Genomic DNA, 144,179 nt, shown 5'->3' on the forward strand with positions numbered 1-144,179 from the left:
AGCTCACTAGAGGGGGGTCCTAGAGGGGGTCCTCGTGGCCCCCTTCTTAAAATCAGTAAAGCCCCGTGGAGGTGGTGGTTCCTGGGGCTTACAAGTGGGAAAACAGAGGGCAGAAAAACAAGTAGGAAAGCCAAAACAGATGGCAGAAAAACAAGCAGAAAAGGCAAAACAGAAGGTAGAAAAACGAGCAGGAAAGGCAAAACAGAGCAGAAGAGGGCCGAACAGAGGGGAAAAAACATGCAGGAAAGGCAAATTAAAAGGCAAAAAAACAAGTGGGAAAGGCATGGCTGAAGAGGGTAAACAGGGAGTACTCAAACACTCCCACACCCACTCACAGACCCACTCAGATACTCATGTACCCACTCACAGACCCAATGAGACACTCCTACTCCCACTCACAAACCCAACCCATCAGAGACTTTTGCACCCACTCAAAGACACTCTTAGACACACACACACACTCAGACTCATGCACCCACTCACAGATCCAATCAGAGACTCATACACTCACTCACAGACCCAATAACAAGCTCATGCACTCACTCACATAATCACTTGGAAACCTATGCAGCCATACACAGACCCCTTAGACACTCCTGCATCCACTTGCCGAACCATTTAGACATTCATGCACCCAGTCACAGACCAACTCAGAGACTCATGCACACACTCACTCACTCATTGAGACACTCATGCACTCGCTCACACACTCACTCTCAAATGTTACAGGTTAACGTTAAGAAATAACAATTAAAAAAGTAGAAATTCACTTTTAAAAAACAAAGGTTATGGGATGTTATAGTGACATTTGAGATGTCATGAGTGATGACACTGACCATGTCATGATTGATGTAACATGTGAGGTCATAATCAGTGCATTGCAAGGGCGCAAGTTATAGTCAGCCCAGCTAACTATAGGTGCTGAATTTCTATGGTTTTGTACGAGTGAAATCTGAGCCAAACTGTTAGACCTGGCATTTCTTGGCATGATTACCCCTGAATTTTTGCCTCTACCTTCTCTATTTTTGATGCTGTAATGGATTGCGTTTTACTGGCTTAGATGCTGTGGGCACTTTGCCACTGCTGATCAGTGTCAAAGAGCAAGTGCTCCCTGTATAAAGTGTTATGGTAATTGGTTGTCCATAATTGGTATGTTTGCCTTACTAGTAACGTCCCTAGTAAAGTGCACTATGTGTGACAGGATTGGTAATGCAAATGCTACTCGTCGGCCTACAGCACTAATTGTGCCACACACACTAGTAGTCCTAAAGAGAGAGCGTAGGCCTGCCACTGCAGTGCCTGCACCCAGTTTGCTAACTGTCATGTTGTTCTGAAAAATGCACCCACTTGCTAGGCCTTACCCTTCCCTTTCCGTGCACATCAGACACCCCTAAGGTAGGTCCAAGATACACCCCTGGGCAGGGTGCAGTGAAAGGTAGGACATGTACTGAGGTGTATACCATGTCCTAGCAGTGAAATATTCTCCACTTAGTTTTTCACTGTTGCAAGGCCATCTTGCCCATAGTACAGAATGGGGAAGGCTGGATAATATTTTTCCAGCCTATCTTTCCATAGTTTTAAGATGGAGAGGTGAAGGTTAATGTGCCTGAACTCACAATTTAATAACACATCTTTTTGTGAAGGTGGTTTTTGCATTGTGTGTTTAGAAACCGTGCTTTTAGAAGTGGCTGGTTTCTTTGTTCTAACAATTCTGTGTATCTCTCTCTGGCTGTGTATTGACTTTCTGGATTTGAATGTGATAGGGTCTGAGAAATGTCTTGACCCAGGGGAGGAGTAGGAGACAGCAACAGGTTGACCTGCATCCCGAGTGTAGGGGGGAGGAGTAGCTCCTGGAGGTGAAGAGGCCTAGGCTGCTGCCATAAAAGAATGGCTCCACCTTCTGCTGAGTGATTGAGGAACCAGACCCCACTAATCAAAGGAAGTAGGTGTCACTGGCAGGGAGACACCCAGAACTGGTTTGGACACGGGTCAGAGTCCCCTCAACACAATTATTTCAAAGACATTTAGGGGTATAAATATGAGAGCTGAAACCCCTGAACATTGGACTGATCAAGACTGAAAAGGATTAAAACTACTTCGTGGTCAAGAGGGACCTCTGCCAAGGAAGACCAACTGAAGAGACTGAAGAGAAGGACTGAACCTTGCTGTGTGTTTTGTGGCTGGCCTGCAGTTTTCTGATTTAACTAAGGAGAGGCTAAGGGACTTTGCTGTGTGCTGTGTCCCCTTGCTTGAAAGGACTTTGCTGTGTGCTGAAGTGACTTGTCCACAAGGGCCCAAGGAGAGCTGTCTCCCTGTTGTGGAAATTCAGGAACATCAAAGTTTCCAAGTGTGTCTCAGCGGCGCTGTGTGCGTGTACTTTTTGCAGCCTGTAACCGTCGTAAGCATTGCCCCGGGGCTGTGTGGCCCGAAATCCAACCAATTGGCCTGGTATTATTCCTGCATTACGAACTGCCTTATTATGTGCATTGAGGACTGAATTATTCTTGCATTACGAACTGCCTGATTACATGCATTGAGTATTGCATTATTCTTGCATCACAAACTACCTGATTACATGCATTGAGGATTGAGAAGGAGGGAGACAGAGGGTGTGAAGGAGGTAGACAGAGGGTGTGAAGGACGGAGACAGAGGGAGAGGGAGGGTGACAGAGGGAGGGAGGAAGACGGGGAGGGAGGGAGACAGGGAGCGAGGGAGACAGGAAGGGAGGGAGACAGGGAGAGGGAGGGAGACAGACGGAGGGAGGGAGACAGGGAGGGAGGTATGGAGGGAGGGAGACAGGGAGGGAGACAGGGAGACAGGGAGAGAGGGATACAGGGAGGGAGGGAGACAGGGAGGTAGGTATGGAGGGAGATGGGGAGGGAGGGAGACGGGGAGGGAAGGAGACGGGGAGGGAGGGAGACGGGGAGGGAGGGAGACAGGTAGGGAGGGAGACAGGGAGGGAGGGAGACGGGGAGCGGGGGAGCGAGGGAGACAGGGAGGGAGGGAGACAGGGAGGGAGACGGGGAGGGAGGGAGACAGAGAGGGAGGGAGACGGGGAGGGAGGGAGACAGGGAGGGAGGGAGACAGAGAGAGGGAGGGAGACAGAGAGAGGGAGGGAGACAGAGAGGGAGGGAGACAGGGAGGGAGGGATACGGGGTGGGAGGGAGACGGGGAGGGAGGGAGGGAGGGAGACAGGGAGGGAGGTATGGAGGGAAGGAGACAGAGAGAGGGAGGGAGACAGAGAGAGGGAGGGAGACAGAGAGGGAGGGAGACAGGGAGGGAGGGATACGGGGTGGGAGGGAGACGGGGAGGGAGGGAGGGAGGGAGACAGGGAGGGAGGTATGGAGGGAGGGAGACGGGAAGGGAGGGAGACGGGGAGGGAGGGAGATGGGGAGGGCGGGAGACAGGGAGAGGGAGGGAGACAGAGGGAGGGAGGGAGACAGGGAGGGAGGGAGACATGGAGGGAGGGAGACAGGTAGAGGGAGGGAGACAGAGAGAGGGAGGGAGACAGAGAGGGAGGGAGACAGGGAGGGAGGGATACGGGGTGGGAGGGAGACGGGGAGGGAGGGAGGGAGGGAGACAGGGAGGGAAGTATGGAGGGAGGGAGACGGGAAGGGAGGGAGACGGGGAGGGAGGGAGACGGGGAGGGCGGGAGACAGGGAGAGGGAGGGAGACAGAGGGAGGGAGGGAGCCAGGGAGGGAGGGAGACAGGGAGGGAGGGAGACAGGGAGAGGGAGGGAGACAGAGGGAGGGAGGGAGACAGGGAGGGAGGTATGGAGGGAGGGAGACGGGGAGGGAGGGAGATGGGGAGGGAGGGAGACAGGGAGAGAGGGATACAGGGAGGGAGGGAGACAGGGAGGGAGGTATGGAGGGAGGGAGATGGGGAAGGAGGGAGACAGGGAGGGAAGGAGACGGGGAGGGAGGGAGACGGGGAGGGAGGGAGACAGGGAGGGAGGGAGACGGGGAGGGGGGAGACAGGGAGGGAGGGAGGGAGACAGGGAGGGAGGGAGGGAGACAGGGAGACAGGGAGACAGGGAGGGAGTGAGGGAGGGAGGGAGACAGGGAGGGAGACGGGGAGGGAGGGAGATGGAGAGGGAGGGAGACGGGGAGGGAGGGAGACAGGGAGGGAGGGAGACAGAGGGAGGGAGGGAGACAGAGAGATAGAGGGAGACAGAGTGAGGGAGACAGAGGGAGAGAGGGAGACAGGGAGAGAGGGAGACAGGGAGGGAGGGAGACAGAGAGGGAGGTATGGAGGGAGGGAGACGGGAGGGAGGGAGACTGGGAGGGAGGGAGACGGGGAGGGAGGGAGACAGGGAGGGAGGGAGACAGAGAGGGAGGGAGACAGAGAGAGGGAGGGAGACAGAGAGAGGGAGGAAGACAGAGAGGGAGGGAGACAGAGAGAGGGAGGGAGACAGAGAGAGGGAGGGAGAGGGAGGGAAAGAGAGAGGGAGGGAGACAGAGAGGGAGGGAGACAGAGGAAGGGAGACAGAGAGAGGGAGACAGAGACATAGAGAGAGAGAGGGAGGGAGGCAGGGAGGAAGGGAGACAGGGAGGGAGACAGGGAGGGAGGCAGGGAGGGAGACAGGGAGGGAGGGAGACAGTGAGGGAGGGAGGGCAGAAGGGAGAGAGAGGGAGGGAGGGAGACAGAGAGAGGGAGGGAGACAGAGAGAGGGAGGGAGACATAGAGGGAGGGAGACATAGAGGGAGGGAGACAGAGAGGGAGGGAGACAGGGAGGGAGATAGAAAGGGAGATATGGGTGGAGGGAGTCAGGGAGAGAGACAGAGGGGGAAGGAGGGATACAAAGAGGGAAGGAGGGAGACAGAGATGGAAGGAGACATAGAGGGAGGGAGACAGAGGGAGGGAGACAGAGAGGGAGGGAGACAGAGAGGGAGGGAGACAGAGAGGGAGGGAGACAGGGATGGAGGGAGACAGGGAGGGAGGGAGAGGGAGACAGGGAGGGAGGGAGACAGGGAGGGAGACAGGGAGGGAGGGAGATGAGAGGGAGGGAGACAGAGAGGGAGGGCAACAGGGAGGGAGGGAGACAGGGAGCGAGGGAGGGAGGGAGAGAGGGAGGGAGACAGAGGGGGGGAGGGATGGAGATGGAGAGAGGGAGAGAACGTGGGAGGCAGGGAGACGGAGAGAGGGAGGGAGACGGAGAGAGGGAGAGGGAGGGAGGGAGGGAAACAGAGTGAGGGAGTGAGACAGAGAGTAAGGGAGGGAGGGTGACAGAGAGGGAGGGAGGGAGACAGATAGAGAGAGGGAGGAAGGGAGAAAGAGAGAGGGAGCGAGACAGAGGGAGGGAGACAGAGAGAGGGAGGGAGACAGAGGGAGGGAGATAGAGAGAGGGAGAGAGGGGGGAGAGAGAGAAAGATAAGGAGTGAGGGAGAGAGAGAGATATGTGTGTATGCTGGATCTGGTGGGTCAGTGGACGAAGACGTCTGCTGCAGGGGCCTGTGTTCAACCTCATGGTCACAGGTTTTGTTTTGGTCTAGCCCCGCCCCCTCTCTCACTGACCCCGCCCGCACCGGTGTGGCCCTCGGCCACAAACCACACTGTAAATTTGGCCCCTGAGAGAAAGTTTGTGAGTACCCATGCTCTATACTGTACTGTACTCTGTACCTTCCTGAGCATGAGCTGCATGGTCATTGGCTGTCAACTGTCTGTCAAAACTCCAAACCAGGAAGTGTTGGCAGCCATCTTGTGCCTTGGTAGATCTGAGGCACAAGAAAGCAGTGAAACAAATGTGCAAAACTCGCAAAGGGCTAGAAACACCCTGACCCCCTAGGCCTGCTCAGGGGGTTCCACAAGGACCCCCAAAAATTATTTTATAATTAGCCCCCGAGGGGACCAAATCCCGGGGGCATAATAAAAAAAAGTGTGGGGGGGCCCAATCCCCCCACACTGCCCCGGGAACCGCCAAGGTGCATGCAATTATATTAGCGGGGGCACACGCCCCCCCGCAGCCCCGGGGACAACCACCCCCGGGGCTTGTGTATGTATGATCCCTGGGGGCCACCACTCCAGGGCTTCATTAGGATGTATGCGGGGGGCTCACGGCCCCCCCCAGGCCTGAGGACCGCCACCCCCCCGGGTCTTTGTTTTTTTAAATAAAAAAACAAAAACCTGTGTGGGGGGCTCAAGCCCCCCCACATGCCCCGTGGACTGCCACCTCCCCGGGGCTCTAATATTTAAAATAGGGGGGTCCATGAGGGAACCCCAAGCCCCGGGGACCACCACCCCTGGGGCTTTACAATTGATGGGAGGGGGGCTGAGTGTCCCCCCTCCTGGTGCCCTCGATGGTGCTGGGGACCGCCACCCCCCAGGGTCAGCTCTTGCAGTGTCCTGGGGTGCCTACCCCCGGGACACTGCTGTTTGCTATGGTAGCAAACTGCTTTGATTTTTGAAAGAGAGAGCAGGAAATCTGCTCTCTCTTTAAAAAATTCAAAGCGTATTGCTTTTCTGCATGGGGAGCAGCATGTTAGCTGCTCCCAAGCAGAAAAGCAATGCCGGCTCCCAAAGGACGCTGGGAGCCGTCTGGGGCCCTGGGGGCTTTGGTGCTCCCCCCTTGGTCCCCAACATTATATTTCAGCCCCGGGAGATGGGGTCCCCGGGGATTATAAAAAATTAGTAACACCGGCTATTTGTTTTTTACAATAGATTTACCGTGCGTGCACAATGCACGTATGGACGATGTACAGTGCAAAGTCTGTAAGTCGTCCAGTAAGCGTATCTAAGCAAGAAAAATAAAAATATTTTTAGACATTTATGTAGTGTATGTTTTTACATGTTGGGTGGCTCTAATAAGAGCCCTTGTGTTTATTGGGAGTTTTCAGTACCTAGAAGTAAGTACCGATGCAGAGTCTAAAGTTCAAGAGGATGACTCTGTTCCCCTCATCTGTAAAATGTACACCATCTCTCCTAGAGATGCCATCCATATTGAAGCGCAGATTGTTATGGTAAATGGACCCCAATCTATAGTCTCGGAGAAACGCAGAAACAGACTTATTCACATGTTTCCTAGCTTTGTCAATCTGTGGACAAAATTGATTGGACCAATTCCATATTTGTCTTTGACATATATTAGAGTACACAAAGGAAGTTTGGGGGAAAAGTGACAACAGTTTTGCAAAGGTGTCCTTCATAAACAATTCCAGATCTCCCCCAGTCAAAGTGCCTAGGTCATTGGCACCACAGTGCTCAATTATGAGGTCAGGGTGTTGGAGATGCATAAAGGATTTCACTAATGACATCAATTGGTGCCACTTTAACCCTCTCTGTCCAATCCATTTAATGTCTACATTTGGTAAACCTAGGTCTTTGTGAATTCCTTTGAGTTCTGCGAACCTTTCACTCCAAAAAATATATCTGTGTCCCACAATCCACACTCTAAGCATCTTGAAGAGAGGTCTTTATGCACTCAGATGGTTTCTGTAAATGAAAGGGCAGTTTGAAGATTTTTTTTCTAAAATGGTGGATAAGTGGACTGTTGAAAAAAGCAAAGAAGTGATTGGTTGTTTGAAAACTTTTTAGATAGAAAACTAGGGTGCAATTTTCTGTTTTTTAAAAGCTTTTTATTTATTGGTTAAGAAAAAGTGATAGAAAAGAACATTACTTAAGATAAGCTGGTATATTGACAAGTCAAGCACACTTGCTGTTTTGATTTGCAATAATGTATGATGAACTTTTCACCTGTGTTGTCAGTTAGGTGTTCCCTGAAGTTTTTCTATGGTAACTGGCAGAATGTGGAATGGGGGAAGTGTTGAAAGTTTTGTCAGGTGGAAAGGGTTCAAAAGTTCAAGTAATAGAAAAGTGTGTTTCATATTGATTTAATGTGGGAATAAATGTGATTTGGTATTTATTTGTATATGTGTGTAGATTGAGTGTGTAGATTGACAGGAATTGTTTGCTGTTTGCTTTAGGACTTCCTGACCCCCTAGGGTTGCTTAGGGGGTTTTACAATGATGCCCAATGTCAAAATCTTTTTTTTTCTTGCTTAGGTACATTTACGGGACGACTTACTGACTTTGCACGTACATCGTACGTACGTGCATGGTTTCGCGCACGGTAAATCTACCGTAAAAAAAACATTGCCTCTATTACTCATTTTTTATAATCCCCGGGGACCCCATCTCCGGGGCTTTAACTGTATGTTTGTGGAGGTGGGGCTTATGGCCCCTCCGCAGCGCTGAGGACCGCCACCCCCGGCGCTTTTAATTTTTTTTTTTTAAACATGTGTGGGGGGGCTGAAGCCCTCCACAAGCCCCGGGGCTTTACAACTGCTGGGAAGGGGGCCGCGCGGCTCCCCTCCTGGAGCACTCGATGGCCCTGAGGACCGCCACCCCACAGGGCCGGCTCCTGCAGTGTCCCGGTGTGCCTACCCCCGGGACACTGCTGTTTGCTATGGTAGGGCGGGAGCCTCATGGCTCCCGCCCTGCCATAGCTAACTGCTTTGATTTTTGAAAGAGAGAGCAGGAATCCTGCTCTCTCTTTCAAAAATCAAAGCGTATTGCTTTTCAGCATGGGGAGCAGCATGTTAGCTGCTCCCCAAGCAGAAAAGCAATGCCGGCTCCCGAAGGAAGCGGGGAGCCGGATGGGACTGTGGGAGCTTTGGGCTCCCCCCATGGTCCCGAACGTTATATTTCAGCCCAGGGGGATGGGGTCCCTGGGGATTATAATAAATTAGTTATACTGGCTATGTTTTTTTACGATAGATTTAGCGTGCGCGTACCATGCACGTACGGACGACGTACGGTACAAAGTCTGTAAGTCGTCCAGTAAGCGTACCTAAGCAACAAAAAAATCAATAAAAAATATATTTTACAGATATCTATCAAGTTTATGTGTTTATGTGTTGGTTGCTTCTAATGAAACCTTTTCTCTTTATTGGTGCTTATAAGTAAGTACTTATGCATAGTCTAAAGTTATTGAGGAGCAGTGTTTTATAGAGTGCTGAACTTTTGACCTCTGTTGACAGTTGACTTTTGCATGATTTGTTGGGGGTAGGGTAGAAAGTTATATCAGTTGGAAAGGTTTGAAATGTTGAACCAATAGAAATGTGTGTTTGGTTTTGAATTATTGTGTGAAGGAAATTGATTTGTTATTAATGTGTATATATGTGTAAATTGAGGGGGAAAATGTGCTATTTCTGGGTTCTGCTGCAAGCACTGCAGCAGAGAGATTCTGTGTAAGACTATCTGCTGTGTGAGTGGCATTCTTTTTTACTTACCAATCAGTTTGAAAGGTGAGTTGATAACTTGTAAGGGACTTTATGAGGTGTATTACATTTTTAATAAGAGTAATGTGTTTATCCTTGTAAAGTTGTAGAATCATATTCTGAGTTTGTCTGCATTTGGATAACTGTTGTGATAAAATCATTTGATAAGTTAATGTGTTTAGTTAGTCACCTTTGTGCAATAAAGTGCAGTACTAAAAAATATAGAATGTGTGCAGTCACTTTTTTAGTTGTAGAGTAGTTAATAGTGTTGCTTGTTTAGAATTAGCCTTGTGTTCTAAATCTACAATTTTGTAGTCAGTATACATAGTCTGCTGCATTCACTGTTGGACAGATTTACAAGCCCCTTGGGCATCTTTCTTGTTCTATTATGTCTCATTTTTGGATGTAGTGTTGGCAAAAAATAATGCAGCAAATTGGAAATGTATTTGCATACTCCCCCTTCTTTTTATGCTCCCTCCTCTTACCTCTTAATCCTCCCTCTCTCATCATACCTCCCTCTTAGCAATTCCCCAGTCAGTATACATAGACTGTTGTATACACTCTTGGGCAGATTTACAAGCCCCTTGGGCCTTTTTCTTGTTCTATTGTGTCTCATTTTTGGATGTAATGTTGGCAAAAAATAATGGAGCAAATAGGAAATGTATTTGCAAAATGAGTCAGGGTTGTCCACTGAAATGTAGTAGGTATATACATAGAATGTGTTCAGTCACTTAAACGTTTAGTGTAGTAAATGTGTTTTGGTAAAACGTATGGTTTTAAATGTTTTGTCTAGAATCACACTGAGCGTCTGTGCACATTAAGGAATTATACTTGCTGCTTTTTATATAATCTCCCCTGTCTCTCCTCACAGTCTAACTCTCTCTGCTTATGCTGTCCCCTCTCTTCTGATATTTCCCATCTTTCCTTATTCTCACTTGCCTTTCCTCATAGAGCTGCTTGTTCTCATAGTCCCTACTGTCCTCTTAGTCCCCCTCTGTCCTCATTGTCTCCTCTGTCTCCTAATACTCCTCCTTCTTTTTATACTCCCTCCTCTGTGCTCCTAATCCTCCCTCTCTCATCATACCTCTATCTTAACAATTCCCCAGTCAGTATACATAGACTTCTGCATACACTCTTGGGCAGATTTACAAGCCTCTTGGGCGTCTTTATTGTTCTATTGTTTCTCATTTTTGGATGTAATGTTGGCAAAAAATAATGCAGCAAATTGGGAATGTATTTGCAAAATGAGTCAGGGTTGTCCACTGAAATCTAGTAGTTATATACATGGAATGTGTTCAGTCACTTAAAATGTTTTTGTCTAGAATCACGCTGAGCGTCTGTGTACATTAAGGAATTAAACTTGTCCCTTTTTCCATAATCTCCCCTATCTCTCCTCAGAGTCTTCCTCTCTCTGCATATACTGTCCCCTCTCTTCTTTCTTGTTCTGTTGTGTCTCACTTTTGGATGTAATGTTGGCAAAAAATAATGCAGCAACTTGGAAATGCATTTGCAAAATGAGTCAGGGTTGTCCACTGAAATGTAGTAGTTATATACATGGAATGTGTTCTGTCACTTGAACGTTTTAGTGTAGTAAATGTGTTTTGGTAAAATGTATAGTTTTAAATGTTTTGTCTAGAATCACACTGAGCGTCTCAGTACATTAAGGAATTATACTTGCCCCTTTTTCCATAATCTCCCCTTTCTCTCCTCACAGTCTACCTCTCTCTGCTTGTACTGTCCCCTCTCTTCTGACATTTCCCCTATGTCCTTATTCTCACTTGTCTTTCCCTATTGTGCTGCTTGTTGTCATAGTCCCTCCTGTCCACTTAGTCCCCCTCTGTCCTCTTTGTCTCCTCTGTCTCATCATACTCCCCCTTCTTTTTATACTCCCTCCTCTGTCCTCTTAATCCTCCCTCTCTCATCATACTTCCCTCCTAACAATTCCCCAGTCAGTATACATAGACTGCTGCATAAACTCTTGGGCAGATTTACAAGCCCCTTGGGCCTCTTTCTTGTTCTATTGTTTCTCATTCTTGGATGTAATGTTGGCAAAAAATATTGCAGCAAATTGGGAATGTATTTGCAAAATGAGTCAGGGTTGTCCCCTGAAATCTAGTAGTTATATACATGGAATGTGTTCAGTCACTTAAACATTTTTTGTCTAGAATCACACTGAGCGTCTGTGTACATTAAGGAATTAAACTTGTCCCTTTTTCCATAATCTCCCCTGTCTCTCCTCAGAGTCTACCTCTCTCTGCATATTCTGTCCCTTCTCTTCTTTCTTGTTCTGTTGTGTCTCAATTTTGGATGTAATGTTGGCAAAAAATAATGCAGCAACTTGGAAATGTATTTGCAAAATGAGTCAGGGTTGTCCACTGAAATGTAGTAGTTATATACATGGAATGTGTTCAGTCACTTAAACGTTTTAGTGTAGTAAATGTGTTTTGGTCAAATGTATGGTTTTAAATCTTTTGTCTAGAATGACACTGAGCATCTGTGTACATTAAGGAATTATACTTGCCCCTTTTTCCATAATCTCCCGTCTCTCCTCACAGTATACCTCTCTCTGCTTATACTGTCCCCTCTCTTCTGACATTTCCCCTATGTCCTTATTCTCACTTGTCTTTCCCTATAGTACTGCTTGTTGTCATAGTCCCTTCTGTCCACTTAGTCTCCTTCTGTCCTCATATTCGCCTCTGTCTCTTCATACTTCCCTTCTTTTTATACTCCCTCCTCTGACCTCTTAATCCTCCCTCTCTCATCATACCTCCCTCTAAACAATTCCCCTGTCAGTATACATAGACTCCTACATACACTCTTGGGCAGCTTTACAAGCCCCTTGGGCCTCTTTCTTGTTCTATTGTTTCTCATTTTTGGATGTAATGTTGGCAAAAAATAATGCAGCAAATTGGGAATGTATTTTAAAAAATGAGTCAGGGTTGGCCACTGAAATCTAGTAGTTATATACATGGAATGTGTTCAGTCACTTAAACATTTTTTGTCTAGAATCACACTGAGAGTCTGTGTATATTAGGGAATTAAACTTGCCCCTTTTTCCATAATCTCCCCTGTCTCTCCTCAGAGTCTACCTCTCTCTGCATATACTGTCCCCTCTCTTCTGATATTTCCCCTCTTTCCTTATTCTCACTTGTCTTTCCCTATAGTGCTGCTTGTTGTCAAAGTCCCTCCTGTCCACTTAGTCTCCTTCTGTCCTCATATTCGCCTCTGTCTCTTCATACTCCCCCTTCATTTTGTACTCCCTCCTCTGTCCTCCTAATCCTCCCTCTCTCATCATACCTCTCTCTTAACAATTCCCCAGTCAGTATACATAGACTTCTGCATACACTCTTGAGCAGATTTTCAAGTCCCTTGGGCCTCTTTCTTGTTCTATTGTGTCTCATTTTTGGATGTAATGTTGGCAAAAAATAATGCAGCAAATTGGGAATGTATTTGCAAAATGAGTCAGGGTTGTCCACTGAAATCTAGTAGTTATATACATGGAATGTGTTCAGTCACTTAAATTTTTTTTCTCTAGAATCACGCTGACCGTCTGTGTACATTAAGGAATTAAACTTGTCCCTTTTTCCATAATCTCCCCTGTCTCTCCTCAGAGTCTTCCTCTCTCTGCATATACTGTCCCCTCTCTTCTTTCTTGTTCTGTTGTGTCTCACTTTTGGATGTAATGTTGGCAAAAAATAATGCAGCAACTTGGAAATGTATTTGCAAAATGAGTCAGGGTTGTCCACTGAAATGTAGTAGTTATATACATGGAATGTGTTCTGTCACTTAAACGTTTTAGTGTAGTAAATGTGTTTTGGTAAAATGTATAGTTTAAATGTTTTGTCTAGAATCACACCGAGCGTCTCAGTACATTAAGGAATTATACTTTCCCCTTTTTCCATAATCTCCCCTTTCTCTCCTCACAGTCTACCTCTCTCTGCTTATACTGTCCCCTCTCTTCTGACATTTCCCCATGTCCTAATTCTCACTTGTCTTTCCCTATTGTGCTGCTTGTTGTCATAGTCCCTCCTGTCCACTTAGTCCCCCTCTGTCCTCTTTGTCTCCTCTATCTCATCATACTCCCCCTTCTTTTTATACTCCCTCCTCTGTCCTCTTAATCCTCCCTCTCTCATCATACTTCCCTCCTAACAATTCCCCAGTCAGTATACATAGACTTCTGCATACACTCTTGAGCAGATTTTCAAGTCCCTTGGGCCTCTTTCTTGTTCTATTGTGTCTCATTTTTGGATGTAATGTTGGCAAAAAATAATGCAGCAAATTGGGAATGTATTTGCAAAATGAGTCAGGGTTGTCCCCTGAAATCTAGTAGTTATATACATGGAATGTGTTCAGTCACTTAAATTTTTTTTGTCTAGAATCACGCTGAGCGTCTGTGTACATTAAGGAATTAAACTTGTCCCTTTTTCCATAATCTCCCCTGTCTCTCCTCAGAGTCTTCCTCTCTCTGCATATACTGTCCCCTCTCTTCTTTCTTGTTCTGTTGTGTCTCACTTTTGGATGTAATGTTGGCAAAAAATAATGCAGCAACTTGGAAATGTATTTGCAAAATGAGTCAGGGTTGTCCACTGAAATGTAGTAGTTATATACATGGAATGTGTTCTGTCACTTAAACGTTTTAGTGTAGTAAATGTGTTTTGGTAAAATGTATAGTTTTAAATGTTTTGTCTAGAATCACACTGAGCGTCTCAGTACATTAAGGAATTATACTTGCCCCTTTTTCCATAATCTCCCCTTTCTCTCCTCACAGTCTACCTCTCTCTGCTTATACTGTCCCCTCTCTTCTGACATTTCCCCATGTCCTTATTCTCACTTGTCTTTCCCTATTGTGCTGCTTGTTGTCATAGTCCCTCCTGTCCACTTAGTCCCCCTCTGTCCTCTTTGTCTCCTCTGTCTCATCATACTCCCCCTTCCTTTTATACTCCCTCCTCTGTCCTCTTAATCCTCCCTCTCTCATCATACTTCCTTCCTAACAATTCCCCAGTCAGTATACATAGACTGCTGCATAAACTCTTGGGCAGATTTACAAGCCCCTTGGGCCTCTTTCTTGTTCTATTGTTTCTCATTTTTGGATGTAATGTTGGCAAAAAAGAAATGCAGCAAATTGGGAATGTATTTGCAAAATGAGTCAGGGTTGTCCACTGAAATCTAGTAGTTATATACATGGAATGTGTTCAGTCACTTAAACATCTTTTGTCTAGAATCACACTGAGCGTCTGTGTACATTAAGGAATTAAACTTGTCCCTTTTTCCATAATCTCCCCTGTCTCTCCTCAGAGTCTACCTCTCTCTGCATATTCTGTCCCTTCTCTTCTTTCTTGTTCTGTTGTGTCTCACTTTTGGATGTAATGTTGGAAAAAAATATTGCAGCAACTTGTTAATGTATTTGCAAAATGAGTCAGGGCTGTCCACTGAAATGTAGTAGTTATATACATGGAATGTGTTCAGTCACTTAAACGTTTTAGTGTAGTAAATGTGTTTTGGTAAAATGTATGGTTTTAAATCTTTTGTCTAGAATGACACTGAGCATCTGTGTACATTAAGGAATTATACTTGCCCCTTTTTCCATAATCTCCCGTCTCTCCTCACAGTATACCTCTCTCTGCTTATACTGTCCCCTCTCTTCTGACATTTCCCCTATGTCCTTATTCTCACTTGTCTTTCCCTATAGTACTGCTTGTTGTCATAGTCCCTTCTGTCCACTTAGTCTCCTTCTGTCCTCATATTCGCCTCTGTCTCTTCATACTCCCCCTTCTTTTTATACTCCCTCCTCTGACCTCTTAATCCTCCCTCTCTCATCATACCTCCCTCTAAACAATTCCCCTGTCAGTATACATAGACTCCTACATACACTCTTGGGCAGCTTTACAAGCCCCTTGGGCCTCTTTCTTGTTCTATTGTTTCTCATTTTTGGATGTAATGTTGGCAAAAAATAATGCAGCAAATTGGGAATGTATTTTAAAAAATGAGTCAGGGTTGTCCACTGAAATCTAGTAGTTATATACATGGAATGTGTTCAGTCACTTAAACATTTTTTGTCTAGAATCACACTGAGAGTCTGTGTACATTAGGGAATTAAACTTGCCCCTTTTTCCATAATCTCCCCTGTCTCTCCTCAGAGTCTACCTCTCTCTGCATATACTGTCCCCTCTCTTCTGATATTTCCCCTCGTTCCTTATTCTCACTTGTCTTTCCCTATAGTGCTGCTTGTTGTCATAGTCCCTCCTGTCCTCTTAGTCTCCTTCTGTCCTCATATTCGCCTCTGTCTCTTCATACTCCCCCTTCTTTTTGTACTCCCTCCTCTGTCCTCCTAATCCTCCCTCTCTCATCATACCTCTCTCTTAACAATTCCCCAGTCAGTATACATAGACTTCTGCATACACTCTTGAGCAGATTTTCAAGTCCCTTGGGCCTCTTTCTTGTTCTATTGTGTCTCATTTTTGGATGTAATGTTGGCAAAAAATAATGCAGCAAATTGGGAATGTATTTGCAAAATGAGTCAGGGTTGTCCACTGAAATCTAGTAGTTATATACATGGAATGTGTTCAGTCACTTAATTTTTTTTGTCTAGAATCACGCTGAGCGTCTGTGTACATTAAGGAATTAAACTTGTCCCTTTTTCCATAATCTCCCCTGTCTCTCCTCAGAGTCTTCCTCTCTCTGCATATACTGTCCCCTCTCTTCTTTCTTGTTCTGTTGTGTCTCACTTTTGGATGTAATGTTGGCAAAAAATAATGCAGCAACTTGTTAATGTATTTGCAAAATGAGTCAGGGCTGTCCACTGAAATGTAGTAGTTATATACATGGAATATGTTCAGTCACTTAAACGTTTTAGTGTAGTAAATGTGTTTTGGTAAAATGTATGGTTTTAAATCTTTTGTCTAGAATGACACTGAGCATCTGTGTACATTAAGGAATTATACTTACCCCTTTTTCCATAATCTCCCCTGTCTCTCCTCACAGTATACCTCTCTCTGCTTATACTGTCCCCTCTCTTCTGACATTTCCCCTATGTCCTTATTCTCACTTGTCTTTCCCTATAGTGCTGCTTGTTGTCATAGTCCCTTCTGTCCACTTAGTCTCCTTCTGTCCTCATATTCGCCTCTGTCTCTTCATACTCCCCCTTCTTTTTATACTCCCTCCTCTGACCTCTTAATCCTCCCTCTCTCATCATACCTCCCTCTAAACAATTCCCCTGTCAGTATACATAGACTCTTACATACACTCTTGGGCAGCTTTACAAGCCCCTTGGGCCTCTTTCTTGTTCTATTGTTTCTCATTTTTGGATGTAATGTTGGCAAAAAATAATGCAGCAAATTGGGAATGTATTTACAAAATGAGTCAGGGTTGTCCACTGAAATCTAGTAGTTATATACATGGAATGTGTTCAGTCACTTAAACATTTTTTGTCTAGAATCACACTGAGAGTCTGTGTACATTAAGGAATTAAACTTGCCCCTTTTTCCATAATCTCACCTGTCTCTCCTCAGAGTCTACCTCTCTCTGCATATACTGTCCCCTCTCTTCTGATATTTCCCCTCTTTCCTTATTCTCACTTGTCTTTCCCTATAGTGCTGCTTGTTGTCATAGTCCCTCCTGTCCACTTAGTCTCCTTCTGTCCTCATATTCGCCTCTGTCTCTTCATACTCCCCCTTCTTTTTGTACTCCCTCCTCTGTCCTCCTAATCCTCCCTCTCTCATCATACCTCTCTCTTAACAATTCCCCAGTCAGTATACATAGACTTCTGCATACACTCTTGAGCAGATTTTCAAGTCCCTTGGGCCTCTTTCTTGTTCTATTGTGTCTCATTTTTGGATGTAATGTTGGCAAAAAATAATGCAGCAAATTGGGAATGTATTTGCAAAATGAGTCAGGGTTGTCCACTGAAATCTAGTAGTTATATACATGGAATGTGTTCAGTCACTTAATTTTTTTTGTCTAGAATCACGCTGAGCGTCTGTGTACATTAAGGAATTAAACTTGTCCCTTTTTCCATAATCTCCCCTGTCTCTCCTCAGAGTCTTCCTCTCTCTACATATACTGTCCCCTCTCTTCTTTCTTGTTCTGTTGTGTCTCACTTTTGGATGTAATGTTGGCAAAAAATAATGCAGCAACTTGTTAATGTATTTGCAAAATGAGTCAGGGCTGTCCACTGAAATGTAGTAGTTATATACATGGAATGTGTTCAGTCACTTAAACGTTTTAGTGTAGTAAATGTGTTTTGGTAAAATGTATGGTTTTAAATCTTTTGTCTAGAATGACACTGAGCATCTGTGTACATTAAGGAATTATACTTGCCCCTTTTTCCATAATCTCCCCTGTCTCTCCTCACAGTATACCTCTCTCTGCTTATACTGTCCCCTCTCTTCTGACATTTCCCCTCTGTCCTTATTCTCACTTGTCTTTCCCTATAGTGCTGCTTGTTGTCATAGTCCCTTCTGTCCACTTAGTCTCCTTCTGTCCTCATATTCGCCTCTGTCTCTTCATACTCTCCCTTCTTTTTATACTCCCTCCTCTGACCTCTTAATCCTCCCTCTCTCATCATACCTCCCTCTAAACAATTCCCCTGTCAGTATACATAGACTCCTACATACACTCTTGGGCAGCTTTACAAGCCCCTTGGGCCTCTTTCTTGTTCTATTGTTTCTCATTTTTGGATGTAATGTTGGCAAAAAATAATGCAGCAAATTGGGAATGTATTTACAAAATGAGTCAGGGTTGTCCACTGAAAACTAGTAGTTATATACATGGAATGTGTTCAGTCACTTAAACATTTTTTGTCTAGAATCACACTGAGAGTCTGTGTACATTAAGGAATTAAACTTGCCCCTTTTTCCATAATCTCACCTGTCTCTCCTCAGAGTCTACCTCTCTCTGCATATACTGTCCCCTCTCTTCTGATATTTCCCCTCTTTCCTTATTCTCACTTGTCTTTCCCTATAGTGCTGCTTGTTGTCATAGTCCCTCCTGTCCACTTAGTCTCCTTCTGTCCTCATATTCGCCTCTGTCTCTTTATACTCCCCCTTCTTTTTGTACTCCCTCCTCTGTCCTCTTAATCCTCCCTCTCTCATCATACCTCTCTCTTAACAATTCCCCAGTCAATATACATAGACTTCTGCATACACTCTTGAGCAGATTTACAAGCTCCTTGGGCCTCTTTCTTGTTCTATTGTGTCTTATTTTTGGATGTAATGTTGGCAAAAAATGATGCAGCAAATTGGAAATGTATTTGTAAAATGAGTCAGGGTTGTCCACTGAAATGTAGTAGTTATATACATGGAATATGTTCAGTCACTTAAACGTTTTAGTGTAGTAAATGTGTTTTGGTAAAATGTATGGTTTTACATTTTTTGTCTAGAATGACACTGAGCATCTGTGTACATTAAGGAATTATACTTGCCCCTTTTTCCATAATCTCCCCTGTCTCTCCTCACAGTCTACCTCTCTCTGCTTATACTGTCCGCTCTCTTCTGATATTTCCACTCTTTCCTTATTCTCACTTGTCTTTCCTCATAGTGCTGCTTTTTCTCATAGTCCCTCCTGTCCTCTTAGTCTCCCTCTGTCCTCATTGTCTCCTCTGTCTCTTAATACCCCCCTTCTTTTTATAAACCCTCCTCTGACCTCTTAATCCTCCCTCTCTCATCATACTTCCCTCCTAACAATTCCCCAGTCAGTATACATAGACTGCTCCATAAACTCTTGGGCAGATTTACAAGCCCCTGGGCCTCTTTATTGTTCTATTGTTGGATGTAATGTTGGCAAAAAATAATGCAGCAAATTGGGAATGTATTTGCAAAATGAGTCAGGGTTGTCCACTGAAATCTAGTAGTTATATACATGGAATGTGTTCAGTCACTTAAATTTTTTTTGTCTAGAATCACGCTGAGCGTCTGTGTACATTAAGGAATTAAACTTGCCCCTTTTTCCATAATCTCCCCTTTCTCTCCTCACAGTCTACCTCTCTCTGCTTGTACTGTCCCCTCTCTTCTGACATTTCCCCTATGTCCTTATTCTCACTTGTCTTTCCCTATTGTGCTGCTTGTTGTCATAGTCCCTCCTGTCCACTTAGTCCCCCTCTGTCCTCTTTGTCTCCTCTGTCTCATCATACTCCCCCTTCTTTTTATACTCCCTCCTCTGTCCTCTTAATCCTCCCTCTCTCATCATACTTCCCTCCTAACAATTCCCCAGTCAGTATACATAGACTGCTGCATAAACTCTTGGGCAGATTTACAAGCCCCTTGGGCCTCTTTCTTGTTCTATTGTTTCTCATTCTTGGATGTAATGTTGGCAAAAAATAATGCAGCAAATTGGGAATGTATTTGCAAAATGAGTCAGGGTTGTCCCCTGAAATCTAGTAGTTATATACATGGAGTGTGTTCAGTCACTTAACCATTTTTTGTCTAGAATCACACTGAGCGTCTGTGTACATTAAGGAATTAAACTTGTCCCTTTTTCCATAATCTCCCCTGTCTCTCCTCAGAGTCTACCTCTCTCTGCATATTCTGTCCCTTCTCTTCTTTCTTGTTCTGTTGTGTCTCACTTTTGGATGTAATGTTGGCAAAAAATAATGCAGCAACTTTTTAATGTATTTGCAAAATGAGTCAGGGTTGTCCACTGAAATGTAGTAGTTATATACATGGAATGTGTTCAGTCACTTAAACGTTTTAGTGTAGTAAATGTGTTTTGGTAAAATGTATGGTTTTAAATCTTTTGTCTAGAATGACACTGAGCATCTGTGTACATTAAGGAATTATACTTGCCCCTTTTTCCATAATCTCCCCTGTCTCTCCTCACAGTATACCTCTCTCTGCTTATACTGTCCCCTCTCTTCTGACATTTCCCCTATGTCCTTATTCTCACCTGTCTTTCCCTATAGTACTGCTTGTTGTCATAGTCCCTTCTGTCCACTTAGTCTCCTTCTGTCCTCATATTCGCCTCTGTCTCTTCATACTCCCCCTTCTTTTTATACTCCCTCCTCTGACCTCTTAATCCTCCCTCTCTCATCATACCTCCCTCTAAACAATTCCCCTGTCAGTATACATAGACTCCAACATACACTCTTGGGCTGCTTTACAAGCCCCTTATGCCTCTTTCTTGTTCTATTGTTTCTCATTTTTGGATGTAATGTTGGCAAAAAATAATGCAGCAAATTGGGAATGTATTTTAAAAAATGAGTCAGGGTTGTCCACTGAAATCTAGTAGTTATATACATGGAATGTGTTCAGTCACTTAAACATTTTTTGTCTAGAATCACACTGAGAGTCTGTGTACATTAGGGAATTAAACTTGCCCCTTTTTCCATAATCTCCCCGGTCTCTCCTCAGAGTCTACCTCTCTCTGCATATACTGTCCCCTCTCTTCTGACATTTCCCCTCTTTCCTTATTCTCACTTGTCTTTCCCTATAGTGCTGCTTGTTGTCATAGTCCCTCCTGTCCTCTTAGTCTCCTTCTGTCCTCATATTCGCCTCTGTCTCTTCATACTCCCCCTTCTTTTTGTACTCCCTCCTCTGTCCTCCTAATCCTCCCTCTCTCATCATACCTCTCTCTTAACAATTCCCCAGTCAGTATACATAGACTTCTGCATACACTCTTGAGCAGATTTTCAAGTCCCTTGGGCCTCTTTCTTGTTCTATTGTGTCTCATTTTTGGATGTAATGTTGGCAAAAAATAATGCAGCAAATTGGGAATGTATTTGCAAAATGAGTCAGGGTTGTCCACTGAAATCTAGTAGTTATATACATGGAATGTGTTCAGTCACTTAATTTTTTTTGTCTAGAATCACGCTGAGCGTCTGTGTACATTAAGGAATTAAACTTGTCCCTTTTTTCATAATCTCCCCTGTCTCTCCTCAGAGTCTTCCTCTCTCTACATATACTGTCCCCTCTCTTCTTTCTTGTTCTGTTGTGTCTCACTTTTGGATGTAATGTTGGCAAAAAATAATGCAGCAACTTGTTAATGTATTTGCAAAATGAGTCAGGGCTGTCCACTGAAATGTAGTAGTTATATACATGGAATGTGTTCAGTCACTTAAACGTTTTAGTGTAGTAAATGTGTTTTGGTAAAATGTATGGTTTTAAATATTTTGTCTAGAATGACACTGAGCATCTGTGTACATTAAGGAATTATACTTGCCCCTTTTTCCATAATCTCCCCTGTCTCTCCTCACAGTATACCTCTCTCTGCTTATACTGTCCCCTCTCTTCTGACATTTCCCCTATGTCCTTATTCTCACCTGTCTTTCCCTATAGTACTGCTTGTTGTCATAGTCCCTTCTGTCCACTTAGTCTCCTTCTGTCCTCATATTCGCCTCTGTCTCTTCATACTCCCCCTTCTTTTTATACTCCCTCCTCTGACCTCTTAATCCTCCCTCTCTCATCATACCTCCCTCTAAACAATTCCCCTGTCAGTATACATAGACTCTTACATACACTCTTGGGCAGCTTTACAAGCCCCTTGGGCCTCTTTCTTGTTCTATTGTTTCTCATTTTTGGATGTAATGTTGGCAAAAAATAATGCAGCAAATTGGGAATGTATTTACAAAATGAGTCAGGGTTGTCCACTGAAATCTAGTAGTTATATACATGGAATGTGTTCAGTCACTTAAACATTTTTTGTCTAGAATCACACTGAGAGTCTGTGTACATTAAGGAATTAAACTTGCCCCTTTTTCCATAATCTCACCTGTCTCTCCTCAGAGTCTACCTCTCTCTGCATATACTGTCCCCTCTCTTCTGATATTTCCCCTCTTTCCTTATTCTCACTTGTCTTTCCCTATAGTGCTGCTTGTTGTCATAGTCCCTCCTGTCCACTTAGTCTCCTTCTGTCCTCATATTCGCCTCTGTCTCTTCATACTCCCCCTTCTTTTTGTACTCCCTCCTCTGTCCTCCTAATCCTCCCTCTCTCATCATACCTCTCTCTTAACAATTCCCCAGTCAGTATACATAGACTTCTGCATACACTCTTGAGCAGATTTTCAAGTCCCTTGGGCCTCTTTCTTGTTCTATTGTGTCTCATTTTTGGATGTAATGTTGGCAAAAAATAATGCAGCAAATTGGGAATGTATTTGCAAAATGAGTCAGGGTTGTCCACTGAAATCTAGTAGTTATATACATGGAATGTGTTCAGTCACTTAATTTTTTTGTCTAGAATAACGCTGAGCGTCTGTGTACATTAAGGAATTAAACTTGTCCCTTTTTCCATAATCTCCCCTGTCTCTCCTCAGAGTCTTCCTCTCTCTGCATATACTGTCCCCTCTCTTCTTTCTTGTTCTGTTGTGTCTCACTTTTGGATGTAATGTTGGCAAAAAATAATGCAGCAACTTGTTAATGTATTTGCAAAATGAGTCAGGGCTGTCCACTGAAATGTAGTAGTTATATACATGGAATGTGTTCAGTCACTTAAACGTTTTAGTGTAGTAAATGTGTTTTGGTAAAATGTATGGTTTTAAATCTTTTGTCTAGAATGACACTGAGCATCTGTGTACATTAAGGAATTATACTTGCCCCTTTTTCCATAATCTCCCCTGTCTCTCCTCACAGTATACCTCTCTCTGCTTATACTGTCCCCTCTCTTCTGACATTTCCCCTATGTCCTTATTCTCACTTGTCTTTCCCTATAGTGCTGCTTGTTGTCATAGTCCCTTCTGTCCACTTAGTCTCCTTCTGTCCTCATATTCGCCTCTGTCTCTTCATACTCTCCCTTCTTTTTATACTCCCTCCTCTGACCTCTTAATCCTCCCTCTCTCATCATACCTCCCTCTAAACAATTCCCCTGTCAGTATACATAGACTCCTACATACACTCTTGGGCAGCTTTACAAGCCCCTTGGGCCTCTTTCTTGTTCTATTGTTTCTCATTTTTGGATGTAATGTTGGCAAAAAATAATGCAGCAAATTGGGAATGTATTTACAAAATGAGTCAGGGTTGTCCACTGAAATCTAGTAGTTATATACATGGAATGTGTTCAGTCACTTAAACATTTTTTGTCTAGAATCACACTGAGAGTCTGTGTACATTAAGGAATTAAACTTGCCCCTTTTTCCATAATCTCACCTGTCTCTCCTCAGAGTCTACCTCTCTCTGCATATACTGTCCCCTCTCTTCTGATATTTCCCCTCTTTCCTTATTCTCACTTGTCTTTCCCTATAGTGCTGCTTGTTGTCATAGTCCCTCCTGTCCACTTAGTCTCCTTCTGTCCTCATATTCGCCTCTGTCTCTTTATACTCCCCCTTCTTTTTGTACTCCCTCCTCTGTCCTCTTAATCCTCCCTCTCTCATCATACCTCTCTCTTAACAATTCCCCAGTCAATATACATAGACTTCTGCATACACTCTTGAGCAGATTTACAAGCTCCTTGGGCCTCTTTCTTGTTCTATTGTGTCTTATTTTTGGATGTAATGTTGGCAAAAAATTATGCAGCAAATTGGAAATGTATTTGTAAAATGAGTCAGGGTTGTCCACTGAAATGTAGTAGTTATATACATGGAATATGTTCAGTCACTTAAACGTTTTAGTGTAGTAAATGTGTTTTGGTAAAATGTATGGTTTTACATTTTTTGTCTAGAATGACACTGAGCATCTGTGTACATTAAGGAATTATACTTGCCCCTTTTTCCATAATCTCCCCTGTCTCTCCTCACAGTCTACCTCTCTCTGCTTATACTGTCCGCTCTCTTCTGATATTTCCACTCTTTCCTTATTCTCACTTGTCTTTCCTCATAGTGCTGCTTTTTCTCATAGTCCCTCCTGTCCTCTTAGTCTCCCTCTGTCCTCATTGTCTCCTCTGTCTCTTAATACCCCCCTTCTTTTTATAAACCCTCCTCTGACCTCTTAATCCTCCCTCTCTCATCATACTTCCCTCCTAACAATTCCCCAGTCAGTATACATAGACTGCTCCATAAACTCTTGGGCAGATTTACAAGCCTCTTGGGCCTCTTTATTGTTCTATTGTTGGATGTAATGTTGGCAAAAAATAATGCAGCAAATTGGGAATGTATTTGCAAAATGAGTCAGGGTTGTCCACTGAAATCTAGTAGTTATATACATGGAATGTGTTCAGTCACTTAAATTTTTTTTGTCTAGAATCACGCTGAGCGTCTGTGTACATTAAGGAATTAAACTTGCCCCTTTTTCCATAATCTCCCCTTTCTCTCCTCACAGTCTACCTCTCTCTGCTTGTACTGTCCCCTCTCTTCTGACATTTCCCCTATGTCCTTATTCTCACTTGTCTTTCCCTATTGTGCTGCTTGTTGTCATAGTCCCTCCTGTCCACTTAGTCCCCCTCTGTCCTCTTTGTCTCCTCTGTCTCATCATACTCCCCCTTCTTTTTATACTCCCTCCTCTGTCCTCTTAATCCTCCCTCTCTCATCATACTTCCCTCCTAACAATTCCCCAGTCAGTATACATAGACTGCTGCATAAACTCTTGGGCAGATTTACAAGCCCCTTGGGCCTCTTTCTTGTTCTATTGTTTCTCATTCTTGGATGTAATGTTGGCAAAAAATAATGCAGCAAATTGGGAATGTATTTGCAAAATGAGTCAGGGTTGTCCCCTGAAATCTAGTAGTTATATACATGGAATGTGTTCAGTCACTTAACCATTTTTTGTCTAGAATCACACTGAGCGTCTGTGTACATTAAGGAATTAAACTTGTCCCTTTTTCCATAATCTCCCCTGTCTCTCCTCAGAGTCTACCTCTCTCTGCATATTCTGTCCCTTCTCTTCTTTCTTGTTCTGTTGTGTCTCACTTTTGGATGTAATGTTGGCAAAAAATAATGCAGCAACTTTTTAATGTATTTGCAAAATGAGTCAGGGTTGTCCACTGAAATGTAGTAGTTATATACATGGAATGTGTTCAGTCACTTAAACGTTTTAGTGTAGTAAATGTGTTTTGGTAAAATGTATGGTTTTAAATCTTTTGTCTAGAATGACACTGAGCATCTGTGTACATTAAGGAATTATACTTGCCCCTTTTTCCATAATCTCCCCTGTCTCTCCTCACAGTATACCTCTCTCTGCTTATACTGTCCCCTCTCTTCTGACATTTCCCCTATGTCCTTATTCTCACCTGTCTTTCCCTATAGTACTGCTTGTTGTCATAGTCCCTTCTGTCCACTTAGTCTCCTTCTGTCCTCATATTCGCCTCTGTCTCTTCATACTCCCCCTTCTTTTTATACTCCCTCCTCTGACCTCTTAATCCTCCCTCTCTCATCATACCTCCCTCTAAACAATTCCCCTGTCAGTATACATAGACTCCAACATACACTCTTGGGCTGCTTTACAAGCCCCTTATGCCTCTTTCTTGTTCTATTGTTTCTAATTTTTGGATGTAATGTTGGCAAAAAATAATGCAGCAAATTGGGAATGTATTTTAAAAAATGAGTCAGGGTTGTCCACTGAAATCTAGTAGTTATATACATGGAATGTGTTCAGTCACTTAAACATTTTTTGTCTAGAATCACACTGAGAGTCTGTGTACATTAGGGAATTAAACTTGCCCCTTTTTCCATAATCTCCCCTGTCTCTCCTCAGAGTCTACCTCTCTCTGCATATACTGTCCCCTCTCTTCTGACATTTCCCCTCTTTCCTTATTCTCACTTGTCTTTCTCTATAGTGCTGCTTGTTGTCATAGTCCCTCCTGTCCACTTAGTCTCCTTCTGTCCTCATATTCGCCTCTGTCTCTTCATACTCCCCCTTCTTTTTGTACTCCCTCCTCTGTCCTCCTAATCCTCCCTCTCTCATCATACCTCTCTCTTAACAATTCCCCAGTCAGTATACATAGACTTCTGCATACACTCTTGAGCAGATTTTCAAGTCCCTTGGGCCTCTTTCTTGTTCTATTGTGTCTCATTTTTGGATGTAATGTTGGCAAAAAATAATGCAGCAAATTGGGAATGTATTTGCAAAATGAGTCAGGGTTGTCCACTGAAATCTAGTAGTTATATACATGGAATGTGTTCAGTCACTTAACCATTTTTTGTCTAGAATCACGCTGAGCGTCTGTGTACATTAAGGAATTAAACTTGTCCCTTTTTCCATAATCTCCCCTGTCTCTCCTCAGAGTCTTCCTCTCTCTGCATATACTGTCCCCTCTCTTCTTTCTTGTTCTGTTGTGTCTCACTTTGGATGTAATGTTGGCAAAAAATAATGCAGCAACTTGGAAATGTATTTGCAAAATGAGTCAGGGTTGTCCACTGAAATGTAGTAGTTATATACATGGAATGTGTTCTGTCACTTAAACGTTTTAGTGTAGTAAATGTGTTTTGGTAAAATGTATAGTTTTAAATGTTTTGTCTAGAATCACACTGAGCGTCTCAGTACATTAACGAATTATACTTGCCCCTTTTTCCATAATCTCCCCTTTCTCTCCTCACAGTCTACCTCTCTCTGCTTATACTGTCCCCTCTCTTCTGACATTTCCCCATGTCCTTATTCTCACTTGTCTTTCCCTATTGTGCTGCTTGTTGTCATAGTCCCTCCTGTCCACTTAGTCCCCCTCTGTCCTCTTTGTCTCCTCTGTCTCATCATACTCCCCCTTCCTTTTATACTCCCTCCTCTGTCCTCTTAATCCTCCCTCTCTCATCATACTTCCTTCCTAACAATTCCCCAGTCAGTATACATAGACTGCTGCATAAACTCTTGGGCAGATTTACAAGCCCCTTGGGCCTCTTTCTTGTTCTATTGTTTCTCATTTTTGGATATAATGTTGGCAAAAGATAATGCAGCAAATTGGGAATGTATTTGCAAAATGAGTCAGGGTTGTCCACTGAAATCTAGTAGTTATATACATGGAATGTGTTCAGTCACTTAAACATCTTTTGTCTAGAATCACACTGAGCGTCTGTGTACATTAAGGAATTAAACTTGTCCCTTTTTCCATAATCTCCCCTGTCTCTCCTCAGAGTCTACCTCTCTCTGCATATTCTGTCCCTTCTCTTCTTTCTTGTTCTGTTGTGTCTCACTTTTGGATGTAATGTTGGCAAAAAATAATGCAGCAACTTGTTAATGTATTTGCAAAATGAGTCAGGGTTGTCGACTGAAATGTAGTAGTTATATTCATGGAATGTGTTCAGTCACTTAAACGTTTAGTGTAGTAAATGTGTTTTGGTAAAATGTATGGTTTAAATCTTTTGTCTAGAATGACACTGAGCATCTGTGTACATTAAGGAATTATACTTGCCCCTTTTTCCATAATCTCCCCTGTCTCTCCTCACAGTATACCTCTCTCTGCTTATACTGTCCCCTCTCTTCTGACATTTCCCCTATATCCTTATTCTCACTTGTCTTTCCCTATATTGCTGCTTGTTGTCATAGTCCCTTCTGTCCACTTAGTCTCCTTCTGTCCTCATATTCGCCTCTGTCTCTTCATACTCCCCCTTCTTTTTATACTCCCTCCTCTGACCTCTTAATCCTCCCTCTCTCATCATACCTCCCTCTAAACAATTCCCCTGTCAGTATACATAGACTCCTACATACACTCTTGGGCAGCTTTACAAGCCCCTTGGGCCTCTTTCTTGTTCTATTGTTTCTCATTTTTGGATGTAATGTTGGCAAAACATAATGCAGCAAATTGGGAATGTATTTACAAAAAGAGTCAGGGTTGTCCACTGAAATCTAGTAGTTATATACATGTAATGTGTTCAGTCACTTAAACATTTTTTGTCTAGAATCACACTGAGAGTCTGTGTACATTAAGGAATTAAACTTGCCCCTTTTTCCATAATCTCCCCTGTCTCTCCTCAGAGTCTACCTCTCTCTGCAAATACTGTCCCCTCTCTTCTGATATTTCCCCTCTTTCCTTATTCTCACTTGTCTTTCCCTATAGTGCTGCTTGTTGTCATAGTCCCTCCTGTCCACTTAGTCTCCTTCTGTCCTCATATTCGCCTCTGTCTCTTCATACTCCCCCTTCTTTTTGTACTCCCTCCTCTGTCCTCTTAATCCTCCCTCTCTCATCATACCTCTCTCTTAACAATTCCCCAGTCAGTATACATAGACTTCTGCATACACTCTTGAGCAGATTTTCAAGTCCCTTGGGCCTCTTTCTTGTTCTATTGTGTCTCATTTTTGGATGTAATGTTGGCAAAAAAGAATGCAGCAAATTGGAAATGTATTTGTAAAATGAGTCAGGGTTGTCCACTGAAATGTAGTAGTTATATACATGGAATATGTTCAGTCACTCAAACGTTTTAGCGTAGTAAATGTGTTTTGGTAAAATGTATGGTTTTACATTTTTTGTCTAGAATGACACTGAGCATCTGTGTACATTAAGGAATTATACTTGCCCCTTTTTCCATAATCTCCCCTGTCTCTCCTCACAGTCTACCTCTCTCTGCTTATACTGTCCACTCTCTTCTGATATTTCCACTCTTTCCTTATTCTCACTTGTCTTTCCTCATAGTGCTGCTTTTTCTCATAGTCCCTCCTGTCCCCTTAGTCTCCCTCTGTCCTCATTGTCTCCTCTGTCTCTTAATACTCCCCCTTCTTTTTATACTCCCTCCTCTGACCTCTTAATCCTCCCTCTCTCATCCCTCCCTCTGAACAATTCCCCATTCAGTATACATAGACTGTTGTATACACTCTTGGGCAGATTTACAATCCCCTTGGGCCTCTTTCTTGTTTTATTGTGTCTCATTTTCGGATGTAATGTTGGCAAAAAATAATGCAGTAAATTGGAAATTTATTTGCAAAATGAGTCAGGGTTGTCCACTGAAATGTAGTAGTTATATACATGGAATGTGTTCAGTCACTTAAACATTTTAGTGTAGTAAATGTGGTTTGGTAAAATGTATGGTTTTACATTTTTTGTCTAGAATCACACTGAGCGTCTGTGTACATTAAGGTATTATACTTGCCCCTTTTTCCATAATCTCTCCTGTCTCTCCTCACAGTCTACCTCTCTCTGCTTATACTGTCCCCTCTCTTCTGATATTTCCACTCTTTCCTTATTCTCACTTGTCTTTCCTCATAGTGCTGCTTTTTCTCATAGTCCCTCCTGTCCTCTTAGTCTCCCTCTGTCCTCATTGTCTCCTCTGTCTCTTAATACCCCCCTTCTTTTTATACACCCTCCTCTGACCTCTTAATCCTCCCTCTCTCATCATACTTCCCTCCTAACAATTCCCCAGTCAGTATACATAGACTGCTCCATAAACTCTTGGGCAGATTTACAAGCCCCTTGGGCCTCTTTATTGTTCTATTGTTTCTCATTTTTGGATGTAATGTTGGCAAAAAATAATGCAGCAAATTGGGAATGTATTTGCAAAATGAGTCAAGGTTGTCCACTGAAATCTAGTAGTTATATACATGTTATGTTAAGCATTTTGTAAAGCGCAACAGCTGCCCAAGCGACAGGGCGTCCCGGCGCTAGAACCAACATAACCAACTGGGAGGAAGAAGAAGACCTACAGGGGGGGGGAAAGATGAGTTTTGATAGCTTTGCGGAAAGCTAGGAGGTTGTCGATGCAGCGGATGTGGGGGGGGAGGGAATTCCATAACTTGGCTCCTAGCAGTCTGAAGGAACGACCTCCTATGCGACAGAACTTGGTATAGGGGACCTCAACTAAACCTTGCCCTTTAGAGCGAAGGTTGCGTTGGGGGTTGTAGGGTGTGAGCAACGGGCGCAGGGGCTCTGGTCCTTCAAAATTCAGAATTTTAAAAGCAAAAATGAGGGCCTTGAATTGGATGCGAGCTTCCATAGGCAGCCAATGCAGTTTATGGATGGTAGCTTTTACGGAGCACTTTCTGGGTTGGCCAACTATTGCCCTGGCGGCGGAATTCTGAATCCGTTAAATCTCTTAATTTCAGCTTTATTGGCTCCTAATAGCAGCACACTGGCATAGTCCAGCCTGGCTAGGATGGTCGATTGAACAATCAATTGCCTCGTTTTTGAGTCGAAGAAGCCTAAAATGGGATTAAGGCTTCTCAATAATCCAGTGCAAGTTGCGGCAACTTTCTTAGTATGAGCCTGGAACTTGAGTGTCGAGTCCATCCATACTCCTAGATTTTTTACCAAAGTTTTAGGGGAGGGGGCCGGACCCAATGAGCTGGGCCACCAGAGGTCACTCCAGTTGTTGGTGTTTTTACCCATGAGCAGCACCTCTGTTTTTCCTCCATTAAGTTGGAGGCAATTCGCGGTCATCCAATTGGCCACTGCTGTCAGTCCATCCCTAAATCTAGTGGCATCGGGGGACGGGGCTTCGTTGAGGCTGATGACCAACTGAGTGTCATCAGCATACGATGTCATTATGAGGTCCCATTTTTTGGCAACTTCCGCCAGAGGTTGCATATACAAGATAAAAAGTGATGGGCTAAGGGCCGAGCCTTGTGGCACCCCTTGTCCTATGTCTTGGGGTTGGGAAATGAATGGGGGGGCAGATACCTGGAAGGATCTGTTCGAGAGAAACGACCGGAACCATGGAATGTGTTCAGTCACTTAAATTATTTTTTGTCTAGAATCACGCTGAGCGTCTGTGTACATTAAGGAATTAAACTTGCCCCTTTTTCCCTAATCTCCCCTGTCTCTCCTCAGAGTCTACCTCTCTCTGCAAATACTGTCCCCTCTCTTCTGATATTTCCCCTCTTTCCTTATTCTCACTTGTCTTTCCCTATAGTGCTGCTTGTTGTCATAGTCCCTCCTGTCCACTGAGTCTCCTTCTGTCCTCATATTCGCCTCTGTCTCTTCATACTCCCCCTTCTTTTTATATACCCCCTCTGACCTCTTAATCCTCCCTCTCTCATCATACCTCTCTCTTAACAATTCCCCAGTCAGTATACATAGACTTCTGCATACACTCTTGAGCAGATTTTCAAGTCCCTTGGGTCTCTTTCTTGTTCTATTGTGTCTCATTTTTGGATGTAATGTTGGCAAAAAATAATGCAGCAAATTGGAAATGTATTTGTAAAATGAGTCAGGGTTGTCCACTGAAATGTAGTAGTTATATACATGGAATATGTTCAGTCACTTAAACGTTTTAGTGTTGTAAATGTGTTTTGGTAAAATGTATGGTTTTACATTTTTTGTCTAGAATGACACTAAGCATCTGTGTACATTAAGGAATTATACTTGCCCCTTTTTCCATAATCTCTCCTGTCTCTCCTCACAGTCTACCTCTCTCTGCTTATACTGTCCGCTCTCTTCTGATATTTCCCCTCTTTCCTTATTCCCACTTGTCTTTCCTCATAGTGCTGCTTGTTCTCATTGTCCCTCCTGTCCTCTAAGTATCCCTCTGTCCTCATTGTCTCCTCTGTCTCTTAATACTCCCCCTTCTTTTTATACTCCCTCCTCTGACCTCTTAATCCTCCCTCTCTCATCCCTCCCTCTGAACAATTCCCCATTCAGTATACATAGACGGTTGCATACACTTTAGGGCAGATTTACAAGCCCCTTGGGCCTCTTTCTTGTTCTATTACGTCTTATTTTCGGATGCAATGTTAGCAAAAAATGATGCAGCAAATTGGAAATGTATTTGCAAAATTAGTCAGGGTTGTCCACTGAAATGTAGTAGTTATATACATGGAGTGTGTTCAGTCACTTAAACATTTTAGTCCAGTAAATGTGTTTGGGTAAAATGTATGGTTTTACATTTTTTATCTAGAATCACACTGAGCGTCTGTGTACATTAAGGAATTATACTTGCCCCTTTTTCCATGATCTCTCCTGTCTCTTCTCACAGTCTACCTCTCTCTGCTTATACTGTCCCCACTCTACTGATATTTCCCCTCTTTCCTTATTCTCACTTGTCTTTCCTCATAGTGCTGCTTGTTCTCATAGTCCCTCCTGTCCTCTTAGTCCTCCTCTGTCCTCATTGTCTCCTCTGTCTCCTAATACTCCCCCTTCTTTTTATATACCCCCTCTGACCTCTTAATCCTCCCTCTCTCATCATACTTCCCTCCTAACAATTCCCCAGTCAGAATACATAGACTGCTGCATACACTCTTGGGCAGATTTACAAGACCCATCGGCCTCTTTCTTTTTCTATTGTGTCTCACTTTTGGATGTAATGTTGGCAAAAAATAATGCAGCAACTTGGAAATGTATTTGTAAAATGAGTCAGGGTTGTCCACTGAAATGTAGTAGTTATATACATGGAATGTGTTTAGTCACTCAAACGTTTTGATGTAGTAAATGTGTTTTGGTAAAAATGTATGGTTTTAAATTTTTTGTCTAGAATCACACTGAGAGTCTGTGTACATTAAGGAATGATACTTGCTCCTTTTTCCATAATCTCAATCAATCAATTAGAACAATTTGTAAAACGCGCTACTCACCCGAAAGGGTCTCAAGGTGCTGGGGGGTCCGTTACTGCTCGAAAAGCCAGGTCTTGAGTTGCTTCCTGAAGGAGAGATGGTCCTGCGTCAGCCGTAGGTGGATGGGGAGGGAGTTCCATGTCTTAGCCACCAGGAAGGAGAAGGATCTTCCTCCGGCGGTGGCTCTGCGGATGCGTGGTACGGTGGCTAGGGCAAGGCTGGTCGATCGCAGCTGGAGGGTTGGCGTGTAGAAAGTGAGGCGGTTGTTGAGGTATTTTGGGCCCAGGTCGTGGAGAGCATTGTGTGCGTGGGTGAGGAGTCTGAACGTGATCCTCTTGCTGACGGGGAGCCAGTGCAGGTCTCTCAGGTGGGCGGAGATGTGGTTGTGGCGGGGGATGTCTCCCCTGTCTCTCCTCACAGTCTACCTCTCTCTGCTTATACTGTCCCCTCTCTTCTGATATTTCCCCTCTTTCCTTATTCTCACTTGCCTTTCCTCATAGTGCTGTTTGTTCTCATAGTCCCTCCTGTCCTCTTAGTCCTCCTCTGTCCTCATTGTCTCCTCTGTCTCCTAATACTCCCCCTTCTTTTTATAAATTCTCCTCTAACCTCTTAATCCTCCCTCTCTCATCATACTTCCCTCCTAACAATTCCCCAGTCACTATACATAGACTGCTGCATACACTCTTGGGCAGATTTACAAGCCCCTTGGGCCTCTTTCTTTTTCTATTGTGTCTCACTTTTGGATGTAATGTTGGCAAAAAATAATTCAGCAACTTGGAAATGTATTTGCAAAATGAGTCACGGTTGTCCACTGAAATGTAGTAGTTATATACATGGAATGTGTTCAGTCACTTAAACGTTTTAGTGTAGTAAATGTGTTTTGGTAAAATGTATGGTTTTAAATTTTTTGTCTAGAATCACACTGAGCGTCTGTGTACATTAAGGAATTATACTTGCCCCTTTTTCCATAATCTCCCCTGTCTCTCCTCACAGTCTACCTCTCTCTGCTTATACTGTCCCTTCTCTTCTGATATCTCCCCTATGTCCTTATTCTCACTTGTCTTTCCTCATAGTGCTGCTTGTTGTCATAGTCCCTCCTGTCCACTTAGTCTCCTTATGTCCTCATATTCTCCTCTGTCTCTTAATACTCCCTCTTCTTTTTAAACTCCCTCCTCTGACCTCTTAATCCTCTCTCTCTCATCATACCTCCCTCTTAACAATTCCCCAGTCAGTATACATAGACTGCTACATACACTCACGGGTAGCTTTACAAGCCCCTTGGGCCTCTTTCTTGTTCTATTGTTTCTCATTTCTGGATGTAATGTTGGCAAAAAATAATGCAGCAAATTGGAAATGTATTTGCAAAATGAGTCAGGCTTGTCCACTGAAATGTAGTAGTTATATACATGGAATGTGTTCAGTGACTTAAACGTTTTAGGGTCAGATGTAGGTAGCCCAATACCGGTCGTAAACGGCCGAAAACACAGATTTGTGGCAGTTTCTGACCGGTATTGTGCTTTTGGGATGTAGGGGACTAAAAATCGTCCGAATCAGTAAATATACCGATACGGTAAAGTTACCGAATCGGTAAACATTCCGAATCGGTAAATTTACCGAATCTGTAATTTTACCGAATCGCAACAGTTTGCAATTCGGTAAATTTACCGATTCAGTAATTTTACCGATTTGGTGAATTTACCGATTCGGGAAATATACCGAATCGGTAAATAAGAAGTGTTAAAATTGAATATTGAGATGTAGGTAAGCTCTTAAATACCGAATTTGCTTGAAATTCGGTATTTAAGAGTCTGTATTTACCATGGATTGAAATCAGGTGGTAACCAGGTGCAGCCTATAAAAAAGTACCCAAAATGCAATACTTTTTTCACAATGGCGGCATTCTATGTCGTTGCGAGGCGGCTTCGGCTACAGGAGGAAGGAGAGAGGGAATGGCTGAGACAGGAGCAGGTCTACAGACAGAGGATCACCTTGTTCATGCTCACAGAGCCAGAGATTCTCCAGAGGTTCAGGTTGGACTCAGACACCATCTTGGGCCTCATCAGAGACCTCCACCCACTGTTGGAGCACACTACCCCAAGGGCGCACGCCATTCCACCCCACGTGCAGGTGCTGTGCAGCCTACACCTGCTTGCGTCTGGGAGTTACCAGAGTGTGGTTGCTGCGGTAGGTGGGGTGACCCAGAGCAGCCTGTCACGCTTTTTCCACAAATTCCTTGACGCCATGGAACAGAGGATGGACCAGTATATAACTTTCCCTGAAACCCATGCTGAACTGCTCCAAACAAAAACTGACTTTTATCTGTTGGCGCGTTTCCCCAATATCTTTGGCTGCATTGATGGCACCCACATTCCCATTTGTCCCCCTGCTGCCACCGAATACATATATAGGAATAGAAAGTCCACCCACACCATCAATGTGCAGGTGATCTGCAATGCCAAGTGCGCCATCACTGACCTTGTGGCAAAATTTCCTGGGAGTACCCACGACTCCTTCATTTTTCAAAACAGCGGAATCTATGCACGGCTGACAGCAGGGGAATTTGGTGAAGGATACCTGCTAGGCAAGATACAGTGTGCGACCCCATTAACACCTATTTCATAAAGAAGTACATCTATGCATGTGAGTAATGCACTCCTTTTTTCTTTTAGGGGACAGTGCATATGCCCTCCACTCCTTCATCCTCACCCCCTACCTCAAACCCTCAACACCCAGCCAAAGGAGATATAACAGGGCCCACAAGAGCACAAGAAATATTGTGGAGCGTACCTTTGGTATATGGAAGAGCAGGTTCAGGTGCCTGCATAAGAGTGGAGGTGCCCGGCAGTATACCCCCATCACCTGCTGTAAAATCATTGCTGCCTGTGCCATGTTGCACAACCTTGCCGTGAAGTAGGGCACAGTGGTGGAGTTGTCAGACTTTGAGGATCATGATGCCGAGGTTGCTGTGCCTGAACCATAACCAGCTGGAGTGTCAACACCAAGTGATGGCAGATACAGACGTGAGGAGATTACACACAACTTTTTCTGAGTAAGTAATGAGACACAGACAGGTTGTGTATGGGACCAACGTATTTTAATGGTGCCACAACGTTTAAGCACGTAAGTGCAACATAAAACAATATACACATGAGGACTGTATGTCCCGGGTTACTTTACCCATGAACGGTAATGTCGCTTGCGCCCGCGCTTACCTGAGCCACTTGGATGTTGTTCGCTTTGTTCAGCGTGCCCTGCAGCGTCAGCTTGGCGCCTGGTACTCCTCCGTGTCTCCACATTAGAGCTTGCCATGCTGCTCCTGCTACTTGTGTCTTCACCCTCTGCCACGTCCAGGGCAGGATTCTGTGCTGTGTGGGATATCAACACTGCCTGAGCACTGGTCATTCTGGCCATGCCCCTGGTGACCTCAGTTGTATTCTGCATCAATGCATCCTGCATATTTATGCCTCTCCTGCATAGCAGGAATGTGGCAGTGGCCAAGCGATTGATGGCCGTATTCTGGGCACGGGCATCCCTGCGCCATGTGTTTGACACACTGTCAAGTTTAGAGCATAGCTGCGTTACTGATTGGCTCATCTGCTGCATCCCTGCTGCAATGTCCCTATTTGTTTGGGCTACTCCTTTATTCACCTCCACTATATCTCTCATGCCCTTCCCTATGTCTCCTATGTGCACATTCAGGACTCTGAGTTGGCGTTGGCAGGCTTGGATTGATTTGCCCTGCATCCTTTGAATGTGCACCATGCTCCCCTCCAGCCCACGGAACACAGTGCCCTCACCACGTCCACCTGCACTGCTGAGTCTGCGATGTCTTCTGCGAGAAGGGCCCATCTCATTTGTGGACTGCAGTGCTGCAGGACTCTCATCCTCGGTGTATTCAGCCTCCCCCTCACCCTCTGCTGCCTCCATTGATGATAGTGGGGCCACGACACGCCTCCTGGCTGGTGGGGTTACAGGAGTGGACTGGAGCAGAGATGGTGAAATTTCTGGTGAGAATTGCAAGTGAGGGGATTGGGAAAGCTGTGGGGAGTGCAGAAACTCTGAGGTCAGTACAGTGTCATCTTCCAGGGACATGCCAGTTGTGTCACCTTCGTCCTGCGAGACTTGCACTCGCCTTGGACCTGCTTCCTCACTCTCCTCCCTCTCTGGTGCATTCCCTTCGGTGTCAGTGGGTCGACTGCGTGATTTGGCCCCTAGGTATAAATGAGCGTATATTAACTGAGTGCTACTGTGTCACGGTCACTACAATAAATGATTTACACATTTCACTTTCATTTCTTTGCAATCATTTCACTAACTTGCTGATGTCTGCGCTGTTACACATGGTCTTACATTTGTTGACTACATGTCCCATAATGCATTGCTCCTGTATAGTGCTAGCAGTACTGGACTGGGGTTTGCTTGTCCACAAAGGGTAAAGGGAAACAGGTTGGTATGGGGTGATATGCTACGCATGCGTCTTACCTTTTTTTATTGCAGCTCTGGCTGAGCTGTCCACATCTCCCAGTCCGCAGACGCTGTCTGCCTCAATGGTTGAGGCCACCAACTCCTCCAGGTCAGTCAGGGGGGGGCTTTGTTCCTGCCTCCACCGGTTAGGCCTGCCTGCTTGTGGATTTCAGCCATTTTCCTCTTGGTGAGGCTCCTGAGATCATAGAATCTTTTTTTAAGGTCCTCAGTGTTCCAGGTTGTGACTCCCACAGCATTCACTTTCTCAACAATTGCCAGCCAGATTTTTCTTTTGGCAGACTCGGGAACAGTGAGGGATGGCCTGCCAAAAAGTCTGTTGTGCACCCTCACTACCTCCTCCACAAGTACCTGCAGCTCCATGCTGCTGAACTTGATTTTCCTCTTCCTGTCTAGCTTTTGGCTTTCACTGCTGCTTGCCATTTTTCAGTTAGTAAGGTTACAAAAACTCTCCCTGCTGCTCTGTGACTCTGCTCAGCTCTGACTGCCTCTCCAGAACGTTCTAATTAGTTGCAGCTGCCTGGGTAGCCACTTCCTGGTAGGGAGGGGGAGTGTGTTTGCACCTGATTGGCTGCCTTCATAGGTTTCACTTTTGCTTTTTTTTTTCCGATTCGGTATTTACCGAATCGGTATTTCCCATTCAATCCTATGGCCAAAAAGGCCCATAGGAATGAATGGGGTATACCGGATTGGTATTTACCGATTCGGTAAATGCCGATTCGGTAAATTCCGATTGTCCGATACCGAATTTTACCGAATCGGTATTTTTTACCAATTTTTTACCTACATCCTATTTTCCGATTCTAAAATACAGATTCTGTAAAATTCGGTATTTTAGAATCGGTAAAATCGATTTACCTACATCTGGCCCTATGTGTAGTAAATGTGTTTTGGTAAAATGTATGGTTTTACATTTTTTGTCTAGAATCACACTGAGCGTCTGTGTACATTACGGAATTATACTTGCCCCCTTTTTCAATAATCTCTCCTGTCTCTCTTCGCAGTCTACTTCTCTCTGCTTATACTGTCCCCTCTCTTCTGATATTTCCCCTCTTTCCTTATTCTTTCTTTTTCTTTTTCTTTTTTTGAGCCTTATATAGCGCAACTTAGCCCATAGGCGTCAAGGCGCTGAGGATGGAAAGAAGTCAGTGTGGAGGGGGAGGAGGCGTGCCGACTAGCAATAGAATTCACTGAAGAGCCAAGTCTTCAGGGCCTTCCGAAAGAGGAGATAGGATGATTGAGCCTTGAGCTCCACAGGAAGGGAGTTCCAAATCCTTGGAACGAGGGAGGAGAAGGCCCTCCCGTCCCACCTTGCTTTGGTACTTCTGGGAATGGCAAGGAGATTTTTATTCGCTGAGCGAAGGGCCCTGCCGGGGATATGACGGGACACCAGAGAACAAATACCTTCTGCCCCAAGTCCATGCAGAGCGCGGTGAGTAAGGCACAAGGCCTTAAATTCAATCCTTGCTTGCACGGGGAGCCAGTGCAGGTTTTTCCTGATGGAGGAGCCTGATGACCGCCTAGGAGCGTCAACAACGAACCTTGCGGTCGCGTTTTGTATAATCTGGAGACGCTGGACAAGTTGATTATTATTTCCTAGATAGAGTACATTGCAGTAATCTAATCTTGAGGTTATGAGGGCCACCGTAACCTGTTTACGGGCTTCGATCGAAAGATAGTGGGCGATTTTCTTTAAGATTCGCAGGACCCCACAGCAGGTTGAGGCAGTCCTGCTAACCTGTATGTCAAAGCGAAGCGAAGAGTCAAAAATTACATCCAGATTCCGGGGCCGACTGAGAGGGCGTGGGGCAGGCACCTAGAGCGGAGGGTCACCAGTCCAGGTTTCCTGCTTGCCTCCAAAAATGAGCACCTCCGTTTTCTCCCCATTTAACTTGAGGTAATTTCTCGCCATCCAATTCGCAACTGCTTCCATGCAGGATCTAAAATTACGGGCAGTGATGTCTGTGGTTTGCCAGATGGAGACCATGATCTGGGTGTTGTCCGCGTAAGATACGACTTCCAGACCAAAGGATCTGACCAGCCTAGCCAAAGGTATTACATAAATATTGAAAAGTGTGGGGCTCAGGGACGAGCCCTGAGGAACCCCACACTGCACAGGCTTGATGGGGGAGAGGTAGTTGCCCAGCTTGACCCTCTGTTCGCGTTTAGCCAGAAAAGATGTTAAAAGGCTTAGCGCGGGTCCCTCCACTCCTATCTCCCCGAGGCGCATGGCCAAGATGGAAGGGGACAGGGTGTCAAAAGCGGCTGTGAGGTCGAGCAGGACCAGCAAGGTGGTCTGGCCACTGTCGACCTAAGCCCGTATGTTGTTAGTGACAACTGTGAGGGCGGACTCGGTGCTGTGTGCCTTCCAAAAACCGAGTTGGGATGGGTCAAGGAGGCTGGTGTGTTCTAAGAAGGCGCTCAAATGAGTGTTTAAGTGGGCTTCTAGCATTTTCGCAGGGGAAGGGTGCAAGGAGATAGGGCGAAAATTCTCACTTGCCTTTCCTCATAGTGCTGGTTGTTCTCATAGTCCCTACTGTCCTCTTAGTCCCCCTCTGTCCTCATTGTCTCCTCTGTCTCCTAATACTCCTACTTCTTTTTATACTCCCTCCTCTGTCCTCTTAATCCTCCCTCTCTCACCATACCTCCCTCTTAACATTTTCCCAGTCAGTATACATAGACTTCTGCATACACTCTTGAGCAGATTTTCACGTCCCTTGAGCGTCTTTCTTGTTCTATTGTGTCTCATTTTTGGATGTAATGTTGGCAAAAAATAATGCAGCAAATTGGAAATGTATTTGCAAAATGAGTCAGGGTTGTCCACTGAAATGTAGTAGTTATATACATGGAATGTGTTCAGTCACTTAAACGTTTTAGTGTAGTAAATGTGTTTTGGTAAAATGTATGGTTTTACATTTTTTGTCTAGAATGACACTGAGCGTCTGTGTACATTAAGGAATTGTACTTGCCCCTTTTTCCATAATCTCCCCTGTCTCTCCTCACAGTCTACCTCTCTCCGCTTATACTGTCCCCTCTCTTCTGATATTTCCCTTCTTTCCTTATTCTCACTTGTCTTTCCTCATAGTGCTGCTTGTTCTCATAGTCCCTACTGTCCTCTTAGTCCCCCTCTGTCCTCATTGTCTCCTCTGTCTCCTAATACTCCTACTTCTTTTTATACTCCCTCCTCTGTCCTCTTAATCCTCCCTCTCTCACCATACCTCCCTCTTAACATTTTCCCAGTCAGTATACATAGACTTCTGCATACACTCTTGAGCAGATTTTTACGTCCCTTGAGCGTCTTTCTTTTTCTATTGTGTCTCACTTTTGGATGTAATGTTGGCAAAAAAGAATGCAGCACCTTGGAAATGTATTTGCAAAATGAGTCAGGGTTGTCCACTGAAATGCAGTAGTTATATACATTGAATGTGTTCAGTCACTTAAACGTTTAGTATAGTAAATGTGATTTGGTAAAATGTATGGTTTTAAATTTTGTGTCTAGAATCACACTGAGCGTCTGTGTACATTAAGGAATTATAATTGCCCCTTTTTCCATAATCTCCCCTGTCTCTCCTCACAGTCTACCTCTCTCTGCTTATACTGTCCCCTCTCTTCTGATATTTCCCCTATGTCCTTATACTCACTTGTCTTTCCTCATAATGCTGCTTGTTGTCATAGTCCCTCCTGTCCATTTAGTCTCCTTATGTCCTCATATTCTCCTATGTCCCCTAATACTCCCTCTTCTTTTTATACTCCCTCCTCTGACCTCTTAATCCTCTCTCTCTCATCATACCCCCCTCTTAACAATTTCCCAGTCAGTATACATAGACTGCTACATTCACTCATGGGCAGCTTTACAAGCCCCTTGGGCCTCTTTCTTGTTCTATTGTTTCTCATTTTTGGATGTAATGTTGGCAAAACATAATGCAGGAAATTGGAAATGAATTTGCAAAATGAGACAGGGTTGTCCACTGAAATCTAGTAGTTATATACATGGAATGTGTTCAGTCACCTAAACGTGTTAGTGTAGTAAATGTGTTTTGGTAAAATGTATGGTTTTAAATTTTTTGTCTAGAATCACACTGAGCGTCTGTGTACATTAAGGAATAATTCTTGCCCCTTTTTCCATAATCTCCCTGTCTCTCTTCACAGTCTGCTTATACTGTCCCCTCTCTTCTGATATTTCCCCTCTTTCCTTATTCTCACTTGTCTTTCCTCATAGTGCTGCTTGTTCTCATAGTCCCTCCTGTCCTCTTAGTCCCCCTCTGTCCTCATTGTCTCCACTGTCTCCTAATACTCCCCCTTCTTTTTATACTCCCTCCTTTGACCTCTTAATCCTCCCTCTCTCATCATACCTCCTTCTTAACAATTCCCCAGTCAGTATACATAGACTGCTGCATACACTCTTGGGCAGATTTACAAGCCTCTTGGGCGTCTTTCTTGTTCTATTGTGCGTCATTTTTGGATGTAATATTGGCAAAAAATAATGCCGGAAATTGGAAATGTATTTGTAAAATGAGTCAGGGTTGTCCACTGAAATGTAGTAGTTATATACATGGAATGTGTTCAGTGACTTAAACGTTTAAGTGTAGTAAATGTGTATTGGTAAAATGTATGGTGTTACATTTTTTGTCTAGAATCACACTGAGCGTCTGTGTACATTAAGGAATTATACTTGCCCCTTTTTCCATAATCTCCCCTGTCACTCCTCACAGTCTACCTCTCTCTGCTTATACTGTCCCCTCTCTTCTGATATTTTCCCTCTTTCCTTATTCTCACTTGTCTTTCCTCATAGTTCTGCTTGTTCTCATAGTTCCTCCTGTCCTCTTAGTCCCCCTCTGTCCTCATTGTCTCCTCTGTTTCCTAATACTCCCTCTTCTTTTTATACTCCCTCCTCTGACCTCTTAATCCTCTCTCTCTCATCATACCCCCCTCTTAACAATTTCCCAGTCAGTATACATAGACTGCTACATTCACTCATGGGCAGCTTTACAAGCCCCTTGGGCCTCTTTCTTGTTCTATTGTTTCTCACTTTTGGATGTAATGTTGGCAAAACATAATGCAGCAAATTGGAAATGAATTTGAAAAATGAGTCAGGGTTGTCCACTGAAATCTAGTAGTTATATACATGGAATGTGTTCAGTCACCTAAACGTTTTAGTGTAGTAAATGTGTTTTGGTAAAATGTATGGTTTTAAATTTTTTTGTCCAGAATCACACTGAGTGTCTGTGTACATTAAGGAATAATTCTTGCCCCTTTTTCCATAATCACCCCTGTCTCTCCTCACAGTCTGCTTATACTGTCCCCTCTCTTCTGATATTTCCCCTCTTTCCTTATTCTCACTTGTCTTTCCTCATAGTGCGTCTTGTTCTCATAGTCCCTCCTGTCCTCGTAGTCCCCCTCTGTCCTCATTGTCTCCTCTGTCTCCTAATACTCCCCCTTCTTTTTATACTCCCTCCTTTGACCTCTTAATCCTCCCTCTCTCATCATACCTCCTTCTTAACAATTCCCCAGTCAGTATACATAGACTGCTGCATACACTCTTGGGCAGATTTACAAGCCTCTTGGGCGTCTTTCTTGTTCTATTGTGTGTCGTTTTTGGATGTAATGTTGGCAAAAAATAATGCCGGATATTGGAAATGTATTTGTAAAATGAGTCAGGGTTGTCCACTGAAATGTAGTAGTTATATACATGGAATGTGTTCAGTGACTTAAACGTTTAAGTGTAGTAAATGTGTATTGGTAAAATGTATGGTGTTAAATTTTTTGACTAGAATCACACTGAGCGTCTGTGTACATTAAGGAATTATACTTGCCCCATTTTCCATAATCTCCCCTGTCTCTCCACACAGTCTACCTCTCTCTGCTTATACTGTCCCCTCTCTTCTGATATTTCCCCTCTTTCCTTATTCTCACTTGTCTTTCATCATAGTGCTGCTTGTTCTCATAGTTCCTCCTGTCCTCTTAGTCCCCCTCTGTCCTCATTGTCTCCTCTGTTTCCTAATACTCCCCCTTCTTCTTATACTCCCTCCTCTGACCTCTTAATCCTCCCTCTCTCATCATACCTCCCTCTTAACAATTGCCCAGTCAGTATACATAGACTGTTGCATAAATTTTTGGGCAGATTGTCAAGCCCCTTGGGCCTATTTCTTGTTCTATTGTGTCTCATTTTTGGATATAATGTTAGCAAAAAATAATGCAGCATATTGGAAATGTATTTTCAAAATGAGTCAGGGTTGTCCACTGAAATGAATTAGTTATATACATGGAATGTGTTCAGTCACTTAAACGTTTTAGTGTAGTAAATGTGTTTTGGGAAAATGTATGGTTTTGAATTTGTTGTCTAGAATCACACTGAGCGTCTGTGTACATCAAGGAATTATACTTGCCCCTTTTTCAATAATCTCTCCTGTCTCTCCTCACAGTCTACCTCTCTCTGCTTATACTGTCCCCTCTCCTCTGATATTTCCCCTCTTTTCTTATTCTCACTTGTCTTTCCTCATAGTGCTTCTTGTTCTCATAATCCCTAATGTCCTCTTAGTCCCCCTCTGTCCTCATTGTCTCCTCTGTCTCATAATACTCCCCCTTAATTTTTATACTCCTTCCTCTGACCTCCTTATCCACACTCTCTCAACATACCTCCTTCTTAACAATTCCCCAGTAAGTATACATAGACTGCTGCATACACTCTTGGGCAGATTTACAAGCCCCTTGGGCCTCTTTCTTGTTCTATTGTGTCTCATTTTTGGATGTAATTTTGGCAAAAAATAATGCAGCAAATTGGAAATGTATTTGCAAAATGAGTCAGGGTTGTCCACTGAAATGTAGACGTTATATTCATGGAATGTGTTCAGTCACTTAAACGTTTTAGTATAGTAAATGTGTTTTGGTAAAATGTATGGTTTTAAATTTTTTGTTTAGAATCACACTGAGCGTCTGTTTACATTAAGGAATTATACTTGCCCCTTTTTCAATAATCTTTCCTGTCTCTCATCACAGTCTACCTCTCTCTGCTTATACTGTCCCCTCTCTTCTGATATTTCCCCTCTTTCCTTATTCTCACGTGTCATTCCCTCATAGTGCTGCTTGTTCTCATAGTCCCTCCTGTCCTCTTAGTCCCCCTCTGTCCTCATTGTCTCCTAATACTCCCCCTTCTTCTTATACTCCCTCCTCTGACCTCTTAATCCTCCCTCTCTCATCATACTTCCCTCTTAACAATTCCCCACTCAGTATACATAGACTGCTGCATACACTCTTGGGCAGATTTACAAGCCCCTTGGGCCTCTTTCTTGTTCTATTGTGTTTCGTTTTTGGATGTAATTTTGGCAAAAAATAATGCAGCAAATTGGAAATGTATTTGCAAAATGAGTCAGGGTTGTCCACTGAAATGTAGACGTTATATTCATGGAATGTGTTCAGTCACTTAAACGTTTTAGAGTAGTAAATGTGTTTTGGTAACATGTATGGTTTTAAATTTGTTGTCTAGAATCACACTAAGCGTCTGTGTACATTAAGGAACTATACTTGCCCCTTTTTCAATAATCTCTCCTGTCTCTCCTCACAGTCTACCTCTCTCTGCTTATATTTCCCCTCTCTTCTGATATTTCCCCTCTTTCCGTATTCTCACGTGTCTTTCCTCATAGTGCTGCTTGTTCTCATAGTCCCTTCTGTCCTCTTAGTCCCCCTCTGTCCTCATTGTCTCCCCTGTCTCTTAATACTAATGAAAGGAAAATTGAAAGGTTGAACGCTTGGATGTCTAAGTAATAGGATGGGTGATGAATGAGTGAAAAGGAGGATGGATAGATGAAGTGCAAGGATGGATGCATGGATGACAGGATGGATGGAGGAGTGAAAGGGAGAGATGCAGACAAGGATCAGTGAAAGGGTGTTTGGATGGATAGATGGATGGATGGATGGATGGATGGATGGATGGATGGATGGATGGATGGATGGATGGATAGGTTTGGAGATGGATGCATAGGCTTGGATAAGGATAGGCAGGTGGATGGATTGGCAAAAGACTGAATTATAGATGAAAGAACGAATGTTTGACAGAATGCAAAGATGACATTGTGGATATCTACAGGTGGATAGAAGAATTAATGTATAGATGTTTGGATAAAAGAGACAAGAGAGCGGTTGTGATGACTTGCTTCATTTGCTTAATGCCATAAGAACGTTGTTTCGGTGTGGAGGCTATTTTCATTTTCTGGCTCCTCCCTTGCCCGCATTGTTGCCAATGCTGTACCTGTGTTATATGTGATGGATACATGCACTGTTGCTTCCTGTGCTATGATGGTTTTTTATGTGATAATGAAAGGTGCACATTTGCAGCCTGTGCCATATGTTATATGTGCTAGAGAAGTTTAGACAACATTTTCTTCCTCTGTACCTGTTGTGTTTAGTGTGAATGAGGGGAGTGTTGCTGCCACTTAAAGTATACCTGTTCTGTGGGGGGTGCCCCTACTCTCTCTGTGCCATACATACTTTTTTTGGTAATGAAACATGCATTGCATCAGCATACGCTTTGCCTTTTCCATGAGGGATGTTTGCAGTATTGGTAACTGTAATGAATTGTGTCTTTCTGGGACAGGAGGTGAAGTGAACCAACACTGATGCCTATATGCTGTACAAGTTTTTATGTGAGTTTAACTTTCTGGATTGTTATCCATGCTAAACCAGTTAGTTTTAAATAGTTTCTTTTGTTTTGTGCAGCCCCTCTTCAATCTGTGAGGGAAGATTTATCGAAGTCTACCCAGGCTTTATTTCACATGTCAGTGGGGAGCTTGAGCTACTGTTTCAAATACTTTACTTGAGATTATATTGCTTGCAAATTCATATTTGCACACAATGTCTTTCAAAACAAGTTTCAAGAGAGAGTCAGGCATCCCACAACTGTCTTGAAAGCTATACAGCTTTGACAAGTAACGTTGGTCCCTTCTGCCAAATAATTTGGATCCGTTCTGCTGTTAAGATGCACTGTTTTCAATACAAGAACAAAATTCACAACACAAATAACTCATGCAGCAACTCGGATGACTGGATGCCTGGAAACACGCCACAGTAGTCTCCTTCCTCAAGAAACCCTCAGCAGACCTGGAGCCACTAGCTAATTACTTACAACAAGGGGTGGTGAGGGACAGAGTCTCTGAATTAAGCAGAATACTCTCACCCAGTCAAGAGATCAGGGCTAGATCCAACACCGTTTTTTAGCTCATTGCACCATCCCAGTTTCAGAACCTGGCTGTATGCAAATTAGTCTGTTCCTGTCCCAGTGCATGATGGGAACAGGGCAAACCAAACTATAAAAGCCAATTCTTACACTCGGAAGGAAACAAGCTTCCGGGGACCGGTTTCTGGCATTACAGCCGTCTTCGGCCCGGCTTGCTTGAATCCTGATGGTGCAATGAGCAAGGGACTCATGTCTGAGTATACCCTTCCACGCTTAGGGTGGACAAAATTATTTACAACAAGGGGTGGTGAGGGACAGAGTCTCTGAATTAAGCAGAATACTCTCACCCAGTCAAGAGATCAGGGCTAGATCCAACACCGTTTTTTAGCTCATTGCACCATCCCAGTTTCAGAACCTGGCTGTATGCAAATTAGTCTGTTCCTGTCCCAGTCTTCGGCCCGGCATGCTTGAATCCTGATGGTGCAATGAGCAAGGGACTCATGTCTGAGTATACCCTTCCACGCTTAGGGTGGACAAAATTATTTACAACAAGGGGTGGTGGTTCATTGCACCATCAGGATTCAAGCAAGCCGGGCCGAAGACGCCTGAAATGGCAGAAACCGGTCCCCGGAAGCTTGTTTCCTTCCCAGTGTAAGAATTGGCTTTTGTAGTCTGGTCTGCCCTGTTCCCATGATGCACTGGGCCAGGGACAGACTAATTTGCATACAGCCAGGTTCTGAAACTGGGATGGTGCAATGAGCTAAAAAACGGTGTTGGATCTAGCCCTGATCTCTTGACTGGGTGAGAGTACTCTGCTTAATTCAGAGACTCTGTCCATCACCACCCCTTGTTGTAAATAATTTTGTCCACCCTAAGCGTGGAAGGGTATACTCAGATGTGAGTCCCTTGCTCATTGCACCATCAGGATTCAAGCAAGCCGGGCCGAAGACGCCTGAAATGGCAGAAACCGGTCCCCGGAAGCTTGTTTCCTTCCCAGTGTAAGAATTGGCTTTTGTAGTCTGGTCTGCCCTGTTCCCATGATGCACTGGGCCAGGGACAGACTAATTTGCATACAGCCAGGTTCTGAAACTGGGATGGTGCAATGAGCTAAAAAATGGTGTTGGATCTAGCCCTGATCTCTTGACTGGGTGAGAGTACTCTGCTTAATTCAGAGACTCTGTCCATCACCACCCCTTGTTGTAAATAATTTTGTCCACCCTAAGCGTGGAAGGGTATACTCAGATGTGAGTCCCTTGCTCATTGCACCATCAGGATTCAAGCAAGCCGGGCCGAAGACGCCTGAAATGGCAGAAACCGGTCCCCGGAAGCTTGTTTCCTTCCCAGTGTAAGAATTGGCTTTTGTAGTCTGGTCTGCCCTGTTCCCATGATGCACTGGGCCAGGGACAGACTAATTTGCATACAGCCAGGTTCTGAAACTGGGATGGTGCAATGAGCTAAAAAACGCCGTTGGATCTAGCCCTGATCTCTTGACTGGGTGAGAGTACTCTGCTTAATTCAGAGACTCTGTCCATCACCACCCCTTGTTGTAACTAGCTAATTACTGGCATATTTCCCTCCAACTCTACCCGGCAAAAAGTCGTTTAAAAATGAGAAACAAATACCTACTCACCCACCTCTTTGATAACCACTTCCTTGACAGCACTAAATCTGGAATCTAGTCTAAACACAATACAGAGGCTATCCTCTCCACCGCTAAGGACTACATTCAGATGACCATGGACTGGCGCAACACCATGCCCCTCACCAACTGGATATTTTCACAACCTTCTAAATTATTCCCCACTCCACCATTTTCCTACCACTGCCCAAGCTTGTTTCCAAGGTACCAAACTGGATTTGCTCTTTCCTGAAAGGTGATACAAAAGGGGATGATGGACGGAGCGTTTGAGCAAATCAAACATTCACCCCCAGTCAATTGATCTGGGTTTAATCCATCACCATTCTTTAGTTCACTCAGCCACCCCAGTTCAGACATGGCCATATGAAAATCAGTCTGACCCTGTGCCTCATGGGAACAGTCCAGCCCGAACTGCAAAGCCATGTCTTCCCTGGACCGGAAACAAGCATCCTGGGACCGGTTTCGGATTCATCATCCTCATCAGCCAGGCTATCTTGAATCCAGTGGCCAAGTGAACAAGGGACTCACATATGAGCATACCCTGCCAACTTAGGGCGAACAAAGCGATACAAAAGGGGATGATGGACGGAGCCTTTGAGCAAATCAAACATTCACCCCCAGTCAATTGATCTGGGTTTAATCCATCACCATTATTTAGTTCACTCAGCCACCCCAGTTCAAACATGGCCATATGCAAATCAGTCTGACCCTGTGCCTCATGGGAACAGTCCAGCCCGAACTGCCAAGCCATGTCTTCCCTGGACCGGAAACACACATCCTGGGACCTTTTCCGGAATCATAATCCTCATCAGCCAGGCTATCTTAAATCCAGTGGCCAAGTGAACAAGGGACTTACGTCTGAGCATACCCTGCCAACTTAGGGCGAACAAAGCGATACAAAAGGGGATGATGGACGGAGCGTATGAGCAAATCAAACATTCACCCCCAGTCAATTGATCTGGGTTTAATCCATCACCATTCTTTAGTTCACTCAGCCACCCCAGTTCAGACATGGCCATATGCAAATCAGTCTGACCCTGTGCCTCATGGGAACAGTCCAGCCCGAACTGCCAAGCCATGTCTTCTCTGGACCGGAAACAAGCATCCTGGGACCGGTTTCGGATTCATAATCCTCATCAGCCAGGCTATCTTGAATCCAGTGGCCAAGTGAACAAGGGACTCAAGTCTGAGCATACCCTGCCAACTTAGGGAGAATAGGGAAGACATGGCTTGGCAGTTCGGGCCGGACTGTTCCCATGAGGCACAAGGTCAGACTGATTTGCATATAGCCATGTCTGAACTGGGGTGGCTGAGTGAACTAAAGAATGGTGATGGATTAAACCCAGATCAGTTGACTGGGGGTGAGTGTTTGATTGGTTCAAGCGCTCCGTCCATCATCCCCTTTTGTATCGCTTTGTTCGCCCTAAGTGTGGCAGGGTATGCTCAGACGTGAGTCCCTTGTTCACTTGGCCACTGGATTCAAGATAGCCTGGCTGATGAGGATTATGAATCAGAAAGCGGTCCCAGGATGCTTGTTTCCGGTCCAGGGAAGACATGGCTTGGCAGTTCGGGCCGGACTGTTCCCATGAGGCACAGGGTCAGACTGATTTGCATATAGCCATGTCTGAACTGGGGTGGCTGAGTGAACTAAAGAATGGTGATGGATTAAACCCAGATCAGTTGACTAGGGTGAGTGTTTGATTGGTTCAAGCGCTCCGTCCATCATCCCCTTTTGTATCGCTTTGTTCGCCCTAAGTGTGGCAGGGTATGCTCAGACGTGAGTCCCTTGTTCACTTGGCCACTGGATTCAAGATAGCCTGGCAGATGAGGATTATGAATCCGAAACCGGTCCCAGGATGCTTGTTTCCGGTCCAGGGAAGACATGGCTTGGCAGTTGGGGCCGGACTGTTCCCATGAGGCACAGGGTCAGACTGATTTGCATATAGCCATGTCTGAACTGGGGTGGCTGTGTGAACTAAAGAATGGTGATGGATTAAACCCAGATCTGTTGACTGGGGGTGAGTGTTTGATTGGTTCAAGCGCTCCGTCCATCATCCCCTTTTGTATCGCTTTGTTCGCCCTAAGTGTGGCAGGGTATGCTCAGACGTGAGTCCCTTGTTCACTTGGCCACTGGATTCAAGATAGCCTGGCTGATGAGGATTATGAATCCGAAAGCGGTCCCAGGATGCTTGTTTCCGGTCTAGGGAAGACATGGCTTGGCAGTTTGGGCCGGACTGTTCCCATGAGGCACAGGGTCAGACTGATTTGCATATAGCCATGTCTGAACTGGGGTGGCTGAGTGAACTAAAGAATGGTGATGGATTAAACCCAGATCAGTTGACTGGGGGTGACTGTTTGATTGGTTCAAGTGCTCCGTCCATCATCCCCTTTTGTATCGCTTTGTTCGCCCTAAGTGTGGCAGGGTATGCTCAGACGTGAGTCCCTTGTTCACTTGGCCACTGGATTCAAGATAGCCTGGCTGATGAGGATTATATATCCGAAACCGGTCCCAGGATGCTTGTTTCCGGTCCAGGGAAGACATGGCTTGGCAGTTTGGGCCGGACTGTTCCCATGAGGCACAGGTTCAGACTGTTTTGCATATAGCCATGTCTGAACTGGGGTGGCTGAGTGAACTAAAGAATGGTGATGGATTAAACCCAGATCAGTTGACTGGGGGTGAGTGTTTGATTGGTTCAAGCGCTCCGTCCATCATCCCCTTTTGTATCGCTTTGTTCGCCCTAAGAGTGGCAGGGTATGCTCAGACGTGAGTCCCTTGTTCACTTGGCCACTGGATTCAAGATAGCCTGGCTGATGAGGATTATGTATCCGAAACCAGTCCCAGGATGCTTGTTTCCGGTCCAGGGAAGACATGGCTTGGCAGTTCGGGCCGGACTGTTCCCATGAGGCACAGGGTCAGACTGATTTGCATATAGCCATGTCTGAACTGGGGTGGCTGAGTGAACTAAAGAATGGTGATGGATTAAACCCAGATCAGTTGACTGGGGGTGTGTGTTTGATTGGTTCAAGCGCTCCGTCCATCATCCCCTTTTGTATCGCTTTGTTCGCCCTAAGTGTGGCAGGCTATGCTCAGACGTGAGTCCCTTGTTCACTTGGCCACTGGATTCAAGATAGCCTGGCTGATGAGGATTATGAATCCGAAACCGGTCCCAGGATGCTTGTTTCCGGTCCAGGGAAGAAATGGCTTGGCAGTTCGGGCCGGACTGTTCCCATGAGGCACAGGGTCAGACTGATTTGCATATAGCCATGTCTGAACTGGGGTGGCTGAGTGAACTAAAGAATGGTGATGGATTAAACACAGATCAGTTGACTGGGGGTGAGTGTTTGATTGGTTCAAGCGCTCCGTCCATCATCCCCTTTTGTATTGCTTTGTTCGCCCTAAGTGTGGCAGGGTATGCTCAGACGTGAGTCCCTTGTTCACTTGGCCACTGGATTCAAGATAGCCTGGCTGATGAGGATTATGAATCCGAAACCGGTCCCAGGATGCTTGTTTCCGGTCCATGGAAGACATGGCTTGGCAGTTCGGGCCGGACTGTTCCCATGAGGCACAGGGTCATACTGATTTGCATATAGCCATGTCTGAACTGGGGTGGCTGAGTGAACTAAAGAATGGTGATGGATTAAACCCAGATCAGTTGACTGGGGGTGAGTGTTTGATTGGTTCAAGCGCTCCGTCCATCATCCCCTTTTGTATCACTTTGTTCGCCCTAAGTGTGGCAGGGTATGTTCAGACGTGAGCCCCTTGTTCACTTGGCCACTGGATTCAAGATAGCCTGGCTGATGAGGATTATGAATCCGAAACCGGTCCCAGGATGCTTGTTTTCGGTCCAGGGAAGACATGGTTTGGCAGTTCAGGCCGGACTGGTCCCATGAGGCACAGGGTCAGACTGATTTGCATATAGCAATGTCTGAACTAGGGTGGCTGAGTGAACTAAAGAATGGTGATGGATTAAACCCAGATCAGTTGACTGGGGGTGAGTGTTTGATTGGTTCAAGCGCTCCGTCCATCATCCCCTTTTGTATCGCTTTGTTCGCCCTAAGTGTGGCAGGGTATGCTCAGATGTGAGTCCCTTGTTCACTTGGCCACTGGATTCAAGATAGCCTGGCTGATAAGGATTATGAATCCGAAACCGGTCCCAGGATGCTTGTTTCCAGTCCAGGGAAGACATGGCTTGGCAGTTCGGCCCGGACTGTTCCCATGAGGCACAGGGTCAGACTGATTTGCATATAGCCATGTCTGAACTGGGGTGGCTGAGTGAACTAAAGAATGGTGATGGATTAAACCCAGATCAGTTGACTGGGGGTGAGTGTTTGATTGGTTCAAGCGCTCCGTCCATCTTCCCCTTTTGTATTGCTTTGTTCGCCCTAAGTGTGGCAGGGTATGCTCAGACGTGAGTCCCTTGTTCACTTGGTCACTGGATTCAAGATAGCCTGGCTGATGAGGATTATGAATCCGAAACCGGTCCCAGGATGCTTGTTTCCGGTCCAGGGAAGACATGGCTTGGCAGTTCGGGCCGGACTGTTCCCATGAGGCACAGGGTCAGACTGATTTGCATATAGCCATGTCTGAACTGGGGTGGCTGAGCGAACTAAAGAATGGTGATGGATTAAACCCAGATCAGTTGACTGGGGGTGAGTGTTTGATTGGTTCAAGCGCTCCGTCCATCATCCCCTTTTGTATCGCTTTGTTCGCCCTAAGTGTGGCAGGGTATGCTCAGATGTGAGTCCCTTGTTCACTTGGCCACTGGATTCAATATAGTCTGGCTGATGAGGATTATGAATTTGAAACCGGTCCCAGGATGCTTGTTTCCGGTCCAGGGAAGACATGGCTTGGCAGTTCGGGCCGGACTGTTCCCATGAGGCACAGGGTCAGACTGATTTGCATATAGCCATGTCTGAACTGGGGTGGCTGAGTGAACTAAAGAATGGTGATGGATTAAACCCAAATCAGTTGACTGGGGTGAGTGTTTGATTGGTTCAAGCGCTCCGTCCATCATCCCCTTTTGTATCGCTTTGTTCGCCCTACGTGTGGCAGGGTATGCTCAGACGTGAGTCCCTTGTTCACTTGGCCACTGGATTCAAGATAGCCTGGCTGATGAGGATTATGAATCCGAAACCGGTCCCAGGATGCTTGTTTCCGGTCCAGGGAAGACATAGCTTGGCAGTTCGGGCCAGACTGTTCCCATGAGGCACAGGGTCAGACTGATTTGCATATAGCCATGTCTGAACTGGGGTGGCTGAGTGAACTAAAGAATGGTGATGGATTAAACCCAAATCAGTTGACTGGGGGTGAGTGTTTGATTGGTTCAAGCGCTCCGTCCATCATCCCCTTTTGTATCGCTTTGTTCGCCCTAAGTGTGGCAGGGTATGCTCAGACGTGAGTCCCTTGTTCACTTGGCCACTGGATTCAAGATAGCCTTGCTGATGAGGATTATGAATCCGAAACCGGTCCCAGGATGCTTGTTTCCGGTCCAGGGAAGACATGGCTTGGCAGTTCGGGCCGGACTGTTCCCATGAGGCACAGGGTCAGACTGATTTGCATATAGCCATGTCTGAACTGGGGTGGCTGAGTGAACTAAAGAATGGTGATGGATTTAACCCAGATCAGTTGACTGGGGATGAGTGTTTGGTGGTTCAAGCGCTCCGTCCATCATCCCCTTTTGTATTGCTTTGTTCGCCCTAAGTGTGGCAGGGTATGCTCAGACGTGAGTCCCTTGTTCACTTGGCCACTGGATTCAAGATAGCCTGGCTGATGAGGATTATGAATCCGAAACCGGTCCCAGGATGCTTGTTTCTGGTCCAGGGAAGACATGGCTTGGCAGTCCGGGCCGGACTGTACCCATGAGGCACAGGGTCAGACTGATTTGCATATAGCAATGTCTGAACTGGGGTGGCTGAGTGAACTAAAGAATGGTGATGGATTAAACCCTGATCAGTTGACTGGGGGTGAGTGTTTGATTGGTTCAAGCGCTCTGTCCATCATCCCCTTTTGTATCGCTTTGTTCGCCCTAAGTGTGGCAGGGTATGCTCAGACGTGAGTCCCTTGTTCACTTGGCCACTGGATTCAAGATAGCCTGGCTTATGAGGATTATGAATCCGAAGCGGGTCCCAGGATGCTTGTTTCCGGTCCAGGGAAGACATGGCTTGGCAGTTCGGGCCGGACTGTTCCCATGAGGCACAGGGTCAGACTGATTTGCATATAGCCATGTCTGAACTGGGGTGGCTGAGTGAACTAAAGAATGGTGATGGATTAAACCCAGATCAGTTGACTGGGGGTGAGTGTTTGATTGGTTCAAGCGCTCCGTCCATCATCCCCTTTTGTATCGCTTTGTTCGCCCTAAGTGTGGCAGGGTATGCTCAGACGTGAGTCCCTTGTTCACTTGGCCACTGGATTCAAGATAGCCTGGCTGATGAGGATTATGAATCCGAAACCGGTCCCAGGATGCTTGTTTCTGGTCCAGGGAAGACATGGCTTGGCAGTTCGGGCCGGACTGTTCCCATGAGGCACAGGGTCAGACTGATTTGCATATAGTAATGTCTGAACTGGGGTGGCTGAATGAACTAAAGAATGGTGATGGATTAAACCCAGATCAGTTGACTGGGGGTGAGTGTTTGAATGGTTCAAGCGCTCCGTCCATCATCCCCTTTTGTATCGCTTTGTTCGCCCTAAGTGTGGCAGGGTATGCTCAGATGTGAGTCCCTTGTTCACTTGGCCACTGGATTCAATATAGTCTGGCTGATGAGGATTATCAATCCGAAACCGGTCCCAGGATGCTTGTTTCCGGTCCAGGGAAGACATGGCTTGGCAGTTCGGGCCGGACTGTTCCCATGAGGCACAGGGTCAGACTGATTTGCATATAGCCATGTCTGAACTGGGGTGGCTGAGTGAACTAAAGAATGGTGATGGATTAAACCCAGATCAGTTGACTGAGGTGAGTGTTTGATTGGTTCAAGCGCTCCGTCCATCATCCCCTTTTGTATCGCTTTGTTCGCCCTAAGTGTGGCAGGGTATGCTCAGACGTGAGTCCCTTGTTCACTTGGCCACTGGATTCAAGATAGCCTGGCTGATGAGGATTATGAATCCGAAACCGGTCCCAGGATGCTTGTTTCCGGTCCAGGGAACACATGGCTTGGCAGTTCGGGCCGGACTGTTCCCATGAGGCACAGGGTCAGACTGATTTGCATATAGCCATGTCTGAACTGGGGTGGCTGAGTGAACTAAAGAATGGTGATGGATTAAACCCAGATCAGTTGACTGGGGATGAGTGTTTGATTGGTTCAAGCGCTCCGTCCATCATCCCCTTTTGTATTGCTTTGTTCGCCCTAAGTGTGGCAGGGTATGCTCAGACGTGAGTCCCTTGTTCACTTGGCCACTGGATTCAAGATAGCCTGGCTGATGAGGATTATGAATCCGAAACCGGTCCCAGGATGCTTGTTTCTGGTCCAGGGAAGACATGGCTTGGCAGTCCGGGCCGGACTGTACCCATGAGGCACAGGGTCAGACTGATTTGCATATAGCAATGTCCGAACTGGGGTGGCTGAGTGAACTAAAGAATGGTGATGGATTAAACCCAGATCAGTTGACTGGGGGTGAGTGTTTGATTGGTTCAAGCGCTCTGTCCATCATCCCCTTTTGTATCGCTTTGTTCGCCCTAAGTGTGGCAGGGTATGCTCAGACGTGAGTCCCTTGTTCACTTGGCCACTGGATTCAAGATAGCCTGGCTTATGAGGATTATGAATCTGAAACCGGTCCCAGGATGCTTGTTTCCGGTCCAGGGAAGACATGGCTTGGCAGTACTGGCCGGACTGTTCCCATGAGGCACAGGGTCAGACTGATTTGCATATAGCCATGTCTGAACTGGGGTGGCTGAGTGAACTAAAGAATGGTGATGGATTAAACTCAGATCAGTTGACTGGGGGTGAGTGTTTGATTGGTTCAAGCGCTCCGTCCATCATCCCCTTTTGTATCGCTTTGTTCGCCCTAAGTGTGGCAGGGTATGCTCAGACGTGAGTCCCTTGTTCACTTGGCCACTGGATTCAAGATAGCCTGGCTGATGAGGATTATGAATCCGAAACCGGTCCCAGGATGCTTGTTTCCGGTCCAGGGAAGACATGGCTTGGCAGTTCGGGCCGGACTGTTCCCATGAGGCACAGGGTCAGACTGATTTGCATATAGCCATGTCTGAAATGGGGTGGCTGAGTGAACTAAAGAATGGTGATGGATTAAACCCAGATCAGTTGACTGGGGTGAGTGTTTGATTGGTTCAAGCGCTCCGTCCATCATCCCCTTTTGTATCGCTTTGTTCGCCCTAAGTGTGGCAGGCTATGCTCAGACGTGAGTCCCTTGTTCACTTGGCCACTGGATTCAAGATAGCCTGGCTGATGAGGATTATGAATCCGAAACCGGTCCCAGGATGCTTGTTTCCGGTCCAGGGAAGAAATGGCTTGGCAGTTCGGGCCGGACTGTTCCCATGAGGCACAGGGTCAGACTGATTTGCATATAGCCATGTCTGAACTGGGGTGGCTGAGTGAACTAAAGAATGGTGATGGATTAAACACAGATCAGTTGACTGGGGGTGAGTGTTTGATTGGTTCAAGCGCTCCGTCCATCATCCCCTTTTGTATTGCTTTGTTCGCCCTAAGTGTGGCAGGGTATGCTCAGACGTGAGTCCCTTGTTCACTTGGCCACTGGATTCAAGATAGCCTGGCTGATGAGGATTATGAATCCGAAACCGGTCCCAGGATGCTTGTTTCCGGTCCATGGAAGACATGGCTTGGCAGTTCGGGCCGGACTGTTCCCATGAGGCACAGGGTCATACTGATTTGCATATAGCCATGTCTGAACTGGGGTGGCTGAGTGAACTAAAGAATGGTGATGGATTAAACCCAGATCAGTTGACTGGGGGTGAGTGTTTGATTGGTTCAAGCGCTCCGTCCATCATCCCCTTTTGTATCACTTTGTTCGCCCTAAGTGTGGCAGGGTATGTTCAGACATGAGCCCCTTGTTCACTTGGCCACTGGATTCAAGATAGCCTGGCTGATGAGGATTATGAATCCGAAACCGGTCCCAGGATGCTTGTTTTCGGTCCAGGGAAGACATGGTTTGGCAGTTCAGGCCGGACTGGTCCCATGAGGCACAGGGTCAGACTGATTTGCATATAGCAATGTCTGAACTAGGGTGGCTGAGTGAACTAAAGAATGGTGATGGATTAAACCCAGATCAGTTGACTGGGGGTGAGTGTTTGATTGGTTCAAGCGCTCCGTCCATCATCCCCTTTTGTATCGCTTTGTTCGCCCTAAGTGTGGCAGGGTATGCTCAGATGTGAGTCCCTTGTTCACTTGGCCACTGGATTCAAGATAGCCTGGCTGATAAGGATTATGAATCCGAAACCGGTCCCAGGATGCTTGTTTCCAGTCCAGGGAAGACATGGCTTGGCAGTTCGGCCCGGACTGTTCCCATGAGGCACAGGGTCAGACTGATTTGCATATAGCCATGTCTGAACTGGGGTGGCTGAGTGAACTAAAGAATGGTGATGGATTAAACCCAGATCAGTTGACTGGGGGTGAGTGTTTGATTGGTTCAAGCGCTCCGTCCATCTTCCCCTTTTGTATTGCTTTGTTCGCCCTAAGTGTGGCAGGGTATGCTCAGACGTGAGTCCCTTGTTCACTTGGTCACTGGATTCAAGATAGCCTGGCTGATGAGGATTATGAATCCGAAACCGGTCCCAGGATGCTTGTTTCCGGTCCAGGGAAGACATGGCTTGGCAGTTCGGGCCGGACTGTTCCCATGAGGCACAGGGTCAGACTGATTTGCATATAGCCATGTCTGAACTGGGGTGGCTGAGTGAACTAAAGAATGGTGATGGATTAAACCCAGATCAGTTGACTGGGGGTGAGTGTTTGATTGGTTCAAGCGCTCCGTCCATCATCCCCTTTTGTATCGCTTTGTTCGCCCTAAGTGTGGCAGGGTATGCTCAGATGTGAGTCCCTTGTTCACTTGGCCACTGGATTCAATATAGTCTGGCTGATGAGGATTATGAATCTGAAACCGGTCCCAGGATGCTTGTTTCCGGTCCAGGGAAGACATGGCTTGGCAGTTCGGGCCGGACTGTTCCCATGAGGCACAGGGTCAGACTGATTTGCATATAGCCATGTCTGAACTGGGGTGGCTGAGTGAACTAAAGAATGGTGATGGATTAAACCCAAATCAGTTGACTGGGGTGAGTGTTTGATTGGTTCAAGCGCTCCGTCCATCATCCCCTTTTGTATCGCTTTGTTCGCCCTACGTGTGGCAGGGTATGCTCAGACGTGAGTCCCTTGTTCACTTGGCCACTGGATTCAAGATAGCCTGGCTGATGAGGATTATGAATCCGAAACCGGTCCCAGGATGCTTGTTTCCGGTCCAGGGAAGACATGGCTTGGCAGTTCGGGCCAGACTGTTCCCATGAGGCACAGGGTCAGACTGATTTGCATATAGCCATGTCTGAACTGGGGTGGCTGAGTGAACTAAAGAATGGTGATGGATTAAACCCAGATCAGTTGACTGGGGGTGAGTGTTTGATTGGTTCAAGCGCTCCGTCCATCATCCCCTTTTGTATCGCTTTGTTCGCCCTAAGTGTGGCAGGGTATGCTCAGACGTGAGTCCCTTGTTCACTTGGCCACTGGATTCAAGATAGCCTGGCTGATGAGGATTATGAATCCGAAACCGGTCCCAGGATGCTTGTTTCCGGTCCAGGGAAGACATGGCTTGGCAGTTCGGGCCGGACTGTTCCCATGAGGCACAGGGTCAGACTGATTTGCATATAGCCATGTCTGAACTGGGGTGGCTGAGTGAACTAAAGAATGGTGATGGATTTAACCCAGATCAGTTGACTGGGGATGAGTGTTTGGTGGTTCAAGCGCTCCGTCCATCATCCCCTTTTGTATTGCTTTGTTCGCCCTAAATGTGGCAGGGTATGCTCAGACGTGAGTCCCTTGTTCACTTGGCCACTGGATTCAAGATAGCCTGGCTGATGAGGATTATGAATCCGAAACCGGTCCCAGGATGCTTGTTTCTGGTCCAGGGAAGACATGGCTTGGCAGTCCGGGCCGGACTGTACCCATGAGGCACAGGGTCAGACTGATTTGCATATAGCAATGTCTGAACTGGGGTGGCTGAGTGAACTAAAGAATGGTGATGGATTAAACCCTGATCAGTTGACTGGGGGTGAGTGTTTGATTGGTTCAAGCGCTCTGTCCATCATCCCCTTTTGTATCGCTTTGTTCGCCCTAAGTGTGGCAGGGTATGCTCAGACGTGAGTCCCTTGTTCACTTGGCCACTGGATTCAAGATAGCCTGGCTTATGAGGATTATGAATCCGAAGCGGGTCCCAGGATGCTTGTTTCCGGTCCAGGGAAGACATGGCTTGGCAGTTCGGGCCGGACTGTTCCCATGAGGCACAGGGTCAGACTGATTTGCATATAGCCATGTCTGAACTGGGGTGGCTGAGTGAACTAAAGAATGGTGATGGATTAAACCCAGATCAGTTGACTGGGGGTGAGTGTTTGATTGGTTCAAGCGCTCCGTCCATCATCCCCTTTTGTATCGCTTTGTTCGCCCTAAGTGTGGCAGGGTATGCTCAGACGTGAGTCCCTTGTTCACTTGGCCACTGGATTCAAGATAGCCTGGCTGATGAGGATTATGAATCCGAAACCGGTCCCAGGATGCTTGTTTCTGGTCCAGGGAAGACATGGCTTGGCAGTTCGGGCCGGACTGTTCCCATGAGGCACAGGGTCAGACTGATTTGCATATAGTAATGTCTGAACTGGGGTGGCTGAATGAACTAAAGAATGGTGATGGATTAAACCCAGATCAGTTGACTGGGGGTGAGTGTTTGAATGGTTCAAGCGCTCCGTCCATCATCCCCTTTTGTATCGCTTTGTTCGCCCTAAGTGTGGCAGGGTATGCTCAGATGTGAGTCCCTTGTTCACTTGGCCACTGGATTCAATATAGTCTGGCTGATGAGGATTATCAATCCGAAACCGGTCCCAGGATGCTTGTTTCCGGTCCAAGGAAGACATGGCTTGGCAGTTCGGGCCGGACTGTTCCCATGAGGCACAGGGTCAGACTGATTTGCATATAGCCATGTCTGAACTGGGGTGGCTGAGTGAACTAAAGAATGGTGATGGATTAAACCCAGATCAGTTGACTGAGGTGAGTGTTTGATTGGTTCAAGCGCTCCGTCCATCATCCCCTTTTGTATCGCTTTGTTCGCCCTAAGTGTGGCAGGGTATGCTCAGACGTGAGTCCCTTGTTCACTTGGCCACTGGATTCAAGATAGCCTGGCTGATGAGGATTATGAATCCGAAACCGGTCCCAGGATGCTTGTTTCCGGTCCAGGGAACACATGGCTTGGCAGTTCGGGCCGGACTGTTCCCATGAGGCACAGGGTCAGACTGATTTGCATATAGCCATGTCTGAACTGGGGTGGCTGAGTGAACTAAAGAATGGTGATGGATTAAACCCAGATCAGTTGACTGGGGGTGAGTGTTTGATTGGTTCAAGCGCTCCGTCCATCATCCCCTTTTGTATCGCTTTGTTCGCCCTAAGTGTGGCAGGGTATGCTCAGATGTGAGTCCCTTGTTCACTTGGCCACTGGATTCAATATAGTCTGGCTGATGAGGATTATGAATCTGAAACCGGTCCCAGGATGCTTGTTTCCGGTCCAGGGAAGACATGGCTTGGCAGTTCGGGCCGGACTGTTCCCATGAGGCACAGGGTCAGACTGATTTGCATATAGCCATGTCTGAACTGGGGTGGCTGAGTGAACTAAAGAATGGTGATGGATTAAACCCAAATCAGTTGACTGGGGTGAGTGTTTGATTGGTTCAAGCGCTCCGTCCATCATCCCCTTTTGTATCGCTTTGTTCGCCCTACGTGTGGCAGGGTATGCTCAGATGTGAGTCCCTTGTTCACTTGGCCACTGGATTCAAGATAGCCTGGCTGATGAGGATTATGAATCCGAAACCGGTCCCAGGATGCTTGTTTCCGGTCCAGGGAAGACATGGCTTGGCAGTTCGGGCCAGACTGTTCCCATGAGGCACAGGGTCAGACTGATTTGCATATAGCCATGTCTGAACTGGGGTGGCTGAGTGAACTAAAGAATGGTGATGGATTAAACCCAGATCAGTTGACTGGGGGTGAGTGTTTGATTGGTTCAAGCGCTCCGTCCATCATCCCCTTTTGTATCGCTTTGTTCGCCCTAAGTGTGGCAGGGTATGCTCAGACGTGAGTCCCTTGTTCACTTGGCCACTGGATTCAAGATAGCCTGGCTGATGAGGATTATGAATCCGAAACCGGTCCCAGGATGCTTGTTTCCGGTCCAGGGAAGACATGGCTTGGCAGTTCGGGCCGGACTGTTCCCATGAGGCACAGGGTCAGACTGATTTGCATATAGCCATGTCTGAACTGGGGTGGCTGAGTGAACTAAAGAATGGTGATGGATTTAACCCAGATCAGTTGACTGGGGATGAGTGTTTGGTGGTTCAAGCGCTCCGTCCATCATCCCCTTTTGTATTGCTTTGTTCGCCCTAAGTGTGGCAGGGTATGCTCAGACGTGAGTCCCTTGTTCACTTGGCCACTGGATTCAAGATAGCCTGGCTGATGAGGATTATGAATCCGAAACCGGTCCCAGGATGCTTGTTTCTGGTCCAGGGAAGACATGGCTTGGCAGTCCGGGCCGGACTGTACCCATGAGGCACAGGGTCAGACTGATTTGCATATAGCAATGTCTGAACTGGGGTGGCTGAGTGAACTAAAGAATGGTGATGGATTAAACCCTGATCAGTTGACTGGGGGTGAGTGTTTGATTGGTTCAAGCGCTCTGTCCATCATCCCCTTTTGTATCGCTTTGTTCGCCCTAAGTGTGGCAGGGTATGCTCAGACGTGAGTCCCTTGTTCACTTGGCCACTGGATTCAAAATAGCCTGGCTTATGAGGATTATGAATCCGAAGCGGGTCCCAGGATGCTTGTTTCCGGTCCAGGGAAGACATGGCTTGGCAGTTCGGGCCGGACTGTTCCCATGAGGCACAGGGTCAGACTGATTTGCATATAGCCATGTCTGAACTGGGGTGGCTGAGTGAACTAAAGAATGGTGATGGATTAAACCCAGATCAGTTGACTGGGGGTGAGTGTTTGATTGGTTCAAGCGCTCCGTCCATCATCCCCTTTTGTATCGCTTTGTTCGCCCTAAGTGTGGCAGGGTATGCTCAGACGTGAGTCCCTTGTTCACTTGGCCACTGGATTCAAGATAGCCTGGCTGATGAGGATTATGAATCCGAAACCGGTCCCAGGATGCTTGTTTCTGGTCCAGGGAAGACATGGCTTGGCAGTTCGGGCCAGACTGTTCCCATGAGGCACAGGGTCAGACTGATTTGCATATAGTAATGTCTGAACTGGGGTGGCTGAATGAACTAAAGAATGGTGATGGATTAAACCCAGATCAGTTGACTGGGGGTGAGTGTTTGAATGGTTCAAGCGCTCCGTCCATCATCCCCTTTTGTATCGCTTTGTTCGCCCTAAGTGTGGCAGGGTATGCTCAGATGTGAGTCCCTTGTTCACTTGGCCACTGGATTCAATATAGTCTGGCTGATGAGGATTATCAATCCGAAACCGGTCCCAGGATGCTTGTTTCCGGTCCAGGGAAGACATGGCTTGGCAGTTCGGGCCGGACTGTTCCCATGAGGCACAGGGTCAGACTGATTTGCATATAGCCATGTCTGAACTGGGGTGGCTGAGTGAACTAAAGAATGGTGATGGATTAAACCCAGATCAGTTGACTGAGGTGAGTGTTTGATTGGTTCAAGCGCTCCGTCCATCATCCCCTTTTGTATCGCTTTGTTCGCCCTAAGTGTGGCAGGGTATGCTCAGACGTGAGTCCCTTGTTCACTTGGCCACTGGATTCAAGATAGCCTGGCTGATGAGGATTATGAATCCGAAACCGGTCCCAGGATGCTTGTTTCCGGTCCAGGGAAGACATGGCTTGGCAGTTCGGGCCGGACTGTTCCCATGAGGCACAGGGTCAGACTGATTTGCATATAGCCATGTCTGAACTGGGGTGGCTGAGTGAACTAAAGAATGGTGATGGATTAAACCCAGATCAGTTGACTGGGGGTGAGTGTTTGATTGGTTCAAGCGCTCCGTCCATCATCCCCTTTTGTATCGCTTTGTTCGCCCTAAGTGTGGCAGGGTATGCTCAGATGTGAGTCCCTTGTTCACTTGGCCACTGGATTCAATATAGTCTGGCTGATGAGGATTATGAATCCGAAACCGGTCCCAGGATGCTTGTTTCTGGTCCAGGGAAGACATGGCTTGGCAGTTCGGGCCGGACTGTACCCATGAGGCACAGGGTCAGACTGATTTGCATATAGCAATGTCCGAACTGGGGTGGCTGAGTGAACTAAAGAATGGTGATGGATTAAACCCAGATCAGTTGACTGGGGGTGAGTGTTTGATTGGTTCAAGCGCTCTGTCCATCATCCCCTTTTGTATCGCTTTGTTCGCCCTAAGTGTGGCAGGGTATGCTCAGACGTGAGTCCCTTGTTCACTTGGCCACTGGATTCAAGATAGCCTGGCTTATGAGGATTATGAATCTGAAACCGGTCCCAGGATGCTTGTTTCCGGTCCAGGGAAGACATGGCTTGGCAGTACTGGCCGGACTGTTCCCATGAGGCACAGGGTCAGACTGATTTGCATATAGCCATGTCTGAACTGGGGTGGCTGAGTGAACTAAAGAATGGTGATGGATTAAACTCAGATCAGTTGACTGGGGGTGAGTGTTTGATTGGTTCAAGCGCTCCGTCCATCATCCCCTTTTGTATCGCTTTGTTCGCCCTAAGTGTGGCAGGGTATGCTCAGACGTGAGTCCCTTGTTCACTTGGCCACTGGATTCAAGATAGCCTGGCTGATGAGGATTATGAATCCGAAACCGGTCCCAGGATGCTTGTTTCCGGTCCAGGGAAGACATGGCTTGGCAGTTCGGGCCGGACTGTTCCCATGAGGCACAGGGTCAGACTGATTTGCATATAGCCATGTCTGAACTGGGGTGGCTGAGTGAACTAAAGAATGGTGATGGATTAAACCCAGATCAGTTGACTGGGGTGAGTGTTTGATTGGTTCAAGCGCTCCGTCCATCATCCCCTTTTGTATCGCTTTGTTCGCCCTAAGTGTGGCAGGGTATGCTCAGACATGAGTCCCTTGTTCACTTGGCCACTGGATTCAAGATAGCCTGGCTGATGAGGATTATGAATCCGAAACCGGTCCCAGGATGCTTGTTTCCGGTCCAGGGAAGACATGGCTTGGCAGTTCGGGCCGGACTGTTCCCATGAGGCACAGGGTCAGACTGATTTGCATATAGCCATGTCTGAACTGGGGTGGCTGAGTGAACTAAAGAATGGTGATGGATTAAACCCAGATCAGTTGACTGGGGATGAGTGTTTGATTGGTTCAAGCGCTCCGTCCATCATCCCCTTTTGTATTGCTTTGTTCGCCCTAAGTGTGGCAGGGTATGCTCAGACGTGAGTCCCTTGTTCACTTGGCCACTGGATTCAAGATAGCCTGGCTGATGAGGATTATGAATGCGAAACCGGTCCCAGGATGCTTGTTTCTGGTCCAGGGAAGACATGGCTTGGCAGTTCGGGCCGGACTGTTCCCATGAGGCACAGGGTCAGACTGATTTGCATATAGCAATGTCTGAAATGGGGTGGCTGAGTGAACTAAAGAATGGTGATGGATTAAACCCAGATCAGTTGACTGGGGGTGAGTGTTTGATTGGTTCAAGCGCTCTGTCCATCATCCCCTTTTGTATTGCTTTGTTCGCCCTAAGTGTGGCAGGGTATGCTCAGACGTGTGTCCCTTGTTCACTTGGCCACTGGATTCAAGATAGCCTGGCTTATGAGGATTATGAATCCGAAACCGGTCCCAGGATGCTTGTTTCCGGTCCAGGGAAGACATGGCTTGGCAGTACGGGCCGGACTGTTCCCATGAGGCACAGGGTCAGACTGATTTGCATATAGCCATGTCTGAACTGGGGTGGCTGAGTGAACTAAAGAATGGTGATGGATTAAACCCAGATCAGTTTACTGGGGGTGAGTGTTTGATTGGTTCAAGCGCTCCGTCCATCATCCCCTTTTGTATTGCTTTGTTCGCCCTAAGTGTGGCAAGGTATGCTCAGACAAGAGTCCCTTGTTCACTTGGCCACTGGATTCAAGATAGCCTGGCTGATGAGGATTATGAATCCGAAACCGGTCCCAGGATGCTTGTTTCCGGTCCAGGGAAGACATGGCTTGGCAGTTCGGGCCGGACTGTTCCCATGAGGCACAGGGTCAGACTGATTTGCATATAGCCATGTCTGAACTGGGGTGGCTGAGTGAACTAAAGAATGGTGATGGATTAAACCCAGATCAGTTGACTGGGGGTGAGTGTTTGATTGGTTCAAGCGCTCCGTCCATCTTCCCCTTTTGTATCGCTTTGTTCGCCCTAAGTGTGGCAGGGTATGCTCAGATGTGAGTCCCTTGTTAACTTGGCCACTGGATTCAATATAGTCTGGCTGATGAGGATTATGAATCCGAAACCGGTCCCAGGATGCTTGTTTCCGGTCCAGGGAAGACATGGCTTGGCAGTTCGGGCCGGACTGTTCCCATGAGGCAAAGGGTCAGACTGATTTGCATATAGCCATGTCTGTACTGGGGTGGCTGAGTGAACTAAAGAATGGTGATGGATTAAACCCAGATCAGTTGACTGGGGTGAGTGTTTGATTGGTTCAAGCGCTCCGTCCATCATCCCCTTTTGTATCGCTTTGTTCGCCCTAAGTGTGGCAGGGTATGCTCAGACGTGAGTCCTTTGTTCACTTGTCCACTGGATTCAAGATAGCCTGGCTGATGAGGATTATGAATCCGAAACCGGTCCCAGGATGCTTGTTTCCGGTCCAGGGAAGACATGGCTTGGCAGTTCGGGCCGGACTGTTCCCATGAGGCACAGGGTCAGACTGATTTGCATATAGCCATGGTGATGGATTAAACCCAGATCAGTTGACTGGGGGTGAGTGTTTGATTGGTTCAAGCGCTCCGTCCATCATCCCCTTTTGTATCGCTTTGTTAGCCCTAAGTGTGGCAGGGTATGCTCAGACGTGAGTCCCTTGTTCACTTGGCCACTGGATTCAAGATAGCCTGGCTGATGAGGATTATGAATCCGAAACCGGTCCCAGGATGCTTGTTTCCGGTCCAGGGAAGACATGGCTTGGCAGTTCGGGCCGGACTGTTCCCATGAGGCACAGGGTCAGACTGATTTGCATATAGCCATGTCTGAACTGGGGTGGCTGAGTGAACGAAAGAATGGTGATGGATTAAACCCAGATCAGTTGACTGGGGGTGAGTGTTTGATTGGTTCAAGCGCTCCGTCCATCATCCCCATTTGCATCGCTTTGTTCGCCCTAAGTATGGCAGGGTATGCTCAGACGTGAGTCCCTTGTTCACTTGGCCACTGGATTCAAGATAGCCTGGCTGATGAGGATTATGAATCCGAAACCGGTCCCAGGATGCTTGTTTCCGTTCCAGGGAAGACATGGCTTGGCAGTTCGGGCCGGACTGTTCGCATGAGGCACAGGGTCAGACTGATTTGCATATAGCCATGTCTGAACTGGGGTGGCTGAGTGAACTAAAGAATGGTGATGGATTAAACCCAGATCAGTTGACTGGGGGTGAGTGTTTGATTGGTTCAAGCGCTCAGTCCATCATCCCCTTTTGTATTGCTTTGTTCGCCCTAAGTGTGGCAGGGTATGCTCAGACGTGAGTCCCTTGTTCACTTGGCCACTGGATTTAAGATAGCCTGGCTGATGAGGATTATGAATCCGAAACCGGTCCCAGGATGCTTGTTTCCGGTCCAGGGAAGACATGGCTTGGCAGTTCGGGCCGGACTGTTCCCATGAGGCACAGGGTCAGACTGATTTGCATATAGCCATGTCTGAACTGGGGTGGCTGAGTGAACTAAAGAATGGTGATGGATTAAACCCAGATCAGTTGACTGGGGGTGAGTGTTTGATTGGTTCAAGCGCTCCGTCCATCATCCCCTTTTGTATCGCTTTGTTCGCCCTAAGTGTGGCAGGGTATGCTCAGATGTGAGTCCCTTGTTCACTTGGCCACTGGATTCAATATAGTCTGGCTGATGAGGATTATGAATCCGAAACCGGTCCCAGGATGCTTGTTTCCGGTCCAGGGAAGACATGGCTTGGCAGTTCGGGCCAGACTGTTCCCATGAGGCACAGGGTCAGACTGATTTGCATATAGCCATGTCTGAACTGGGGTGGCTGAGTGAACTAAAGAATGGTTATGGATTAAACCCAGATCAGTTGACTGGGGTGAGGGTTTGATTGGTTCAAGCGCTCAGTCCATCATCCCCTTTTGTATCGCTTTGTTCGCCCTAAGTGTGGCAGGGTATGCTCAGACGTGAGTCCCTTGTTCACTTGGCCACTGGATTCAAGATAGCCTGGCTGATGAGGATTATGAATCCGAAACCGGTCCCAGGATGCTTGTTTCCGGTCCAGGGAAGACATGGCTTGGCAGTTCGGGCCGGACTGTTCCCATGAGGCACAGGGTCAGACTGATTTGCATATAGCCATGTCTGAACTGGGGTGGCTGAGTGAACTAAAGAATGGTGATGGATTAAACCCAGATCAGTTGACTGGGGGTGAGTGTTTGATTGGTTCAAGCGCTCCGTCCATCATCCCCTTTTGTATCGCTTTGTTCGCCCTAAGTGTGGCAGGGTATGCTCAGATGTGAGTCCCTTGTTCACTTGGCCACTGGATTCAATATAGTCTGGCTGATGAGGATTATGAATCCGAAACCGGTCCCAGGATGCTTGTTTCTGGTCCAGGGAAGACATGGCTTGGCAGTTCGGGCCAGACTGTTCCCATGAGGCACAGGGTCAGACTGATTTGCATATAGCCATGTCTGAACTGGGGTGGCTGAGTGAACTAAAGAATGGTGATGGATTAAACCCAGATCAGTTGACTGGGGTGAGTGTTTGATTGGTTCAAGCGCTCCGTCCATCATCCCCTTTTGTATCGCTTTGTTCGCCCTAAGTGTGGCAGGGTATGCTCAGAAGTGAGTCCCTTGTTCACTTGGCCACTGGATTCAAGATAGCCTGGCTGATGAGGATTATGAATCCGAAACCGGTCCCAGGATGCTTGTTTCCGGTCCAGGGAAGACATGGCTTGGCAGTTCGGGCCGGACTGTTCCCATGAGGCACAGGGTCAGACTGATTTGCATATAGCCATGTCTGAACTGGGGGGGCTGAGTGAACTAAAGAATTGTGATGGATTAAACCCAGATCAGTTGACTGGGGGTGAGTGTTTGATTGGTTCAAGCGCTCCGTCCATCATCCCCTTTTGTATCGCTTTGTTCGCCCTAAGTGTGGCAGGGTATGCTCAGACGTGAGTCCCTTGTTCACTTGGCCACTGGATTCAAGATAGCCTGGCTGATGAGGATAATGAATCCGAAACCGGTACCAGGATGCTTGTTTCCGGTCCAGGGTAGACCTGGCTTGGCAGTTCGGGCCGGACTGTTCCCATGAGGCACAGGGTCAGACTGATTTGCATATAGCCATCTCTGAACTGGGGTGGCTGAGTGAACTAAAGAATGGTGATGGATTAAACCCAGATCAGTTGACTTGGGGTGAGTGTTTGATTGGTTCAAGCGCTCCGTCCATCATCCCCTTTTGTATCGCTTTGTTCGCCCTAAGTGTGGCAGGGTATGCTCAGACGTGAGTCCCTTGTTCACTTGGCCACTGGATTCAAGATAGCCTGGCTGATGAGGATTATGAATCCGAAACCGGTCCCAGGATGCTTGTTTCCGGTCCAGGGAAGACATGGCTTGGCAGTTCGGGCCGGACTGTTCCCATGAGGCACAGGGTCAGACTGATTTGCATATAGCCATGTCTGAACTGGGGTGGCTGAGTGAACTAAAGAATGGTGATGGATTAAACCCAGATCAGTTGACTGGGGGTGAGTGTTTGATTGGTTCAAGCGCTCCGTCCATCATCCCCTTTTGTATCGCTTTGTTTGCCCTAAGTGTGGAAGGGTATGCTCAGACGTGAGTCCCTTGTTCACTTGGCCACTGGATTCAAGATAGCCTGGCTGATGAGGATTATGAATTCGAAACCGGTCCCAGGATGCTTGTTTCCGGTCCAGGGAAGACATGGCTTGGCATTTCGGGCCGGACTGTTCCCATGAGGCACAGGGTCAGACTGATTTGCATATAGCCATGTCTGAACTGGGGTGGCTGAGTGAACTAAAGAATGGTGATGGATTAAACCCAGATCAGTTGACTGGGGGTGAGTGTTTGATTGGTTCAAGCGCTCCGTCCATCATCCCCTTTTGTATCGCTTTGTTCGCCCTAAGTGTGGCAGGGTATGCTCAGATGTGAGTCCCTTGTTCACTTGGCCACTGGATTCAATATAGTCTGGCTGATGAGGATTATGAATCCGAAACCGGTCCCAGGATGCTTGTTTCCGGTCCAGGGAAGACATGGCTTGGCAGTTCGGGCCAGACTGTTCCCATGAGGCACAGGGTCAGACTGATTTGCATATAGCCATGTCTGAACTGGGGTGGCTGAGTGAACTAAAGAATGGTGATGGATTAAACCCAGATCAGTTGACTGGGGTGAGTGTTTGATTGGTTCAAGCGCTCCGTCCATCATCCCCTTTTGTATCGCTTTGTTCGCCCTAAGTGTGGCAGGGTATGCTCAGACGTGAGTCCCTTGTTCACTTGGCCACTGGATTCAAGATAGCCTGGCTGATGAGGATTATGAATCCGAAACCGGTCCCAGGATGCTTGTTTCCGGTCCAGGGAAGACATGGCTTGGCAGTTCGGGCCGGACTGTTCCCATGAGGCACAGGGTCAGACTGAGTTGCATATAGCCATGTCTGAACTGGGGGGGCTGAGTGAACTAAAGAATTGTGATGGATTAAACCCAGATCAGTTGACTGGGGGTGAGTGTTTGATTGGTTCAAGCGCTCCGTCCATCATCCCCTTTTGTATCGCTTTGTTCGCCCTAAGTGTGGCAGGGTATGCTCAGACGTGAGTCCCTTGTTTACTTGGCCACTGGATTCAAGATAGCCTGGCTGATGAGGATAATGAATCCGAAACCGGTACCAGGATGCTTGTTTCCGGTCCAGGGTAGACCTGGCTTGGCAGTTCGGGCCGGACTGTTCCCATGAGGCACAGGGTCAGACTGATTTGCATATAGCCATATCTGAACTGGGGTGGCTGAGTGAACTAAAGAATGGTGATGGATTAAAGCCAGATCAGTTGACTGGGGGTGAGTGTTTGATTGGTTCAAGCGCTCCGTCCATCATCCCCTTTTGTATCGCTTTGTTCGCCCTAAGTGTGGCAGGGTATGCTCAGACGTGAGTCCCTTGTTCACTTGGCCACTGGATTCAAGATAGCCTGGCTGATGAGGATTATGAATCCGAAACCGGTCCCAGGATGCTTGTTTCCGGTCCAGGGAAGACATGGCTTGGCAGTTCGGGCCGGACTGTTCCCATGAGGCACAGGGTCAGACTGATTTGCATATAGCCATGTCTGAACTGGGGTGGCTGAGTGAACTAAAGAATGGTGATGGATTAAACCCAGATCAGTTGACTGGGGGTGAGTGTTTGATTGGTTCAAGCGCTCCGTCCATCATCCCCTTTTGTATCGCTTTGTTTGCCCTAAGTGTGGCAGGGTATGCTCAGACATGAGTCCCTTGTTCACTTGGCCACTGGATTCAAGATAGCCTGGCTGATGAGGATTATGAATCCGAAACCGGTCCCAGGATGCTTGTTTCCGGTCCAGAGGAAGACGTGGCTTGGCAATTCGGGCCGGACTGTTCCCATGAGGCACAGGGTCAGACTGATTTGCATATAGCCATGTCTGAACTGGGGTGGCTGAGTGAACTAAAGAATGGTGATGGATTAAACCCAGATCAGTTGACTGGGGATGAGTGTTTGATTGGTTCAAGCGCTCTGTCCATCATCCCCTTTTGTATCGCTTTGTTCGCCCTAAGTGTGGCAGGGTATGCTCAGACGTGAGTCCCTTGTTCACTTGGCCACTGGATTCAAGATAGCCTGGCTTATGAGGATTATGAATCCGAAACCGGTCCCAGGATGCTTGTTTCCGGTCCAGGGAAGACATGGCTTGGCAGTTCGGGCCGGACTGTTCCCATGAGGCACAGGGTCAGACTGATTTGCATATAGCCATGTCTGAACTGGGGTGGCTGAGTGAACTAAAGAATGGTGATGGATTAAACCCAGATCAGTTGACTGGATGTGAGTGTTTGATTGGTTCCAGCGCTCTGTCCATCATCCCCTTTTGTATCGCTTTGTTCGCCCTAAGTGTGGCAGGGTATGCTCAGACGTGAGTCCCTTGTTCACTTGGCCACTGGATTCAAGATAGCCTGGCTTATGAGGATTATGAATCCGAAACCGGTCCCAGGATGCTTGTTTCCGGTCCAGAGGAAGACATGGCTTGGCAATTCGGGCCGGACTGTTCCCATGAGGCACAGGGTCAGACTGATTTGCATATAGCCATGTCTGAACTGGGGTGGCTGAGTGAACTAAAGAATGGTGATGGATTAAACCCAGATCAGTTGACTGGGGATGAGTGTTTGATTGGTTCAAGCGCTCTGTCCATCATCCCCTTTTGTATCGCTTTGTTCGCCCTAAGTGTGGCAGGGTATGCTCAGACGTGAGTCCCTTGTTCACTTGGCCACTGCATTCAAGATAGCCTGGCTTATGAGGATTATGAATCCGAAACCGGTCCCAGGATGCTTGTTTCCGGTCCAGGGAAGACATGGCTTGGCAGTTCGGGCCGGACTGTTCCCATGAGGCACAGGGTCAGACTGATTTGCATATAGCCATGTCTGAACTGGGGTGGCTGAATGAACTAAAGAATGGTGATGGATTAAACCCAGATCAGTTGACTGGGTGTGAGTGTTTGATTGGTTCAAGCGCTCTGTCCATCATCCCCTTTTGTATCGCTTTGTTCGCCCTAAGTGTGGCAGGGTATGCTCAGACGTGAGTCCCTTGTTCACTTGGCCACTGGATTCAAGATAGCCTGGCTTATGAGGATTATGAATCCGAAACCGGTCCCAGGATGCTTGTTTCCGGTCCAGGGAAGACATGGCTTGGCAGTTCGGACCGGACTGTTCCCATGAGGCACAGGGTCAGACTGATTTGCATATAGCCATGTCTGAACTGGGGTGGCTGAGTGAACTAAAGAATGGTGATGGATTAAACCCAGATCAGTTGACTGGGGGTGAGTGTTTGATTGGTTCAAGCGCTCCGTCCATCATCCCCTTTTGTATTGCTTTGTTCGCCCTAAGTGTGGCAGGGTATGCTCAGACGTGAGTCCCTTGTTCACTTGGCCACTGGATTCAAGATAGCCTGGCTGATGAGGATTATGAATCCGAAACCGGTCCCAGGATGCTTGTTTCCGGTCCAGGGAAGACATGGCTTGGCAGTTCGGGCCGGACTGTTCCCATGAGGCACAGGGTCAGACTGATTTGCATATAGCCGTGTCTGAACTGGGGTGGCTGAGTGAACTAAAGAATGGTGATGGATTAAACCCAGATCAGTTGACTGGGGGTGAGTGTTTGATTGGTTCAAGCGCTCCGTCCATCATCCCCTTTTGTATCGCTTTGTTCGCCCTAAGTGTGGCAGGGTATGCTCAGATGTGAGTCCCTTGTTCACTTGGCCACTGGATTCAATATAGTCTGGCTGATGAGGATTATGAATCCGAAACCGGTCCCAGGATGCTTGTTTCCGGTCCAGGGAAGACATGGCTTGGCAGTTCGGGCCGGACTGTTCCCATGAGGCACAGGGTCAGACTGATTTGCATATAGCCATGTCTGAACTGGGGTGGCTGAGTGAACTAAAGAATGGTGATGGATTAAACCCAGATCAGTTGACTGGGGTGAGTGTTTGATTGGTTCAAGCGCTCCGTCCATCATCCCCTTTTGTATCGCTTTGTTCGCCCTAAGTGTGGCAGGGTATGCTCAGACGTGAGTCCCTTGTTCACTTGGCCACTGGATTCAAGATAGCCTGGCTGATGAGGATTATGAATCCGAAACCGGTCCCAGGATGCTTGTTTCCGGTCCAGGGAAGACATGGCTTGGCAGTTCGGGCCGGACTGTTCCCATGAGGCACAGGGTCAGACTGATTTGCATATAGCCATGTCTGAACTGGGGTGGCTGAGTGAACTAAAGAATGGTGATGGATTAAACCCAGATCAGTTGACTGGGGGTGAGTGTTTGATTTGTTCAAGCGCTCCGTCCATCATCCCCTTTTGTATCGCTTTGTTCGCCCTAAGTGTGGCAGGGTATGCTCAGACGTGAGTCCCTTGTTCTCTTGGCCACTGGATTCAAGATAGCCTGGCTGATGAGGATTATGAATCCGAAACCGGTCCCAGGATGCTTGTTTCCGGTCCAGGGAAGACATGGGTTGGCAGTTCGGGCCGGACTGTTCCCATGAGGCACAGGGTCAGACTGATTTGCATATAGCCATGTCTGAACTGGGGTGGCTGAGTGAACTAAAGAATGGTGATGGATTAAACCCAGATCAGTTGACTGGGGGTGAGTGTTTGATTGGTTCAAGCGCTCCGTCCATCATCCCCTTTTGTATCGCTTTGTTCGCCCTAAGTGTGGCAGGGTATGCTCAGATGTGAGTCCCTTGTTCACTTGGCCACTGGATTCAATATAGTCTGGCTGATGAGGATTATGAATCCGAAACCGGTCCCAGGATGCTTGTTTCCGGTCCAGGGAAGACATGGCTTGGCAGTTCGGGCCGGACTGTTCCCATGAGGCACAGGGTCAGACTGATTTGCATATAGCCATGTCTGAACTGGGGTGGCTGAGTGAACTAAAGAATGGTGATGGATTAAACCCAGATCAGTTGACTGGGGTGAGTGTTTGATTGGTTCAAGCGCTCCGTCCATCATCCCCTTTTGTATCGCTTTGTTTGCCCTAAGTGTGGCAGGGTATGCTCAGACATGAGTCCCTTGTTCACTTGGCCACTGGATTCAAGATAGCCTGGCTGATGAGGATTATGAATCCGAAACCGGTCCCGGGATGCTTGTTTCCGGTCCAGAGGAAGACATGGCTTGGCAATTCGGGCCGGACTGTTCCCATGAGGCACAGGGTCAGACTGATTTGCATATAGCCATGTCTGAACTGGGGTGGCTGAGTGAACTAAAGAATGGTGATGGATTAAACCCAGATCAGTTGACTGGGGATGAGTGTTTGATTGGTTCAAGCGCTCTGTCCATCATCCCCTTTTGTATCGCTTTGTTCGCCCTAAGTGTGGCAGGGTATGCTCAGACGTGAGTCCCTTGTTCACTTGGCCACTGGATTCAAGATAGCCTGGCTTATGAGGATTATGAATCCGAAACCGGTCCCAGGATGCTTGTTTCCGGTCCAGGGAAGACATGGCTTGGCAGTTCGGTCCGGACTGTTCCCATGAGGCACAGGGTCAGACTGATTTGCATATAGCCATGTCTGAACTGGGGTGGCTGAGTGAACTAAAGAATGGTGATGGATTAAACCCAGATCAGTTGACTGGGTGTGAGTGTTTGATTGGTTCAAGCGCTCTGTCCATCATCCCCTTTTGTATCGCTTTGTTCGCCCTAAGTGTGGCAGGGTATGCTCAGACGTGAGTCCCTTGTTCACTTGGCCACTGGATTCAAGATAGCCTGGCTTATGAGGATTATGAATCCGAAACCGGTCCCAGGATGCTTGTTTCCGGTCCAGGGAAGACATGGCTTGGCAGTTCGGACCGGACTGTTCCCATGAGGCACAGGGTCAGACTGATTTGCATATAGCCATGTCTGAACTGGGGTGGCTGAGTGAACTAAAGAATGGTGATGGATTAAACCCAGATCAGTTGACTGGGGGTGAGTGTTTGATTGGTTCAAGCGCTCCGTCCATCATCCCCTTTTGTATTGCTTTGTTCGCCCTAAGTGTGGCAGGGTATGCTCAGACGTGAGTCCCTTGTTCACTTGGCCACTGGATTCAAGATAGCCTGGCTGATGAGGATTATGAATCCGAAACCGGTCCCAGGATGCTTGTTTCCGGTCCAGGGAAGACATGGCTTGGCAGTTCGGGCCGGACTGTTCCCATGAGGCACAGGGTCAGACTGATTTGCATATAGCCGTGTCTGAACTGGGGTGGCTGAGTGAACTAAAGAATGGTGATGGATTAAACCCAGATCAGTTGACTGGGGGTGAGTGTTTGATTGGTTCAAGCGCTCCGTCCATCATCCCATTTTGTATCGCTTTGTTCGCCCTAAGTGTGGCAGGGTATGCTCAGATGTGAGTCCCTTGTTCACTTGGCCACTGGATTCAATATAGTCTGGCTGATGAGGATTATGAATCCGAAACCGGTCCCAGGATGCTTGTTTCCGGTCCGGGGAAGACATGGCTTGGCAGTTCGGGCCGGACTGTTCCCATGAGGCACAGGGTCAGACTGATTTGCATATAGCCATGTCTGAACTGGGGTGGCTGAGTGAACTAAAGAATGGTGATGGATTAAACCCAGATCAGTTGACTGGGGTGAGTGTTTGATTGGTTCAAGCGCTCCGTCCATCATCCCCTTTTGTATCGCTTTGTTCGCCCTAAGTGTGGCAGGGTATGCTCAGACGTGAGTCCCTTGTTCATTTGGCCACTGGATTCAAGATAGCCTGGCTGATGAGGATTATGAATCCGAAACCGGTCCCAGGATGCTTGTTTCCGGTCCAGGGAAGACATGGCTTGGCAGTTCGGGCCGGACTGTTCCCATGAGGCACAGGGTCAGACTGATTTGCATATAGCCATGTCTGAACTGGGGTGGCTGAGTGAACTAAAGAATGGTGATGGATTAAACCCAGATCAGTTGACTGGGGGTGAGTGTTTGATTTGTTCAAGCGCTCCGTCCATCATCCCCTTTTGTATCGCTTTGTTCGCCCTAAGTGTGGCAGGGTATGCTCAGACGTGAGTCCCTTGTTCTCTTGGCCACTGGATTCAAGATAGCCTGGCTGATGAGGATTATGAATCCGAAACCGGTCCCAGGATGCTTGTTTCCGGTCCAGGGAAGACATGGGTTGGCAGTTCGGGCCGGAATGTTCCCATGAGGCACAGGGTCAGACTGATTTGCATATAGCCATGTCTGAACTGGGGTGGCTGAGTGAACTAAAGAATGGTGATGGATTAAACCCAGATCAGTTGACTGGGGGTGAGTGTTTGATTGGTTCAAGCGCTCCGTCCATCATCCCCTTTTGTATCGCTTTGTTCGCCCTAAGTGTGGCAGGGTATGCTCAGATGTGAGTCCCTTGTTCACTTGGCCACTGGATTCAATATAGTCTGGCTGATGAGGATTATGAATCCGAAACCGGTCCCAGGATGCTTGTTTCCGGTCCAGGGAAGACATGGCTTGGCAGTTCGGGCCGGACTGTTCCCATGAGGCACAGGGTCAGACTGATTTGCATATAGCCATGTCTGAACTGGGGTGGCTGAGTGAACTAAAGAATGGTGATGGATTAAACCCAGATCAGTTGACTGGGGTGAGTGTTTGATTGGTTCAAGCGCTCCGTCCATCATCCCCTTTTGTATCGCTTTGTTCGCCCTAAGTGTGGCAGGGTATGCTCAGACGTGAGTCCCTTGTTCACTTGGCCACTAGATTCAAGATAGCCTGCTGATGAGGATTATGAATCCGAAACCGGTCCCAGGATGCTTGTTTCCGGTCCAGGGAAGACATGGCTTGGCAGTTCGGGCCGGACTGTTCCCATGAGGCACAGGGTCAGACTGATTTGCATATAGCCATGTCTGAAATGGGGTGGCTGAGTGAACTAAAGAATGGTGATGGATTAAACCCAGATCAGTTGACTGGGGATGAGTGTTTGATTGGTTCAAGCGCTCCGTCCATCATCCCCTTTTGTATTGCTTTGTTCGCCCTAAGTGTGGCAGGGTATGCTCATGCGTGAGTCCCTTGTTCACTTGGCCACTGGATTCAAGATAGCCTGGCTGATGAGGATTATGAATCCGAAACCGGTCCCAGGATGCTTGTTTCTGGTCCAGGGAAGACATGGCTTGGCAGTTCGGGCCGGACTGTACCCATGAGGCACAGGGTCAGACTGATTTGCATATAGCAATGTCTATACTGGGGTGGCTGAGTGAACTAAAGAATGGTGATGGATTAAACCCAGATCAGTTGACTGGGGTGAGTGTTTGATTGGTTCAAGCGCTCCGTCCATCATCCCCTTTTGTATCGCTTTGTTCGCCCTAAGTGTGGCAGGGTATGCTCAGATGTGAGTCCCTTGTTCACTTGGCCACTGGATTCAATATAGTCTGGCTGATGAGGATTATGAATCCGAAACCGGTCCCAGGATGCTTGTTTCCGGTCCAGGGAAGACATGGCTTGGCAGTTCGGGCCGGACTGTTCCCATGAGGCACAGGGTCAGACTGATTTGCATATAGCCTTGTCTGAACTGGGGTGGCTGAGTGAACTAAAGAATGGTGATGGATTAAACCCAGATCAGTTGACTGGGGGTGAGTGTTTGATTGGTTCAAGCGCTCCGTCCATCATCCCCTTTTGTATCGCTTTGTTCGCCCTAAGTGTGGCAGGGTATGCTCAGATGTGAGTCCCTTGTTCACTTGGCCACTGGATTCAATATAGTCTGGCTGATGAGGATTATGAATCCGAAACCGGTCCCAGGATGCTTGTTTCCGGTCCAGGGAAGACATGGCTTGGCAGTTCGGGCCGGACTGTTCCCATGAGGCACAGGGTCAGACTGATTTGCATATAGCCATGTCTGAACTGGGGTGGCTGAGTGAACTAAAGAATGGTGATGGATTAAACCCAGATCAGTTGACTGGGGTGAGTGTTTGATTGGTTCAAGCGCTCCGTCCATCATCCCCTTTTGTATCGCTTTGTTCGCCCTAAGTGTGGCAGGGTATGCTCAGACGTGAGTCCCTTGTTCACTTGGCCACTGGATTCAAGATAGCCTGGCTGATGAGGATTATGAATCCGAAACCGGTCCCAGGATGCTTGTTTCCGGTCCAGGGAAGACATGGCTTGGCAGTTCGGGCCGGACTGTTCCCGTGAGGCACAGGGTCAGACTGATTTGCATATAGCCATGTCTGAACTGGGGTGGCTGAGTGAACTAAAGAATGGTGATGGATTAAACCCAGATCAGTTGACTGGGGGTGAGTGTTTGATTTGTTCAAGCGCTCCGTCCATCATCCCCTTTTGTATCGCTTTGTTCGCCCTAAGTGTGGCAGGGTATGCTCAGACGTGAGTCCCTTGTTCTCTTGGCCACTGGATTCAAGATAGCCTGGCTGATGAGGATTATGAATCCGAAACCGGTCCCAGGATGCTTGTTTCCGGTCCAGGGAAGACATGGGTTGGCAGTTCGGGCCGGACTGTTCCCATGAGGCACAGGGTCAGACTGATTTGCATATAGCCATGTCTGAACTGGGGTGGCTGAGTGAACTAAAGAATGGTGATGAATTAAACCCAGATCAGTTGACTGGGGGTGAGTGTTTGATTGGTTCAAGCGCTCCGTCCATCATCCCCTTTTGTATCGCTTTGTTCGCCCTAAGTGTGGCAGGGTATGCTCAGATGTGAGTCCCTTGTTCACTTGGCCACTGGATTCAATATAGTCTGGCTGATGAGGATTATGAATCCGAAACCGGTCCCAGGATGCTTGTTTCCGGTCCAGGGAAGACATGGCTTGGCAGTTCGGGCCGGACTGTTCCCATGAGGCACAGGGTCAGACTGATTTGCATATAGCCATGTCTGAACTGGGGTGGCTGAGTGAACTAAAGAATGGTGATGGATTAAACCCAGATCAGTTGACTGGGGTGAGTGTTTGATTGGTTCAAGCGCTCCGTCCATCATCCCCTTTTGTATCGCTTTGTTCACCCTAAGTGTGGCAGGGTATGCTCAGACGTGAGTCCCTTGTTCACTTGGCCACTAGATTCAAGATAGCCTGCTGATGAGGATTATGAATCCGAAACCGGTCCCAGGATGCTTGTTTCCGGTCCAGGGAAGACATGGCTTGGCAGTTCGGGCCGGACTGTTCCCATGAGGCACAGGGTCAGACTGATTTGCATATAGCCATGTCTGAACTGGGGTGGCTGAGTGAACTAAAGAATGGTGATGGATTAAACCCAGATCAGTTGACTGGGGATGAGTGTTTGATTGGTTCAAGCGCTCCGTCCATCATCCCCTTTTGTATTGCTTTGTTCGCCCTAAGTGTGGCAGGGTATGCTCAGACGTGAGTCCCTTGTTCACTTGGCCACTGGATTCAAGATAGCCTGGCTGATGAGGATTATGAATCCGAAACCGGTCCCAGGATGCTTGTTTCTGGTCCAGGGAAGACATGGCTTGGCAGTTCGGGCCGGACTGTACCCATGAGGCACAGGGTCAGACTGATTTGCATATAGCAATGTCTGAACTGGGGTGGCTGAGTGAACTAAAGAATGGTGATGGATTAAACCCAGATCAGTTGACTGGGGTGAGTGTTTGATTGGTTCAAGCGCTCCGTCCATCATCCCCTTTTGTATCGCTTTGTTCGCCCTAAGTGTGGCAGGGTATGCTCAGATGTGAGTCCCTTGTTCACTTGGCCACTGGATTCAATATAGTCTGGCTGATGAGGATTATGAATCCGAAACCGGTCCCAGGATGCTTGTTTCCGGTCCAGGGAAGACATGGCTTGGCAGTTCGGGCCGGACTGTTCCCATGAGGCACAGGGTCAGACTGATTTGCATATAGCCATGTCTGAACTGGGGTGGCTGAGTGAACCAAAGAATGGTGATGGATTAAACCCAGATCAGTTGACTGGGGTGAGTGTTTGATTGGTTCAAGCGCTCCGTCCATCATCCCCTTTCGTATCGCTTTGTTCGCCCTAAGTGTGGCAGGGTATGCTCAGACGTGAGTCCCTTGTTCACTTGGCCACTGGATTCAAGATAGCCTGGCTGATGAGGATTATGAATCCGAAACCGGTCCCAGGATGCTTGTTTCCGGTCCAGGGAAGACATGGCTTGGCAGTTCGGGCCGGACTGTTCCCATGAGGCACAGGGTCAGACTGATTTGCATATAGCCATGTCTGAACTGGGGTGGCTGAGTGAACTAAAGAATGGTGATGGATTAAACCCAGATCAGTTGACTGGGGGTGAGTGTTTGATTTGTTCAAGCGCTCCGTCCATCATCCCCTTTTGTATCGCTTTGTTCGTTCTAAGTGTGGCAGGGTATGCTCAGATGTGAGTCCCTTGTTCACTTGGCCACTGGATTCAATATAGTCTGGCTGATGAGGATTATCAATCCGAAACCGGTCCCAGGATGCTTGTTTCCGGTCCAGGGAAGACATGGCTTGGCAGTTCGGGCCGGACTGTTCCCATGAGGCACAGGGTCAGACTGATTTGCATATAGCCATGTCTGAACTGGGGTGGCTGAGTGAACTAAAGAATGGTGATGGATTAAACCCAGATCAGTTGACTGAGGTGAGTGTTTGATTGGTTCAAGCGCTCCGTCCATCATCCCCTTTTGTATCGCTTTGTTCGCCCTAAGTGTTGCAGGGTATGCTCAGACGTGAGTCCCTTGTTCACTTGGCCACTGCATTCAAGATAGCCTGGCTGATGAGGATTATGAATCCGAAACCGGTCCCAGGATGCTTGTTTCCGGTCCAGGGAAGACATGGCTTGGCAGTTCGGGCCGGACTGTTCCCATGAGGCACAGGGTCAGACTGATTTGCATATAGCCATGTCTGAACTGGGGTGGCTGAGTGAACTAAAGAATGGTGATGGATTAAACCCAGATCAGTTGACTGGGGATGAGTGTTTGATTGGTTCAAGCGCTCCGTCCATCATCCCCTTTTGTATTGCTTTGTTCGCCCTAAGTGTGGCAGGGTATGCTCAGACGTGAGTCCCTTGTTCACTTGGCCACTGGATTCAAGATAGCCTGGCTGATGAGGATTATGAATCCGAAACCGGTCCCAGGATGCTTGTTTCTGGTCCAGGGAAGACATGGCTTGGCAGTCCGGGCCGGACTGTACCCATGAGGCACAGGGTCAGACTGATTTGCATATAGCAATGTCCGAACTGGGGTGGCTGAGTGAACTAAAGAATGGTGATGGATTAAACCCAGATCAGTTGACTGGGGGTGAGTGTTTGATTGGTTCAAGCGCTCTGTCCATCATCCCCTTTTGTATCGCTTTGTTCGCCCTAAGTGTGGCAGGGTATGCTCAGACGTGAGTCCCTTGTTCACTTGGCCACTGGATTCAAGATAGCCTGGCTGATGAGGATTATGAATCTGAAACCGGTCCCAGGATGCTTGTTTCCGGTCCAGGGAAGACATGGCTTGGCAGTACGGGCCGGACTGTTCCCATGAGGCACAGGGTCAGACTGATTTGCATATAGCCATGTCTGAACTGGGGTGGCTGAGTGAACTAAAGAATGGTGATGGATTAAACCCAGATCAGTTGACTGGGGGTGAGTGTTTGATTGGTTCAAGCGCTCCGTCCATCATCCCCTTTTGTATCGCTTTGTTCGCCCTAAGTGTGGCAGGGTATGCTCAGACGTGAGTCCCTTGTTCACTTGGCCACTGGATTCAAGATAGCCTGGCTGATGAGGATTATGAATCCGAAACCAGTCCCAGGATGCTTGTTTCCGGTCCAGGGAAGACATGGCTTGGCAGTTCGGGCCGGACTGTTCCCATGAGGCACAGGGTCAGACTGATTTGCATATAGCAATGTCTGAACTGGGGTGGCTGAGTGAACTAAAGAATGGTGATGGATTAAACCCAGATCAGTTGACTGGGGGTGAGTGTTTGATTGGTTCAAGCGCTCCGTCCATCATCCCCTTTTGTATCGCTTTGTTCGCCCTAAGTGTGGCAGGGTATGCTCAGACGTGAGTCCCTTGTTCACTTGGCCACTGGATTCAAGATAGCCTGGCTGATGAGGATTATGAATCCGAAACCGGTCCCAGGATGCTTGTTTCCGGTCCAGGGAAGACATGGCTTGGCAGTTCGGGCCGGACTGTTCCCATGAGGCACAGGGTCAGACTGATTTGCATATAGCCATGTCTGAACTGGGGTGGCTGAGTGAACTAAAGAATGGTGATGGATTAAACCCAGATCAGTTGACTGGGGTGAGTGTTTGATTGGTTCAAGCGCTCCGTCCATCATCCCCTTTTGTATCGCTTTGTTCGCCCTAAGTGTGGCAGGGTATGCTCAGACGTGAGTCCCTTGTTCACTTGGCCACTGGATTCAAGATAGCCTGGCTGATGAGGATTATGAATCCGAAACCGGTCCCAGGATGCTTGTTTCCGGTCCAGGGAAGACATGGCTTGGCAGTTCGGGCCGGACTGTTCCCATGAGGCACAGGGTCAGACTGATTTGCATATAGCCATGTCTGAAGTGGGGTGGCTGAGTGAACTAAAGAATGGTGATGGATTAAACCCAGATCAGTTGACTGGGGATGAGTGTTTGATTGGTTCAAGCGCTCCGTCCATCATCCCCTTTTGTATTGCTTTGTTCGCCCTAAGTGTGGCAGGGTATGCTCAGACGTGAGTCCCTTGTTCACTTGGCCACTGGATTCAAGATAGCCTGGCTGATGAGGATTATGAATCCGAAACCGGTCCCAGGATGCTTGTTTCTGGTCCAGGGAAGACATGGCTTGGCAGTCCGGGCCGGACTGTACCCATGAGGCACAGGGTCAGACTGATTTGCATATAGCAATGTCTGAAATGGGGTGGCTGAGTGAACTAAAGAATGGTGATGGATTAAACCCAGATCAGTTGACTAGGGGTGAGTGTTTGATTGGTTCAAGCGCTCTGTCCATCATCCCCTTTTGTATCGCTTTGTTCGCCCTAAGTGTGGCAGGGTATGCTCAGATGTGTGTCCCTTGTTCACTTGGCCACTGGATTCAAGATAGCCTGGCTTATGAGGATTATGAATCCGAAACCGGTCCCAGGATGCTTGTTTCCGGTCCAGGGAAGACATGGCTTGGCAGTTCGGACCGGACTGTTCCCATGAGGCACAGGGTCAGACTGATTTGCATATAGCCATGTCTGAACTGGGGTGGCTGAGTGAACTAAAGAATGGTGATGGATTAAACCCAGATCAGTTGACTGGGGGTGAGTGTTTGATTGGTTCAAGCGCTCCGTCCATCATCCCCTTTTGTATTGCTTTGTTCGCCCTAAGTGTGGCAGGGTATGCTCAGACGTGAGTCCCTTGTTCACTTGGCCACTGGATTCAAGATAGCCTGGCTGATGAGGATTATGAATCCGAAACCGGTCCCAGGATGCTTGTTTCCGGTCCAGGGAAGACATGGCTTGGCAGTTCGGGCCGGACTGTTCCCATGAGGCACAGGGTCAGACTGATTTGCATATAGCCGTGTCTGAACTGGGGTGGCTGAGTGAACTAAAGAATGGTGATGGATTAAACCCAGATCAGTTGACTGGGGGTGAGTGTTTGATTGGTTCAAGCGCTCCGTCCATCATCCCCTTTTGTATCGCTTTGTTCGCCCTAAGTGTGGCAGGGTATGCTCAGATGTGAGTCCCTTGTTCACTTGGCCACTGGATTCAATATAGTCTGGCTGATGAGGATTATGAATCCGAAACCGGTCCCAGGATGCTTGTTTCCGGTCCAGGGAAGACATGGCTTGGCAGTTCGGGCCGGACTGTTCCCATGAGGCACAGGGTCAGACTGATTTGCATATAGCCATGTCTGAACTGGGGTGGCTGAGTGAACTAAAGAATGGTGATGGATTAAACCCAGATCAGTTGACTGGGGTGAGTGTTTGATTGGTTCAAGCGCTCCGTCCATCATCCCCTTTTGTATCGCTTTGTTCGCCCTAAGTGTGGCAGGGTATGCTCAGACGTGAGTCCCTTGTTCACTTGGCCACTGGATTCAAGATAGCCTGGCTGATGAGGATTATGAATCCGAAACCGGTCCCAGGATGCTTGTTTCCGGTCCAGGGAAGACATGGCTTGGCAGTTCGGGCCGGACTGTTCCCATGAGGCACAGGGTCAGACTGATTTGCATATAGCCATGTCTGAACTGGGGTGGCTGAGTGAACTAAAGAATGGTGATGGATTAAACCCAGATCAGTTGACTGGGGGTGAGTGTTTGATTTGTTCAAGCGCTCCGTCCATCATCCCCTTTTGTATCGCTTTGTTCGCCCTAAGTGTGGCAGGGTATGCTCAGACGTGAGTCCCTTGTTCTCTTGGCCACTGGATTCAAGATAGCCTGGCTGATGAGGATTATGAATCCGAAACCGGTCCCAGGATGCTTGTTTCCGGTCCAGGGAAGACATGGGTTGGCAGTTCGGGCCGGACTGTTCCCATGAGGCACAGGGTCAGACTGATTTGCATATAGCCATGTCTGAACTGGGGTGGCTGAGTGAACTAAAGAATGGTGATGGATTAAACCCAGATCAGTTGACTGGGGGTGAGTGTTTGATTGGTTCAAGCGCTCCGTCCATCATCCCCTTTTGTATCGCTTTGTTCGCCCTAAGTGTGGCAGGGTATGCTCAGATGTGAGTCCCTTGTTCACTTGGCCACTGGATTCAATATAGTCTGGCTGATGAGGATTATGAATCCGAAACCGGTCCCAGGATGCTTGTTTCCGGTCCAGGGAAGACATGGCTTGGCAGTTCGGGCCGGACTGTTCCCATGAGGCACAGGGTCAGACTGATTTGCATATAGCCATGTCTGAACTGGGGTGGCTGAGTGAACTAAAGAATGGTGATGGATTAAACCCAGATCAGTTGACTGGGGTGAGTGTTTGATTGGTTCAAGCGCTCCGTCCATCATCCCCTTTTGTATCGCTTTGTTTGCCCTAAGTGTGGCAGGGTATGCTCAGACATGAGTCCCTTGTTCACTTGGCCACTGGATTCAAGATAGCCTGGCTGATGAGGATTATGAATCCGAAACCGGTCCCGGGATGCTTGTTTCCGGTCCAGAGGAAGACATGGCTTGGCAATTCGGGCCGGACTGTTCCCATGAGGCACAGGGTCAGACTGATTTGCATATAGCCATGTCTGAACTGGGGTGGCTGAGTGAACTAAAGAATGGTGATGGATTAAACCCAGATCAGTTGACTGGGGATGAGTGTTTGATTGGTTCAAGCGCTCTGTCCATCATCCCCTTTTGTATCGCTTTGTTCGCCCTAAGTGTGGCAGGGTATGCTCAGACGTGAGTCCCTTGTTCACTTGGCCACTGGATTCAAGATAGCCTGGCTTATGAGGATTATGAATCCGAAACCGGTCCCAGGATGCTTGTTTCCGGTCCAGGGAAGACATGGCTTGGCAGTTCGGTCCGGACTGTTCCCATGAGGCACAGGGTCAGACTGATTTGCATATAGCCATGTCTGAACTGGGGTGGCTGAGTGAACTAAAGAATGGTGATGGATTAAACCCAGATCAGTTGACTGGGTGTGAGTGTTTGATTGGTTCAAGCGCTCTGTCCATCATCCCCTTTTGTATCGCTTTGTTCGCCCTAAGTGTGGCAGGGTATGCTCAGACGTGAGTCCCTTGTTCACTTGGCCACTGGATTCAAGATAGCCTGGCTTATGAGGATTATGAATCCGAAACCGGTCCCAGGATGCTTGTTTCCGGTCCAGGGAAGACATGGCTTGGCAGTTCGGACCGGACTGTTCCCATGAGGCACAGGGTCAGACTGATTTGCATATAGCCATGTCTGAACTGGGGTGGCTGAGTGAACTAAAGAATGGTGATGGATTAAACCCAGATCAGTTGACTGGGGGTGAGTGTTTGATTGGTTCAAGCGCTCCGTCCATCATCCCCTTTTGTATTGCTTTGTTCGCCCTAAGTGTGGCAGGGTATGCTCAGACGTGAGTCCCTTGTTCACTTGGCCACTGGATTCAAGATAGCCTGGCTGATGAGGATTATGAATCCGAAACCGGTCCCAGGATGCTTGTTTCCGGTCCAGGGAAGACATGGCTTGGCAGTTCGGGCCGGACTGTTCCCATGAGGCACAGGGTCAGACTGATTTGCATATAGCCGTGTCTGAACTGGGGTGGCTGAGTGAACTAAAGAATGGTGATGGATTAAACCCAGATCAGTTGACTGGGGGTGAGTGTTTGATTGGTTCAAGCGCTCCGTCCATCATCCCATTTTGTATCGCTTTGTTCGCCCTAAGTGTGGCAGGGTATGCTCAGATGTGAGTCCCTTGTTCACTTGGCCACTGGATTCAATATAGTCTGGCTGATGAGGATTATGAATCCGAAACCGGTCCCAGGATGCTTGTTTCCGGTCCGGGGAAGACATGGCTTGGCAGTTCGGGCCGGACTGTTCCCATGAGGCACAGGGTCAGACTGATTTGCATATAGCCATGTCTGAACTGGGGTGGCTGAGTGAACTAAAGAATGGTGATGGATTAAACCCAGATCAGTTGACTGGGGTGAGTGTTTGATTGGTTCAAGCGCTCCGTCCATCATCCCCTTTTGTATCGCTTTGTTCGCCCTAAGTGTGGCAGGGTATGCTCAGACGTGAGTCCCTTGTTCATTTGGCCACTGGATTCAAGATAGCCTGGCTGATGAGGATTATGAATCCGAAACCGGTCCCAGGATGCTTGTTTCCGGTCCAGGGAAGACATGGCTTGGCAGTTCGGGCCGGACTGTTCCCATGAGGCACAGGGTCAGACTGATTTGCATATAGCCATGTCTGAACTGGGGTGGCTGAGTGAACTAAAGAATGGTGATGGATTAAACCCAGATCAGTTGACTGGGGGTGAGTGTTTGATTTGTTCAAGCGCTCCGTCCATCATCCCCTTTTGTATCGCTTTGTTCGCCCTAAGTGTGGCAGGGTATGCTCAGACGTGAGTCCCTTGTTCTCTTGGCCACTGGATTCAAGATAGCCTGGCTGATGAGGATTATGAATCCGAAACCGGTCCCAGGATGCTTGTTTCCGGTCCAGGGAAGACATGGGTTGGCAGTTCGGGCCGGAATGTTCCCATGAGGCACAGGGTCAGACTGATTTGCATATAGCCATGTCTGAACTGGGGTGGCTGAGTGAACTAAAGAATGGTGATGGATTAAACCCAGATCAGTTGACTGGGGGTGAGTGTTTGATTGGTTCAAGCGCTCCGTCCATCATCCCCTTTTGTATCGCTTTGTTCGCCCTAAGTGTGGCAGGGTATGCTCAGATGTGAGTCCCTTGTTCACTTGGCCACTGGATTCAATATAGTCTGGCTGATGAGGATTATGAATCCGAAACCGGTCCCAGGATGCTTGTTTCCGGTCCAGGGAAGACATGGCTTGGCAGTTCGGGCCGGACTGTTCCCATGAGGCACAGGGTCAGACTGATTTGCATATAGCCATGTCTGAACTGGGGTGGCTGAGTGAACTAAAGAATGGTGATGGATTAAACCCAGATCAGTTGACTGGGGTGAGTGTTTGATTGGTTCAAGCGCTCCGTCCATCATCCCCTTTTGTATCGCTTTGTTCGCCCTAAGTGTGGCAGGGTATGCTCAGACGTGAGTCCCTTGTTCACTTGGCCACTAGATTCAAGATAGCCTGCTGATGAGGATTATGAATCCGAAACCGGTCCCAGGATGCTTGTTTCCGGTCCAGGGAAGACATGGCTTGGCAGTTCGGGCCGGACTGTTCCCATGAGGCACAGGGTCAGACTGATTTGCATATAGCCATGTCTGAAATGGGGTGGCTGAGTGAACTAAAGAATGGTGATGGATTAAACCCAGATCAGTTGACTGGGGATGAGTGTTTGATTGGTTCAAGCGCTCCGTCCATCATCCCCTTTTGTATTGCTTTGTTCGCCCTAAGTGTGGCAGGGTATGCTCATGCGTGAGTCCCTTGTTCACTTGGCCACTGGATTCAAGATAGCCTGGCTGATGAGGATTATGAATCCGAAACCGGTCCCAGGATGCTTGTTTCTGGTCCAGGGAAGACATGGCTTGGCAGTTCGGGCCGGACTGTACCCATGAGGCACAGGGTCAGACTGATTTGCATATAGCAATGTCTATACTGGGGTGGCTGAGTGAACTAAAGAATGGTGATGGATTAAACCCAGATCAGTTGACTGGGGTGAGTGTTTGATTGGTTCAAGCGCTCCGTCCATCATCCCCTTTTGTATCGCTTTGTTCGCCCTAAGTGTGGCAGGGTATGCTCAGATGTGAGTCCCTTGTTCACTTGGCCACTGGATTCAATATAGTCTGGCTGATGAGGATTATGAATCCGAAACCGGTCCCAGGATGCTTGTTTCCGGTCCAGGGAAGACATGGCTTGGCAGTTCGGGCCGGACTGTTCCCATGAGGCACAGGGTCAGACTGATTTGCATATAGCCTTGTCTGAACTGGGGTGGCTGAGTGAACTAAAGAATGGTGATGGATTAAACCCAGATCAGTTGACTGGGGGTGAGTGTTTGATTGGTTCAAGCGCTCCGTCCATCATCCCCTTTTGTATCGCTTTGTTCGCCCTAAGTGTGGCAGGGTATGCTCAGATGTGAGTCCCTTGTTCACTTGGCCACTGGATTCAATATAGTCTGGCTGATGAGGATTATGAATCCGAAACCGGTCCCAGGATGCTTGTTTCCGGTCCAGGGAAGACATGGCTTGGCAGTTCGGGCCGGACTGTTCCCATGAGGCACAGGGTCAGACTGATTTGCATATAGCCATGTCTGAACTGGGGTGGCTGAGTGAACTAAAGAATGGTGATGGATTAAACCCAGATCAGTTGACTGGGGTGAGTGTTTGATTGGTTCAAGCGCTCCGTCCATCATCCCCTTTTGTATCGCTTTGTTCGCCCTAAGTGTGGCAGGGTATGCTCAGACGTGAGTCCCTTGTTCACTTGGCCACTGGATTCAAGATAGCCTGGCTGATGAGGATTATGAATCCGAAACCGGTCCCAGGATGCTTGTTTCCGGTCCAGGGAAGACATGGCTTGGCAGTTCGGGCCGGACTGTTCCCGTGAGGCACAGGGTCAGACTGATTTGCATATAGCCATGTCTGAACTGGGGTGGCTGAGTGAACTAAAGAATGGTGATGGATTAAACCCAGATCAGTTGACTGGGGGTGAGTGTTTGATTTGTTCAAGCGCTCCGTCCATCATCCCCTTTTGTATCGCTTTGTTCGCCCTAAGTGTGGCAGGGTATGCTCAGACGTGAGTCCCTTGTTCTCTTGGCCACTGGATTCAAGATAGCCTGGCTGATGAGGATTATGAATCCGAAACCGGTCCCAGGATGCTTGTTTCCGGTCCAGGGAAGACATGGGTTGGCAGTTCGGGCCGGACTGTTCCCATGAGGCACAGGGTCAGACTGATTTGCATATAGCCATGTCTGAACTGGGGTGGCTGAGTGAACTAAAGAATGGTGATGAATTAAACCCAGATCAGTTGACTGGGGGTGAGTGTTTGATTGGTTCAAGCGCTCCGTCCATCATCCCCTTTTGTATCGCTTTGTTCGCCCTAAGTGTGGCAGGGTATGCTCAGATGTGAGTCCCTTGTTCACTTGGCCACTGGATTCAATATAGTCTGGCTGATGAGGATTATGAATCCGAAACCGGTCCCAGGATGCTTGTTTCCGGTCCAGGGAAGACATGGCTTGGCAGTTCGGGCCGGACTGTTCCCATGAGGCACAGGGTCAGACTGATTTGCATATAGCCATGTCTGAACTGGGGTGGCTGAGTGAACTAAAGAATGGTGATGGATTAAACCCAGATCAGTTGACTGGGGTGAGTGTTTGATTGGTTCAAGCGCTCCGTCCATCATCCCCTTTTGTATCGCTTTGTTCACCCTAAGTGTGGCAGGGTATGCTCAGACGTGAGTCCCTTGTTCACTTGGCCACTAGATTCAAGATAGCCTGCTGATGAGGATTATGAATCCGAAACCGGTCCCAGGATGCTTGTTTCCGGTCCAGGGAAGACATGGCTTGGCAGTTCGGGCCGGACTGTTCCCATGAGGCACAGGGTCAGACTGATTTGCATATAGCCATGTCTGAACTGGGGTGGCTGAGTGAACTAAAGAATGGTGATGGATTAAACCCAGATCAGTTGACTGGGGATGAGTGTTTGATTGGTTCAAGCGCTCCGTCCATCATCCCCTTTTGTATTGCTTTGTTCGCCCTAAGTGTGGCAGGGTATGCTCAGACGTGAGTCCCTTGTTCACTTGGCCACTGGATTCAAGATAGCCTGGCTGATGAGGATTATGAATCCGAAACCGGTCCCAGGATGCTTGTTTCTGGTCCAGGGAAGACATGGCTTGGCAGTTCGGGCCGGACTGTACCCATGAGGCACAGGGTCAGACTGATTTGCATATAGCAATGTCTGAACTGGGGTGGCTGAGTGAACTAAAGAATGGTGATGGATTAAACCCAGATCAGTTGACTGGGGTGAGTGTTTGATTGGTTCAAGCGCTCCGTCCATCATCCCCTTTTGTATCGCTTTGTTCGCCCTAAGTGTGGCAGGGTATGCTCAGATGTGAGTCCCTTGTTCACTTGGCCACTGGATTCAATATAGTCTGGCTGATGAGGATTATGAATCCGAAACCGGTCCCAGGATGCTTGTTTCCGGTCCAGGGAAGACATGGCTTGGCAGTTCGGGCCGGACTGTTCCCATGAGGCACAGGGTCAGACTGATTTGCATATAGCCATGTCTGAACTGGGGTGGCTGAGTGAACCAAAGAATGGTGATGGATTAAACCCAGATCAGTTGACTGGGGTGAGTGTTTGATTGGTTCAAGCGCTCCGTCCATCATCCCCTTTCGTATCGCTTTGTTCGCCCTAAGTGTGGCAGGGTATGCTCAGACGTGAGTCCCTTGTTCACTTGGCCACTGGATTCAAGATAGCCTGGCTGATGAGGATTATGAATCCGAAACCGGTCCCAGGATGCTTGTTTCCGGTCCAGGGAAGACATGGCTTGGCAGTTCGGGCCGGACTGTTCCCATGAGGCACAGGGTCAGACTGATTTGCATATAGCCATGTCTGAACTGGGGTGGCTGAGTGAACTAAAGAATGGTGATGGATTAAACCCAGATCAGTTGACTGGGGGTGAGTGTTTGATTTGTTCAAGCGCTCCGTCCATCATCCCCTTTTGTATCGCTTTGTTCGTTCTAAGTGTGGCAGGGTATGCTCAGATGTGAGTCCCTTGTTCACTTGGCCACTGGATTCAATATAGTCTGGCTGATGAGGATTATCAATCCGAAACCGGTCCCAGGATGCTTGTTTCCGGTCCAGGGAAGACATGGCTTGGCAGTTCGGGCCGGACTGTTCCCATGAGGCACAGGGTCAGACTGATTTGCATATAGCCATGTCTGAACTGGGGTGGCTGAGTGAACTAAAGAATGGTGATGGATTAAACCCAGATCAGTTGACTGAGGTGAGTGTTTGATTGGTTCAAGCGCTCCGTCCATCATCCCCTTTTGTATCGCTTTGTTCGCCCTAAGTGTTGCAGGGTATGCTCAGACGTGAGTCCCTTGTTCACTTGGCCACTGCATTCAAGATAGCCTGGCTGATGAGGATTATGAATCCGAAACCGGTCCCAGGATGCTTGTTTCCGGTCCAGGGAAGACATGGCTTGGCAGTTCGGGCCGGACTGTTCCCATGAGGCACAGGGTCAGACTGATTTGCATATAGCCATGTCTGAACTGGGGTGGCTGAGTGAACTAAAGAATGGTGATGGATTAAACCCAGATCAGTTGACTGGGGATGAGTGTTTGATTGGTTCAAGCGCTCCGTCCATCATCCCCTTTTGTATTGCTTTGTTCGCCCTAAGTGTGGCAGGGTATGCTCAGACGTGAGTCCCTTGTTCACTTGGCCACTGGATTCAAGATAGCCTGGCTGATGAGGATTATGAATCCGAAACCGGTCCCAGGATGCTTGTTTCTGGTCCAGGGAAGACATGGCTTGGCAGTCCGGGCCGGACTGTACCCATGAGGCACAGGGTCAGACTGATTTGCATATAGCAATGTCCGAACTGGGGTGGCTGAGTGAACTAAAGAATGGTGATGGATTAAACCCAGATCAGTTGACTGGGGGTGAGTGTTTGATTGGTTCAAGCGCTCTGTCCATCATCCCCTTTTGTATCGCTTTGTTCGCCCTAAGTGTGGCAGGGTATGCTCAGACGTGAGTCCCTTGTTCACTTGGCCACTGGATTCAAGATAGCCTGGCTGATGAGGATTATGAATCTGAAACCGGTCCCAGGATGCTTGTTTCCGGTCCAGGGAAGACATGGCTTGGCAGTACGGGCCGGACTGTTCCCATGAGGCACAGGGTCAGACTGATTTGCATATAGCCATGTCTGAACTGGGGTGGCTGAGTGAACTAAAGAATGGTGATGGATTAAACCCAGATCAGTTGACTGGGGGTGAGTGTTTGATTGGTTCAAGCGCTCCGTCCATCATCCCCTTTTGTATCGCTTTGTTCGCCCTAAGTGTGGCAGGGTATGCTCAGACGTGAGTCCCTTGTTCACTTGGCCACTGGATTCAAGATAGCCTGGCTGATGAGGATTATGAATCCGAAACCAGTCCCAGGATGCTTGTTTCCGGTCCAGGGAAGACATGGCTTGGCAGTTCGGGCCGGACTGTTCCCATGAGGCACAGGGTCAGACTGATTTGCATATAGCAATGTCTGAACTGGGGTGGCTGAGTGAACTAAAGAATGGTGATGGATTAAACCCAGATCAGTTGACTGGGGGTGAGTGTTTGATTGGTTCAAGCGCTCCGTCCATCATCCCCTTTTGTATCGCTTTGTTCGCCCTAAGTGTGGCAGGGTATGCTCAGACGTGAGTCCCTTGTTCACTTGGCCACTGGATTCAAGATAGCCTGGCTGATGAGGATTATGAATCCGAAACCGGTCCCAGGATGCTTGTTTCCGGTCCAGGGAAGACATGGCTTGGCAGTTCGGGCCGGACTGTTCCCATGAGGCACAGGGTCAGACTGATTTGCATATAGCCATGTCTGAACTGGGGTGGCTGAGTGAACTAAAGAATGGTGATGGATTAAACCCAGATCAGTTGACTGGGGTGAGTGTTTGATTGGTTCAAGCGCTCCGTCCATCATCCCCTTTTGTATCGCTTTGTTCGCCCTAAGTGTGGCAGGGTATGCTCAGACGTGAGTCCCTTGTTCACTTGGCCACTGGATTCAAGATAGCCTGGCTGATGAGGATTATGAATCCGAAACCGGTCCCAGGATGCTTGTTTCCGGTCCAGGGAAGACATGGCTTGGCAGTTCGGGCCGGACTGTTCCCATGAGGCACAGGGTCAGACTGATTTGCATATAGCCATGTCTGAAGTGGGGTGGCTGAGTGAACTAAAGAATGGTGATGGATTAAACCCAGATCAGTTGACTGGGGATGAGTGTTTGATTGGTTCAAGCGCTCCGTCCATCATCCCCTTTTGTATTGCTTTGTTCGCCCTAAGTGTGGCAGGGTATGCTCAGACGTGAGTCCCTTGTTCACTTGGCCACTGGATTCAAGATAGCCTGGCTGATGAGGATTATGAATCCGAAACCGGTCCCAGGATGCTTGTTTCTGGTCCAGGGAAGACATGGCTTGGCAGTCCGGGCCGGACTGTACCCATGAGGCACAGGGTCAGACTGATTTGCATATAGCAATGTCTGAAATGGGGTGGCTGAGTGAACTAAAGAATGGTGATGGATTAAACCCAGATCAGTTGACTAGGGGTGAGTGTTTGATTGGTTCAAGCGCTCTGTCCATCATCCCCTTTTGTATCGCTTTGTTCGCCCTAAGTGTGGCAGGGTATGCTCAGACGTGTGTCCCTTGTTCACTTGGCCACTGGATTCAAGATAGCCTGGCTTATGAGGATTATGAATCCGAAACCGGTCCCAGGATGCTTGTTTCCGGTCCAGGGAAGACATGGCTTGGCAGTACGGGCCGGACTGTTCCCATGAGGCACAGGGTCAGACTGATTTGCATATAGCCATGTCTGAACTGGGGTGGCTGAGTGAACTAAAGAATGGTGATGGATTAAACCCAGATCAGTTTACTGGGGGTGAGTGTTTGATTGGTTCAAGCGCTCCGTCCATCATCCCCTTTTGTATTGCTTTGTTCGCCCTAAGTGTGGCAAGGTATGCTCAGACAAGAGTCCCTTGTTCACTTGGCCACTGGATTCAAGATAGCCTGGCTGATGAGGATTATGAATCCGAAACCGGTCCCAGGATGCTTGTTTCCGGTCCAGGGAAGACATGGCTTGGCAGTTCGGGCCGGACTGTTCCCATGAGGCACAGGGTCAGACTGATTTGCATATAGCCATGTCTGAACTGGGGTGGCTGAGTGAACTAAAGAATGGTGATGGATTAAACCCAGATCAGTTGACTGGGGGTGAGTGTTTGATTGGTTCAAGCGCTCCGTCCATCATCCCCTTTTGTATCGCTTTGTTCGCCCTAAGTGTGGCAGGGTATGCCTAGATGTGAGTCCCTTGTTAACTTGGCCACTGGATTCAATATAGTCTGGCTGATGAGGATTATGAATCCGAAACCGGCCTCAGGATGCTTGTTTCCGGTCCAGGGAAGACATGGCTTGGCAGTTTGGGCCGGACTGTTCCCATGAGGCAAAGGGTCAGACTGATTTGCATATAGCCATGTCTGAACTGGGGTGGCTGAGTGAACTAAAGAATGGTGATGGATTAAACCCAGATCAGTTGACTGGGGTGAGTGTTTGATTGGTTCAAGCGCTCCGTCCATCATCCCCTTTTGTATCGCTTTGTTCGCCCTAAGTGTGGCAGGGTATGCTCAGACGTGAGTCCCTTGTTCACTTGTCCACTGGATTCAAGATAGCCTGGCTGATGAGGATTATGAATCCGAAACCGGTCCCAGGATGCTTGTTTCCGGTCCAGGGAAGACATGGCTTGGCAGTTCAGGCCGGACTGTTCCCATGAGGCACAGGGTCAGACTGATTTGCATATAGCCATGTCTGAACTGGGGTGGCTGAGTGAACTTAAGAATGGTGATGGATTAAACCCAGATCAGTTGACTGGGGGTGAGTGTTTGATTGGTTCAAGCGCTCCGTCCATCATCCCCTTTTGTATCGCTTTGTTAGCCCTAAGTGTGGCAGGGTATGCTCAGACGTGAGTCCCTTGTTCACTTGGCCACTGGATTCAAGATAGCCTGGCTGATGAGGATTATGAATCCGAAACCGGTCCCAGGATGCTTGTTTCCGGTCCAGGGAAGACATGGCTTGGCAGTTCGGGCCGGACTGTTCCCATGAGGCACAGGGTCAGACTGATTTGCATATAGCAATGTCTGAACTGGGGTGGCTGAGTGAACTAAAGAATGGTGATGGATTACACCCAGATCAGTTGACTTGGGGTGAGTGTTTGATTGGTTCAAGTGCTCCGTCCATCATCCCCATTTGTATCGCTTTGTTCGCCCTAAGTGTGGCAGGGTATGCTCAGACGTGAGTCCCTTGTTCACTTGGCCACTGGATTCAAGATAGCCTGGCTGATGAGGATTATGAATCCGAAACCGGTCCCAGGATGCTTGTTTCCGGTCCAGGGAAGACATGGCTTGGCAGTTCGGGCCGGACTGTTCCCATGAGGCACAGGGTCAGACTGATTTGCATATAGCCATGTCTGAACTGGGGTGGCTGAGTGAACTAAAGAATGGTGATGGATTAAACCCAGATCAGTTGACTGGGGGTGAGTGTTTGATTGGTTCAAGCGCTCCGTCCATCATCCCCTTTTGTATTGCTTTGTTCGCCCTAAGTGTGGCAGGGTATGCTCAGACGTGAGTCCCTTGTTCACTTGGCCACTGGATTTAAGATAGCCTGGCTGATGAGGATTATGAATCCGAAACCGGTCACAGGATGCTTGTTTCCGGTCCAGGGAAGACATGGCTTGGCAGTTCGGGCCGGACTGTTCCCATGAGGCACAGGGTCAGACTGATTTGCATATAGCCATGTCTGAACTGGGGTGGCTGAGTGAACTAAAGAATGGTGATGGATTAAACCCAGATCAGTTGACTGGGGGTGAGTGTTTGATTGGTTCAAGCGCTCCGTCCATCATCCCCTTTTGTATCGCTTTGTTCGCCCTAAGTGTGGCAGGGTATGCTCAGACGTCAGTCCCTTGTTCACTTGGCCACTGGATTCAAGATAGCCTGGCTGATGAGGATTATGAATCCGAAACCGGTCCCAGGATGCTTGTTTCCGGTCCAGGGAAGACATGGCTTGGCAGTTCGGGCCGGACTGTTCCCATGAGGCACAGGGTCAGACTGATTTGCATATAGCCATGTCTGAACTGGGGTGGCTGAGTGAACTAAAGAATGGTGATGGATTAAACCCAGATCAGTTGACTGGGGGTGAGTGTTTGATTGGTTCAAGCGCTCCGTCCATCATCCCCTTTTGTATCGCTTTGTTCGCCCTAAGTGTGGCAGGGTATGCTCAGATGTGAGTCCCTTGTTCACTTGGCCACTGGATTCAATATAGTCTGGCTGATGAGGATTATGAATCCGAAACCGGTCCCAGGATGCTTGTTTCCGGTCCAGGGAAGACATGGCTTGGCAGTTCGGGCCAGACTGTTCCCATGAGGCACAGGGTCAGACTGATTTGCATATAGCCATGTCTGAACTGGGGTGGCTGAGTGAACTAAAGAATGGTGATGGATTAAACCCAGATCAGTTGACTGGGGTGAGTGTTTGATTGGTTCAAGCGCTCCGTCCATCATCCCCTTTTGTATCGCTTTGTTCGCCCTAAGTGTGGCAGGGTATGCTCAGACGTGAGTCCCTTGTTCACTTGGCCACTGGATTCAAGATAGCCTGGCTGATGAGGATTATGAATCCGAAACCGGTCCCAGGATGCTTGTTTCCGGTCCAGGGAAGACATGGCTTGGCAGTTCGGGCCGGACTGTTCCCATGAGGCACAGGGTCAGACTGATTTGCATATAGCCATGTCTGAACTGGGGGGGCTGAGTGAACTAAAGAATTGTGATGGATTAAACCCAGATCAGTTGACTGGGGGTGAGTGTTTGATTGGTTCAAGCGCTCCGTCCATCATCCCCTTTTGTATCGCTTTGTTCGCCCTAAGTGTGGCAGGGTATGCTCAGACGTGAGTCCCTTGTTCACTTGGCCACTGGATTCAAGATAGCCTGGCTGATGAGGATAATGAATCCGAAACCGGTACCAGGATGCTTGTTTCCGGTCCAGGGTAGACCTGGCTTGGCAGTTCGGGCCGGACTGTTCCCATGAGGCACAGGGTCAGACTGATTTGCATATAGCCATATCTGAACTGGGGTGGCTGAGTGAACTAAAGAATGGTGATGGATTAAACCCAGATCAGTTGACTGGGGGTGAGTGTTTGATTGGTTCAAGCGCTCCGTCCATCATCCCCTTTTGTATCGCTTTGTTCGCCCTAAGTGTGGCAGGGTATGCTCAGACGTGAGTCCCTTGTTCACTTGGCCACTCGATTCAAGATAGCCTGGCTGATGAGGATTATGAATCCGAAACCGGTCCCAGGATGCTTGTTTCCGGTCCAGGGAAGACATGGCTTGGCAGTTCGGGCCGGACTGTTCCCATGAGGCACAGGGTCAGACTGATTTGCATATAGCCATGTCTGAACTGGGGTGGCTGAGTGAACTAAAGAATGGTGATGGATTAAACCCAGATCAGTTGACTGGGGGTGAGTGTTTGATTGGTTCAAGCGCTCCGTCCGTCATCCCCTTTTGTATCGCTTTGTTTGCCCTAAGTGTGGAAGGGTATGCTCAGACGTGAGTCCCTTGTTCACTTGGCCACTGGATTCAAGATAGCCTGGCTGATGAGGATTATGAATCCGAAACCGGTCCCAGGATGCTTGTTTCCGGTCCAGGGAAGACATGGCTTGGCAGTTCGGGCCGGACTGTTCCCATGAGGCACAGGGTCAGACTGATTTGCATATAGCCATGTCTGAACTGGGGTGGCTGAGTGAACTAAAGAATGGTGATGGATTAAACCCAGATCAGTTGACTGGGGGTGAGTGTTTGATTGGTTCAAGCGCTCCGTCCATCATCCCCTTTTGTATCGCTTTGTTCGCCCTAAGTGTGGCAGGGTATGCTCAGATGTGAGTCCCTTGTTCACTTGGCCACTGGATTCAATATAGTCTGGCTGATGAGGATTATGAATCCGAAACCGGTCCCAGGATGCTTGTTTCCGGTCCAGGGAAGACATGGCTTGGCAGTTCGGGCCAGACTGTTCCCATGAGGCACAGGGTCAGACTGATTTGCATATAGCCATGTCTGAACTGGGGTGGCTGAGTGAACTAAAGAATGGTGATGGATTAAACCCAGATCAGTTGACTGGGGTGAGTGTTTGATTGGTTCAAGCGCTCCGTCCATCATCCCCTTTTGTATCGCTTTGTTCGCCCTAAGTGTGGCAGGGTATGCTCAGACGTGAGTCCCTTGTTCACTTGGCCACTGGATTCAAGATAGCCTGGCTGATGAGGATAATGAATCCGAAACCGGTACCAGGATGCTTGTTTCCGGTCCAGGGTAGACCTGGCTTGGCAGTTCGGGCCGGACTGTTCCCATGAGGCACAGGGTCAGACTGATTTGCATATAGCCATATCTGAACTGGGGTGGCTGAGTGAACTAAAGAATGGTGATGGATTAAACCCAGATCAGTTGACTGGGGGTGAGTGTTTGATTGGTTCAAGCGCTCCGTCCATCATCCCCTTTTGTATCGCTTTGTTCGCCCTAAGTGTGGCAGGGTATGCTCAGACGTGAGTCCCTTGTTCACTTGGCCACTGGATTCAAGATAGCCTGGCTGATGAGGATTATGAATCCGAAACCGGTCCCAGGATGCTTGTTTCCGGTCCAGGGAAGACATGGCTTGGCAGTTCGGGCCGGACTGTTCCCATGAGGCACAGGGTCAGACTGATTTGCATATAGCCATGTCTGAACTGGGGTGGCTGAGTGAACTAAAGAATGGTGATGGATTAAACCCAGATCAGTTGACTGGGGGTGAGTGTTTGATTGGTTCAAGCGCTCCGTCCATCATCCCCTTTTGTATCGCTTTGTTTGCCCTAAGTGTGGCAGGGTATGCTCAGACGTGAGTCCCTTGTTCACTTGGCCACTGGATTCAAGATAGCCTGGCTGATGAGGATTATGAATCCGAAACCGGTCCCAGGATGCTTGTTTCCGGTCCAGAGGAAGACATGGCTTGGCAATTCGGGCCGGACTGTTCCCATGAGGCACAGGGTCAGACTGATTTGCATATATTTGTGGAGTGGTGTGGCTCACTGGTTAGAGGCAGCAGACCCGTAAGCAGAGGACGGCCCGGGACCAGGGTTCGATTCCCGACGCGGCAGGGTCGTGGACCAGGGTCAGCGGGCTCGATAATTCTCGCCTCGGTGCCTACTCCAGTCAGGGACCACACTCGGCAACTCTGGCATTAGCTTGCCTCATCTTCACAACGGCCCCCCAGACCGCCGGGGATGCTTGGTCGCACCTTAGTGATACCCATTAGGGACCATCTCTCAGGGTGAGCCAGGACGGGTTCCCCAGCGGTCGAAGCGTGGAGATACTCCTCCGGGAGTTGATTCTAGCGCTATATAAACCCACAATTATAGCCATGTCTGAACTGGGGTGGCTGAGTGAACTAAAGAATGGTGATGGATTAAACCCAGATCAGTTGACTGGGGGTGAGTGTTTGATTGGTTCAAGCGCTCCGTCCATCATCCCCTTTTGTATTGCTTTGTTCGCCCTAAGTGTGGCAGGGTATGCTCAGACATGAGTCCCTTGTTCATTTGGCCACTGGATTCAAGATAGCCTGGCTGATGAGGATTATGAATCCGAAACCGGTCCCAGGATGCTTGTTTCCGGTCCAGGGAAGACATGGCTTGGCAGTTCGGGCCGGACTGTTCCCATGAGGCACAGGGTCAGACTGATTTGCATATAGCCTTGTCTGAACTGGGATGGCTGAGTGAACTAAAGAATGGTGATGGATTAAACCCAGATCAGTTGACTGGGGGTGAGTGTTTGATTGGTTCAAGCGCTCCGTCCATCATCCCCTTTTGTATCGCTTTGTTCGCCCTAAGTGTGGCAGGGTATGCTCAGATGTGAGTCCCTTGTTCACTTGGCCACTGGATTCAATATAGTCTGGCTGATGAGGATTATGAATCCGAAACCGGTCGCAGGATGCTTGTTTCCGGTCCAGGGAAGACATGGCTTGGCAGTTCGGGCCGGACTGTTCCCATGAGGCACAGGGTCAGACTGATTTGCATATAGCCATGTCTGAACTGGGGTGGCTGAGTGAACTAAAGAATGGTGATGGATTAAACCCAGATCAGTTGACTGGGGTGAGTGTTTGATTGGTTCAAGCGCTCCGTCCATCATCCCCTTTTGTATCGCTTTGTTCGCCCTAAGTGTGGCAGGGTATGCTCAGACGTGAGTCCCTTGTTCACTTGGCCACTGGATTCAAGATAGCCTGGCTGATGAGGATTATGAATCCGAAACCGGTCCCAGGATGCTTGTTTCCGGTCCAGGGAAGACATGGCTTGGCAGTTCGGGCCGGACTGTTCCCATGAGGCACAGGGTCATACTGATTTGCATATAGCCATGTCTGAACTGGGGTGGCTGAGTGAACTAAAGAATGGTGATGGATTAAACCCAGATCAGTTGACTGGGGGTGAGTGTTTGATTTGTTCAAGCGCTCCGTCCATCATCCCCTTTTGTATCGCTTTGTTCGCCCTAAGTGTGGCAGGGTATGCTCAGACGTGAGTCCCTTGTTCTCTTGGCCACTGGATTCAAGATAGCCTGGCTGATGAGGATTATGAATCCGAAACCGGTCCCAGGATGCTTGTTTCTGGTCCAGGGAAGACATGGGTTGGCAGTTCGGGCCGGACTGTTCCCATGAGGCACAGGGTCAGACTGATTTGCATATAGCCATGTCTGAACTGGGGTGGCTGAGTGAACTAAAGAATGGTGATGGATTAAACCCAGATCAGTTGACTGGGGGTGAGTGTTTGATTGGTTCAAGCGCTCCGTCCATCATCCCCTTTTGTATCGCTTTGTTCGCCCTAAGTGTGGCAGGGTATGCTCAGATGTGAGTCCCTTGTTCACTTGGCCACTGGATTCAATATAGTCTGGCTGATGAGGATTATGAATCCGAAACCGGTCCCAGGATGCTTGTTTCCGGTCCAGGGAAGACATGGCTTGGCAGTTCAGGCCGGACTGTTCCCATGAGGCACAGGGTCAGACTGATTTGCATATAGCCATGTCTGAACTGGGGTGGCTGAGTGAACTTAAGAATGGTGATGGATTAAACCCAGATCAGTTGACTGGGGGTGAGTGTTTGATTGGTTCAAGCGCTCCGTCCATCATCCCCTTTTGTATCGCTTTGTTAGCCCTAAGTGTGGCAGGGTATGCTCAGACGTGAGTCCCTTGTTCACTTGGCCACTGGATTCAAGATAGCCTGGCTGATGAGGATTATGAATCCGAAACCGGTCCCAGGATGCTTGTTTCCGGTCCAGGGAAGACATGGCTTGGCAGTTCGGGCCGGACTGTTCCCATGAGGCACAGGGTCAGACTGATTTGCATATAGCAATGTCTGAACTGGGGTGGCTGAGTGAACTAAAGAATGGTGATGGATTACACCCAGATCAGTTGACTTGGGGTGAGTGTTTGATTGGTTCAAGTGCTCCGTCCATCATCCCCATTTGTATCGCTTTGTTCGCCCTAAGTGTGGCAGGGTATGCTCAGACGTGAGTCCCTTGTTCACTTGGCCACTGGATTCAAGATAGCCTGGCTGATGAGGATTATGAATCCGAAACCGGTCCCAGGATGCTTGTTTCCGGTCCAGGGAAGACATGGCTTGGCAGTTCGGGCCGGACTGTTCCCATGAGGCACAGGGTCAGACTGATTTGCATATAGCCATGTCTGAACTGGGGTGGCTGAGTGAACTAAAGAATGGTGATGGATTAAACCCAGATCAGTTGACTGGGGGTGAGTGTTTGATTGGTTCAAGCGCTCCGTCCATCATCCCCTTTTGTATTGCTTTGTTCGCCCTAAGTGTGGCAGGGTATGCTCAGACGTGAGTCCCTTGTTCACTTGGCCACTGGATTTAAGATAGCCTGGCTGATGAGGATTATGAATCCGAAACCGGTCACAGGATGCTTGTTTCCGGTCCAGGGAAGACATGGCTTGGCAGTTCGGGCCGGACTGTTCCCATGAGGCACAGGGTCAGACTGATTTGCATATAGCCATGTCTGAACTGGGGTGGCTGAGTGAACTAAAGAATGGTGATGGATTAAACCCAGATCAGTTGACTGGGGGTGAGTGTTTGATTGGTTCAAGCGCTCCGTCCATCATCCCCTTTTGTATCGCTTTGTTCGCCCTAAGTGTGGCAGGGTATGCTCAGACGTCAGTCCCTTGTTCACTTGGCCACTGGATTCAAGATAGCCTGGCTGATGAGGATTATGAATCCGAAACCGGTCCCAGGATGCTTGTTTCCGGTCCAGGGAAGACATGGCTTGGCAGTTCGGGCCGGACTGTTCCCATGAGGCACAGGGTCAGACTGATTTGCATATAACCATGTCTGAACTGGGGTGGCTGAGTGAACTAAAGAATGGTGATGGATTAAACCCAGATCAGTTGACTGGGGGTGAGTGTTTGATTGGTTCAAGCGCTCCGTCCATCATCCCCTTTTGTATCGCTTTGTTCGCCCTAAGTGTGGCAGGGTATGCTCAGATGTGAGTCCCTTGTTCACTTGGCCACTGGATTCAATATAGTCTGGCTGATGAGGATTATGAATCCGAAACCGGTCCCAGGATGCTTGTTTCCGGTCCAGGGAAGACATGGCTTGGCAGTTCGGGCCAGACTGTTCCCATGAGGCACAGGGTCAGACTGATTTGCATATAGCCATGTCTGAACTGGGGTGGCTGAGTGAACTAAAGAATGGTGATGGATTAAACCCAGATCAGTTGACTGGGGTGAGTGTTTGATTGGTTCAAGCGCTCCGTCCATCATCCCCTTTTGTATCGCTTTGTTCGCCCTAAGTGTGGCAGGGTATGCTCAGACGTGAGTCCCTTGTTCACTTGGCCACTGGATTCAAGATAGCCTGGCTGATGAGGATTATGAATCCGAAACCGGTCCCAGGATGCTTGTTTCCGGTCCAGGGAAGACATGGCTTGGCAGTTCGGGCCGGACTGTTCCCATGAGGCACAGGGTCAGACTGATTTGCATATAGCCATGTCTGAACTGGGGGGGCTGAGTGAACTAAAGAATTGTGATGGATTAAACCCAGATCAGTTGACTGGGGGTGAGTGTTTGATTGGTTCAAGCGCTCCGTCCATCATCCCCTTTTGTATCGCTTTGTTCGCCCTAAGTGTGGCAGGGTATGCTCAGACGTGAGTCCCTTGTTCACTTGGCCACTGGATTCAAGATAGCCTGGCTGATGAGGATAATGAATCCGAAACCGGTACCAGGATGCTTGTTTCCGGTCCAGGGTAGACCTGGCTTGGCAGTTCGGGCCGGACTGTTCCCATGAGGCACAGGGTCAGACTGATTTGCATATAGCCATATCTGAACTGGGGTGGCTGAGTGAACTAAAGAATGGTGATGGATTAAACCCAGATCAGTTGACTGGGGGTGAGTGTTTGATTGGTTCAAGCGCTCCGTCCATCATCCCCTTTTGTATCGCTTTGTTCGCCCTAAGTGTGGCAGGGTATGCTCAGACGTGAGTCCCTTGTTCACTTGGCCACTCGATTCAAGATAGCCTGGCTGATGAGGATTATGAATCCGAAACCGGTCCCAGGATGCTTGTTTCCGGTCCAGGGAAGACATGGCTTGGCAGTTCGGGCCGGACTGTTCCCATGAGGCACAGGGTCAGACTGATTTGCATATAGCCATGTCTGAACTGGGGTGGCTGAGTGAACTAAAGAATGGTGATGGATTAAACCCAGATCAGTTGACTGGGGGTGAGTGTTTGATTGGTTCAAGCGCTCCGTCCGTCATCCCCTTTTGTATCGCTTTGTTTGCCCTAAGTGTGGAAGGGTATGCTCAGACGTGAGTCCCTTGTTCACTTGGCCACTGGATTCAAGATAGCCTGGCTGATGAGGATTATGAATCCGAAACCGGTCCCAGGATGCTTGTTTCCGGTCCAGGGAAGACATGGCTTGGCAGTTCGGGCCGGACTGTTCCCATGAGGCACAGGGTCAGACTGATTTGCATATAGCCATGTCTGAACTGGGGTGGCTGAGTGAACTAAAGAATGGTGATGGATTAAACCCAGATCAGTTGACTGGGGGTGAGTGTTTGATTGGTTCAAGCGCTCCGTCCATCATCCCCTTTTGTATCGCTTTGTTCGCCCTAAGTGTGGCAGGGTATGCTCAGATGTGAGTCCCTTGTTCACTTGGCCACTGGATTCAATATAGTCTGGCTGATGAGGATTATGAATCCGAAACCGGTCCCAGGATGCTTGTTTCCGGTCCAGGGAAGACATGGCTTGGCAGTTCGGGCCAGACTGTTCCCATGAGGCACAGGGTCAGACTGATTTGCATATAGCCATGTCTGAACTGGGGTGGCTGAGTGAACTAAAGAATGGTGATGGATTAAACCCAGATCAGTTGACTGGGGTGAGTGTTTGATTGGTTCAAGCGCTCCGTCCATCATCCCCTTTTGTATCGCTTTGTTCGCCCTAAGTGTGGCAGGGTATGCTCAGACGTGAGTCCCTTGTTCACTTGGCCACTGGATTCAAGATAGCCTGGCTGATGAGGATAATGAATCCGAAACCGGTACCAGGATGCTTGTTTCCGGTCCAGGGTAGACCTGGCTTGGCAGTTCGGGCCGGACTGTTCCCATGAGGCACAGGGTCAGACTGATTTGCATATAGCCATATCTGAACTGGGGTGGCTGAGTGAACTAAAGAATGGTGATGGATTAAACCCAGATCAGTTGACTGGGGGTGAGTGTTTGATTGGTTCAAGCGCTCCGTCCATCATCCCCTTTTGTATCGCTTTGTTCGCCCTAAGTGTGGCAGGGTATGCTCAGACGTGAGTCCCTTGTTCACTTGGCCACTGGATTCAAGATAGCCTGGCTGATGAGGATTATGAATCCGAAACCGGTCCCAGGATGCTTGTTTCCGGTCCAGGGAAGACATGGCTTGGCAGTTCGGGCCGGACTGTTCCCATGAGGCACAGGGTCAGACTGATTTGCATATAGCCATGTCTGAACTGGGGTGGCTGAGTGAACTAAAGAATGGTGATGGATTAAACCCAGATCAGTTGACTGGGGGTGAGTGTTTGATTGGTTCAAGCGCTCCGTCCATCATCCCCTTTTGTATCGCTTTGTTTGCCCTAAGTGTGGCAGGGTATGCTCAGACGTGAGTCCCTTGTTCACTTGGCCACTGGATTCAAGATAGCCTGGCTGATGAGGATTATGAATCCGAAACCGGTCCCAGGATGCTTGTTTCCGGTCCAGAGGAAGACATGGCTTGGCAATTCGGGCCGGACTGTTCCCATGAGGCACAGGGTCAGACTGATTTGCATATATTTGTGGAGTGGTGTGGCTCACTGGTTAGAGGCAGCAGACCCGTAAGCAGAGGACGGCCCGGGACCAGGGTTCGATTCCCGACGCGGCAGGGTCGTGGACCAGGGTCAGCGGGCTCGATAATTCTCGCCTCGGTGCCTACTCCAGTCAGGGACCACACTCGGCAACTCTGGCATTAGCTTGCCTCATCTTCACAACGGCCCCCCAGACCGCCGGGGATGCTTGGTCGCACCTTAGTGATACCCATTAGGGACCATCTCTCAGGGTGAGCCAGGACGGGTTCCCCAGCGGTCGAAGCGTGGAGATACTCCTCCGGGAGTTGATTCTAGCGCTATATAAACCCACAATTATAGCCATGTCTGAACTGGGGTGGCTGAGTGAACTAAAGAATGGTGATGGATTAAACCCAGATCAGTTGACTGGGGGTGAGTGTTTGATTGGTTCAAGCGCTCCGTCCATCATCCCCTTTTGTATTGCTTTGTTCGCCCTAAGTGTGGCAGGGTATGCTCAGACATGAGTCCCTTGTTCATTTGGCCACTGGATTCAAGATAGCCTGGCTGATGAGGATTATGAATCCGAAACCGGTCCCAGGATGCTTGTTTCCGGTCCAGGGAAGACATGGCTTGGCAGTTCGGGCCGGACTGTTCCCATGAGGCACAGGGTCAGACTGATTTGCATATAGCCTTGTCTGAACTGGGATGGCTGAGTGAACTAAAGAATGGTGATGGATTAAACCCAGATCAGTTGACTGGGGGTGAGTGTTTGATTGGTTCAAGCGCTCCGTCCATCATCCCCTTTTGTATCGCTTTGTTCGCCCTAAGTGTGGCAGGGTATGCTCAGATGTGAGTCCCTTGTTCACTTGGCCACTGGATTCAATATAGTCTGGCTGATGAGGATTATGAATCCGAAACCGGTCGCAGGATGCTTGTTTCCGGTCCAGGGAAGACATGGCTTGGCAGTTCGGGCCGGACTGTTCCCATGAGGCACAGGGTCAGACTGATTTGCATATAGCCATGTCTGAACTGGGGTGGCTGAGTGAACTAAAGAATGGTGATGGATTAAACCCAGATCAGTTGACTGGGGTGAGTGTTTGATTGGTTCAAGCGCTCCGTCCATCATCCCCTTTTGTATCGCTTTGTTCGCCCTAAGTGTGGCAGGGTATGCTCAGACGTGAGTCCCTTGTTCACTTGGCCACTGGATTCAAGATAGCCTGGCTGATGAGGATTATGAATCCGAAACCGGTCCCAGGATGCTTGTTTCCGGTCCAGGGAAGACATGGCTTGGCAGTTCGGGCCGGACTGTTCCCATGAGGCACAGGGTCATACTGATTTGCATATAGCCATGTCTGAACTGGGGTGGCTGAGTGAACTAAAGAATGGTGATGGATTAAACCCAGATCAGTTGACTGGGGGTGAGTGTTTGATTTGTTCAAGCGCTCCGTCCATCATCCCCTTTTGTATCGCTTTGTTCGCCCTAAGTGTGGCAGGGTATGCTCAGACGTGAGTCCCTTGTTCTCTTGGCCACTGGATTCAAGATAGCCTGGCTGATGAGGATTATGAATCCGAAACCGGTCCCAGGATGCTTGTTTCTGGTCCAGGGAAGACATGGGTTGGCAGTTCGGGCCGGACTGTTCCCATGAGGCACAGGGTCAGACTGATTTGCATATAGCCATGTCTGAACTGGGGTGGCTGAGTGAACTAAAGAATGGTGATGGATTAAACCCAGATCAGTTGACTGGGGGTGAGTGTTTGATTGGTTCAAGCGCTCCGTCCATCATCCCCTTTTGTATCGCTTTGTTCGCCCTAAGTGTGGCAGGGTATGCTCAGATGTGAGTCCCTTGTTCACTTGGCCACTGGATTCAATATAGTCTGGCTGATGAGGATTATGAATCCGAAACCGGTCCCAGGATGCTTGTTTCTGGTCCAGGGAAGGCATGGCTTGGCAGTTCGGGCCGGACTGTTCCCATGAGGCACAGGGTCAGACTGATTTGCATATAGCCATGTCTGAACTGGGGTGGCTGAGTGAACTAAAGAATGGTGATGGATTAAACCCAGATCAGTTGACTGGGGTGAGTGTTTGATTGGTTCAAGCGCTCCGTCCATCATCCCCTTTTGTATCGCTTTGTTCGCCCTAAGTGTGGCAGGGTATGCTCAGACGTGAGTCCCTTGTTCACTTGGCCACTAGATTCAAGATAGCCTGGCTGATGAGGATTATGAATCCGAAACCGGTCCCAGGATGCTTGTTTCCAGTCCAGGGAAGACATGGCTTGGCAGTTCGGGCCGGACTGTTCCCATGAGGCACAGGGTCAGACTGATTTGCATATAGCCATGTCTGAACTGGGGTGGCTGAGTGAACTAAAGAATGGTGATGGATTAAACCCAGATCAGTTGACTGGGGATGAGTGTTTGATTGGTTCAAGCGCTCCGTCCATCATCCCCTTTTGTATTGCTTTGTTCGCCCTAAGTGTGGCAGGGTATGCTCAGACGTGAGTCCCTTGTTCACTTGGCCACTGGATTCAAGATAGCCTGGCTGATGAGGATTATGAATCCGAAACCGGTCCCAGGATGCTTGTTTCTGGTCCAGGGAAGACATGGCTTGGCAGTTCGGGCCGGACTGTACCCATGAGGCACAGGGTCAGACTGATTTGCATATAGCAATGTCTGAACTGGGGTGGCTGAGTGAACTAAAGAATGGTGATGGATTAAACCCAGATCAGTTGACTGGGGTGAGTGTTTGATTGGTTCAAGCGCTCCGTCCATCATCCCCTTTTGTATCGCTTTGTTCGCCCTAAGTGTGGCAGGGTATGCTCAGATGTGAGTCCCTTGTTCACTTGGCCACTGGATTCAATATAGTCTGGCTGATGAGGATTATGAATCCGAAACCGGTCCCAGGATGCTTGTTTCCGGTCCAGGGAAGACATGGCTTGGCAGTTCGGGCCGGACTGTTCCCATGAGGCACAGGGTCAGACTGATTTGCATATAGCCATGTCTGAACTGGGGTGGCTGAGTGAACTAAAGAATGGTGATGGATTAAACCCAGATCAGTTGACTGGGGTGAGTGTTTGATTGGTTCAAGCGCTCCGTCCATCATCCCCTTTTGTATCGCTTTGTTCGCCCTAAGTGTGGCAGGGTATGCTCAGACGTGAGTCCCTTGTTCACTTGGCCACTGGATTCAAGATAGCCTGGCTGATGAGGATTATGAATCCGAAACCAGTCCCAGGATGCTTGTTTCCGGTCCAGGGAAGACATGGCTTGGCAGTTCGGGCCGGACTGTTCCCATGAGGCACAGGGTCAGACTGATTTGCATATAGCCATGTCTGAACTGGGGTGGCTGAGTGAACTAAAGAATGGTGATGGATTAAACCCAGATCAGTTGACTGGGGGTGAGTGTTTGATTTGTTCAAGCGCTCCGTCCATCATCCCCTTTTGTATCGCTTTGTTCGCCCTAAGTGTGGCAGGGTATGCTCAGACGTGAGTCCCTTGTTCTCTTGGCCACTGGATTCAAGATAGCCTGGCTGATGAGGATTATGAATCCGAAACCGGTCCCAGGATGCTTGTTTCCGGTCCAGGGAAGACATGGGTTGGCAGTTCGGGCCGGACTGTTCCCATGAGGCACAGGGTCAGACTGATTTGCATATAGCCATGTCTGAACTGGGGTGGCTGAGTGAACTAAAGAATGGTGATGGATTAAACCCAGATCAGTTGACTGGGGGTGAGTGTTTGATTGGTTCAAGCGCTCCGTCCATCATCCCCTTTTGTATCGCTTTGTTCGCCCTAAGTGTGGCAGGGTATGCTCAGATGTGAGTCCCTTGTTCACTTGGCCACTGGATTCAATATAGTCTGGCTGATGAGGATTATGAATCCGAAACCGGTCCCAGGATGCTTGTTTCCGGTCCAGGGAAGACATGGCTTGGCAGTTCGGGCCGGACTATTCCCATGAGGCACAGGGTCAGACTGATTTGCATATAGCCATGTCTGAACTGGGGTGGCTGAGTGAACTAAAGAATGGTGATGGATTAAACCCAGATCAGTTGACTGGGGTGAGTGTTTGATTGGTTCAAGCGCTCCGTCCATCATCCCCTTTTGTATCGCTTTGTTCGCCCTAAGTGTGGCAGGGTATGCTCAGACGTGAGTCCCTTGTTCACTTGGCCACTAGATTCAAGATAGCCTGGCTGATGAGGATTATGAATCCCAAACCGGTCCCAGGATGCTTGTTTCCGGTCCAGGGAAGACATGGCTTGGCAGTTCGGGCCGGACTGTACCCATGAGGCACAGGGTCAGACTGATTTGCATATAGCCATGTCTGAACTGGGGTGGCTGAGTGAACTAAAGAATGGTGATGGATTAAACCCAGATCAGTTGACTGGGGGTGAGTGTTTGATTGGTTCAAGCGCTCTGTCCATCATACCCTTTTGTATCGCTTTGTTCGCCCTAAGTGTGGCAGGGTATGCTCAGACGTGAGTCCCTTGTTCACTTGGCCACTGGATTCAAGATAGCCTGGCTTATGAGGATTATGAATCCGAAACCGGTCCCAGGATGCTTGTTTCCGGTCCAGGGAAGACATGGCTTGGCAGTACGGGCCGGACTGTTCCCATGAGGCACAGGGTCAGACTGATTTGCATATAGCCATGTCTGAACTGGGGTGGCTGAGTGAACTAAAGAATGGTGATGGATTAAACCCAGATCAGTTTACTGGGGGTGAGTGTTTGATTGGTTCAAGCGCTCCGTCCATCATCCCCTTTTGTATTGCTTTGTTCGCCCTAAGTGTGGCAGGGTATGCTCAGACGTGAGTCCCTTGTTCACTTGGCCACTGGATTCAATATAGTCTGGCTGATGAGGATTATGAATCCGAAACCGGTCCCAGGATGCTTGTTTCCGGTCCAGGGAAGACATGGCTTGGCAGTTCGGGCCGGACTGTTCCCATGAGGCACAGGGTCAGACTGATTTGCATATAGCCATGTCTGAACTGGGGTGGCTGAGTGAACTAAAGAATGGTGATGGATTAAACCCAGATCAGTTGACTGGGGTGAGTGTTTGATTGGTTCAAGCGCTCCGTCCATCATCCCCTTTTGTATCGCTTTGTTCGCCCTAAGTGTGGCAGGGTATGCTCAGACGTGAGTCCCTTGTTCACTTGGCCACTAGATTCAAGATAGCCTGGCTGATGAGGATTATGAATCCCAAACCGGTCCCAGGATGCTTGTTTCCGGTCCAGGGAAGACATGGCTTGGCAGTTCGGGCCGGACTGTACCCATGAGGCACAGGGTCAGACTGATTTGCATATAGCCATGTCTGAACTGGGGTGGCTGAGTGAACTAAAGAATGGTGATGGATTAAACCCAGATCAGTTGACTGGGGGTGAGTGTTTGATTGGTTCAAGCGCTCTGTCCATCATCCCCTTTTGTATCGCTTTGTTCGCCCTAAGTGTGGCAGGGTATGCTCAGACGTGAGTCCCTTGTTCACTTGGCCACTGGATTCAAGATAGCCTGGCTTATGAGGATTATGAATCCGAAACCGGTCCCAGGATGCTTGTTTCCGGTCCAGGGAAGACATGGCTTGGCAGTACGGGCCGGACTGTTCCCATGAGGCACAGGGTCAGACTGATTTGCATATAGCCATGTCTGAACTGGGGTGGCTGAGTGAACTAAAGAATGGTGATGGATTAAACCCAGATCAGTTTACTGGGGGTGAGTGTTTGATTGGTTCAAGCGCTCCGTCCATCATCCCCTTTTGTATTGCTTTGTTCGCCCTAAGTGTGGCAGGGTATGCTCAGACGTGAGTCCCTTGTTCACTTGGCCACTGGATTCAAGATAGCCTGGCTGATGAGGATTATGAATCCGAAACCGGTCCCAGGATGCTTGTTTCCGGTCCAGGGAAGACATGGCTTGGCAGTTCGGGCCGGACTGTTCCTATGAGGCACAGGGTCAGACTGATTTGCATATAGCCATGTCTGAACTGGGGTGGCTGAATGAACTAAAGAATGGTGATGGATTAAACCCAGATCAGTTGACTGGGGGTGAGTGTTTGATTGGTTCAAGTGCTCCGTCCATCATCCCCTTTTGTATCGCTTTGTTCGCCCTAAGTGTGGCAGGGTATGCTCAGATGTGAGTCCCTTGTTCACTTGGCCACTGGATTCAATATAGTCTGGCTGATGAGGATTATGAATCCGAAACCGGTCCCAGGATGCTTGTTTCCGGTCCAGGGAAGACATGGCTTGGCAGTTCGGGCCGGACTGTTCCCATGAGGCACAGGGTCAGACTGATTTGCATATAGCCATATCTGAACTGGGGTGGCTGAGTGAACTAAAGAATGGTGATGGATTAAACCCAGATCAGTTGACTGGGGTGAGTGTTTGATTGGTTCAAGCGCTCCGTCCATCATCCCCTTTTGTATCGCTTTGTTCGCCCTAAGTGTGGCAGGGTATGCTCAGACGTGAGTCCCTTGTTCACTTGGCCACTGGATTCAAGATAGCCTGGCTGATGAGGATTATGAATCCGAAACCGGTCCCAGGATGCTTGTTTCCGGTCCAGGGAAGACATGGCTTGGCAGTTCGGGCCAGACTGTTCCCATGAGGCACAGGGTCAGACTGATTTGCATATAGCCATGTCTGAACTGGGGTGGCTGAGTGAACTAAAGAATGGTGATGGATTATACCCAGATCAGTTGACTGGGGGTGAGTGTTTGATTTGTTCAAGCGCTCCGTCCATCATCCCCTTTTGTATCGCTTTGTTCGCCCTAAGTGTGGCAGGGTATGCTCAGACGTGAGTCCCTTGTTCTCTTGGCCACTGGATTCAAGATAGCCTGGCTGATGAGGATTATGAATCCGAAACCGGTCCCAGGATGCTTGTTTCCGGTCCAGGGAAGACATGGGTTGGCAGTTCGGGCCGGACTGTTCCCATGAGGCACAGGGTCAGACTGATTTGCATATAGCCATGTCTGAACTGGGGTGGCTGAGTGAACTAAAGAATGGTGATGGATTAAACCCAGATCAGTTGACTGGGGGTGAGTGTTTGATTGGTTCAAGCGCTCCGTCCATCATCCCCTTTTGTATCGCTTTGTTCGCCCTAAGTGTGGCAGGGTATGCTCAGATGTGAGTCCCTTGTTCACTTGGCCACTGGATTCAATATAGTCTGGCTGATGAGGATTATGAATCCGAAACCGGTCCCAGGATGCTTGTTTCCGGTCCAGGGAAGACATGGCTTGGCAGTTCGGGCCGGACTGTTCCCATGAGGCACAGGGTCAGACTGATTTGCATATAGCCATGTCTGAACTGGGGTGGCTGAGTGAACTAAAGAATGGTGATGGATTAAACCCAGATCAGTTGACTGGGGTGAGTGTTTGATTGGTTCAAGCGCTCCGTCCATCATCCCCTTTTGTATCGCTTTGTTCGCCCTAAGTGTGGCAGGGTATGCTCAGACGTGAGTCCCTCGTTCACTTGGCCACTAGATTCAAGATAGCCTGGCTGATGAGGATTATGAATCCGAAACCGGTCCCAGGATGCTTGTTTCCGGTCCAGGGAAGACATGGCTTGGCAGTTCGGGCCGGACTGTTCCCATGAGGCACAGGGTCAGACTGATTTGCATATAGCCATATCTGAACTGGGGTGGCTGAGTGAACTAAAGAATGGTGATGGATTAAACCCAGATCAGTTGACTGGGGTGAGTGTTTGATTGGTTCAAGCGCTCCGTCCATCATCCCCTTTTGTATCGCTTTGTTCGCCCTAAGTGTGGCAGGGTATGCTCAGACGTGAGTCCCTTGTTCACTTGGCCACTGGATTCAAGATAGCCTGGCTGATGAGGATTATGAATCCGAAACCGGTCCCAGGATGCTTGTTTCCGGTCCAGGGAAGACATGGCTTGGCAGTTCGGGCCAGACTGTTCCCATGAGGCACAGGGTCAGACTGATTTGCATATAGCCATGTCTGAACTGGGGTGGCTGAGTGAACTAAAGAATGGTGATGGATTAAACCCAGATCAGTTGACTGGGGGTGAGTGTTTGATTTGTTCAAGCGCTCCGTCCATCATCCCCTTTTGTATCGCTTTGTTCGCCCTAAGTGTGGCAGGGTATGCTCAGATGTGAGTCCCTTGTTCACTTGGCCACTGGATTCAATATAGTCTGGCTGATGAGGATTATGAATCCGAAACCGGTCCCAGGATGCTTGTTTCCGGTCCAGGGAAGACATGGCTTGGCAGTTCGGGCCGGACTGTTCCCATGAGGCACAGGGTCAGACTGATTTGCATATAGCCATGTCTGAACTGGGGTGGCTGAGTGAACTAAAGAATGGTGATGGATTAAACCCAGATCAGTTGACTGGGGTGAGTGTTTGATTGGTTCAAGCGCTCCGTCCATCATCCCCTTTTGTATCGCTTTGTTCGCCCTAAGTGTGGCAGGGTATGCTCAGACGTGAGTCCCTCGTTCACTTGGCCACTAGATTCAAGATAGCCTGGCTGATGAGGATTATGAATCCGAAACCGGTCCCAGGATGCTTGTTTCCGGTCCAGGGAAGACATGGCTTGGCAGTTCGGGCCGGACTGTTCCCATGAGGCACAGGGTCAGACTGATTTGCATATAGCCATATCTGAACTGGGGTGGCTGAGTGAACTAAAGAATGGTGATGGATTAAACCCAGATCAGTTGACTGGGGTGAGTGTTTGATTGGTTCAAGCGCTCCGTCCATCATCCCCTTTTGTATCGCTTTGTTCGCCCTAAGTGTGGCAGGGTATGCTCAGACGTGAGTCCCTTGTTCTCTTGGCCACTGGATTCAAGATAGCCTGGCTGATGAGGATTATGAATCCGAAACCGGTCCCAGGATGCTTGTTTCCGGTCCAGGGAAGACATGGGTTGGCAGTTCGGGCCGGACTGTTCCCATGAGGCACAGGGTCAGACTGATTTGCATATAGCCATGTCTGAACTGGGGTGGCTGAGTGAACTAAAGAATGGTGATGGATTAAACCCAGATCAGTTGACTGGGGGTGAGTGTTTGATTGGTTCAAGCGCTCCGTCCATCATCCCCTTTTGTATCGCTTTGTTCGCCCTAAGTGTGGCAGGGTATGCTCAGATGTGAGTCCCTTGTTCACTTGGCCACTGGATTCAATATAGTCTGGCTGATGAGGATTATGAATCCGAAACCGGTCCCAGGATGCTTGTTTCCGGTCCAGGGAAGACATGGCTTGGCAGTTCGGGCCGGACTGTTCCCATGAGGCACAGGGTCAGACTGATTTGCATATAGCCATGTCTGAACTGGGGTGGCTGAGTGAACTAAAGAATGGTGATGGATTAAACCCAGATCAGTTGACTGGGGTGAGTGTTTGATTGGTTCAAGCGCTCCGTCCATCATCCCCTTTTGTATCGCTTTGTTCGCCCTAAGTGTGGCAGGGTATGCTCAGACGTGAGTCCCTCGTTCACTTGGCCACTAGATTCAAGATAGCCTGGCTGATGAGGATTATGAATCCGAAACCGGTCCCAGGATGCTTGTTTCCGGTCCAGGGAAGACATGGCTTGGCAGTTCGGGCCGGACTGTACCCATGAGGCACAGGGTCAGACTGATTTGCATATAGCCATGTCTGAACTGGGGTGGCTGAGTGAACTAAAGAATGATGATGGATTAAACCCAGATCAGTTGACTGGGGGTGAGTGTTTGATTGGTTCAAGCGCTCTGTCCATCATCCCCTTTTGTATCGCTTTGTTCGCCCTAAGTGTGGCAGGTTATGCTCAGACGTGAGTCCCTTGTTCACTTGGCCACTGGATTCAAGATATCCTGGCTTATGAGGATTATGAATCCGAAACCGGTCCCAGGATGCTTGTTTCCGGTCCAGGGAAGACATGGCTTGGCAGTACGGGCCGGACTGTTCCCATGAGGCACAGGGTCAGACTGATTTGCATATAGCCATGTCTGAACTGGGGTGGCTGAGTGAACTAAAGAATGGTGATGGATTAAACCCAGATCAGTTTACTGGGGGTGAGTGTTTGATTGGTTCAAGCGCTCCGTCCATCATCCCCTTTTGTATTGCTTTGTTCGCCCTAAGTGTGGCAGGGTATGCTCAGACGTGAGTCCCTTGTTCACTTGGCCACTGGATTCAAGATAGCCTGGCTGATGAGGATTATGAATCCGAAACCGGTCCCAGGATGCTTGTTTCCGGTCCAGGGAAGACATGGCTTGGCAGTTCGGGCCGGACTGTTCCTATGAGGCACAGGGTCAGACTGATTTGCATATAGCCATGTCTGAACTGGGGTGGCTGAATGAACTAAAGAATGGTGATGGATTAAACCCAGATCAGTTGACTGGGGTGAGTGTTTGATTGGTTCAAGCGCTCCGTCCATCATCCCCTTTTGTATCGCTTTGTTCGCCCTAAGTGTGGCAGGGTATGCTCAGATGTGAGTCCCTTGTTCACTTGGCCACTGGATTCAATATAGTCTGGCTGATGAGGATTATGAATCCGAAACCGGTCCCAGGATGCTTGTTTCCGGTCCAGGGAAGACATGGCTTGGCAGTTCGGGCCGGACTGTTCCCATGAGGCACAGGGTCAGACTGATTTGCATATAGCCATGTCTGAACTGGGGTGGCTGAGTGAACTAAAGAATGGTGATGGATTAAACCCAGATCAGTTGACTGGGGGTGAGTGTTTGATTGGTTCAAGCGCTCCGTCCATCATCCCCTTTTGTATCGCTTTGTTCGCCCTAAGTGTGGCAGGGTATGCTCAGACGTGAGTCCCTTGTTCACTTAGCCAATGGATTCAAGATAGCCTGGCTGATGAGGATTATGAATCCGAAACCGGTCCCAGGATGCTTGTTTCCGGTCCAGGGAAGACATGGCTTGGCAGTTCGGGCCGGACTGTTCCCATGAGGCACAGGGTCAGACTGATTTGCACATAGCCATGTCTGAACTGGGGTGGCTGAGTGAACTAAAGAATGGTGATGGATTAAACCCAGATCAGTTGACTGGGGGTGAGTGTTTGATTGGTTCAAGCGCTCCGTCCATCATCCCCTTTTGTATCGCTTTGTTCGCCCTAAGTGTGGCAGGGTATGCTCAGACGTGAGTCCCTTGTTCACTTAGCCAATGGATTCAAGATAGCCTGGCTGATGAGGATTATGAATCCGAAACCGGTCCCAGGATGCTTGTTTCCGGTCCAAGGAAGACATGGCTTGGCAGTTCGGGCCGGACTGTTCCCATGAGGCACAGGGTCAGACTGATTTGCATATAGCAATGTCTGAACTGGGGTGGCTGAGTGAACTAAAGAATGGTGATGGATTAAACCGAGATCAGTTGACTGGGGGTGAGTGTTTGATTGGTTCAAGCGCTCCGTCCATCATCCCCTTTTGTATCGCTTTGTTCGCCCTAAGTGTGGCAGGGTATGCTCAGACGTGAGTCCCTTGTTCACTTGGCCACTTGATTCAAGATAGCCTGGCTGATGAGGATTATGAATCCGAAACCGGTCCCAGGATGCTTGTTTCCGGTCCAGGGAAGACATGGCTTGGCAGTTCGGGCCGGACTGTTCCCATGAGGCACAGGGTCAGACTGATTTGCATATAGCCATGTCTGAACTGGGGTGGCTGAGTGAACTAAAGAATGGTGATGGATTAAACCCAGATCAGTTGACTGGGGGTGAGTGTTTGATTGGTTCAAGCGCTCCGTCCATCATCCCCTTTTGTATTGCTTTGTTCGCCCTAAGTGTGGCAGGGTATGCTCAGACGTGAGTCCCTTGTTCACTTGGCCACTGGATTCAAGATAGCCTGGCTGATGAGGATTATGAATCCGAAACCGGTCCCAGGATGCTTGTTTCCGGTCCAGGGAAGACATGGCTTGGCAGTTCGGGCCGGACTGTTCCCATGAGGCACAGGGTCAGACTGATTTGCATATAGCCATGTCTGAACTGGGGTGGCTGAGTGAACTAAGGAATGGTGATGGATTAAACCCAGATCAGTTGACTGGGGGTGAGTGTTTGATTGGTTCAAGCGCTCCGTCCATCATCCCCTTTTGTATCGCTTTGTTCGCCCTAAGTGTGGCAGGGTATGCTCAGATGTGAGTCCCTTGTTCACTTGGCCACTGGATTCAATATAGTCTGGCTGATGAGGATTATGAATCCGAAACCGGTCCCAGGATGCTTGTTTCCGGTCCAGGGAAGAAATGGCTTGGCAGTTCGGGCCAGACTGTTCCCATGAGGCACAGGGTCAGACTGATTTGCATATAGCCATGTCTGAACTGGGGTGGCTGAGTGAACTAAAGAATGGTGATGGATTAAACCCAGATCAGTTGACTGGGGGTGAGTGTTTGATTGGTTCAAGCGCTCCGTCCATCATCCCCTTTTGTATCGCTTTGTTCGCCCTAAGTGTGGCAGGGTATGCTCAGACGTGAGTCCCTTGTTCACTTGGCCACTGGATTCAAGATAGCCTGGCTGATGATGAGGATAATGAATCCGAAACCGGTACCAGGATGCTTGTTTCCGGTCCAGGGTAGACCTGGCTTGGCAGTTCGGGCCGGACTGTTCCCATGAGGCACAGGGTCAGACTGATTTGCATATAGCCATATCTGAACTGGGGTGGCTGAGTGAACTAAAGAATGGTGATCGATTAAACCCAGATCAGTTGACTGGGGGTGAGTGTTTGATTGGTTCAAGCGCTCCGTCCATCATCCCCTTTTGTATCGCTTTGTTCGCCCTAAGTGTGGCAGGGTATGCTCAGACGTGAGTCCCTTGTTCACTTGGCCACTGGATTCAAGATAGCCTGGCTGATGAGGATTATGAATCCGAAACCGGTCCCAGGATGCTTGTTTCCGGTCCAGAGGAAGACATGACTTGGCAGTTCGGGCCGGACTGTTCCCATGAGGCACAGGGTCAGACTGATTTGCATATAGCCATGTCTGAACTTGGGTGGCTGAGTGAACTAAAGAATGGTGATGGATTAAACCCAGATCAGTGTACTGGGGGTGAGTGTTTGATTGGTTCAAGCGCTCCGTCCATCATCCCCTTTTGTATCGCTTTGTTCGCCCTAAGTGTGGCAGGGTATGCTCAGACGTGAGTCCCTTGTTCACTTGGCCACTGGATTCAAGATAGCCTGGCTGATGAGGATTATGAATCCGAAACCGGTCCCAGGATGCTTGTTTCCGGTCCAGGGAAGACATGGCTTGGCAGTTCGGGTCGGACTGTTCCCATGAGGCACAGGGTCAGACTGATTTGCATATAGCCATGTCTGAACTGGGGTGGCTGAGTGAACTAAAGAATGGTGATGGATTAAACCCAGATCAGTTGACTGGGGGTGAGTGTTTGATTGGTTCAAGCGCTCCGTCCATCATCCCCTTTTGTATCGCTTTGTTCGCCCTAAGTGTGGCAGGGTATGCTCAGACGTGAGTCCCTTGTTCACTTGGCCACTGGATTCAAGATAGCCTGGCTGATGAGGATTATGAATCCGAAACCGGTCCCAGGATGCGTGTTTCCGGTCCAGGGAAGACATGGCATGGCAGTTCGGGCCGGACGGTTCCCATGAGGCACAGGGTCAGACTGATTAGCATATAGCCATGTCTGAACTGGGGTGGCTGAGTAAACTAAAGAATGGTGATGGATTAAACCCAGATCAGTTGACTGGGGGTGAGTGTTTGATTGGTTCAAGCGCTCCGTCCATCATCCCCTTTTGTATCGCTTCCTTTCCTGAAAGGTAGCACCCAGTCAGTTAGCCTTCCCCCTTTACCTTGGAAGCCATCAACCTCATCTGTGAAATTCCAGAAGGGTATTCACTCGTTCCCACTCTGCTCAATGCCTACATGACCACATTTGCCAGCATCATTTGCGCCCACATAATCAGAATCACATTCTTTGCTGACAACATCCAGCTCATATTGTCCCTCTCTGATGAGGTGCCAAAGATTCATACCAATTTCTCAGACTGGATGACCGATATGAAAGTTTAAAGATTTCAGATGGCTGAAAACCAACTGCCTCAAGCTCAACACATTCAAGATGGAAGTAGTAATCTCCAGCAAAGACATCTCTCTTTGGGCCTGAGAAACACAGACCCACACACCTTTTGGCAACCCACACAAAAAATTTGGACTAGTAATCAACAACCAACTCACCATGACAAGCCAAGAAAGCACAGTCTCTGTTTCTTGCTTCCGCATGCTTAAGATACTCAAGAAGATCTTCAAATGGCTCCCCAAAAAAACTCGCAGAACTGTCACCATTGGCCTCATCACCAGCAACCAGGACTATAGCAATACACCATATAATGGAATCAATTCTCAACTCACCAAAAGAGTCCAGACCATACAAACCTCAGTGGCCAGGCTCAATCTCACCCTGCACTCACATGTTCCCACACCTCAAAAAGCTCACTGGCTCCCAATCCTCAAACAAGCACTCTTCAAACTCCTCATGCACACATATAAAGCCTCATGCAACATTGGATCCATTTACCCTAACTACCACATAAACTCCCACAAACCTACTAGACACCTCTGCTCGGCTGAACACCCCAAATACGAAGAACCATGTTGGGTGGGCATGCCTTCTCCTACCTCGCTCCTGAAGCCTGGAATGACCCCCGGCACATCAGAGCCTCCTGCTCAGATCTTGGTCCCGCAAGAAACTGAAAACCCGGCTATTCACCAAGCCCCACCCTGGCTATGCCCCTACAGCTACTGCTTCAATACCATGATACCATGTGGAGAGAGCTGTGCCTAACATACCATAATTATTGGTTTTCAAATCCCTGAGGATCAAATCAGTTCAGTCAACTAGCTCTTGGAGTGGCTCTGGGATCCTGGGTTAAACAGTTGCAAGTCCAGCCCTTCTTATCCAGACAAGAGGGCAGCAGGAAGCAAGTCAGCAGGGCAGTAGTCCTTCAGAGCAGAAGTCCAGCAAAAAGGTACTCCTTTTAGCAGTGAAGCTGTCCTTCTTCCTGGCAGTTTATCCACAGATCTAGGAGTATTCTGAAGAGTTGGTGACTAAGGTCCAATATTTACACAAGCTGCATCCTTTGTAGATGGAGAAGCTTCTAGAGGTTTCAACCCAGTGAGATGTAAGGTAAACTCTTCCCCCCAGTCCTGGCCGCAGCTTGTCTGGGGTTAAAATAGTCTAGTGACAAGCCTTTTGTGAGAGTGCTTAGGCAGAACCTTTCTGATGTGCAAAGGGGGCAGGTGGCAGCTCGTCCTCCTCGTTAACGAAGAGTGACCCTTCCTGCCTAGCTTCCCTTTGTCTCACTGTCTGGGAGCAATACACATAGATAAACTGCCGGCCACACCTAGTCATGTGACTCAGGATCAGGCTGCAGCCACCAAATGGTTAGGACAAGTGAATGACAGTTTTCTAAAAGTGACATTTTCAGAATCGTGATTAAAAATCCAAATGTGCCTTTAATTACAATTCTTTAAACACCACACTAGACCTGACTATCTAGTCCACATTGGAAGTTGCAGCTTATTAAATGTAAAACGATAACCTCAATGTTATCCTACGGGAGAGGTAGGCCTTGCAATAGTAAAAAGTTAATGTAAGAGTTTCTCACTACCAAGACATGTAAACCTTAAAGGTGTATGTCCTACTTTTTAAAAAGATTGCTCCTTGCCCTCTCGGCTATCCAAGGTCTATCCTAAGGCTGACATATGTATTAAAAAAAAGGTTTGGGGCTGGTGAAAGGTTTATTTTGCCAGATCAAAATGACAGTTTAAAGTACAAACACAAGTTACAATGGCAGGCCTAAGAAATGCTTAAAGTGCTTCTTAAGTGGGGCACAGTACAACCAGTCCTGCAGGCCCACTAGCATCATTTAATTAACAGGCCCTGTGTAGAGGTAGTGCCACATTACTAGGGATTTCAAGGTCAATTAAATAAGCCCATTGGATGTGAGGCAATCATACCATGTAATTAGAGATTGCAGGCACTATAGCACTGGTTAGCAGTGATAAAGTGTGCAGAGTCCTAAAAGCAAACAAAAATGGGCTCAGAAAACAGAAGCATGGAGACAAAACATTTGGGATGACCCTGCAAAAAGGGCCAAGTCCAACAACAGGTATTTATAAAGCAGCTTGTTTTAGACATATTCTCGCTGAATAATAGATGTTAGTGCTATTCAACTCAATAGTACTCATTGAATCAACCAAAGAAGGATGAAAGGCTGAGTGGCCCAATAGGATTTGAGCCTGAGATAAGGAAATCAAACAAAGACTGAAGGAGTGGGTTCCTTAGTCTTCTGACCCATCAGATCCGACTATCATCAACAATGTTAATGGCCCAGTCTGCATTACATTGAACCACATGCCTATGTTGTGTCTTGTAACCATGGAATCCCTATGAGATCGCTTTCAAATTGTAACTTTGGTCAGTGCAACTGGCTAAAATGTCCCATGTTTTCAAAAATGTTTTCAAACTAATCTGTGAAAGAATACTCATAAACTCTCTCAAATGTTGTTTTCACACCTTTCACAAATTTGAGAAAAGATTCTGGCAAAATGTGTGTTAAAATGCAGCATTTGGCTACATATTTCTCCAAACCACTTTGAGGGTAGTATTTAAGGGTAGTAGCTATCAAAGATGCAAAATATGCAGTGGAATACTGTATTTCACTACACAAACAACATTTGTGGAGTCCCATTTTCTTTGCTTGCCACAAGGTCCAGAGCACCACTGCTATAGTGCTGCAGCATTTACGAGAAATGCAGGGTAGCACAGTTTCAGCAATGCTGCAATTCCAAAGTGCTTAGATTGCACAGTTTTGGAGTACTAGTCCCATAAATTTAAAATAACCCTGGAAGGCTAACTCCGCTCCATCAGCGGAGTTTTGCCTACTGTGCTCTCCATTGCGATTGCGAAGTTTAGGCAAAACTCTGACTCTGTGGCAGAGCAGAGTTAGTCCGGCCTTTCCAGCCTCCGGAATTATAATTTGGGAGGAGGGAGGGAGCGGAGCTGAGCTCCACTGAGTTTTTTTCCAACTCCGTGGAACTCTGCGAAGAGGCACTATGACAGCTCTGCACGGGCTTAATTTAAAAGCCTATCAGAGTACGAGACATGCATGAAAGAATTGATTCAACTCAAGTTTCTGTCAAAGCTTTTAACTTCATATCACAGTTGTGAACAAGGAAAATAATATGCAAAATGAAGGAAACTGGGTTGTTACTCGTGAAAGGTGGAGGGCGCCCTCAGGCAAAAATCTCAATCCTGTAAGGAGAGCACAAAAGTCACTAAATTAAGTTGTGCATAACCCGCTGAGAGCTTGTCACAAAGCAGTCAGGCTTAACTTAGAGGCAAGCTGTAGTTATGTAGCACACACACACACACATAGTGAATACAACAAATGAAACACCTCAAAGATCACATTCCAATCAGTAGAACTGGACATCTAAGCTTTTAAAGTTTCTATTACAAATAATATTGCCAAGAATCACAAAGTGCCAACTGCAGCTATCTGGTCATGCTTGACCAGGACAAAATTGCAAGTTCAAACCAACCTCAATGGAGCGTGGGCCTGCTACATGACCGAGTGGGGCCTGCTGGCAGTCATACATTTTTGTCCTTGGGGCAACGGAGTGTGATGCCAGTCTTTGTGTGGGGAATTCCCTGACCTTCTCCCAAAGCTGACTCTCGTCAGTTATTCCTCTTTTCCTGGCAACAAATCTTCCAGGGTTACAAAAGTTAGAGCAGTCCTGGTTTCAGCTCCTTTGTGTGTGCTGCAAGCAGGGCCCTCTGAAAAGTAAGCAGGGCAGGAGATAGCTCTTACCCAGTCATTCTTTTAAAAAGACCCCTTCCCCTCACATCTAGGCTCCCTTTGTTTCAACGTACAACAGGAGAGGCATTCACAGTCATGTGACTCAGTACACTAGCAGAAAGGCACAAATGTATTTAATTATTTTTAGGCAGAAAAAATGCCAACTTCCTAAAAGTTTCTCCATAAAAGGGCACATCACTCGCGTACCCAACTGTCGCACTGCTGAATGGGAAATAATCCCTCATGGTAAGTCACTTTAACCAAAGGTCACTATTATTTATCACCATATACCAAAACCTTTTACCAATCTTTATGACATCTGTCTTCCTTCATATATTACCACGGAGACAGAATGGTTGTGCTTGAATGCTTTATTCATCATTTTCAAATGCCTCCTGCTGCCTATCCAGGCTTTCATCAATGGCACGTTAATACAACCATACATCTGAGAAGGCTCTTTGTATCATACCCATTGCATTTTGAGCCATGCTGGCTCTTCGTCAGGGGTCTCTGTAACACATGAAAAGAACAGCTCAACTTACTACTCAATTTGATCATATTGTAAAAGATAAAGTACTGCCTCACACAATACCTGCACCCAAAACATCCCTATTCCCCTCCCTCACACTTATAATTAACCGGCATTTGTGTATTAAAACTAAAATGAATCCATTCCCACTGCATCCTCCATCCTTCAAAACAAAGCGTGCATCAAAAGTGCATCCAATGTGTGAAATAACTAATAACAATTAATCCAAAAAACCTCAAACGCTGTACCCCCTAATCATTACCACTCATTTCCCCCACTCAACCTCAACTGCCAAACCAACCTGCTTGCCCCCTATCCCTCAGAATCTATCATTTAACTTTTTTACCTTTTGCAAGGCTCGACCGGCAGCCTGGCCACCTCTTATGCTTCAATCCGTCAAGGAACTGGTGAACCCTCCCTGTTACTCTGACTGTTATTTAACATGTGCTCTCCCACACGAACCTCTTCCTTCATTATGGTTCGCTAATTCAAACTGTGCCTGTGCCCTGTGCCTCCTGTGAAATGTGCTTCTGTACGAAAAAATTGAGATACTAACTCTAAATCCCACAATGCTCTTCCCTACAACCAACCCAATATATCAAAACGAAAATACACTTGTTCCACCCCCCAATCAACCCACACATCCAAAAACTTAAATGCGTTAAAGTAAAGGTAAATTTAGGATGTAGACCATAAATATTGTAATTTCTACAAATACAGTGAACACCAGTAACATCCTCAAAGTTTGTATAGTGTGAAACTGTACCTTATTTACAAGGCAACGTTAAGCCACATTAAGGAGCTTAACGCTGCTGTGTTAATAAGGTGAATCCCCTATTTCCACCACAACATCCTGAAAAGTTACGTTGTGGTGGCGATAGGGGCTGGTAAACATGCCCTAAAATATGTGCAATGTATACTCCAAAAGCCATGAAAAACGGTATTTTGTAGGAGAAGCATCAGTCATTTAATATTACAAACTAATGCAAATGCCAACACTTGCCCTAATGCCACTGGCGGTAAAATGTGACAGTCTGATTTTCCAACCTGTGTTTTATAAACTTGCTACCAGGAGCGGCATGCATGAGAACTTGAAAGCGGACATGGATAGAAATCGGGATGAACACCTTTAATTAAGTGCACGCACTGATAAAGAATGAGATAGGTTATTTTGTTTGAATCCATCATGGACGTTCTGTGACAACAATGTTGAACATTTTAGCTCACAGTAAGGGAGCTTACATGAAAGGAGTACAAGGTGAATTCCAATTTAGATAACAGACTTTGAATCTGCTCTTGGTAGAATAAATTGTCTGCAAGTGTTGTCACTGACAATCTGAGAGCACTCTGCAATGACAGAAGAACATTGCGGACTCATCCAAGGCCATCGTTCAGTCATCTTTGATTACATGGCAATCATACACTCGTGCAGGTTCAAAAAGAAGCGAAGGCTTGGAAGCACAAGAAAATATTCACCCTTCCCTCGCAGGGGATGAAAATAAAACAAGTGATTTTAATACTAGCCTTCCTGGTTTATGGGGGCTGGAGGACTACAACAGTTTAGGATCGACATTTCGCATATAATAGCTTTTTGTACCTGATCTTCCACGTGGAAAATCCCATGAATTCTATCAATGTTTGTACCCTGCAGTACCAACTTCGGAGATAAGGAAAGTTTGCCATGATCTTTCGTATTTGATCCAACTAACTCCATAAAAATAATGATAGACTCCACCTTCAGACGTTCCAACAAGAGACAAAGCGGGTTTAAAGATACACGAGGCATGTTCAATGTTATTTACGCACAATCTGGCGACAGTGGCGGTTCCTCTGCTAAGGTGGAGGAGTGTCGCACCACAGCTTTCTGCAGTGTAAATAAAGGAAAAATAAAATGAAAATAACTCAATGTTATCATTAAATTTTTTCCTGCTGCTGCAGCTTTGCGGGCAGGACGGGGCTCCTCTACTGATAGAGGAGCAGGGGGAGGAGTGGTGGGCCGTCTGTAAGTGTGCATGTATGTTTGGCTGGCTTTCTTTTGACGGCCAAACGGTCATACACACTGTGCACGTTCTTCACCCAGGCTGCATTGCAGCGTGGGTGGAGAACATGCCCAGGCTCCCAGTTTCTATCTGAGCATTGCAGCTTTGTCGCTGGCTTACAGGAGACTGGGTTCTTCCTGTTCCAGACAGAGCGGAGGGATGAAGAGGAGAGACATGACAAGGAGGTAAAGTTAATTTTCTTCTTTCTTACATCCTACCCCCCACTCCCGATCCGTGCCACTACTGGACTTGATTTCGGACGATGCAAATCGAGGAGAAAGCATTAGCATTGTTTTCCCCCAAAATCACACAGCACTAGAGAGCTTTAAAAGCCCTGCAATAGCTTGGATGGTTTATGCTTACACAATACTTACCATTCCAGGCGGTAAAAAGAACGAAAACAGTAGGCATTCACAATAAAAATGGTGGCACAATTCACACAAAACAAACTCGAAGAATACCCTTAACAATTAACAAAACGGTTTTACAGGTCACGTTCGCCTAAATAAAACAAACATTGGCAAAGCCACTGTCAGTAAATTACCATAGAACCTATTGGTCTTTGCAATGCTGTATTAAATGCTGTTTTACATGCATGTGCAACTGCAGCAGCCATCTTGGGAAAAGGATGGAAAAATATTTTAAATAAGTGCATTAAATGATGGCAGCTGCACTTAACACATATAAACTGGTGACATTTTTGAATTTTAAAAGTTTGATTTCAACAAATCCTGTTCAAAAGTGGCTTCTGTAGTTTCTGTATGTGTGTTTATCTGTGGCGACCATCTTCTTATGGGGTCTGTTAAAGTATTGAAAAACTCATCATTCGATGCCTGTAGGTCATCTTTGTGCATGAACCCGTGTGGACTGCATCTTGGAACGACCAACAATAATTTTGAGATGGATGCCTGCAGATAGCCTTTTCAGCACTGAACAGGTTCAGGGGTGGGGGGAGGGAGCAAAATGACGGTCGGTGGGAATTTGAAAAAGGGGAGGGATTAGCCATGAATACGAGAGGGAGCAGGAAGGGGAAAGAGAGAACATCTGCACTGCAAAGGAAGGTCTGTGTCTTTACTGCAGTTGAAGGCTACACCATCCAATTAAAACACCATTAGACCAAAATGCTGCTAGGCAGGACAAAAACAAGAACAGGTAGGAAAGACATTGAATCAGGAGCAGGGAAGTGAGAGAGACAAGAAATCAATTCAATGATAAGGAAGAAGGTGCCACAAAGACCATTCTAATAATCACAATCGAGTGACTAAATATTGGCCCGATGGAATATTGTACCCAGAATTTCGGCTGGTGTATTGTTATGAAGGTATGTATATATAGGCAAGGATAGAGTTGTCATTCATATTGCCACATCTAAAAGAGAGGGATACATAGATGCAGGATTAAAATGAGTAAATCTAGATTTACCTTCATGAGATTGTACTTTATGGCATTTTGTTTAAGATTTTTTATCAGGACGATATTTAATGCCCAGTATTATTGTAGAACTCTGATCGTGGAGGTATAATTCATCCAAATTATTTTCCTCTGTGGTCTGATGCCACTTTAAGTTAATATCTCACTCACTACAACTGTGTATCTTGGCTCTTATTGGTCTGCCTGGACCATCCTGCAAAACATAGAACTCCAAGGATCTGTGAGTTCCTTCTCTGTGTAAGAACACATGTCAGCACAGCATCAACTGAACATCATAGACCATATATATGTGATGGGAATTCTTTGTAGCTGTCCCTATCTTAACAAAAACACATTTCTTGGGAATTCCTAGGAGGAAAATGTGGTCACCTTGAGTGCAGCATTAATTGTCCAATTTCTCACTGAAAGCTTTTATACTTATTCATTGCAATACAATTCCAAGATACAGCAGGCTTTGTGGAAAGATTTCAGCAGAAGCCAAGGTAGGTTCTATAGAGGAATGCTTTGTTCTTGAGAAGGGTGGTATGTGCTGTAAATCTTCCCTTCTGCTTGTCCTTTACACTATGATATAACACCCTTTCCATGCCCAGAACTATTTATTTCCTCACATTATAAAGTATTTCAATATTCTGCACATCCAACATGTCCATCCCAATTCAAAACACTGTTGTTTTTTTAAAGCTTTATTTAACAATTTTTCAGAGTTACAATACATGAGAAGAGAACAATGCGAGGCACAAGACAACCAGGCTTTTGTGTATGATCATATCTTGACATGGTTATAAGATGAAGCTGTGTTAGATTTCAAAATAAAGCACAAAAACAATATCGGACTTTGAATAGAGGAACAGTGGACAATAAGGGACACCAATGGTGTGCCTCTCTGTATTTTAATGTTTTCTGAAAGCTGTTCATTTATGATGAACAGGCCATTTAGTTTTTTAGGTCGGGCCTAGACAGTGCTTGCGCTGTGTGGAACATCTGTTGTATGTACTTTGCGGGTTCTGGAGATCATCCCTAGGACTTGTCTGCTTCCGCCTTTGCTTAGGGACTTTCTTTTCTGTTCAACTGCCTATATGTAACTGTCTTGATAGAAAACGACCAGTAGAGGTCAGTAAAATGGCTGAATTGCTTTCTACTTAGGGACTTTCCTTTTTTAATTTTTTTTCTGGCAACTGCCTCTATTTAACTTTTTTGTAACAAACGACCAGCAGAGGTCAGTAAAATACAAGACTCACTTTAGCATTACCTAGATTACTTTTTTCAAATCTTGTATTTTCACTGATATGACCACCGAAGGGGCTGATTTTATATTAAAAACAGAGCTTTGGTGCTTACTTTTCCTCCATGGTAAAGAACAGTAGATGTTTCAGCAACCAGGCTAATGTGAGGCATAGCTAAATAGATATATGGTCCAAAAGGCGAGACCAATTGCATTGTAAATGCTTGTTTTAATTAGTTAGTATCCAGCCTGAAATGTGCACTCTAAATGTCACAAATCATTGTACGTTAGTCATAGCCTCCCAATGTACCCAATCGTAAGCCTTTCCAAAACCCAGGATGAAACACTGTTTACTTCCCCTCTCGCCTGACTATGTGTTTGAGGGATAGGTATTATGTGCTCTCTAGCACCAGTATTAAGTTCTCTGATTAAATCGACCTGATCAGTGTGTACTAATGAGAGTGGAATGCCATCTAACCTGTTAGCTAACATCTTGGGAAAGATTTCAAAGTCGAGGATGAGTTTGGTCACCTGAACAGCTTGGATTTTTACTTTGCTTCAGAATAAGCAATGGCATTAGTCCCAGTTAAATACTTTATTCAGTATCAAAACCAGTCGAGGTCTGAAGATTTTATAAAACATGGCCACTAAGCCAGCCAGCCTTGGCACCTTCGCCACTTTCAGTCCTTTAATTGCCAAATATCATGCATTCCTTTGTAATAGCATCCAAACATCGGATCTCTCTAATTTCGAAAGGTTCACTGAATCCAGATAACGTTGCCTGGACTGCTTGTCTTTGGTTCCTGCTGCATAAAATGACTGAATGAAGGACTGGAAGGCCCACAGGTTTTCCTCTTCAAAAACATGTAGAATTCTCTTCACATTGTTGGCCTCCACAGTATGCTCTTGGGCCTGGCATTCCTGTAGTCTATTAGCCAACAACCTGTTCACCTACTTCCTACTTACATAGACACACATGTCCAAACGCAGCCCCTTCTTTGTCTAAGCAGAATACCTTGGGCCTTATGATCTTTAATTTACACCATATCTCTCTGGAGCTATTGGCTATGTGTAGTGCTCTTACTCATACAGCTCATGTGAGATCATAGCCAATCAGGGTTCTTTCATTGCCTGCACGCACACAGCTTGTTTGATGAACAACCTATGAATCAATGCCCTTAGGGTATCCAAGACTGCGCTCTCTCCGACTTCCCCCATGCCTCTAAATGCTAGTTACACTTTAATGTGTTCATTGACTGTTACTATTGGGTAATTTAGTAACATCTCATTTAACTTTCAGGTCCTGTCTCTCCCCCCCATCACGTTTGGCCAATCAAGGCCCCTTCTGTCTGAACCATGATCCGAGAGTGTCACTGGGCTCTGGTCTGCAGTATCCAGTGTACCTATCTCTTGTTTGTCAGTTAAGACTAGGTAATTCCTAACACAGGTGTGGTGTACCGCAGAGAAATGAGAAACGTCCATGCTACGGGGGTAGCTATGCCGTCCAAAGGTGAATTAATACTGTTTCCATTTTATATAGATTGCCCTGACCCACTCTTCCTCTGATATTATATTTCACATATCCAAGTCCACTGTTTGTCTTTGGGATTGTTTCAGAAATGTATTTGCTCCGTTGGGCCCATATACTGATGTCAATGAGAATAGATTTTCCATACATTTCACATTCACTAAAATCTTCTCTTTATCCCTCTTGACTGCCTGCTCTTTAAAGGGCTGACATAGACTTAGTAGTGTCACCAGCCCTGACGCTTTCTTTGTGGCTGGTAAAAAGTATTGCTTCGGGAAATGATTGGACCACCACCTGCTCTAATTTATGTGTCTTAAATGTCTTTCTTGGAGCAATGCCTGCTTTCAGGATAGCTATCCAATGCAGAAAACAGGGATTTAGGGAGCCTCGGGGTTAATAGCATCTAGGTTTACTTGTGGCCACTGTCAATACCATTACCACATTTTAATCTGGGTGCTGGATTGTAGTGTCTACCGCAAATACTCTTGGAATTATCTTCTGTAACATGAGGTCTCTGTAAGTGTATGTTTCCTGTTGGTTGTTAGATACCTCCGAACCCTCCCTTGCCTATGACACTCCCTCACCAATGTGGTGATCCTTGTCTCCAACTCTAACAATTCACCTGAAGGCATTCAATGGTTGCTTTTTCAAAGCACTGTGCTCATTGCTATGGACACTTTGCTCATATATTTTGAAAAGATCAGCAGGTAGTATGAGGAAAAAAAGATAAAAATTACTCTACTCCCATCCATCTTCCTTAACTCACCTCAGCAGCTTATGTTGCTAAAATCACCACCTCCACCTATAGAGGAAAGCAACCATGGTTTATATTTAGGTCTCTGCTCTCACCTACCTACCTCCTATATCAGCAATGTATTCAGAGAATCAGATAACTAGTCCTCTGGTTTTCGATTAGTGGCCCCCACTGGTCCTCCTATAGAGCTTCTGAAGCAACATTTCTAAGCATTTCTATGCTTCCTAATCTATCTCTGCCTCATGTGGACGATTTCTGACTTATCAGTTCTTTACCATTTTCCCTGTTGGATGGGTGCAGTCAAACAAGTGCTTTGAAAAGATGGTTGTGGCTATATTGTTAAGACTAAGCTGAGCTGCTGCAGACAAAGAGGTTGAATGAAGCTTTCCTTCTCACTGAAACATCAGTTTATAGGGATGTCCCAAATATTTTCCTACCGCAAGTGGTCAGTGACAGGTTTGAAGGTTTTCTGCTTCTCCAACATCACAGTAGATATGTCTTGGAATATTTGCACTCACAATGGATTGTATGATATAAGACCCCTTGGCATTCCTGCTCTGTTATCAGTTCCTTGTCACTGAAGAAATGAACCCTCGCCAGAACGTGTTGGTAAAGTCACTGGCCTGGTGCTAATGATGTCACTCTGTGGGTACTCGCAATCGATCTAGACTCTTTCCTGCCACCTGGAGAACCTCCCACAAGTGGAAACTATTTCCCTCAAGAGATGCTCACTGCTCTATGCTCGTATTTGTGATGTACTGTGCATCTCAGAATTGCTGCCTACAGAGGAACTGTGGGTGTAGGTGCCTGTTAAAGGTAGACTGCATGGCATTGATAGCCTGAGAATCTGCCTGTTCAAGGCTCAATGATGCCTAATGCCTGAATATATAACTCTTGGCTCCCCAAAAGGAGGAGTCCTTGCTGTTAGGCGGATAGCCATTATCTAATCCGATTATCACTGTCTTTCAATACAGTCATAGCAGTGCAGAAATCCTGCAGGCTTCATCCAGAGGAGTTGTGATCTCATACTGTAAGGAATTACATAATTTGTGTACCAGTCGCTCCAATCATTTCTCTTGGTTTTGCTGGTATTAGATCTCTGTGCTTAATGACACTCCCATTCAGTGTCCGCAGATGTACCTTACCCCTAAATCTTGAGCTGTAAAAATTACTACATTCAATTGCCTTCTTTAATTTTCGAGTAAGGCCATGATCAATTGGTGCTGGAAATGCTCCAGTGATTGGAAGCCAAGTGCTAAATGCGGGTAACTTTGTTAATATACACTACCTACTAAATTGTGTTGCCCTAGGGAACACTATGATATCCAGGATAGGCCACAGGTTTCAAAACACTGCAGTACCACATGGCAAGTTAAAGTGCTTAGCCATATCATACATGAAACCTACTTTTACTCCTTAGATAACTCACCACCAAGTAGGCCTTTCTATCATATACAAGGATGCGTGCTAAATGTATGAAAAAAGTTCATGCTAGATGTAAAAGGTCTGTGCCCACATAGAGAAAAAATTGCAAACCCTGTTTGACACTGTGAAGGCCAAGTTACACATTTTAAGTACAGGCATAATTTACTTTTACTGTTCAAGCAAGGAAAATAATAGAAAGTTGCTTGAATTGTTGTTCACTTTTTATCAAAAATCTAATTTAAAAGTGAAAGTAGATTTTTTAAAAGTGTAATGGAAAAGTTTGGTTAAAAAAAATGCACGTTGTGTTGCATGAGAGTAAACTGGAATGTAAACGTGTTCAGCTGGATGCTTTTCAGCAGTGTCAGTAACTAGCATCCCAATTAAGCATGAACTACCAGTAAGCTACAAGATCATTATTATATGAAATTTGTAGCCACTTTTAATTTCAGGAAGACCATTGTTTAATAAACTCTCATCACTTAGCTGGATGTTTGGACCAAATAACAAATTAAAAATATTGTGATACAAACGTTTTGAGTCAAGAATATCAGAACGATAAAAAATATTGTCGACAGCAATATCATTTTGTTTCAAGTTTTGTTTTTATTAACTTTGTAAAAAATATTTGTTGTGAGTGTCATTTTGTATATAATTTATTGTATTGTTTGAGAATATATGCTTAATAAAAAAATAATTGTGTTTTGGGAGGGTAATTTATTAATTATGAAATTGTAATTAGCATTTTAGTTGTTTTAATGTCTAAAAATAATCGATTTATATGTTTTTAGTAGCTGGATATTGGGTTTTGCAGATAAGGGTAGGGAGGTTATTAAAAAGTTGCCTATGTAATCTAAATGTGATGTTTATTACTTGAATGATTAGTAAAATGTTTAAGTTTCTTTAGTTAAATTATTTTAATAAATAATATTTTATAATAATTTTGAATATAGATATTAATTGTATTTGAAAATATATTAAATAATATTAAAATTACGATACGTAATAACATTGTGAAACATGAAAACATGAAAATATATTACAAATATCATTTAATAATGTTAATTTCTTTTAGTTTTTAAATACAAATTTAAAATTCAAACTTTTGTAGAAATTACAATATTTTCAAATTTTTATATATTGAAAATGTAAAAACCTTTTGGGCCAAATTGTATTCTTATATTTACATTTATTTGAAAAATATTCTAAATATTTAATTATGATATGCTTATATAAATATCATTTACAATGTATATATTTATATTTCGTTGTATATTTTGATGTTATTGGTTTATTTATGAAAAAATATTTAACAAAAAATCAATACAAATATTTTTATTATGTTTAATATTTGAATCAGTTCGTTGTTGAGAATTTATGATCCCAAATCTATTACATTTAAACTTGTAAAAAATAACATTTGTAAAAATGTCATCATTGATTTTGGAGTATGATATTGTTTTTTCTACTATTAACATTTTAGGGATGGTATTAAATATTCTAAAAATATATTAATTAGGTAATAGTAATAGGAATCATCTATTATATGTAAATGTTCAATTATGAAACTATGTTTGTATTTTTGGTTACCGTGTGAAGTGATTTATAATTTATTTTATAGGTTAAAAAGTATATGCTTTTTTGGAGTATTGATTGTGTATATTCAATCAATCAAACAGGGATTTCTGGAGCACACTACTCACCCGTGAGGGTCACAAGGTGCTGGGGGGAGTTTCGGGCAGCTTCCATCATCCAAAAAGCCAGGTATAGAGGCTCTTTCTGAATGCTTGCAGTGTGGGGCTTCATTTGATGCTGAGGGGGAGTTTGTTCCAGGTCTTGGTCGCAATGTAGGAGAAGGATCTGTCTCCTGTTCTGACTCCGTGGATGCGGGGTATTTTGGCCAAGGCTAGGTCAGTGGAGCGGAGGTTTCACTTGGAGGCGTAGAAGGAGATTCTTTAATTGAGGTATTGGGGTCCGGTGTTGTAGAGGGCTTTGTAAGTGTGTGTGATCAACTTGAAGGTCACTCTTTTTTTGACGGGGAGCCAGTGGAGGTCTCGTAGGTGCTGGGTGATGTGGTCTTGTCTTGAAATATGAAGGACGAGTCTGGCTGCAGTGTTTTGAATGGTCTGGAGTTTGTGGAGTACAGATTTGTTGATTCCTGTGCAGATAGAATTACCATAGACCAGCCTGCTGGTGATGAGTGAGTGGGTGATAGTCTTCCTGGATTTGGGGGGATCCGTGTGAAGGTCTTGCAGAGTATGCAGAGGGTGTTGAAGCATGTAGAAGATACCGCGTTGATCTGTCAGTTCATAGTGAGGGAGGAGTTGAGGATGATGCAGAGGTTGAGGGCATGGTCCATGGGTGTGGGGGGGTTGCGTAGGTGGGGGGTAACAGATGTTTTCACACATGGAGGGGGAGGATCTGAGGATGAGGACTTCCATTTTCTCCAATTTGAGATCCAGGCAGTTGCTGCTCATCCAGGTTGCAACATCCTTCATTCCTTCCTAGAAGTTGTGCTTGGTGATGTCAGGTTCCTTGGTGAGGGAGAGGATGAGCTGGGAGTCATCGGCATAGGAGACTATGCTGAGGCCATGATTTCTGACGATGGTTGTGAGGGGGGCCATGTAGATGTTGAAGAGTGTGGGGCTGGGGGAGGAGCCTTGGGGTACTCAGCATTAGATCTCTGGGTTCAGAGAGGAATGGTAGGAGTCTACTTCTTTGAGTTTGGCCAGTGAGGAAAGAGCGGATCTAGTCTAGGGCAGTTCCCTGTATGCTGGCATCGTGGATTCTGGCGGCTAGTGTGGGGTGGGAGACGGTGTCAAAGGATGCTGATAGCTGTAGTAGGATGAGGGCTGCAGTGTGCCCTTGGTCGAGGAGTGTACAGATGATGTCCGTGGTGGCAAAGAGTGCAGTCTCAGTACTGTGGTTGCTGCAGCAGCCGGATAGAGACGTGTCAAGGTTGTTGTTTGGCGGTGAAGGGGACTACGGAGATGGGCCAGTAGTTCTTGAGCTCTATCGGGTCTGTGGAGGGCTTCTTGAGGAGGGGTTTGACTTCTGCACATTTCCAGCCTATCGGGAAATGTGCCTGTTTTGAGGATGCACTTGATTGTTGTAGTTCCGGTGCAATGGCAGAGGCGGCCCTGTGAAAGATGTGCGGAGGGCAAGGGTCAGTGGGTGCTCCGGAGTGTATGCTCCTCATGGTGTCTTCTGTTGTGACAGGGGTTCAGGCAAGGATGGTCAGCTGAGTGGAGTTGCTAGTGGAAGTTGTTGTGTTGGTGCCTTGGTCCTGTTTGTCGAGGTTGTCTTAGAGTGTCCTGATCTTGTCGTGGGAGAAGGAGCCGAGTTTGTTGCAGTGGTCCTGGAAGGGAAGGAAGACAGACGTTTCGCTAGGGGGGTCTAGCGAATTGTTGTATGATGCTGAAGAGTACCTTGGAGTTGTGGGGGTTGGAGAAGATTCTGTCCTGGATGAAGTTCCTCTTTGTAGATTTGATGAGTTGGGGTGTGCTGTAGTGGCAGTCTTGTAGACGGTGTGCGCTTCTGGGGTTTTGCTGTTCCTCCAATCTTTTTCAAGTCATTGGTGTGAGTGCTTTGATCTCAGAGGTCAGTGGGGAACCATGTGGCTTTTGTGGTGTGTTGTCTGTCAGAGTTCTGGAGGGGTGTGAGCGTGTTGGCGCAGTCAGCAATCCATTTGTGGAGTTCATTGGCTGCAGAGTTGGCTACGGTCATGGTGGGGGAAGGAGTGCATCTGAGGGCGGAGGTGAGGTGCTCTTTGGTGATCTTGCTCCAGTTCCTGCACAGTGGACATGGCATTGGCTTGTGTGCAGTGGGTTTCGAGAAGGAGAAGTGGATACAGTGGGGTCCGTCCAGAGGGGTTGTGTGGTGTGACTGAAATGGATGTTGATTCCCCCAGCGAAGATGGGGTTGAGGGTGTGTCCCTCCTTGTGGGTGGGGGTGGTGACAAGTTGCTTCAGTCCGGTGTTGGCGAGGTTGTCTAGGAGGGTGGTGGAGTTGAGGTTGTTAAGTTTGTCAAGGTGGAAATTCAGGTCTCCGAGCAGTGTGTAGCTCGTAGAGGCGAGGGTCTGGGGTATAATGTGGTCTGCGATGGTGTTGGTGAATTGGGCGTGGGGTCCAGGAGGTCTGTAGGCGAGAGTTCCACATAGAGTTGTTCTGGGGTTGACCTTGATCTGGAATAGGATGTGTTCCATTAGGGGGCGCAGAGTAGTTCGAGTTGGAGGTTGTCCGTCAGAGGGAGCTTTTATGGAAGATAGCTATGCCTCCTATGGGGTGGTTTGGGCAGTCTTTCCTCTGGATCTTCTACCTCTCGGGGATGGTTGTTGCAATATCGGGTGCGGAGCTGGCATTGGTCCAGGTCTCTGTGAGGAAGGTGACGTTAGTGGGAGGGTGTTGAGGAGGTCCTAGATTTTTACTGTGTGTCTGTGCAGAGAGCGTACGTTTAAGAGGATGCAGCTCAGGGGTTTGAGTGCACTGGCATGCGGTGGGTTGACAGTGACTGTCAAGGTCAGGAGGTGGGTGAAGGTGTGGCGGCAGTGTCTGCAGGAGAACTGGCCTTGGGTGATGCTCGGCGTCGAGAGCTGGCAGTTGTTGCGTCTTGGGTTGAGTGCGTGGAGGGTTGCTGAGTTGTAGAAGTGGGAGGACTGAGGGCCAGGGTCCATGTCGCTGGTCATGGTCGGGTCACAGATGGGCACAGACGGGCTTGCCTTTGGTGCACATTTGGCACGCTAGCGGTGCGACTGAGCAGCATCCACTATTAAGTAGGGGTAAAGGGGGAGGAAGAGCAGCTGGAAGGCAGGAGCGGGTACACTCAGGGGGAGGAGGTGCAGGGGCAACAGCACCAGAAAAAGGGTATGAAAAGGCAACGGTTAAAATGAAGAACAAAACAGTGAAAGCAGCCATAGAAAAATGGCACAGACAGACAGACAAAAAGGCAACAGACAGGCAGAAGGCAGAAATAGACAAAGGACAAAAGTCACAAAAGAAACCCCTTTGGATTAATGCACACTTATCACACCATTCGTACACAAACCGCCTCTAACCATTAGGATGTCAATGGACACAGGGGATGCAATCAAAGAGATGAATCTAACAGAATACAAATCTAAAAAAGTACAAATGTATTCATTAAAAAAGCACCGTACATGTCATGATACATTAAATTTTCTAACCTGGACAGAATAATGATATTCAGGCCATATAGTCTACAACACAATATAATCTGTGTTTAAAAGAACATTTATGCACAAAATTCATTAATATGCAAAAAAAAATTGGGAACAGAAAAAGGAAAAACAAATTACTATTTCAGTAAGAGAACCAGTAAATCATACATGAATCAATTGTAACAGCTGTAAATAATTTATAAAAAATGCTGAAATTTGAAACAATTGTCACCATAGATTTTACACAGTTATCTTCAAAAGAGCATTGACGCGTTTAGGTGGGCGCTAATTTTTGGCCAACACCTTCTTCAGGAAAATTTACATAAAAGTCCCAATCACAGTTAACATCTGTAAGTTCTGGGAATACAAAAAGTCTCCAGAAAGCACTGCCAACGGGTACTCTAGATCATCAGTACCTTCAAGCCGATCCAGATCTCAATATCGTGTCTAGCGATTACTGGACACTGGTCACTATCTTTTATCAAGAACTCTTCCAGATCTGGATAATCGAATATAATCTTTTGTGTTAGAAATTAACCACCACGCATTTCTCAGTAACTCAACGGGTGAAGATTAAAAATGTGCCTCACGGGGTTTACGCTCAGTAGCCCCGTATGCACGATATGCGACAGACTGGAAGGTACATATTGGGAGACAATCCTCAGCTGCAATCTGTCTTCTGTTGACCAATGCCCCTCAGGGTTTGTGCTCAATAACCCCACGTGCATGATAAGCAGCAGTCTGGCGGGTATCGATAAAAAGACAGTCCTCGGCGGGATCTGTTTGTTACTAACGACTCAACTCGGGGCAGATACCTCTGGCATTCAGCGTCAGGAAAAGGGAATGAAAAGGCTACGGTTAAAATGAAGAACAAAACAGTGAAAGCAGCCACAGGAAAACGGCACAGACAGACAGACAAAAAGGCAGCAGACAGGCAGAAGGCACAAATAGCCAAAGACAAAAGGCACAAATAGACACACAAAAACAACAGAAAGGCTGGCAAGGCTCTCCCACTGGACCCACATGGATGATGCGCAGGCAGGAGCCTCCAGGTGTAGGAGGACCTCGAACACCTAGAGACCAGAAAGCACTGGGGGCAGAGACGCAATCACAGAACTGCACGAGGGGAGAGCAGTTTCCCTGACCAGGAGATCAAAGGTCACACAATATTTTAGATTGTAGTGCACAGAGCAAATATCACATTTCAGTGCTCAATACTTTCCCCAAATTGTTTTAAATTTGAGTGGAATAGTAAATGACACCCTTTTAGTGTCTAACACCTTCCCCAAATTGATTAGATTTGGGATGGGAACATTAAATCTCATCACTTTAGTGTCCAACACCTTTCTCAAATTGGTATTGATTGATGTGGAAGATGTATATGTGAGTCACTTAAATATCCAAAACCGTTTCCAAATTAGTGTTGATGGGAGTGGGAATAGTAAATGTCACCCCTTTGGGGCCCAACACCACCCCCAAATTAATGTAGATTGGAGAGGGAATAATAAATGTCACCCCTTTAGTGCCCAACACCGTTCTCAAATTGGTTTACATCTGAATGAGAATAATAAATGTTACACCACTAGTGTCCAACAGCTTTCCCAACTTGGTTTAGATTGGACTGGGAATAGAAAATGTTACCCCATTAGTGTCCAACACTTTCTTAAAAATTGTTTACGTTGGAGTGTGATTATTTCATTTTATAATTTTAGTGTGAAATCTTTTGTTTAAGTTCCATGTGTGCAATGGAAATAGTTTATTTTATTTCATTATTATTGTTGATGTTTAGAAATATAATAAAAGATAAGCTAGCTGTATGTTTGTGATAAATTCTATTTTAATAGAATACAAATACATTTTTCTGATTTTATTTAGTTTTCAAAGTTTATTTAATGTATAATTTCACATTTTAAGCAGATGTATTTAAACTCAAAACACATTTTTATATAAAGAAAAATAATTCAGTTTTAAATGCATTTTTATATAACATAAAAAATGTTAATCATATTTAAATAGTATTGTACGTTGTAAATGTCCCCCTTTTTTCATTGTTTAACATTTCCTATTTTGTTTTATATACATATATTCAACATCATTTTGGTGTATTTTTTTTATTATATATTAAATAATTGCATATATTTTAATATTATTTAGTTTATACTTTACAATGTTCTAACATTTTTACAACATATTTCACATGTTTTACATGATCAGTAATTCTTTACAGTTTGAATACATTTATTAAACATTTTTAAATTACTTCTCATTCATTTCTAAGAGGATGTGGTGCAGCAGCCAGAGCTGCTGACTCGGAAGCTTGGATCCTGATTCGAGTCTCTGCATTGGTGCAACATCCTGTGATTCTGGGCAAATCTCTTAATCTGCCGTGCCCATGCACAGAGCCTGGATACTCTCAAGGGTAATAAGCTGCACTATATAAATCTTCAAACAAACTTAACATAATCCAGCAATACATTACTAAAACAGTGAATGTACACAAAAAACTACACTCTAGTGAAAAATACTACTGTGTAAAATCCCAACAAACAATACTATTACTAGCCTCTAGAGCTCCACCCTACAACTTCCACCTACAAAACCCTTAAGAAAAAACATCAGAAAGGATGAAGAGCAGTACCTTACCGCAACCAGACTCCCATAGACTAAAAATATTGCCTAGAAGTATAAACTGTGGTTATCCGGCCAAGCCGGATTGGGACAAAGTCACAAGTTCAGATTGACCACCATGGATGCAGGGACCAAGTCAGACCCACTGAATAGAAGTACCTTAAACCTTGGTGAAACTTATTAAATGCAATAAAGTAACTCAATATTATCCTATAGGAGAGGTAGGTCTAGAAGTAGTAAAACTTAAAGACATGTAAAACTTAAAAGTACATGCCCAACTTTTGAATACACTGCACCCTGCCCTGTGGGCTGTTGAGGGTCTACCCTAGCACTGGTTAGCATTGGGAAAGTGCACAGAGTCTTAAAGGCCAGCCAAAACAGGTTCAGAAAACAGCAGGGTGAAGGCAAAACGTTTGGGCATGACCCTCCAGAAAGGTCCAAGTCCAACAGCTTGCATTACTCCAGGTTTATTATGCAACACAGAGTCACACAAACTAGCTTGGCGCAGCATAGTAAATCTGACTTAAAGGCTTTCAGTGCATCACATCGCGTGACACAAGAGCAACACAAGGCCTTGATAAGTCTTGCCCTCAGTGTCCCCAGTCCAGGAAATATAGGATTCTGAATCACTCCTAGTTTTGGTGTGCGTTATTTCCACCAGAATTACCACTCCGGTGAAATAACACAACCCATAATGAGGGCCTAGGTGTAGGATTTTTTGGAAAACTTCAAATAATGTTTTCTTTTTTAAATGTGTCATTGTACGAAACTTTGAGATTTAAATGTTCTTAGTAAGGTTGTTTTTGAGCATCAGTTGGACAAAGTCTCAGCCTTTTTCAATAATTTTCCTCATTTCGGCAAGGCATAATATATCATTCTCCACTCGTAAATGTCCAGTCTGCAAGCCAAGGCCACCTAGAGCACAGGAGTGTGCGTTTCCTCTGTGCCAACTTTACCCATGGGGTAACGCTGCGGATTGTGGAAAATAACCTCAGTGTGGTGATCCATCATTCCTGCTTAATCACTCTTCAGCTAATTAGAAGTATACATGTGCATAATTGCATTGTAAAGAAAGATAATTACATATTGATCATATTTGATACTATTTTATTTCTTGTGACTTGTTGTTTAAGTATCTGCTTACTTTACAAGTTACAGCACAGCGGTTTCAATGACTGTTACTACCAAAAGGTATCAAAAATGAAATATGGCAGTGCTGAAATAAAAGAGAACATGACACATGCATGGAAGTGGAAGAAACAGTGTACACAATCTCAACGTGGTAAAGTGGAACAGTGGGAAAGTATTGTTGGAATTACCAGGAGTGAGGAGTGTGATAAGGACACATTAATTTTTTGAATAGTTTCGAATTGTTTGGATCACTTTTCAGAAAGAGTTTTGGCAGCACATTGGTAAGCAAACTTAAGAACTTGCAATGATAATAGGTTTTGTTTTGTTAAGTAAGCAAAGTAAGTGTTTGTTTTTGTTTGTTGAGTGCAAAATGAGCTTGATAGGTTCCCACATTCTCTTGGAGTGCATGGTCTTTAGGAAAGGGGAAGAGATAGGACCCCCTAAATATTTCTTGGGAACAGTAGAGCTTGAAATGTCATTATTAATTCTGCGAAGGAAAAGTGATCCGGGAGGCCTTTAGTCGTGACACAAGGGAATCAAGGCTGATTATTTTGGAATGAATAAACAAACATGGCTCACTTCTGACTTAAGAAACGCTTTATTATGTGATGATTTCCGTAGATCACCCCAAGATTAACAGCACAGAAGGCCATCCAAACGTTGTTAACCCTGGCTGTCACCACTAGCCTTCAATTAAGAATTGTTTGTGGGTAATGACATTTGCATGTTAAATTAAGCGTGCTTGCTGTATAAAATGAAACTCATTGTAAATTGCAAACTTTCTCCAGGCATATCATGGCAGAGTGTTGTTATTAGCGAGCTGGCCAATGGAATACTCGGTGGTACTCACTGGGAGATTTTCGCAATGGAAAATAAAGTGGACATGACACAGAATGGTCGTAGGGGGCTTCACTACAATAGTAGTAGTGAGTTTCCCTTTTGCCCTGCTCCCAGACATGAGGGAATACATATCATGGGTTCTCCAGCCTGCTAGACCATGTCAGGTATGAGATGTCAGGCTTTCTGTAACCCAAGGTAGTGGGAACAAGGATGACAATGGAATGCACAGGGATTCCAAAGATATCTCCATCCCAAGGAGCATGACGTCCTGAACATGGGAAATCCTCAGACAAAATCTGTACGATGTTGATGGCATCACTATGATTCCCTCTTACTATGGTAGCTATGCACTATCAAGAAGGGTTCCTTGGAATATTCAAAGGCCCCCGACCTGACAAATTCCTGCATCTCTTTTAACACTAGAATACATGCAAGGGGTTAAGTAACATGGCGGAAGTGGCGGAGTGCTAGCAGCCAGCGGAGCGGGGCTCTCTGCCAGAACCCAAACCAGCCACAATCAGCCTGTTAGTCAGCCTGATAACCCGTTCCCAGCTGTATGAGATGCTGATTTAGAATCGCGATCGGTAACAGAATTCGGGAAATGCCTGCTGCTGCGAGAGCACGACACGCAGAGAAAAGCTATGTCTACCCGTGCACTCATAGATAAACACCGTTGCAGCGGCGGGTAGATAGATAGAACTCGACACACAGCAAAATACATAGGGGCAGATTTATGATAACTGGCGTATCCCCAGGGATGCGCCAGTTATCTTGCGCCGCTGCTCCGCCACCCATGGTGCGCCGCATTTACAATGCGGCGCACCATGGGGCAAAAGGTGGCGCATTGCTGGAGTTGCGTCGCAAGCACGACGCAGCTCCAGCAAGGCTCGGGGGTGCCCCATCTTTGCAATGCTGCGTCAAGACCTACGCCTGCTTCAAGCAGGCGCAGGGTTTTGACGCAGCATTGGCCTGAAAGTGACTGAGTGAAATCTTATAGATTTCACTCAGCCACTTTTGCGAGGCGCACCTGCCCCGGAACGCCCACTCTGCGCCGGACCCCCCACAAGCGGCGCAGGGCTTTACAACGTGACGCATCTGCCTAGATGCGTCACGTTGTAAATCGGTCGAAGGGATGCGCCACGTTTACGCAGCCTTGCGTGACGCAACAGCGGCGTAAACGTGGCGCAAGGGCCTCATAAATCTGCCCCATAGAATGCCAGACCTGTTTCATATGAAAGAGTTTGGGGCTCAGAGCCAGTTCTTTTGAGAAGGCTAAAGAGAATTTGCCAGCCAAGAATCTCTCATGAGCCCCATACTGCCAAAAAAAAACATCTGAGCTCTGTGAAGAGTGTCAATCCCCCTGTGCAGACATCTATTACAGACTATACAAATCAAATCAAATCAAAATATCTTTATTTCGATTGTTGGAAGCAATCATAAAAGTACAGAATAAAAACACATTATTTACAATATTAAAAATACATCATTACAGTACAAGAATTCATCAATTTCAAGGGGTTCATCAATTTCGAGGGATTCAAAGTCCAAGAATGGAATTTAAATATAAAGTGCGTTTTAAATGTCCATGCTTTTTCTAATGCACATCATATTATTTAATACAAAGTTGTTGTTGCTGCACCTAAATGATTATCAAGGCATTGAATATTAAGCATTGCCACTCGCCACTGACGATATCCTAATTCTCTTAGAAATGGCAATAAAACATTTTTCCTCATTGCGTCATAAAATTTGCAGAATTGGAAAACATGAATGGTACTCTGAGGTGAAACATTATCGCAGGGACAAGAAGGTAGATCATGCATCCAATTGTTAGTCGTAGGAAAACTAACCAATCTGTGGAAAATACCAAATTTAAAACGTGAGAGTAAAAACGCTCATATTTATTAGACACATGTATTTGATAGGGCTGAATATTAAAAGTAGTTAAAGCCATTTGATGCTGTAGGACAGAAGGTTTTAGGACCTCCGTTGCAATTCTATGGGAATCCAAAAGAGCTAGACCCTCGCTTTTCAACTCTTTCCGCGAGATAGCTGAAATATTGGTAGGGTTCAAGAAGTAATCCTCTCTCCCCATATCCTTTAAAAAATTATGAACGTAATTTATCCATGGTATCTTTATGGCTCCCTCTAATTTTAAAATGTCAGACAGAACATCTCTATTTAAGTGCGTTGCTTCTTGTGTCCAGAATCTGTGCCATAATAGCACAGGCTCTAGTTTAATTAGGTCAGTCATATAAGGAAGACCCAGTTCTGCGTGGCAATTATAGTTAGAGGAGCTTTTGGGAAGTGCCAAGATATATTTTAAAAATGAATTTTCAGCCATCTGGATGGGTGCAGGATTTGCAAAACCCCATAGGTAGCGCCAGCCACACACTTAGCTTTGTAGATTTTAATTAATTCTACAGGTGGTCTGGTCCCTAGTTTATTTGAAAAGATTTTAAGAGCAGCAGTCGATCGTAGCAGCTCAAGTTTTTTTATAGACATAGCTTGGGTCCACGTCTCATTTTGGGCAAAGA

This window comes from Lissotriton helveticus, chromosome 4_1, assembly GCF_964261635.1.
Source record: "Lissotriton helveticus chromosome 4_1, aLisHel1.1, whole genome shotgun sequence".
NCBI lineage: Eukaryota > Metazoa > Chordata > Amphibia > Caudata > Salamandridae > Lissotriton > Lissotriton helveticus.